The sequence below is a fragment of the Asparagus officinalis genome, chromosome 4, assembly GCF_001876935.1.
Source record: "Asparagus officinalis chromosome 4, Aspof.V1, whole genome shotgun sequence".
Lineage (NCBI taxonomy): Eukaryota > Viridiplantae > Streptophyta > Magnoliopsida > Asparagales > Asparagaceae > Asparagus > Asparagus officinalis.
In genome coordinates this window covers 24,690,913-24,815,920 of record NC_033797.1, presented here as the reverse complement: position 1 = coordinate 24,815,920, position 125,008 = coordinate 24,690,913, and the positions used below count along the sequence as shown (strand labels likewise).

Below are 125,008 nucleotides of genomic sequence, written 5' to 3'. Positions count from 1 at the left end.
GAGAGCAAATGATAGAGTGTACACCCCCATATAACATCATGTACATCTCTTACTCCATAACAGACGTACATGATACAAGCTTCGAGATAGTTCTTGATCCCAATACATTTGGAATCCAACGTTCAGGATGAAAAGTTTTAGAAACATACAAATATATTCCCCTCGTAGAGATCTTATCACCTTGTATTGCAGCTAGCGAATCGTTCTAAGACATACGAAGAACCATGATCGAAATACTTCACTCTAAACAGATCTCAGAACAACTCAGTTGCATGTATGAGGTTCTGATTGAATGTACTCCTAGTTCCGCAATGGATCAAAATTTGGTCCTGTGACATACTTTCAATTACTTTGCTCAAGCAAAGGCAAGTTCGATAAACAAGGCAACATTTTTGCACACGCAAGAAAACAATCCTGGACCTGTAGAAATTGGCAGTTGATGGCTCAGAACAGGCAATTGACAGGTTGGCAGTCGACCATGACGGTCGACCGCGTTCGTGCACAGAAGGCACTGTGCGTCTGGATTAGTGGCGGTCGACCACGGCAGTCGACCGCAGAAGTTTCTGTTTTTGTGGCGGTCGACTGCCACGGTCGACCGTGATTTTCTCTGGATTATGGTGTTGTTCTGGGATTGAGGGCAGTCGACCGCGGCGGTCGACCGCGATGGATCACGGTCGACCGCCACGGTCGACCGCCGAAGTGGTTGGGCTGAATTCTGGGTTTCAGACCCGTTTCGTTTGAGAGTTGTATAAATACCCTTTGCTCGTTTTTAGGGTTTGAGGGAGAAGATTTTGAGCAGCTGAAAGAGGAGGTTTGTGGCTTCTATTATTGGAGCTATTTGGAGAGATTAAGATGACTTATTTGTGGGTTTTGGTAAGATTTGTAACCCTAATTTGTACTCCTCTTGATTTTCATTAGTAAAATTCCCCCCTCCTTGCCCCATGGACGTAGGCACATTGCCGAACCACGTAAATCTTGTGTTCTTGCTGTGGTTGGTGTTGTTTGTTATTATTGTGATCTATTATTGGTTCTTGTGTGTGCTATTGACTTGTCGATTCGGTTTCCGCGGCGCACAACAAGTGGTATCAGAGCTCTGGGTTGGATTTGGGAGTTTTGTTCGAAGGATTCACTGTTGGATTCTAGTTTGGAGAGTAGATCTATAATATGGGTGATACAAGCAGGGCTAGTTCAAGTGCTACTAGTACATCGGGGTCGGCTTTGACAAAGGCGATCCAAAATTTAAGCATCAACAACACTAAAATTAATGTTCCAAAGTTCGACGGCAAGATCAACTTCGGTTTGTGGAGGTGTCAAGTTATGGAAGCCTTAGATGCACAAAATTTAGAGGAGACTATTGAGCTACAAGAGAAACCCGACGATATGGATGACAGGGTTTGGAAGAAAATGCACAGTATGGCTTGTGGGGTTATGCGGTCATACTTGACGCCGGATCTCATTTATGATGTGATGAACGAGACGTCGGCGAAGAGATTGTGGGAAACACTCAATGAAAAATATTTGACGAAGAGCATTGAGAATCGGCTTCACTTGAAAAAGATGTTCTACCAATTCAAGATGAAGAGGGGAGTTTCCATTCGGGAGCATGTTAACAACTTCACAAAGCTAATTTCGGATATGGCCAATGTAGATATCATGGTGGAGGATGAAGACAATGCGATGTTACTATTGTGTTCATTGTCGGATGATGAGTTTAGTACGTTTGTTCTCACCATGATAAATGGCCGAACTACAGTTAGCTACAACGAGGTTACCTCGGCGTTGGTAAATTATGAGCTGAAGAAGAATGATGGTAAGCCCTCCGAGAAGGCATCGGGTGATGCATTAGCAGCTCATGGCCGTAGTCCAAACCGTCAAAGGTTCAACCGCTCAAAATCAAAGAATAGGGGTGGCCATAAGAGTGTTGGTAGAAATTAATGTGCCTTTTGCAAAAAAGAGGGACATTGGAAAAATGAATGCCCAAAGTTGAAGGATAGACCCGGGAAGCAAAGGGGGAAAGCTGTACAAGCTTCAGAGGTGAATGTTGCTAAAGTTATTAGCGACACTTCAGATTCGGATTCTTCCGATTATTCTTATCTCGCACTGTCGTCAGTTTGTTATGCCGACTCTATAGAGTGGATGCTTGATTCGGGAGCTACATTTCACATTTACCCTAAGAGGGATTGGTTTACCAACTTTGAGGAGTTGGAGAGAGGAGACGTGGTGCTCATGGGGAACGATCACGTTTGTCCTATTAGTGGGATTGGCTCAGTCCGGATCAGAATGCATGACGGGGTGACTAGGGAGTTGAAAGAAGTGAGGTTCGTGCCACGGTTGACGAAGAACATCATTTCTCTTAGGACTTTGGAGGTAGCTGGTTACAGAGTGATCTTAGAGGATACTACTGTGAAGGTCATGAAGGGATCCATGGTGGTGATGCAACCTATACTACTTGAATAGCAAGACAGTTACAGGGGGTCTGGCTACTTCTATTACCACAGAGGAGGACACTACCACACTATGGCACATGAGGCTTGGACACACAGGTGATAAGTCCCTACAGTCATTGGCAAAACAGGGGCTATTAAAAGGTGCAAAGACCTACAAGATGGAGCTGTGTGAGCATTGTATACTTGGGAAGAAGACTAAAGTGAAGTTTGGCACCGCAATTCACAACACCCAAGGTATATTGGATTACATTCACACAGATGTTTGGGGTCCTTCCAAGCACACATCGCTTGGTGGGGCAAATTATTTTGTCACTTTCATTGATGATTATTCCAGTAGGAATTAGGTATATACCATAAAGCATAAACATGAGGTCATGGATATATTTGTGGAGTGGAAGAAGAAAGTGGAGCTGCAGACAGGTAGAAAGGTGAAGACTCTTCGTTCAGACAATGGTGGAGAGTATAAGAGTGATCCATTTCTGCAGTTTTGTTGGGATCACGGTATTAGAAGACACTTCACAGTTAGAGAGACACCGCAACAGAATGGAGTGGCTGAGAGGCTGAACCGTACCTTACTAGAGAAGGTACGATGTATGATGATGCAGAGTGGATTGGTTAGATCCTTTTGGGCCGAGGCGTTAGTTTATGCGAGCCATCTCGTTAACAGGTTGCCGTGCACTGCGATCGAGGCGTTAGTTTATGCGAGCCATCTCGTTAACAGGTTGCCGTGCACTGCGATAGAGGGGAAGACTCCAATGGAGTGTTGGTTTGGTTCTGTGACTAGTGATTATGATACTCTTCGGATATTTGGGTGTCCAGCTTATTTCCATGTTAGTGATGGGAAGTTAAATCCGAGAGCGAGGAAGACTGTCTTTGTGGGATTTAGAGAAGGTGTCAAAGGCTTCAAATTATGGGATCCATAAGATAAGAATATGGTCATTAGTAGAGATATCACATTTGATGAGGCGTACATAATGAAGTCTCGAGTTCCTCAACAGGTGGAGGAAGATCAGACAAGAGGGATATCACAGCAGGTGGAGGATGATGTGACTCCACCCACTCCAGTCAGCACTGTGTCCATTAAGACTCCTACAGAGGTGGCACTGGAAGGAGTTGAGATGACAGTCGGGTATTTGGAGGATACAGTGGATGGTGAGACTCAGGAGCAGGGACATGCTCAAGAGTCCATTGCAGCAGATAGACCGAGGAGAGAGATTCGTCGGCCAGCTAGATATGATGATGTCATGGTGGCATATGCTTTATCTGTGGAGGTCGTTGATGATTTGATTCCTGCCACATTCAGGGAGGCAAAGTCTAGCCCTAATTCCATTAGGTGGAGGAATGCTATGGAGGAGGAGATGCAATCTCTTCAGAAGAACGACACTTGAGAACTTACAAAGTTACCTAAGGGTAAGAAAGCTATTGGTTACAAGTGGGTGTATGCTAAGAAGGAGGGATCTTCTATTGGGGACATTCGGTTCAAAGCCAGATTGGTAGCCAAGGGATATGTACAGCTTGAGGGCATCAATTATAACGAGGTATTTGTTGGCCTTCTTGTTTTGATGATGTTTAACAAACAATTTATTACTAATGTTGTTTGTCTAGTGCGGAGCCGGCATCAGATTCTTCATCTTCTGAAGGGCGTCTTGTCCGAATCCTACCATAGGTTACTCGCTCTATGGTTCCGGACTGCAGACGGGTTCTAGGTCGGGAGACTCTTAGAATCGACTCGAAATCTTCTCGTGCCGATGTTCCTTTGCTCGTCATGTTGGTGGTGACCCTCGGAAATTCTCCGTCTTCAATCACCCTTCTTCTTCGTTGGAAGCGCCTAGGCCTTGGTTTTGGCGTTTCCGCATTAAGTCTTTCAAAAACTGAAACTCTTTCGGGGACCGCCTTAATGCAATTGCATTCCGACAATACCGCCCGAATGAGTTTGGAACAGGGACATTGAATTTCCCGTTCTCGGGGACTCCTCTTCCTGGTTCTATTCGTACCCCCAGCACGATAGTATAACTCGTCATTTTGACAGTCAGAGTAACCTATCGTGTGCGGGCACGCCTTCTCAGGTATAACACTATCACTATCAGATGATAATGTTTCCATCTGAGGGTGACTTGCCTTCTTTGGGCTTTCAAAGGTTACCTGCCTCAAAACATGCCTTTTTGGGCGTGAATTTTTGGCGTGCTCTTGGACTTCAATGCGCAAATTGGTGCGCGCAGCTGCCTTGAGCTCTTTGTCATGCTGGAGGTGATGGCGACCCCCAGTATGTTGAGTCGTTCTGGGCTTCTTCATCGGGCCCAAACGCTTGTGAATTGGAGCTTTGCCTCTCACGTCAGGAACTGGACCGAGGCGTTCCAAAATTGATTTCTTCTTGCGGGATGACTCTGCATGATCTCCCGGAGAAGTTATTGGGATTAACGGCGACTTTGGTTGACTCGCCGGAGTTTGACCTTCCTTCGGTCGACCGAGAGCTCAAATCGGTCGACCGACAGAATTTCCGGTCGACCGACGATGGCTTTTACTGTTTCCAACGGCTAGTTTTTGTACCGTTGGCTGGGTCTTTTGGTCTTTTGTTTTGGGTGTTTTTTGCTGAAGATTTCTAGTGGGTATATATACCCCATTGCTGATGTCTTTTCAAATTAGATTAATAGAGTTTTTAATCAAGTTTAATAAAGTTTTTAACAAGGGTTTTAGTTTGGTTTAAGTGTGTTTAAAAAGCTTTTAAGCAAATTGAGAGTTTGTTTTTGTGATTCAATTCTACAAGAGCTTGAGGAGATCATCTATTGGTGTTTGGGCATCCAACTCTTCTCCCTCCACTCTTGATATATTGAGAAGTTTTCTAAACTCTATTTCTAGCTTTTTTATATATTTGATTATCATTGTTATTAAGCTAGAACTACATTGAGTTTAGTTTTGATTTATATCTCTTTGTTCACACACAACCTTTTGAGCTTATTGTATTTACATTCATAGTATAATTTGGGGTTGTGGGTTTGTGACTAAGAGTTGTGCTTAATTGAGTTCTCACCTTGTTTTGAGAACAATCATTTGTCATATTTGTGCTTATTGTGAGAATCACTTTGTAATACACTTGTACACCGAGTGAGGAGTGTGTGGTGAGAGTCGGGGATCGTCCCAAGAGGAGTGGCGTCGGTTGACGTGCCTAGAGAGAGGTTGTAACCGAGCACTTGAGGGAGACACGGCTAGGTCCAACACTTAGTGGGTGTAGAGTGTGATTGCAAGAGTGTGAGTTGTAGAGTTTTCGGTTAGCTAGAAAACCGAGTGTGTAGAAGAAGTTCCGGCTTCCAAACCGGATTGTGTTAGTGGATTTCTCCCCGGGAGTGGGGAGCGGAGACGTAGGACGGAAGGTCCGAACTCCGTGATCATATTGCTTGTTTGAGTGTGCTTTGGCGTTCATTCATATTTATGTTCATATCTTATATCGCCATTGTCATTAGATCACTATCTATATCATCCACTATCTAGTTCATATTGTTTACCCTTGTGTTAGTTTATATATCCTTGCATATATATTTCATCATATAGGATATATCTTATTGTTTACATTGCTTATCCTAGCTTACAAATATTGTTGTATTTCATACTTGCTAGGATAACGTATTAATTAATTTTAATTGGCATTTAAATCGGATTAGATTAGCAACGAGGTATTTTCACCCGTTGTGAAGCATTCGTCTATTCGGATTCTATTGGCATTGGTAGCACAGCTGGATTTGGATTTGGTCCAAATGAACGTGAAGGCGGTATTTCTACATGGAGACTTAGATGAGGAGATCTACATGACACAACTTATGGGGTTTAAAGCTACAGGAAGGGAAAAATTAGTGTGCAAATTGAAGAAATCTCTTTATGGACTGAAGCAAGCACCGCGACAGTGGTACAAGAGATTTGATAGCTTTATGATTGGCCAAGGGTACACGAGGAGCCCTTATGACCCGTGTGTGTATATGCGCAAACTACAGGATAATGAGCACATTCATTTGTTATTATATGTTGATGATATGCTCATTGCTTCCAGAAACACTTCAGCTATTGGGAAATTGAAAAGGAGCTGTCATCTGAATTTGAGATGAAGGATCTGGGAGAGGCTAAGAAGATACTGGGTATGGAGATTGAGCGAGACAGGGTGAAGGGGAGATTGAATCTTACATAGATGAGTTACTTGCAGAAGATGCTGAAGAAAGTCAGGTTTGAGGGCAATACCAAGGTGGTGAGTACTCCATTAGCTCCCCACTTTAACCTTTCAGCTTTGATGTCACCAGTTTTAGTGGAGGATCGGGACTTCATGTCCAAAGTTCCATATGCCAGTGCAGTGGGTAGCTTGATGTATGCTATGGTGTGTACGAGGCCAGATTTATCACAGGCCGTGAGCATGGTATCTAGGTACATGCACAAACCTAGGAAGGGGCATTGGGAGGCCGTGAAGTGGATTCTACGGTATATTAAGGGTACCGTGGATGTTGGGTTGATATTTATGAAGAATGATGAGACAGGGCATGATTGTATTGGCTACGTGGATTCAGACTATGCCGGAGATCTTGACAAACGTCGGTCCACTATAGTTTATGTTTTTACATTGGCTGGTGCACCAGTGTGTTGGAGATGCACTCTTTAGTCTACAGTAGCGCTTTCTACTACGGAGGCGAAATATATGGCGGTGACTGAAGCAGTGAAGGAGGCTTTGTGGCTACATGGTTTGTTGGATGATTTGGGGATTGCACAGGAGACCATTCAGGTATATTGTGATAGCATGTCAGCTATCTATTTGACAAAGAACCAAGTCTACCATGCACGCACGAAGTACATTGATGTCAGATTTTATTTTGTAAGTGACGTATTGGATGATAGTGATGTCACGTTGGAGAAGGTCCACACTAAGGACAACCCTGCTGATATGTTGACCAAAGTTATACCAGATGTGAAGTTTGGTCATTGTTTGAACTTATTAAACATTCTTCATTGTTGAGACCGTTGGCGGTCATTTGGATGAACTACGTTCGGCTTGATTCTTTAGGCAAGAGGATACGTAGGCAGTCTTGCAGATGCAGCCGGTTGTGTGAATTGAATTTGATCGGGGGTGAGATAGTTTCAGCTCTCTCTCGGAGTGTTTGTGGTGTCGGCTCAGTTTTGGCAAAATCTTCGCCGAGGTGAAGATTTGTAAAAATTGGCAATTGATGGTTCAGAACAGGCAGTTGACAGGTTGGCGGTCGACCGTGGCGGTCGATCGCGTTCGTGCACAGAAGGCACTGTGCGTCTGGATTAGTGGCGGTCGACCGTGGTGGTCGACCACAGAAGTTTCTGTTTTTTGACGGTCGACTGTCACGGTCGACCGTGGTTTTCTCTGGATTATGGTGTTGTTCTGGGATTGAGGGCGGTCGACCGCCATCGCGGTCGACCGTCACGGTCGATCGCCGAAGCGGTTGGGCTGAATTCTGGGTTTCAGACCCGTTTCGTTTGAGAGTTGTATAAATATCATTTGCTCGTTTTTAGGGTTTGAGGGAGAAGATTTTGAGCAGCTGAAAGAGGAGGTTTGGGGCTTCTATTGTTAGAGCCATTTGGAGAGATTAAGAGGACTTATTTGTGGGTTTTGGTAAGATTTGTAACCCTAATTTGTACTCCCCTTGATTTCCATTAGTAAAACTCCCCCCTCGTTGCCCCGTGGACGTAGGCACATTGCTGAACCACGTAAATTTTGTGTTCTTGCTGTGGTTGGTGTTGCTTGTTATTATTGTGATCTATTATTGGTTCTTGTGTGTGCTATTGACTTGTCGATTCGGCTTCCACGGCGCACAACAGGACCAACTTAGCAATCATTCGCAGTTGAGAAATCACAAGAAGTTTTAGGATATTTTCTTGTAAATACCAGATATAACCAACTATATAAAAGATTGAAAAGAAGTTTTAGGAATGGGAACTACAAAGCAGCAGTACGTTAAAACAGCAGTAGCTTGTATAATTCTTCCCCTGTGTTTGTAAGCCTATTTCTAGTTTTGGCGCTACCTGAAGTATTTAAAAAAAAAATACAGAAACTCCCCAGTTCAAATTTGTTGCTCCGAGCACAGAAAACACTTAATGGAGGGTCACAAAGCACGGCATCAAATGCGTTCTTTCTTGCGCTTCTTTGCGCTGTTATGATGCAGAAAACACAAACACATGAGGCCACAAGGTCAGGTGCTTTCTGCCTCCACCGATAACAAAGCTGTGCGTACTTTTTTTAGCCAGCCGTCCAAACGATCTTTCAGCGATTTTACCTGGGCTAAACCCTAGGCTGCACCCACGAGACATGGACGTACTGTTCCTTCAGCCTGGTCTATGATATTCCTTCAATTAGGTGGACCAGTGTACGTAGTTACTCATTTCAGCTACGCCACGGCATTTGGAATATTACGTAATAAATTCGAGATAGTATTCCAAATAATGACAAGCTAAGAAATAATACAAAAAATCATGACATAATTGTGGGATATGATGAAATCACGTTCGACAAATCAATTACGACTGCATATAAAAGAGATATGGTGTCAAATTCCTTAGCTCAGGTTATCATGGATCTTGGCATAAGACCTAGAGTACCATTCCTCAAGTGGAACCTGTCTTACTGGTCTCTAAATTAAGCCTGTATAATGAGGGACAAACTCCCAAAATTGTCGTAACAAAGAAAGGATACTGTCAGTGAGTCAGTAACAAAACGTTTTAGCTTCTGATCCTCACGTTGGTTTTTAGATCACCACTCCACCTAAACATATGCCAACAGTAGAATTGATTCATAAAAAAATAGCATGATTATGAGTAGCACTTACAGAGAGACTTTTCATGAGAAGATACTCCACGTCTTCCACTGAAAGATTAGTTTGTTCAGCAATGACACTCAACGGGATGGTCCTGTCTTCAGAGGGGCGACTGCAAGAAACAGGAATTTCCAACTTAAAGTCAAATGATAATATAAATAGAAAGTAGAAGTTATAGGAGCAAGCGACACCAGAATTTGAGAACCTGTAATCAATTAGGCTTCTAATCCAATTGAGAAAATCTTACCTGCAAGCGACACCAGAATTTGAGAACCTGTAATCAATTAGGCTTCTAATCCAATTGAGAAAATCTTACCTAAAGATGATCTCCCTTAAACAGAGAATGTTAATTTTTTTTTTCCAGCAGCTTCTTTTCATTCTCCACCAGTACTGCCGGCTGAGCACTCAAAGCAGCATTATGAACTCGACACAGCTCTTGATAGCCAAGTAAATTGCCAGTATTAAATGCCTGAAGTATGTAGTAAAGCCACTCGACTTTGGTTCCAAGAAGACTATTGATCTGCAAGTTGAAATCTTAAAATATATAACACTGGAAAGATGCCTCTATATAAAGCAAATCATCAATGGAAAACGAAACAAATAAAAGCATGTTTTCTCACGAGATTGCATAAAGATGGAAATAAATTACAAAGAGGAACATGCAAAGGAATCGAGAAAATATATGGATCTGTACTATCTACACTAATATAGATCTAGAAAGGACCAACTAGGGGCAGCGATAAAATGGAGGAGTGGTGGGCAAAACATCATTTCCAATTGTTTGTGAAAGGGTAAACTTGGAATTTCACACGGGATAATTTTTCTCTTTCTAGAACATTCTATGTAATTTAATAAAAAAATGATTTCTTTCTCCTTTCTGTCCTAGTTCTTTCTAGAACTATGCTACTCAAAAGCCATGAAATGAAAATGGAGCCTACATAATTGTATAACGTTTTAATATTTTATGCTATTTTATATGTATGTATGTATGTGCTGTTGAGTTAAACTTGTTGCACGTATGTGTGAGTTTGTTAGTTTGTTAGAAGAGGACCTAGTCTAGTGGGGTGTTAGCTTCAACAGGTGTGAGTTTGTTAGTTTGTTAGAAGAGGACCTAGTCTAGTGGGTTGTTAGCTTCAACAGAGTTGAACGTGGGGGGTTGTTAGTTTCTCTCTTGTATAAATTGCTGAGCTCTATTGTGATCAAAGGCATCCAGCTAATCTCTCCTTCTTTAATAAAAAAAAAAGAGTGTTCTCCCACTTCCTCTGCTCTATTCTATTCTGTTTTGTTTTTTCCATCTGCAGTGAAGAGTCCTCTGTTTTATCTTTCAACTAGCAGTGAAAAGCTTTGAGTTCCTGCAATCTGCAGTGAAGAGCTTTGAGTCCCTGCAACCCAATTTTCTACATTTGGTATCAGAGCGCTGCGGTGTGTGAATGCCTAAGATCATGGCAAGATCGGAGTCTCCGTCATCGTCGAGTCGTGTCACTGGCGGAGAAGCGACATCAAATGAGGGAAGAGAGGAGAGTATTACACTCAAATACCCGCTGCTAACAAGCAGCAACTACCCGGCGTGGTCCATAAAAATGAAGGTCTACATGCAGGCTCAGGGCGTGTGGGACGCCGTCGAGGCCGAGGGTAGAGTTGACAACCGACGCGATAAGATGGCACTCGCGACCATCTACCAGGGGGTAAACAAGGAGATCCTCCTTCTCCTCGCCGAGAAGACGACGGCCAAAGATGCGTGGGCTGCGTTGAAGTCCATGTACGTGGGGGCCAATCGTGTGACGAGGGCGAAACTGCAGATCCTCAAGACAGAGTTCGAGGCTCTCCGTATGCGAGAAGGGGAGTCCGTCGATGAGTTCGCTATGCGGCTGACCACGGTGGTCAGCAAGATGCGCGCCATGGGGGAGAAGATGGATGACATTGTTGTGGTGGAGAAGGTGTTGCGAGCGGTGACACCAAAGTTTCTACAAATTGCTTCCACATTAGAGCAGTTCTGTGCCTTGAGTGAGATGATGGCCGAGGAGGTGTTTGGCCGGCTCAAGGCACATGAAGAGCACTTGCGAGGTTTTGGCAACACGGAAGGTGAGCACACGGAGGTGAGGGCTTCGGTAGTGGCTGGAAAGAGCGAGATGGAGGAGGTAGTCGTGGGCGCGGCGGTGGTCGTGGCCACGGCCGTGGCCGGGGACTTGGGCGCAGCGATGAGGAGCGCTCCAACGACTCTGGCAAGAAATATCACAAGTTCGACAAGGCGAAAGTCCACTGCTACAACTGTCAGAATCATGGTCACTATGCTTCTGAATGTCGGAAGCCGAAGAAGGAGGAGAGAGCCCACTTTGCTGAAAAGCAACACGACGATGAACCTGCATTACTTCTGACCGAGGAGTGCGAGTCCCTGTACACGACTCAAGGAGAGGGAGAAAAGATGATGTTTCACGAAGAAAATATGAAGCCAAAGCTGAGCAGCGAAGAAGTGATCTACGAGACCGACATTTGGTACCTGGATACTGGTGCTAGCAATCATATGACTGGTTGTAGGAAGAAATTCTCAGACCTCGATGAGAAGGTGTGCGGCAGAGTCAAATTCGGCGATGGCTCGGTCGTGGAGATACAAGGGAGAGGAACTGTCATGCTTCAATGCCAGAATGGTGAGCATAGAATTCTAACAAATGTGTATTATATACCAAAACTATGCAGCAATATCATGAGCCTTGGGCAGCTGGACGAAAATGGGTGCAAAATAGTAATAGAGGGAGGCCATCTGCGCATCTATGACAGGAGCAGCAAGCTCTTGGCCAACGTGAGGAAGTCTAAGAATAGGTTGTACGTAGTCAACCTCAAGGTGGCTTATCCAGTGTGCTTGATGGGAAGCCTAGGAGATGATGCGTGGCGCTGGCATGCTCGGTATGGGCACTTGAACTTTCCAGCCCTGAGGAAGTTGGCCCTGAAGGAGATGGTGATCGGCATGCCTACCGTAGAGCACGTGACACATCCAGCCCTGAGGAAGTTGGCCCTGAAGGAGATGGTGATCGGCATGCCTACCGTAGAGCACGTGACACAGATCTGTGATGGCTGCACCATTGGCAAACATCACAGAGCTCCCTTCCCTCACAGCACAAGTTTTCGAGCCGACAAGCCGCTTGGACTCGTACATGGTGACCTCTGTGGCCCGATCACACCGGCTACACCGACAGGTAACAAATATTTTATGCTACTAGTGGATGATCATAGTAGATACATGTGGGTAGTAATGCTATAAAGCAAGTGCGAGGCATTTGATGCTTTCAAGAAGTTCAAAGCAAGTGTTGAGGCAGAAGCTGAGAACAAACTGAAGGCATTTCGAACTGATCGGGGAGGTGAATTTACCTCAAATGAATTCACATCTTACTATGAGGAGCTGGGAATCAAGGGATATCTGACTGCGCCGTACTCTCCTCAACAAAACGGCGTGGTCGAAAGGAGAAACCAAACGGTGTTGGGCATGGCAAGAAGTCTATTGAAGAGCAAGCATGTACCGGCGGTCTACTGGGGGGAAGCTGTGAGGACTGCTGTATATTTGCTTAATCGAGCGCCGACTCAAAGTCTGGAGGGAATGACACCATATCAAGCATGGACGGGAAGAAAGCCGAATGTCCAACATTTGCGAGTGTTTGGTTGCGTGGCACATGTCAAAACAGTGAGCCCACACTTGACGAAGTTGTCCTATAGAAGTGTACCGATAGTCTTCTTCGGCTACGAACCTGGATCAAAGGCGTACCGGGTGTATGATCCGGACCAGAAGAAGCTGCACGTGAGCAGGGACATAATTTTTGATGAAGATAGAGAATGGAACTGGGAGTCTTCTACCACACAAAGTCACAAGATATACAACTCAAATGAGGTGTTTACAGTGCATTATAAGCCAGTGCAAGCAGAAGCTGAGCAAGAGCCGAGAACCCCAGCCTCCTCGGATAGCTCGGGCATTGGTGGAACTCCAAGAAGCGACAACGAGACAGCTGCGCCACCATGTACACCAAGAGCTGTTGCACACAAAGGTACACCTGATTCCTTAACAAGTTCTGAAAAACCTTTGAGATACCGTAGCTTGTAGGAAATATATGATGAGACCCGTGAGGTGGAAGGAGAGGCAGCACTGTGTTTCCTCTTCGTCGAGGAGCCAGCAACTTTTGAAGAAGCTGAGGATAGTGACTGCTGAAAGAAAGCTATGGAAGAGGAGATTGCAGCCATACAAAGGAATCACACCTGGGAACTCGCTGATCTTCCAAAAGGTCACCGGACAATCGATCTAAAATGGGTGTATAAAGTCAAGAAGAATCCGGAAGGTGATGTGGTCAAGTACAAAGCTCGACTCGTGGCAAAGGGGTATGTGCAAAAGCAGGGTGTGGACTTCAACGAAGTATTCGCTCCAGTCGCAAGGCTCGAGACCGTGAGGATGTTGATCACTTTAGTAGCATAAGAAGACTGGGAGGTACATCACATGGACATCAAGTCCGCCTTCCTAAACGGTGAGCTAGAGGAGGAGATCTACGTGGCACAACCAAAGGGGTTTGTAGAAGAAGGCCAAGAAGAAAAAGTACTAAAGTTGAAGAAAGCATTGTACGGGCTGCGACAGGCTCCTCGCGCTTGGAATTCAAAGCTCGACAAATGCCTTCAATCACTCGGTTTTGAAAGGTGCCCTCTCGAGCATGCAGTGTACAAGAAGCGGCAAGGTAATGCAGTTCAAATTGTGGGGGTTTACGTAGATGATCTCATCATCACCGGATCAGATGTCAAGGACATTGTGTTTTTCAAGGAGCAAATGAAGAGATTGTTTGAGATGAGTGATCTCGGGCTCTTGAGTTACTATCTTAGAATTGAGGTGAGGCAGGATCCGAATGCAATAATGATAAGTCAGTCGGGATATGCTATGAAGATTCTAGAAAAGCTGAAGTTGGCAAATTGCAATCATTGTCAAGTCCCCATGGAGCCGAGAACGAAGCTGAGCAAGACGGATGCGAGCCCTCCAGTTGACACTTTCATGTACAGAAGTGTCGTCGGGAGTCTACGGTATTTGGTAAACACCAGGCCAGATCTTGCATACTCTGTTGGGGTGGTGAGTAGATACATGGAAGCGCCAACTACAACTCACATGGTAGCAGTGAAACAGATACTGTGGTATGTGCGAGGTACCATCAATCATGGCTGCGTCTTTGAAAGAAGGAAGGAGTCAGAAACTGGGCTGATAGGGTACAGTGATAGTGATCTCGCCGGAGATGTCGACGACCGCAAGAGCACCACAGGAGTCATATACTTTCTTGGTGCAAGCCCAATCACTTGGGTGTCACAAAAACAAAGAGTGGTGGCGCTATCCTCTTGTGAGGCGGAATATGTAGCTGCCACAGCGGCTGCTTGCCAAGGAGTTTGGTTGGGTCGCATGCTTGGAGAATTGATTGGGGAGAAGAACATGACGGCAGTTCTCAAAATCGATAACAAGTCAGCTATTGCTCTCACGAAGAACCCGGTGTATCATGATAGGAGCAAACATATAGACACAAAGTATCATTTCATACGTGATTGTGTCCAAAAAAAGGAGATCGAAGTGGAGTATGTGAAAACGGGAGAACAGCTTGCCGACATGCTAACAAAACCTCTTGGGCGTCAGAGACTCGTCGAGCTGCGTACCAAGATCGGGGTAAGAAATGTGAAGAAGACACAACAAGTTTAAGGGGGAGAATGTTGAGTTAAACTTGTTGCACGTGTGTGTGAGTTTGTTAGTTTGTTAGAAGAGGACCTAGTCTAGTGGGGTGTTAGCTTCAACAGGTGTGAGTTTGTTAGTTTGTTAGAAGAGGACCTAGTCTAGTGGGTTGTTAGCTTCAACAGAGTTGAACGTGGGGGGTTGTTAGTTTCTCTCTTGTATAAATTGCTGAGCTCTATTGTGATCAAAGGCATCCAGCTAATCTCTCCTTCTTTAATAAAAAAAAAAGAGTGTTCTCCCACTTCCTCTGCTCTATTCTATTCTGTTTTGTTTTTTCCATCTGCAGTGAAGAGTCCTCTGTTTTATCTTTCAACTAGCAGTGAAAAGCTTTGAGTTCCTGCAATCTGCAGTGAAGAGCTTTGAGTCCCTGCAACCCAATTTTCTACATGTGCGTATGTACACAGAGAGGGAGAGTGTGTGTGTGTATCTGTGTATGAGAAAAATGAGTGCACATGGTACCAAGCATAAAATTGATGTTTAGTAGTGACATGGCCAATTCTCCTCCACACATTTAAAATTTTCCACTTTACTATACACACACACACTATAATTTATTTACACGAATATACAAAGAAAATAATGAGGATGAGATTATTTGTGGAGGATATCAAGTTCAAATAATGAAGATAAAAAGCTCTTAGAAAATCAATTGACCCTCACTATTTCCTCCTACTATTAAGTATACATTCTAAGTAAAATGAAAATAATATGCTTTCGTATCACGTGCATTTGCAAGTGTCAGATTCCTAGTAGTCATAATAGTACTTTTGCAGATGCAAATTGTGAGTTTACTCAGTTAATTTCATATTTCAAGAATGAAGACACCATTCATCTTAAATTTCCTCAGTCTCACTCAGCTCCTTCCGCAAAGAATAATATTCTATGTAACTACTAGAGACCAAGAGATGACCAGAGGTAAGGCATCATCAACATTCTTTTGCACACAGTGGACTCAGAAAGATAATACATGAACTACGAGCAACACTAGATCATGAGAAAAATCACCTCGCTGTTAGAATAACTTTACCCTACGAGAATAAAGTAAGGGTGTGTGTCAGACCTGCATGTCATAGAGATTGAGCGGTCCAAATGATATAACTAGCAATGTAACATAGAATAAAGCTTGTAATTCATAGGGATGCATCATGAAGCCCTCTGAATAATTATTCATTGAAGGCATTATGATGGTTCAAGGTGCAGTCTGAACAAAAATCAAGTTGTGGTATCTGAGTCTGACACAGACACATTAAGTGGAGTTTCTCCAGTAAGGTTTGAGGCCTTCAGGCAGAAGATTCACTGCTGCCAAAAAACAAAAAGGCACAAATATACCAACAACATGAGAAGATAGGGGCCTGTTTGTTTTGGTGAACTCACTGAAAAGCTGTCGGTGAGGAAGTTTTGGTGAAAATTCTGTCAGATGTAAAATCTTTGCTAGAGGTTGTGTGTTGGTTCGTACACTTTGGAGAGTTGGGTGCCAGAAATCCTACGAAGGGTTAGGATCTTAATAGGATTTTGCAGTAGTGGGGGTTGGGATATCAAATTAAAATTTTAGAATAAATGAGGTCAATAGCATGAGTTTTAGAAGTGTAATGATCATAAGTTTAGAAAGGAAAAAGACATAGGTTATGGAAGAATAAGAGTTACTCACTCATTTATGATGTTTTATCTTTATGACATTAAAATAGGAGTTTAATTTGTGACTATTGATATGCCTATACGTTTTGTTTTTGAAGCCTATATAAAGGGCTATTGTAATCCTTGTTTTCATCAAGAAAAAATTGAAGAAATAAAAGTAAGTTCTTTATCTTCATTTGGAAGAATTCTAAGTTCGTAAACTTAAGAGTCAACAGTGGTATTAGAGCCACTTGATCCAATTTTCCCATTCTCTCTTCTTCTCATGGCTACCACAAATAATCTTGTCAATCCTCAAGTGTCCAAATTATCGAAAGATAACTATAAGAGTTGGTCAATCCAAATAAGAGCCTAATTATTTGGTTCTCAAGAGTTGTGAGAGCTGATCATTGATGGGTTTACGGAACCTATACCAGAAGTAGAAGCCACCTACACCGCCGAAGAGAAGAAGACTCTCAGAGAGCAAAGAAAGAAGGATAGCAAGGCTTGTTTTCTACTCTATCAAGGGTTGGAGTCTACCTTTGAGAGAGTTGTCGAAGCAACAACGAGCACGGAAGCATGGGAAATCCTTGCTACCATCTACAAAGGTGTCGAGCGGGTGAAGCGATTTCACCTCCAAACTTTGAGGGGTGATCTTGAAGCCGCTCAAATGAAAGATGAAGAAAAAATCTCCGATTATTATTCATGATTACTTCTAATTGTGAATAAAATAAGGAGAAATGGAGAGAAGATGGAGGACATATAGTGATGGAGAAGTTTCTCCGATCCCTCACACCAAAATTCGAGCACGTGGTGGCGGCAATTGAGGAATCAAAAAATTTGGAGGAGATCTCAATAGAGGAGCTCTTGGGATCTCTCCAAGTTCATGAACAACGAATGCAAAAGAAAGCTAGTTCCATAGTTTTGGAACAAGTACTAGAGTCAACATTGACTCTAAGTAATCAAGGCTCACAAGGTAGAGGTCATGGTCGTGGTCGTGGTAGAGGCAGGGGACGTGGTCCCCAACAGCAAACCACTCAAAATCAAGTGGAGACCCAAAGCTTTAGAGGACGAGGACGAAGCAATCGTGGAAGATCCACGCCTGGGCGTGGAAACAACAAGTATGTTCAGTGCTATAACTGTCACAAGTTTGGGCACTATGCTTCAGATTGTTGGCACAAAACTAAAGACCAAACCAATCTTACCGAAGCAACAAATGATGTGGGTAACAACTCTACACTTCTTCTTGCTAATGATGATTCAAGTGTTGAGAATGATGCTTGGTACCTTGAGTCGGGTGCTAGCAACCATATGTGCGGGAAGAAAGAACTTTTCATAGAACTCGCAAAAGGAGTTCATGAAAGTGTGAGTCTTGGAGATTCTTCAAAACTCACGGTTGAAGGCAAAGGGAAGATTAAAATCTACCAAAAGGATGGTAAGCCCTAGTATATTTCCGATGTTTACTATATTCCTAACATGAAAAGTAATATTCTTAGCATCGGTCAATTACTCGGAAAGGGATACAAAGTATATATGGAGAACAATCATCTTTGGTTGAAAAATGCAAATGGAGGCCTCATAGCATGTGTTAAGATGACAAGGAACCGCATGTTTCCCTTGCATCTAAACACGAAAGTCGACAAGTATTTTCAAGGACTCATGGAGAATGAGTCATGGAGGTGGCATCTTCGCTTCGGCCATCTAAACTTCAGCGGCCTGAAGTTACTGTCTACAGCTGGCATGGTACGAGGTCTACCAACAATCGATCCACCGAATCATATTTGTGAAAGTTGTGTAATTGGCAAGCAACCACGACTTACTTTTCCCAGTGGAGAATCATAGAGAGCAAAGGCACCATTGTAACTTATTCACACCGATATCTGCGGACCGATCGATCCCGTCTCTTTTGGAGGTAATAGATATTTTATAACCTTCATTGATGACTTCAGTAGAAAGTTGTGGGTGTACACTCTTAAAGAAAAATCTACTGCCTTTACTACATTCAAGTATTTTTAAAGTTTTAGTTAAAGCAGAGAGCAGCCACAAGCTAAAAATTCTTCGATCTGACCGAGGTGGTGAGTACACCTCAAATCTGTTTTAGGAATATTGCAGGGAGCAAGGTATAAAGAGACAGTTTACTACTGTCTACACACCACAACAAAATAACATTGCAGAAAGAAAGAACCGGACCATCCTCGACATGACAAGAACCATGCTCAAAGAAAAGGGATTGCCAAAGCAGTTCTAGGTAGAAGTCGTGGCGTGCTCAGCTTATTTGCTCAACCGATGCCCCACAAAGATAGTGAAGAACAAGACACCTCAAGAGGCATGGAGCGGTTACACGCCTAGTGTGGCACACCTACGAATTTTTGGGTGTGTTGCATATGCTCAAGTACCTGAAGTCAAAAGGAAAAAGCTTGACAATCGTGGTGAAAAATGTATTTTCCATCAGATATAGCGAGGAGTCGAAGGCATACAAGCTCTAGAATCCACTAACCAAGAAACTAGTTGTTAGTAGAGACGTTGTCTTCAATGAAGAAGAAGCATGGAACTGGAGCAATGAAAAAACTACCAAAGATCAACCCGCGGTGAATGAACCTGACGAGTCTCTACATGAAGAACCATCACCAGCTATGCCACCATCTCCTCCACATTCTACACCCTCTTATGCAAGAGGTTCTCCATCTTCTGGGGAAGGTAGTAGCAGCGAATCTACCCTGTAATGAGGTCCTATCAAAATGAGAAGCCTCAGGGAGATCTATGAGCATATAGAAGAAGACGTAGAGTCAAATCTCTTCTGCTTATATGTTGATCATGAATATCACACCTTCCAAGAAGTCGTAAAAGAAGATTGTTGGCGAACAGCAATGGAGGAGGAGATCCACGCTATTCAAAAGAATGACACTTGGGAGTTGACAACACTTCCACAAAATCACAAGGTAATAGGGGTCAAGTTGATGTACAAGAGCAAACACACAGCAAATGGTAAAGTTGATAGGTACAAGGCGAGGCTTGTAGCGAAAGGTTACAAACAAAAGTACGGCATCGACTATGAAAAAGTCTTTGCTCTGGTTGCTCGAATGGATACGGTGAGACTATTAATTTCACTTGCAGCTCATCACAGATGGAATATATATCATTTGGATGTTAAGTCAGCATTCCTTAATGGCGTTCTTGAGGAAGAGGTGTACGTGTAACAACCAGAAGGCTTTTTTGTGAAAGGGCAAGAAGACAAAGTGTACCATTTGAAGAAAGCCTTGTATGGCTTAAAGCAGGCACCACGGGCGTAGAACGCCAGAATTGATGGCTATCTTCATCAAAACGGCTTCATTAAATATCCCTATGAACATGCCATCTACATGAAGAGGAACCATAAAGGCGAATTTCTAATAATTTATCTTTATATTGATGATTTATTATACACAGGAAACAGTACCGAGATGCTTACTGAATTCAAGGTGGGAATGTTCAATGAATTTGAGATGACGAACAATGGATTGATGCCCTATTTTCTTAGCATTAAAGTGAAGCAGCAGCAAGAGGGGATTTTTATATCCCAGAAGAATTACATGAAGGAGATCTTAGAGAAATTCAAGATGAATGAATGCAACCCCGTGAACACCCCAGTAGCCATCGGAATGAAGCTCTCAAGAGGAGATGGACGTTTCGTGGATTCAACTTTTTTCAAAAGTCTAGTTGGTAGCCTGAGATAGTTGACGATCACAAGGCCCGATATTACTTATAGAGTCGGACTTGTGAGTCGCTACATGGAGACACCGAAGGAGTCTCACTAGCTAGCTACAAAGATGATACTAAGGTATATCAAAGGCACACTCAACCTGGGTCTTTTTTATGCATATGATGAAAATGCACAACTAGTTGGTTCCTCAGATAGTGACTAGGAAGGTGACCAAGATGAGAGAAAAAGCACCACAGGCTATGTCTTCTATCTTGGGTCAACTGCATTTTCATGGATCTCAAAGAAGCAAGGAGTTGTGGTCTTATCTTCATGTGAAGCAGAGTATGTGGCGGCAGCATCTACAGTATGTGAAGCAATTTGGTTGCGAAACATATTAAAGGAATCATATCATCTACAAGAAGACTCGACCGTAATTTTTGTGGATAACAAATCAGCCATCCAGCTTGCAAATAACCCAGTACATCATAGGAGGAGCAAACACATAGATACACAGTTTTATTTTCTCAGAGACCATGTAAAGCAAAAAACCATTGAACTGAAGCATTGTCACACAACTGAACAAGTAGCAAACATATTCACCAAGCCATTATCAGGTGAAACTTTCATGAGGCTAAGAGACATGCTTGGCATAAAGTCAGGTGAAACTTTCATGAGGCTAAGAGACATGCTTGGCATAAAGACATTTTGATTTGAAGGGGCGTGTTAGAATATCAAATTAAAATGTTAGAATAAATATGCTTGGCATAAAGACATTTTGATTTGAAGGGGCGTGTTAGAATATCAAATTAAAATGTTAGAATAAATGAGGTTAATAGCATGAGTTTTAGAAGTACAAGGGTCATAAGTTTAAAAGGGGAAGAGACATAGTTTATGGAAGAATAAGAGTAACTCACTCCTTTATGATATTTTATCTTTATGACATTAAAATAGGAGTTTAATTTGTGACTATTGGTATGCCTATACATTTTATTTTTGAAGCCTATATAAAGGGCTATTGTAATCCTTGTTTTCATCAAGAAAAAATTAAAGAGATAAAAGTAAGTTATTTGTCTTCATTTGGGAGAGTTCTAAGTTCGTAAACTTAAGAGTCAACAGGTCCCTTTTATTTTTAAAAATTATGAACAAAATTGCAAAAAAAATTAAAAATTGGAAAAATAAGTAGAAATAATATCCAAATTTGGTAAATTAGCCTATGCAGATAGTGAAAGGGATAGAACCAAACAGAAAGGTATGTTGGAGAATGAGCGTCTTCAGACGCGGCAACTGAGCAAGGCATTAAGGGATACGGCCTCTTAAGGCTGCAGTTTGCAAGGTCGAGCAGCAAGAGGAAAGGGAGGTTGCCAAGGTGTGAAGAGATGCTACCCTGAAGGCGAAAATCTCGGATCCGGAGTTTGATGGAAATGGATCGTTAACGACGTTTGCTGCTAGAGACTACAACCTAACTGCAGAACGAGGTGTTAGTAGTCAAGTTTGTTAGATATTTTGTTAAGAAAAAACAATTTTGCCTTCATGAGTAGTAATAAATTTTTGTAATTAAAACATGTAATTAGCAATTAAAAATATGTGTAACGGCTATATAGTTATGGGAAACGTTACAAAATTTATGACGAACGTTACCGTATTAATTGTGGGTTTTGTAACGTCTCTTTCGAACACCATATATATATAGTCGTATGTTGAGCTCGGTTTTGATAAGGAAAACAACAAGTCTCTTCTCTCCTCTTCATATTATTTCTTTATAGTATTTGTTTTATTTTTGGGCAACTTTCTTCATCTGAGCAGAAGCTCTGTACTCTCGCCCGAGTACAGAGGCCGGCCGATTCCAGAGGTTTTTACCGCTAGGGGAGAAGGGATCATCTGCGCCAGGACGATAGGCGGGTCCTCAATCTTCTAGGGTAATGATTACATGACTGCTCTCAATCAGTTCAGATTTAATTATTTATTTTTGTTCGGATTTAATTTACATGCTAATTTAAGTTTATTTGATTTTTTTTCCAACAATCTAGAAGATTGAGAAGTTTATAGCTTTTGCTTTTAATCCGAAAAAATTTATATTAAAAGTACTGTTCATTGTTTTTACTGTTCATCTGAAAAAAAATATATTTCTTTCTGTTTAAAAAAGAGAGAAAATTAATAATAGTTAATTTGTTGTAATTTTCTTTATTTGCTCTTGTTTATTTGTTAACTAATAATTTAATTTAGTTGTTATTAAAATAAAAAAAAGGAAAATTTTGTTACTATTCACCAAGGGTTATCGTTCGCTCGGGGGAATTTTTCTGTTTATTAAGCAATTTTATTATTGTTCATCTAATCTAATTATTTTTCCCTTCTAAAGTATTGTATTTACATCAGCCACAATAATAAATTGTGCTTAATATGACTATGTAATTGCTAACATAAATGCTCAAATGTATTATTTATTGTTAATTCCTTTTTTGCTTTATCAATCGCAAGGATGTAAACCGTTACCAAATGTTTATTATGTGAATCCATTGTTAATTAATTTCCTGCCAAGTTACATGAGCAATATTGCTAATATGATTTTGAAAAACTTCAATTCATTAATTGATATATACCAAACTCATTGTGAACCAACTTAAAGAAGTCAATCCTGGAGTTGGACTCAAGATTGATACTAATAGCACATCCATATCAAATGGTAAGTAGTATATTCTTAAACCCTTTTATTTGATAATCATTATATTTCCATATGAAACATGTTATATTCAAGCATGAATAAGAGGACCGGAATTATGAGAATAATTCATATGCATAAATTTAAATTTAGAAAGTCTCTTTTTTAGGCAACCAATTTAAATTTGGAAGGTCTCTTTTATAGGCAACCAATTTAAATTTGGAAGGTCTCCCTTGTAAGCAACAAATTTACAACTTCTTATAATACGAGAATTTAAAATTTATGCATATGAAATATGAAATACACTTTAAGATATGAAATCATATTATAAGGTTCTCTTGAATGCTTTGCATGTAACTATTAGTAATTTCATTCATGTATGTGCATATGCATGCATGTAAAGATATAACTACAGTATTTTAGTTTCATATTAGTTTGAAATATTCAGATATTAAGGTCGAATTCTAATCTACACAAACTCTATGCAATTACATATTCAGACATAGACTATGATTTTTATGATCATAGACTATGACCTTTTATAGTAACATGTTTTGATGTCCTATCATTTTAATATTAACTAGAAAGAATAATTTCTATAGCTCTTCATTTAACTACATGTAATGCTTTCCCTTGAGATTTCAGGAAATGATTAGAGTTGATATAAATATGCTCTGTCAACTAATATACCTAGTTACAGGAAATATGATGAATCAATGTCCTAGAAAATCAAATCAAGAGGTATATCTTATATCTTCAATCTATATGATGAATAAAAGTTCAAAATCACTGAAGTTATATTGAAATTAATCCTTCAAATAATTAAAATTGCTATTAGGTCTCTTTATCCTTATAAGTTGTTTCAAATCAATCCCTCCTCTTGCTTCATGTACTCTTTCCTGGAAAGATTGATTTGAAAAATGACTTTAACAAGAAGGGGACCTAATGTCAAATAAAGGACTAATTATAAAATAACTTGATAAATATATACAACGCCTACTAGGCAAAGTTGTGATTCTAGACTTTGTAAAGTCTAAAAAAGAATCTTGCTGACCCTTTGACTAAGGGATTATCCAGGAGTGTGGTTCTGGATTCATCGAGGGAGATGGGGTTAAGCCCATAAATGAGGTCACTGACAGCGGTAACCCAACCCTTATTTGGAGACGTAGTCCCAATGTTGGTTCAATGTGATAGAAACAAGTTGGACTAGTGACACTCATGTGGAGCATCGATCCAGATATATTCATATATCACTATGTAGCTTGTGCTACTATCCATTCACTATGATGACGATGCTATTATGATATAGCTGGCTAGGCTGAGTTTTACTCTTAATAAGTCCAATGTATGTATTATGAGGGGTATTAAAATAAACAGTTGTAGTACCCTTTGAGGACTTACCTATGTGAGAGAAACTGTGATGGTCGCGGTTGGAGGGGCTAGGCTAACCCCTAGAAACTCTCATGAGTCGGTTATTGTGAACACGGCCTTTAACGCTCAACCTGCTTTGCTTAATAGATGAAAACGTATTGTGTGTGTTTTTATCAATACCTGATTCAAGGAACCTAATTCAAGGCATAGTCCATTATGTCCCTCAGGTGGCGATAAACTCACTAAGGAAAGGTTCAAAGCCGGAAGTTACCTCTCCCGAATTCACGATATGAAAGGATGCCCAACCTATATTTGTTTTATGATTTCTTCATTTATTCATTGGTTTTGAGTTTTCAGTCAATATTACCTTTTGGGGGGGACTGTTAGATATTTTGTTAAGAAAAGACAATTTTGCCTTCATGAATAATAATAAATTTTTGTAATTAAAACATGTTTTAATTAGCAATTAAAAATATGTGTAACGGCTATATAATTATGGGGAACTTTACAAAATTTATGACGAACGTTACCGTATTAATTGCGGGTTTTGTAACGTCTCTTTCCAACACCATATATATAGTCGTATGTTGAGCTCGGTTTTGATAAGGAAAACAACAAGTCTCTTCTCTCCTCTTCATATTATTTCTTCATAGTATTGGTTTTATTTTTGGACAACTTTTTTCATCTGAGCAGAAGCTCTGTACTCTCGCCCGAGTATAGAGACCGGCTGATTCCAGAGGGTTTTACCGCTAGGGAAGAGGGGATCATCTGTGCCATGGCGATAGGCGGGTCCTTAATCTTCTAGGGAAGTGATTACACTACTCTCAATCAGGTCAGATTTAATTATTTATTTTTATTCGGATTTAATTTACATGCTAATTTAAGTTTATGTGATTTTTTTTCCAACAAAATTGGCGGCCAAAACGCCATATGGATCACCAAGTTGAGCTCTGAATGATAACAGGGATTTGACATCAGCGAAGTTGGTGTAGGTCCTTCCTGATGTTGCCAAGTCAGATAAAGATCGAGAAGATCAAAAACAATAGGACTTTTATGTACAGAATGAAAGGATCGCAATTCCATGGAGAAAATTATTCTCACCGCTCACCGGAGAAATATAGAGTCAGAAGAGCTAATTAGATCTATCTCTGTTAAGGGGCTGTTTGGTTGGTTTCCCTAAATATAGGAAATATATTTCCAAGCCTAAACATTGATTTCTCTATGTTTTTATAGGTTTCTTAAAGTTTGTTTGGTTCAACACAAAATAGGCTTGGAAATATATTTCCACACACATTTATTGTTTGTTTCACATCTTAAAAAAAGGAAACTAAGAATAGGAAATGTCACTTCTTATTTTCTCTAGTTTGGTTGGAAGAAGTGCACAATGAGAGAAACAAGATGTGATCACCATGGTGAGGTTACCACAAAAAAAAACATGCACATAATAAAAGTTCATATTCATTTCAATAATCAAATTCTAACACCACTTTAGAGAGAATGTGGTGCGCATCAGCCCGGTCCTAAACTGTATGATCGCATCAGGAGGATGGGATATTTCTGGCCAACGATGGTTCGTGACGCAATCGAATACGCACGAGAATGCCACGCTTGCCAGATACATGCGAATTATATGCATCAACCGCCAGAGCAGTTGCACACATCAATCACGTCATGGCCGTTCGAAGTATGGGGCATGGACATTGTTGGTCCTATTTTTCCTCCTTCAGTCAAAGGTGATCGATTCATTCTGGCGATCACGGATTACTTCTCAAAGTGGGCTGAAGCAATTCCGCTTAAAGAAGTAAAGACGAACAACGTCATCAATTTCATCAAGCATCATGTCATTTACCGACACGGCGTGCCAAGAAGGATCATTCATGACAACGGTCCGCAATTTATAAGCAACGCCTTCATCAGATTTTGTAACAAGTTCAAAATTGAAGACGTTTCATCAACACCTTATTACCCCGCCGCGAATGGATTAGCGGAGGCGTTTAACAAAACGATCATCAAGATCTTGTCAAATCTCGTGAAGACCAATAAACGGGACTGGGATGATAAACTCGGTGAAGCACTCTGGGCTTATCGCACCACCATACGCACGCCTACGGGAGCTAGCAGAAGCATCAATCTGATACAAAGTAATTAAGACTAGTCCTCTGTACAAATACATAAGTAGCTCCAGAGTTATATGGCAATTAACACATATTGGCAAGATCTTGGGGGAAATTAGAGGGGAGCGTCAAGTACATAAATAGAAGGGAAAAATCATCATAGACATATTGGAGCTCAGAACTTGAATAAATTCATAAGTTACAGCCATCCAATACATAAGTGCCCATGTAGTGCTTGATGTGTAAGAGCTTGATCAATATCATTATAGATAGCCATGCCAATACATCAAAGTTGATATAGGTTGCTAAATCATAAATATTGATCAAAAGCATGATGCACATCTACTATATACATGAGCCTCAATGCAGGTTGCATATCACATTAATCATTTTTCATTATCATCATTGCATGATGTCTCAGAACTATAGCACAATTTCCATCAAAGTTTTCTTTAAATTTGTGTACGAACCAAACTGCAGATTAGAAAAAAAAATAAACTTACATTTCTTACTGTCAACATGCCAGAGCTGGAAACCTATTTCAACTCCTTATTTTTGCCAACCAAAAGAAAATAAGTTCTATTTTGTGACTATTTGATAAAATCGACGTTAGTTTTCTTCAGGAATATCAGAGTAGACAGGTGAATGAGAAACAAAGTTTCTTACCAAATTTCATTTTTTTTTAGTTTTGGGAAAGTTAGGAACAAAGTTAGGGCCTTCAGGTATCAAATTGCCAAATTAACTTCAGTTTGAAAAGTGTAGGGTGTCAAATTGTCAAAAGGGGTATCGAATTGTCAAATTAACTTCAGTGCTACATATATATATATACATATGTAAATATATACATAAATATATAGATATATACATATGTATATGTACATATACAGATGTACATATGTACATATGTATATGTACATATGTACATCTGTATATGTACATATGCATATGTACATATCTATATATTTATGTATATATTTACATATGTATATATATATATGTAGCACTGAAGTTAATTTGACAATTCGATACCCCTTTTGACAATTTGACACCCTACACTTTTCAAACTGAAGTTAATTTGGCAATTTGATACCTGAAGGCCCTAACTTTGTTCCTAACTTTCCCAAAACTAAAAAAAAATGAAATTTGGTAAGAAACTTTGTTTCTCATTCACCTGTCTACTCTGATATTCCTGAAGAAAACTAACGTCGATTTTATCAAATAGTCACAAAATAGAACTTATTTTCTTTTGGTTGGCAAAAATAAGGAGTTGAAATAGGTTTCCAGCTCTGGCATGTTGACAGTAAGAAATGTAAGTTTATTTTTTTTTCTAATCTGCAGTTTGGTTCGTACACAAATTTAAAGAAAACTTTGATGGAAATTGTGCTATAGTTCTGAGACATCATGCAATGATGATAATGAAAAATGATTAATGTGATATGCAACCTGCATTGAGGCTCATGTATATAGTAGATGTGCATCATGCTTTTGATCAATATTTATGATTTAGCAACCTATATCAACTTTGATGTATTGGCATGGCTATCTATAATGATATTGATCAAGCTCTTACACATCAAGCACTACATGGGCACTTATGTATTGGATGGCTGTAACTTATGAATTTATTCAAGTTCTGAGCTCCAATATGTCTATGATGATTTTTCCCTTCTATTTATGTACTTGACGCTCCCCTCTAATTTCCCCCAAGATCTTGCCAATATGTGTTAATTGCCATATAACTCTGGAGCTACTTATGTATTTGTACAGAGGACTAGTCTTAATTACTTTGTATCAGATTGATGCTTCTGCTCTCAGGTGCGTTTTCTACTAAACCCTTGTATAGTTCTCAACCTGGAAGCTCATATCATTTACCTCATATTTTCTGCTGTATTTTGGCATGGGCTTGTTTGCAAATGGGTATGTTTCTGATTAAGCATACATGTGACTGTAATATGTTATTCTAATAATGATATTGTATGGTATGTAGTGTATATGCAATGTAATATACAGGGGTTGCTTGGAGGAAATGCAAAATACTCGAGGCATAGGAGATGTGCTAACATTTCTTGTTCGATGCAAATATCAGATTCAAGTGAAAAAAATAGAAATGCTCGAGGACGTGTTTTTTTATTATCAGATTGATGCTTCTGCTCTTAAGTGCTTATTCATAATTAGTTTGATATATCATATTCTAATATTACTCTGTTATTTCTGTCTAGCTTGGAGGAAATGTAAAATGCATGAGGTATAGGAGATGTGCTAACAGAAATGCTCAAGGCGCGCAAATATATTTGTTCTTCAATACAATTGATAATGGTTATGGTTTCACAAAAAATATTTTCCATAATAATTTTTTGGCCAGAGAGAGGCGGTGGAAGGATTGAAGAAGAGAGACGGAAAAAGAAAATGAAGAAGGAAGAGGAAAGGAGAAAGAGATAAGAAGGCGGTGATAATAACGAAGTGGTTTTTTTCCCGCTGTTTTTCTGTGTTCCCGCGGTCTAGCTGGCAGTTTTTTAACTCATCTCCGTCCCATTTCCGAGAAAAAACTTCGGAAATGGGGATCTCTGTTTTTCTGAGCTGGCGGACGATTTCCATCAAAGTTTTCTTTAAATTTGAGTGCGAACCAAACTGCAGATTAGAAAAAAAAAATGAACTTACATTTCTTACTGTCAACATGTCAGAGCTGGAAACCTATTTCAACTCCTTATTTTTGCCAACCAAACAGCCCCTAAATGGAGCCCGGAGCTTCATAGTTAACTTATAATGATGTGCAAGCAGTTGAGAGATGAGAACATGACGTTGAAGTTAATTATAAACAAGTAAATCCGCCTATATGTATGTACCTCAATGACAGGGCTTTTCTTTAGTTATCTCGAATTAAATATTGGATAGTCAAATTATGCATACTTAAATATATATATATACCATGGGTCTTGAAAATTACGTGAACAAAAGAAATTGTTGCATATAACAACATAGTCATTACTTTAGCCAAGTAAAAGATTATCATCAATACACTCCCTCATTATGTGGGAATTGAATTTTTTACATTCAGTCTCCTCCTTGTGGAATGTCTCATGTGAAACAACAGTCGAAGACATAAAATTGCAAGGGGAAAGCAAATAAATTTATTACAGACATGTTATGTAGACAAAGCACAACTTCTGTGCAACTTACAGCAGTTGCCAAGTATAAGCTCAGAAATGACAGATTCTCTTTTTGCAACATGACTAAGAAACAAAGGGTTTAATTGGATGATTGGTTACTGTACTTCTCTCATAACTGAACCTTCATATCTATGTTTTAATTGTTGCATGGTTAGTCACTTAGTCATATAATTAAATACTAATTGGATTGTCAATCACTTCTAATGTTGCCGCCATTTAACATAACGGATTTCAATTAGCGTGTCATAAAGAAGGCTCAATTATTTGACATAATGGATGTATTTCGATTTATGTGTAATATCTTGATCAGTTATGAAAATGAAATTTGTGACATACTGGGCAACTTGTTCTCGGTAATTATATTGTGTTTGGCATTTTGCTCTTTAGAATATTAACTCATGACCTAGGTGTTGGGAATTTAACGCCGAAATCCCTAATGCAACAGAAACGCAAAATAGAAAAAGTACACAAGATTTAACGAGGTTCGGCAATTGCCTACGTCCTCGGGAGCCACACAGTCAATTTCTTATTAATCAAACAAGAAATTACAAATCAAAAGCAAATCCCAAAACTGAGATTTCTCAAATGAACACTGTAGCTACAGTGTTAATAATTAAAGGGAATAAACCCTTTCAATTCTCACTTGAGAATACCCCTAATTAATTTCTCTCTCTCTTCTTAAATCTTTTCTTAATCTCCCCTCAAGACAGTTGAGAGCTGGAGATGGGAAACAAAAAATCGCTGCTGCGATTTCAAAAGGCCGGAGAAGAAGGAAGAGCGCTGCTGCGTTATTTTTGTCCGCCGCTAGAGAGAGATCGGGGGAAAAAAGCACCTAGGGCATCGGGGGAAAGGGGGCTTTTATAGGCGAACACGATGGGCTGGCGACAGCCTGTCGCCAGCCACGCGAGCGGCCCGCTTGGACGCCAAGCTCGGAGCGCCCAAACGCTGAGGTCGGCATCGCCCAAACGCGATGGTCGGTGTCGTCCAAACGCGAGCGTCGGAGCGCCAGACGCTAGGGTCGAACCGCCAAAACGCCGAGGTCAGGGGGCGTTCGCTCGCGGGGCTTGAGCTCACCTACGACTATCCTCGAGCTCGTCGGAGCTCCTCGCCGGACGGAGGTTGGTATCCACCCCCAAACTAACAATCTCCCACTTGGAGACCAAACCGACGCCGACGGGCTATCTCATCACGCTCCTCTCCTGTGTGGCTCCGCCCTCATCATCTATGCATGAAGGTCAACTGAAGTTGCGCACAACTCCAGTTTCTGAACTGTCACCGTCTTTGTTAACATGTCTGCTGGATTCTTACTTCCTGGAATCTTTTCCAGTTTCAACACGTCATCTTCCAACAGGGATCTGATGAAGTGGTACCGAAGCGCAATATGCTTCGTTCTAGAATGAAATGCTGAATTCTTCGCCAAGTGTATCGCACTCTGGCTATCACTGTGCAAAACATTCTTCTCCTGTTTGAATCTCAGCTCTGTCAACAAACCCTGAAGCCATATCATCTCTTTACTGGCTTCAGTCACTGCAACATACTCAGCTTCTGTAGTGGACAGAGTGACAATCTTCTGTATTTGTGACATCCAACTAACAGCTGTAGTTCCAACGGTGAATGCATAGCCGGTGGTGCTTCTTCGGTGATCGACTTCACCACCGAAGTCTGCATCTACGTACCCTTACACTTCCACTTCTCCCTTACCAAAGTGCAAACACTTCTGTGTGGTGCCTCGTAGATATCTCAGAATCCACTTGACCGCTTCCCAATGAGCTTTTCCTAGATTCGACATAAAACGGCTGACCACTCCCACTGCATGGCCAATGTCTGGTCTCGTACAGACCATTGCGTAGATGTACTCCGTCTGAGATAACTGCAAGAGACCTCTCTTCTTATCTCTCGTGATTTGCATTCCAAGGATCTTCTTCGCTGGACCCAAGTCCTTCATGTCAAACTCCTTTGACAGCTGCTGCTTCAAACTCTTGATATCCTCTATATCTGCTCCTGCAACCAACATATCATCAACATACAGCAGTAGGATGATATAGCTGGACTGATATCTTTTGAAGTAGCAACAGTGGTCGGCGTTGCACTTCTGGAAACCTTCCTTGTGCATGAAGCCGTCAAACTTCTTGTACCACTGTCTTGGGGCTTGTTTCAGGCCATACAAGCTCTTCTTGATGAGTCTGCACACCAGGTTCTTCTTCTTTTCTTCTGAGAAACCTTCTGGCTGGTGCATGTATATCTCCTCTTCTAGATCTCCGTGAAGAAACGTCGTCTTCACGTCTAACTGCTCGAAATGAAGATCTTCAATCGCTACAATACTCATCACGATCCTGATAGTATTTAGCTTTACCACGGGAGCAAAAATATCGGTGTAGTCAATTCCTTCCTTCTGCTGGAAACCTTTGACAACTAGCCGGGCCTTATATCTTCTAGAACCATCTTGCTCCTCTTTCACCCGGTACACCCATTTGTTATGGAGTGCCTTCTTACCCGTGGGCAACTCAGCTAGTTCCCACGTATGGTTTGATATGAGAGACTTCATCTCATCTTTCATTGCAAGCTCCCACTTGCTCGCATCTCCACACTGACAAGCTTCATCAAAGCTTTCAGGCTCCCCATCATCTGTCAGCAACAGATAGTTCATATATCTCCTGTTGGGTACAGGAGGACGAGAAGATCTTCTTAATATCAGAGCTGGTGCGTCGGGATCATCCGCACCATCTTGTCCAACAGGCTCCTCTTGCTGAGGACCCTCTGTATTGGGTTCTTCCGAGAGGTTACTCGGGACATCATCTGCATCTACAAATATTGACTCAATCTCTGAGTCATCTGTCTTGTGCATGTCCTTGTACATCACCTTCTCGTTGAATATCACATCTCTGCTCCTGATCACCTTCTTGTTTTCGTTGTCCCAAATGCGGTAGCCGAACTCATCTTCACCATAGCCGATGAAAGTGCATTTCTTTGACTTGGGATCAAGCTTATTCCTGCCTTGATCACTAATATGCACGTAAGCTACACAACCGAAAACTTTAAGATGTGAGAGTTTTACCTCCTTTCTGCACCATACCTCTTCTGGTATTCTGTGCTCCAATGGAACCGATGGACCTCGGTTGATCAAGTAAGTCGCTGTGTTGACCGCTTCTACCCAGAACTGCTTCGGTAGGTTTGACTGTACCCGAATGCTTCTGGCTCTCTCCGTCAACGTTCGGTTCATCCGCTCAGCTATATCATTTTGCTGAGGCGTCCCGGGCACGGTTCTCTCCATTCTGATCCCGTGCTCATAACAGAACTTCTTGAATCTGGTGTCTTCATATTCACCGCCATTATCGGTCCTGAGCTTCTTTATTCTCAGACCGGTCTTATTCTCGATCATAGCTTTCCATCTCCTGAAAGCTTCAAATACTTCTGACTTATGCTTCAGAAAATAGACCCACACTTTCCGAGAGTGATCATAGATAAAAGTCACGAAGTAGTGTTTTCCACCAATGGACGCGGTGGTTGTTGGTCCCCACACATCTGAGTGAACGAGCTCTAGTTTCTCTTTCCTGGGGGTTCTGCCTCTTGTCTGAAAGCTGACTCTCTTCTGCTTTTTGAGTATGCATTCTTCACACATATCCATCTCCACTGACTACAGTCCTGGGAGTTTTCCCTTTGTGTGCATGATTTTCATCCCCTTCTCACTCATATGACCGAGTCTCTGGTGCCACAGCTTTGAAGTTTCATTGCCTGCTGCAACTGAGATCAAACAACGTGCACATGCTGTCATATATACGATACCAGTCTTCCTGCCTCGGGCAATCGTCATTGCGCCCTTTGAGATCTTCCAATCATCTCCATGGAAGGTCGTGGTATATCCTTCGCCAGCCAACTAGCCTACGGATATTAAATTATTTCTCAGGTCGGGAATATGCCTGACATCCTTCAGCTCCCATACTGACCCGTTCAACTTAATTTTCACCACGCCTTTGCCCACAATAGCACATGGTTGATCATCACCAAGATATACGTATCCAAGATTTCCGGGGGTATACTTCTCGAAGAATTCTTTCTGAGAGGTAGCATGGAACGATGCTCCTGAATCTAACACTCAAGATTCCTCCTTGCTCTCCAAAGAGCATATCAAAGCGTCGTCTCCTCCTGAGGTGGAGGTGACATTCACCTCTACCTTCGCCTCCTTCTCCTTCTGTGCACTCTTGCACTGATTCTTGTAATGCCTGGTCTTTCCATAATTCCAACACTCGATAGCCTTCGAGCTGTTGCTTGGATTCCTTGACTTGGACCTCTTGTCCTTTGATCTACCTCTGAAGTTTGATTTGCCCCGTCCGTTTCCTCTGATTGAATTTCTACCTCTTGACTCTGTATGCAATACTGAAGAGGTTGTAGCTTCACCCGTCTCTCTCCATCGGATCTCCTCACTGAGAACCAAATCACGAACGTCGTCGAACTTTAACTTTTTGTTTCCCGACGAGCTACTCACTGTTCCAACTCTCTGGTAGGGAAGACAAAAGGATCAACGCTCGAACTTCCTCATCAAACTCAATATCAACTGAACTCAATTGGGTCGTGACTGTATTGAGTTCATTGAGATGATGTGCTACCGATGCACCTTCCGCCATTCGCAGATTAAACAACCGCCTCATCAAATGGACTTTATTTGAGGCTGATGGCTTCTCATACATATTTGAGAGTGCTGCCATAAGACCCGCCGTGGTCTTCTCCTTTGCAATGTTAAAAGCAACATTGCGGGTTAACGTCAAACGAATAACCCCGAGGGCTTTTCTGTCCAGAAGATTCCAATCTTCTTCCTTCATACCCTCCGGCTTCTTCCCCGAGAGAGGTTGATACAGATTTTTCTGATACAGATAATCCTCTATCTGCATTTTTTAGAATCTGAAATCTGTTCCATCAAATTTCTCAAGTCTCATTTTTCCCTCATCTCCGGCCATGGCTCCCACTTGAATCTGACTTCCTCTAGATCGTTTCACGCTCTGATACCAGTTGTTGGGAATTTAACGCCGAAATCCCTAATGCAACAGAAACGCAGAATAGAAAAAGTACACAAGATTTAACGAGGTTCGGCAATTGCCTACGTCCTCGGGAGCCACACAGTCAATTTCTTATTAATCAAACAAGAAATTACAAATCAAGAGCAAATCCCAAAACTAAGATTTCTCAAATGAATATTGTAGCTACAGTGTTAATAATTAAAGGGAATAAACTCTTTCAATTCTCACTTGAGAATACCCCTAATTAATTTCTCTCTCTCTTCTTAAATCTTTTCTTAATCTCCCCTCAAGACAGTTGAGAGCTGGAGATGGGAAACAAAAAATCGCTGCTGCGATTTTAAAAGGCTGGAGAAGAAGGAAGAACGCTGCTGCGTTATTTTTGTCTGCCGCCAGAGAGAGATCGGGGGAAAAAAGCACCTAGGGCATCGGGGGAAAGGGGGCTTTTATAGGCGAACACGATGGGCTGGCGACAGCTTTTCTCCAGCCACGCGAGTGGCCCGCTTGGACGCCAATCTCGGAGCGCCCAAACGCTGAGGTCGGCATCGCCCAAACGCGATGGTCGGTGTCGTCCAAACGCGAGCGTCGGAGCGCCAGACGCTAGGGTCGAACCGCCAAAACGCCGAGGTCAGGGGGGCGTTCGCTCGTGGGGCTTGAGCTCACCTGCGACTATCCTCGAGCTCGTCGGAGCTCCTCGCCGGACGGAGGTTGGTATCCACCCCCAAACTAACACTAGGTTACCCAGAGACTTCATCTTAGCTCACGTATCTATGCCTGCGTCAATGTCGGACACTCCTTGGACACTCTTGAGTATATACATACATTTATGCAGACATGTGCACAATTGTGCAATATATGTTTTAGTTTAAAGCACAGGTACTCTTCTTGGATGTATATTTTACGCTTCACATCAAATTTCTTCAACTTGTTGGATTTGGATCGGGTTCATTCAGCAGATATCATGTTCGTAAGTACAATTTTAAACAATCATTTGGATATCTGATCCAAAAGTGAGCAGTTTTCCAATTATATAATCTATTCAATAGAAAAAACATAAAAAAATAGTTATTGGGACTTTAGTTCTCATAATATTAAAAAAATAATATTGATCTCATATATATTATTAACTTCAATAAGTATATATATATAGTCGTGTCCTATATCCTACATTTTATAAATTATACGTGTCCCGTATCCGCACCCGTGTCCGTGTCCGCACCCGTACCCGTGCGACATAGCTCATTACATATTGAGGAAACTGTAGTGCTATAAAAATAATTGAGGATATACAATTCGAATTGATGCAAGGTCTTAGAAGTGACTAAAAATCCAACTAATATTTAAATTCCATGATTGGTCATCTTTAAATTCCATGATTGGTCATCCAAGCAATTCAAACATAGATATGAACGTTCTATTATGAGATGAATACAATGGCCAATGATCCGATTAACCCCAAAACAAAGGCATGGTTTCAGTTTTTATTAAGACAAATGTTGTTTGTACGTGTAAATGGAACAAGGCTGGTTTCGGAAATCAACAATTTTACCAAGAAAATGTACACATTGTACAAATGATCTGGTAATGCAAAAGTTATTTACCAAGAAAAAGCTCTGTTACCCGTTTCATCAGACAGCTCGTGGACGAAGACATACATCTTTCCTCAGCAGAAGATCCTAACTAAGCAACATCGAGTGAGAGCTTTTACTGGGATTTAAGCTGGGGGTTTCCAGGAGATCGTTGAAGAGGAGGAGAATATGTTAGGCGTATTGAAACTTTTTACACGAAAACCCTGACAAATTCAGAAATTGATCTGCCACTTGCTTTGTACAAGTTAGTCGCTTTCAGGCCGTGAGATAAGCATCCAAGCAAAAAGAAAAGGAATAACTTCTTCAAAGTCCTTCAATTGGCTGCCTTAGGCCAGTAGTTTTATTTCATAGCAGAAGCCTCATCGTTCATCAGATTTTTAAGTCAAACTATGGACACAGAACCCCGTTCATTATTGTGTCAGGAAATAAACAATTGAGCTATATATGAACTATGGTATCCCTTCGCTTCAGCTCGCTAACAGGCAAGTTCTTTTTCGCACTAAAAAAATGTTCAAATTTCTCTTTGGCGAGAATAAAAACCTCCGACTCATTTCCCAAAATTCAGCTCCATTAAGGCCTGCTCTTTGTCAAGGGGATCGCATGTGAAATTAACTTTTAAAGTGCTACAAATGTGATTTTATCCAATTACGAAGTCAGACCCAAAAAAATATGATTCAGGCTCCTTGGTGTTGGGTATCTACTCAAACTCCAAGTTAGGATAGAGATTTAATTCTTTGTATAACTTCATGAGAATTAGATAAGGTTAGGGATCTATCATGATTAGGAGTTTGGGTTTCATCATGATTGGGAGTTTGAATCTTATTCTAATTAGGAAGTTAGGCTAGAGATTGGGTTTTTGTTTCTCTATATATATCATTTTATTGTTAGAGGAAAAAGAAGGAGAAGAAGAAGTGTAGAGAGAAAGAGTGAGAGAGGGTTTGACAGTCTTTGTCCGTGCAAAAGATTGTAATTTGAAGGTGATAGTGGATTGATTTTGATCCTGTGGTTTTTCCCTGTTGAGGGTTGTCCACGTTAAATCTTATGTGATTTTATTTGCTACGTTTAGTATTTTTTTTTAGGTTTTTTCGAGATCTAAAAATCCCTACAAGTGGTATCAGAGCGGGGTTCGACAGTTCGTGGAGTTCGAGATTTGCAACGACATTGGCGGCAACAGACTGTAGCAACAACACTGTTCACCATGGTACTGTAGCGACGGAACTGTTCACGGGGCGTGCTGTTCACAGTACTGTAGCTTCGGTACTGTAGCAACAACAGATCCGACGGTTGAGGTTGATTTGTCTTTTGATCGAGGATTTAGATGCAGATTTCGATGATCCAGGAGTCGTTCCTAGGGTTTTTCGATGTGCCGTGTTCGTTTTTAATGTTGGTTTTATCAAATTCAATCTCTACAGGGACTGATTTGAATTTTGATCGTGGTTAGAGGATGATGACTTCTTTGGGTCCGAAGTTTGATATTCTGCTATTCAATGGCAAGATAAATTTTGCAGTATGACAGTGTACAGTTCAAGATATTCTTGTGCAGCAGGATGTTGATCAAGCTTTGGAGGAGAAAAAACCTGAAGGATTGAAGGATGTTGAATAGAGTTCCATACAAAAGAGGACGGTTAGCACAATCGTTTGGCACCCGTCCCTGAGATCAAGTACAATATTATGCAAGAGACCACACCAAGGGGACTGTGGGAAAGGCTCAAGGGGATTTATGCGTCAAAGTCGATGACCAACCGATTGTGTTTGAGGATGGAGTTTTATTTGTTAAAGATGGAAGAATGTACTGCAATTCAAGACCACATCAATGCCTTTAATCAGCTAGTTTGCCAACTTATGAATATTGATGAGTAGATTAAAGAAGAAGAGCAGACGCTACTCCTATTGTCTTCCTTGCCGAAGTCGTACAAGCTGTTAGTTCATACGATAATTGTAGGGAAGCAGACTATGAAGTTTGACGATGTGACAGCACTCCTACGTGAGAATAAAAGAATGATAGGAAAGGAGAGCGCATCTAATAGTGGTGAGAGTATACTAGCTTTTGAAGGTTCTAATTGAGGGAGGAGTACGGAGAGATGTGATAATTATCGAGGAATGTTAAAATCTCGGGACCGAGACGATAGCGAAAAAGAGTGCTATTATTACGGAGAGAATGGTCACATTCAGTTTAGATATTCCCAGATGTGTGATGATTTGAAGAGTATTAGACAGATGAAGCTTCAAGAAAATGGGAAGAAGACGGACTCCTCAGTGGTTGTGTGTGATAAAGATATGGTTTTATTGATGCAGAGTACAAGTACTAATGCGAATAACACTTGGGTGTTAGATTCTGTGGCCTCTATGCATGTTTGTAGCAACAAAAACTATTTTAACACATTGAAGACAGATGAAGAATTTGACGAGGTGATTGTTGGAAACAACAAGAAGATGAAGGTTGAAGGTGTTGGAAGTGTTCGCCTCAAGCTTCACACTGGGAAGGTCAAAATTCTTCATCATGTGAGATATGTGCCGACATGTGGTGCTAATTTAAATTCATTGGGTGAGATGGCATAACGTAGGTACAAGTATGCGTGTGAAGAAGAGTGGTGCAATGTGTATAGAGATGGCGATTTGATTTTTCGAGGGAGGAAGAATAGCAATCATATTTGCTATTTAGATGGACGATCCGTTAATGGTGCAGATTACTCTTCTCAGACTCTTGTCCACAAGGGAGAGGTGAAAAACAAGAAAAAGAGAGTGAGTTTTTCTGAAGTCCTTGAGACACTTGGAGATTTTTCGTCGAGAGATGATATGTTGGGTATCTACTCAAACTCCAAGTTAGGATAGAGTTTTTAATTCTTTGTATAACTTTATGAGCAAGTTAGGATAGAGTTTTTAATTCTTTGTATAACTTTATGAGAATTAGATAAGGTTAGGGATCTATCATGATTAGGAGTTTGGGTTCCATCATGATTGGGAGTTTGAATCTTATTCTAATTAGGAAGTTATGCTAGAGATAGGGTTTTTGTTTCTCTATATATATCCTTCTATTGTTAGAGGAAAAGAAGGAGAAGAAGAAGAAGTGTAGAGAGAAAGAATGAGAGAGGGTTTGGCAGTCTTTGTCCGTGTAAAAGATTATAATTTGAAGGTGATAGTGGATTGATTTTGATCCCGTGGTTTTTCCCTGTTGAGGGTTTTCCACGTTAAATCTTGTGTGATTTTATTTGTTGCGTTTGGTGGTTTTTTGGAGGTTTTGCGAGGTCTAAAAATCCCTACACTTGGAACACCAATTTAGACAATTGAGATGCCAATTTAGCAACAAAGTATAATTTTAGTATAATTCTTTCAGGTGTGAGGCTCTGAGTTAGATGACGACCAGAAACACACCAAAGTTTGTACTAGAATAATAAAAATAATTTTACAGCAAATGTTTAAGCATGTAAACTATTTGAATAATAACATCATTGCAGAAACGTCTCTATAGCACAATGCAAGAACCTCTTCGCAATGTGCAAGAGATCGCAAGGTCTTTAGGAAGAACTACAGTATGCTAAGCACTAGTCGTGTCGTATAGTCTTCATATATTTTCCAATACACAGTGCTTCAGTCTATAGATTATGTATTGTTCTGGTAAACACATTGTATTCTGATTTCTTTTATGACCCTTTGCAGTTTGAAGTTATGAGATCGAAGAGATCAAGCTCAACAGATGGGAGAAATGGACAAATTTTCAAAATAATCACCATTTTTTAACTACTTGTATATTATTTAGCAAAATTCAACCTAGTTTCAGCCACGTCAACATCGTGGGCTGAAATTGAGTTGAATTTGCGAAATAAGTTGCACTAATTTTACGGGATTAGGAATCCCATATAGTTTGGTATAGAATTAATCTTCACGGTGTTTTCAATCCCATAGAGGTTAGAACTATACTAAGCTTGAAGACACCAACCAGATGACAATGCACTGGTAGACTTCATAAATTTTGTTTGGTGAAAGAGAGAGTCTGGATCAGTTTGTAGCGGCCTCTTTGATGATGTATGAATATTTTTCAAGAGTCGGCATAGGCAAAAAAATATCTGAGGATTATTTTTGCCACGTTATGATAGAGCTAACATTTTATATAAAGTTATTACGTTTTGAATTTTGATTAAACATTGTTTCTTTTAGTTTGTTAATATATTAATAGCTTTCAATGTCTGGACCTATGTTGAATGTGTGATTTATTTTTAGTGTTCAAACAAGTGCAAGATAGAATACCATGAGTTGAAAGATACTCAAAAATGTTTTTGCAATATTTGATATATGACAAATTATTCGCATAATTGAAGAAATGTGAAGTTGTTGGAGAGTATTTCTTGCTTTTGTACCCAATACATTATTTTAGTATAAGAATTTTGATGCTAGCCCACTTAGGTTTATGGTGTAGATGTTGAAAATGTATTAAGTTCTACCATATTATTTCCCCCTCAGTCATCATGTAGCACAGTGAAAACTTATGAAGTTATAACTTTGATAATAGCTCTCAATTGTTTTTAACATACATTGAATAGGCGATTTATCCTGAATGAGAAGTGAAAAAAGGCTTCTTGTGAAAGGACTGATTTGTTTATGCACTTATTTCATGGTCAGTGGATTTTATTAGTATACAATAATTTTCATATGCTACCTTTGAATCATATTCTTTACAAAATGGGGATATATATATGGATCTTGGAAAATTAAGTCATATGAGTCGCAAAGTAGACGGTATTTACACTGATTATTAGTATCTTATGAATTATATTTATCATGAAAGAGACGTTGTATGAGAAGAAAATGGTCCAAACCAATGAAGGTTTATGACTTCAGTTTTGATTATCACCTTAGTCAGAGGAATGTAAAGGTAGATTTCTTGAGTGCAAAGTCAAATACTAGTATTTATATTTCAATCACCAAATAAAAGATATATTGGAGGACTTAAATAGGCTAGATTTGATATTTAGATTTATGACTTTGCAATGATGTTTACTTATTTTATAATTCAAATTATCTTGATCGAAAGGATTGTGACAGTACATTGTTGTGATATTTTGACAGTGGAAAACTAACCGAATGTAAGAAAAGGTTTGTGCTAATGACTTAACAGTGGAGATTTGGTAAAAGTCTATGCATATGTGGTTGATTGATTTTACTATTGGTTGACCTTTGGCATTTTTGTATAACGTATTTAGTTTTACGAACTTTGTTTAATTTTTTTAAAGCATATGCATCTCAGGTAAATATACTGGTATATATCGGATATAAGCAAGCTATTAAAACAGGGCTCAATGTGCCTCTATGAGGTTTTATTGTAGCGTTAAGAGCCCAAATTTGGGTCTCACCATCCCAGAACCACGGGCTTAATAATTGTGGGGTTTAGCAAGGCAACCGGAGTATAAAGTGTTGACCGCATTGAGACGTGACCTGTTTATTTCCATTTCATGATTTTTTAAGTTTTCTTAAATATTTACATCAAGTACTAGAGTTCATTAATGAATCTCTATCATTCTTATATTTTGCTTATCATTTGTCGAAATATGTGAATTTTTGCAAAAGCAGTATTCGATGTACGAATTTATCCACTTATTGAGTTGTGAACTCATTGTGTTATATTCATTCTTTAGCTAATGACGTCTAGCTCAAATTTATACTTTATCTGAACCTCGATTGTATGCTATAACGCTAGTATACTTTAGTCATATGTGATCTTTTAATCAGCTAAACCTGACTCCCGTACTTCATACTTGTAGACATATCAATCTGATAATGGCAATGTTTGAAAAAGCTTTCTGTGAACACAAGAGAAGAGATATTTATTTGTTAAGAGATATTTGAAGCTTACACCTCATCGCTTAAAGCATATCTAAAGTATGTTGTTCGTGCTTCTTAAAGCGCTTCTCTTTTGAAGCTCGCGCTATAGACAAGACAAGAGAATATAAAGCGATTTTTAACCAACATTCAAATGCCATGTATATGCAATATAACCATGTGAGTTTAAATATATAATATGTATAGTTACGCATGACATTTGAGGAAAAAATATATCAATTCACAACTGTAAGAGAAACACCTTCTAGCTATATATATTTAGTCCATTATGTACTAACGGATATGATAAATAAGAGTATATATATATACACATACACATACATATATTGGGCAGAGAAACAAAATTTGTACAAAAGTAAGTACATATTTTTCAGAAGACAGACTTGAGACTTGACAATTTATATTGCCTTTCCTTTTTATCTTGTGTTTTTTCTGAGAAGAGAATTTTTCACAAGTATAATTTTTGCTAAAAGTAAAATAATTCTGCTTGTAGATCGGGTCTCATAAGATTAGCAAAAGGCTGCAATTATATTTGCAGAATGTCAGTTTCTATTTTAAACTTTGGATAAACATATGATTGTAAGATAAGCACAACTATTTGATTGTTAGGCATTTTAGATAACATCAGAAGCTTTGACTAATGTCGTATATTGTAAGGATTGTTATGGACAGCCAAAAGGAAATATTACAGTGTTGTTATGAGGTGATCTCTTGAAATACTGCAGTTAATTGTTTGCTATTAATTTGGAGTTGGATAGTCTAGCTGTGTGCTTGTGTATACATACTGAATCATGTCTGCTTTCTGTCATCTTGGATAATAGACCTTTTGAAACAAACAGTAATTTAACCCATTGTTTTCTAAGACATGCAACTAGCTTGTCCTTAAGTAGCAAAAGTGGTGAGGAGTTCTATGCCTTGAATCGAGTGTACTCCAGAAGCAACACTTGCTCATATTGAAATGGTAGCTTATGTGGTGAAGAAACCACTAAATGATCGACTCAAAAGACAGTAATTAGGAAAACTTGTATTTATGCAACTATATGGAATTTTGTTATACAATTTATTTCACAATTTAGTCATAGGATCGAATTTTCTTAATTAAACTAGCTTCTTATAAATGATATAACTCGAAGTATATGGTCTATAAGCAGTCAATCGAGGCTTCTCAACCAGACTTGACAGGTTTTTCCTGTCTATTTCCAAATGTCTAGGGACATTCTTCGTGTGTGCAAGTATGTCTTGATTGATTAAACTTCTTGAACTATTTATTGATGTCTAAGTCAATTTTGTAATTTCTCTGAACCCTGCTTGTGTGCTATAATGCTTGTATTCTTTTGTCATGTGTTTTCTTCTAATCAATTGAAAATGACTCCCATGCTTCATACTTGAAAGACATACCAATCTGATAATTCATGATTGTGAGCAGGATTCTGTATTTTGCGAGCTTGCGTTTTACCAGGTGGTATACTTCCCATTCCTTGGAGCAAATTATGGGTCTGACAACCCTTTCTGAGTTTAGGAAGCCTGACGAGAACCATGAGTTACCTAATCACGTCGACTGGCGCGAAAAAGGTGCAGTTACCCAGGTAAAAGATCAAGGCTCAGCTGGTGAGTATAAGTATAATTTTTTCAAGTTTTTAGTCAATAAGTTAAAATTCCATTGATCAAATCATAGTATTTATGAACTTAAAAGTCACCTTACTTTTGGTCACTTTAACTTTTACTAGTCACTTCAAAATTTCTTTTTGGTCATTTTAATTTGAAGTAGTTGTGAACTTAAAAGTCACTTTAATTTGAAGTCGCTTTGAAGCTAAAAACTTTTTTTTGGGATGTCTAACTCAGATTTCTGTTGGGCGCTCGCCACCCGTGCGTAGGCATGTCCATTTGGGCCAACAGGGCCCGAGCCGGTGTCCGGACCGGACCCAAACCGGCGCCATAGCTTGGCCCATAACCCGGGCCAAGCTTCGGCCTCCGGGCGCCGGGCCGCGCGCTCGCAGTACTCGCACCGGACCCGGCCCAGCTCAACCAGTAAAAGGGCCGGGCTGGGGTGGCCAGGTCCAAGCCTGGCTCGGATCCGGGCCCGGACTCGGTGAAGAGGTCAAACGGCCATTTTTGGCTTTTGACCAAAATAACCCCAAAAGCGGTCAAAAAATGGCCAAATTTTAAGGGTATTTTGGTCATTTAGCTAGGAGGCTGCCTCTATAAATAGAGAGAGTTTTCAATTTTTTTTCTTATCCAAAACTCATCTACTTCACTCTAATATTTTCTTATTCTCGCTTTTATACTCCTATTCTTCAATCAAATGGCTTCCTCCTCCAGTTATGAAGGGCAAATCCTAACTCCCGATGTTAAAATGAATCCTAATACTCCTACTACAAGAGCTACAATTACTCCTAGTGATGTTGACCACGAATCTGGTGGCAATGATTCTGCACCTAGAGCTCCTAAAAGGCTGAAATCTGATGTGTGGAACTTCTTCTAGAAGATAGAAATGACCAGGGATCAACACGGTAAGTTTCTCACCCATAATACTAAGTGTGCGTTGTACGGTCGTATTTTCCAAGCTCATCATAAAAGCGAACCAACCACCTCAAACGTCATTTAAACAAGCACAACAGAGCTCAGGCAACGCCTCAAAGTGATATCTGACAATCTTTACTCTCCCAATCATCATCCTCCGGTAGTCTCGGTAGTTGGAACTATAACGCAATTAAAGACAAGAAATGTGTCATCATGTTTATTGTTCTTAAAAACATTCCTTTTAAATTAGTAGAAGATGATGAATTTAAAGATATGATTACAGATGGTTTTTATCCCGCATTTAAAAAAATTCTCGTCAATCTTATCAACGTGATATTTAAAAAATATTATCACGAGAAACAAGCAAAAATAATTTCTTATTTTTAAAATTTAAATTGTAATTTTTTTAACTTCTGATATTTGAATATATAGAGCACAAACTGGTTATTTATGTATCACAGCACACTGGATTGATAATAATTAGTAAATATTTAAAAGAATTATTTCTTTTATTGCATTTGAAGATTCATATAGTGGTATTAATATTGTAAATTTAATAATAGAAGAACTTATAAAAATTAGAAATTTTAGAAAAAATATTTTCTCTTTCACTAGATAATGCAAGTAATAATATTACAGTTGTTGACCATATCAAATCATCTTTGCTATTGTCATGTCATGATGATATTTTTTTATATTAGATGTATGTATCATATTTTAAATTTAATTATTCAAAGTCTATTTGGTGAAATTAAATCCATGAGAGAAAATGTTAGGACAATAGCTTATGCTCATAATGCTTCTGAATAAAGACTTAAAAGATGGAAATAATTGTGTAAAAGTAAAAAATTTGAACCCAGATTAATTCCAAAAGATGTTGACCATAGGTAGAATTCTACCTATACAATGTTAAATGTAGCAATAGAGTATAAAGAAATTATAAATGATTTCATTGCTTTTTATACTTCTAGTTCTAGCTCTGGTAGTATATATGGAATAACTGAGGATAAATAGTTAGTTATATATAGTGTAAAAGAGATGCTACAAGTTTTTTATGATGCTACTATGTTATTATCTGGTTGTTATTATCCAACTATTATTCAAGTTGTTTCACAAGTTTTAAATATTCAAAAAAAATTAATAATTATTGTATGGATAATTATTTTAGAAATATAACTTTTCAAATGGAAATTAAATTTATAAAGAATTTTAGGTCTATTCCTATTATTTTTTGTTTTGGGGTTCTTATTGATCCATGTTTGAAGGATGTTGATCTTCGAAATTTGTTAAATTCTTTGTATGATAATATGGTAATAGACACTGATGATGGTCAAACTATTACCGCTCTAACTCATCATAATACTATTAGAACTTATTTTCAAAGATTATATGATGAGTATGCAGGTAGATATAGTATGTAAGTACTCATCAGCCTACAGCTTCTGCTTCTACGAGTTCAAGTCGAGACAAAGATAAGAGTTTTGATAAGGAATTATTTGTTGGACCCTAATGCCACTAGGAAAGAATCCTAGAGGAGGTGAATAGGGTTTATGCTAATCTAATTCGATTTAATATCAAATTAAAACTTATTGATAATTTATTCTTGTAAGTATGATATACAACTAATTATGAGCAAGAATATATAAACAAATGGCGATATAAACATAAACTAAAAAGCAAATAAGATAGTGGCAAATAACAAACACAAACACAAGGAAATGATCACGGAGGTCAGTCCTTCCGACCTACGTCTTCGTTCCCTACTCCCTGGGAGAATCCACTATCACAATTGGGTTTTCAGCGTTCACCCAAAAACGTTTACACCTCACAATATCGGTTTTTAACGTTCACCAATCAACGTTCACAATCACTCACAATGTAACTACACAACTACCACCTCAAGTGTTGGCCTCTCACGTGTCTCCCTCAAGTGCTCAGAATTACTACCTCTCATTAGTATTTACTACCGACATCACTCCTCTTAGGACCGACCACGTCTCTCACCTCTACACTCCTCTTGATTTACTTGTGCAATACAATGTGACCTCACAAATGAAAGCTCACTAATACAAATAATTTGTTCTCTACAATGGATGAGAACTCTATGTAAGCTCACTCTCAAAGATACACTCCCCACAACCTAAATATACACAATGTGATAATACTAGAAGCTCAATGGTTGTGTGTGTAAACAACGAGAAATAATCAAAACTAAACTCAATATGAAAATCTAGCTTATAGAAATAATAATCAACAATAAATATAAATGAAGCTAGAAATTGAGTTTAGAAAAACTTCTCTAATGAACAAGAGAGAGAGATTTGAAGATTGAAAGCCCAAACAAAAATGATCTCCTCTTGTGAAACCTTCTTCACATAAACCCTCTTGAAAACAAACTTAAAATCAAACACTTGTAAACTTGTTTTGAAACTCTCTTAAACATTCATATGAAACAATGAAAATTGGGGGCTTTTTATAGCCTCTTAAACCAGCCAAAACCCACCCAAAAACTCACAAAAACAAAAAGTAGCCGTTATTGGCTAAAAAGGTCATCAGTTAACTGATGATAACATCAGTCGACTGATGAAGTCGAGCGTTGACAGTTTTGGCAGATTCTGGAATTTTTGCATATATTTCTTTGTAAAATCAATTAAAAATAGTAAATCAACTCTATAAATCATGAAATTTTGAGAGAGGTTTCTATACATGTATATGAATATTTTAGAGAAAGAATTTTTGAAATATAACTATCCATTTGTGATAAATAAATATTTAAACACAGATATTTCAGATTCTAAAAACTGCTGAAACACCCGATTTTGTAAAATCAATTCAGCATGGTAAATCAATTCCAAAAATTATAAAATTTTGGAAAACATTTGTAAACATGTCATAGAACATGTTAGAAAAATAATTTATCAAATTTCATTTTCTATTTGTGAGATATCATTTATTTTTTAAACCATTCAAAACATAAAAACTTAACAACACATGTTTTTGACAAAACGACTTCAAACAAGTTTTAAACTTCTTTTAAATGGATTAATGTACTTTATAAAAGATATACAATAGTGTAAATAAGTATTTAATCCATAAACACATAATTTTTCAAATAAACATCTTTAATCCATCAATGAAATCATGTTTATTTGCATGTATAGATATGAAACAAATATGTGTATATATATAACTATATCCATTTGTTATATATATATATATATATATATATATATATATATATATATATATGGCTAAACATATTGCTAAACAAAATTGATAAATATGAAACATGGATATATGTAAACAAGTATATATGTTTCATATTTATAAAAACGTGAAAACTATAAAACTAAAAACGATGTGTGTGTAATATGATTGAGCTTAAAGTACCAACACACAAAGCATAAACCTAAAACATTATACCCAAGCTATGAGATCTTCAATATGCTTTACTTGGTTACGGATGAAGCTTGATCTTGAATATGAATTGATGTGTAATGGTTTCATACCGATATTTCGCCAACCTCCAGGTCATGTGATCGTTTAGCTCAATTCCATCCAACCTCCTACTCATTGTTTCGCTACAATAAATAAAAAAACACAAACACTAGACAAACAATATTAGTTATGAATTATTTGTTAAAATATCATAAAATCAAAAAGGCCAACATTATTGATAACGCAGCTAACTGGTGGATCTGGATCATCAATGGAAGTTTCTGAAATTGAACAATATTTAACTGTATCTTTAGTTAAAAGTCAAAATAATAGTTTTAATATTTTGCAATGGCGGAGAGTATATAATAGTTTTGATATTTTGCAATGGTGGACAGTATATGGAACAATTTCATATCCTATACTTTCCATCATGTCTCGTGACTTACTAACGGTGCAAGTTTTCACGGTAGCTTCGAAATTCGTCTTCAGCACATCAGGACGTTTGATCGATGACCACAGAACATCGTTAGATCCATCTACCGCACAAGCGGTGATGTGCCTATAAGATTGGTGGATGTACGAGAAGAGAACTCAATGGATTGATCGGATGGCTAGTATTAAAGATGAACTTAAATAGTTGGAAATAGGAGATAAAGATAAAGAGTAAAAATTATTCATTAGTTTGTAATTTTTATTTCTTAGCTGAAAATTTATGATAAATTATTTTAGAAAGAGTTACAACTAATAGTGATATAGATGAGTATGTGCTAACATAGTTGGGATGTATACATCTATTGTGATGCGATAAATTCCAAAATAAATTTATAATTGTTAGTGCTTAACTGATTATTAATAAAGAATTTATTTTTATCATTTTAATTTCTATGTTTTTTGTATTTGTAAATTATATAATTACAAATGGTTAATAATATGATTGATTTTTTATCAAAATTTTGCTTAATTTATTTTGTTATTTACTCTTAAAAAAATTTTAACAAAAAAAAATAAAAAATAAAAAAAAGAAATGACTAGCCCAGCCCGGTGTCTGGCCCGCTCGGGCCCGGACCACGGGTTTTGCCCGGCCCAGGCCCAGTTTGTCGAGCCGGCCCGTTGGGATAGGCCTACCCGTGCGGCCATTCAGTCTTTAAACAAGATTGTTAATGGAGAACTCATATCCCTCTCGGAACGACTATGACTTTGTGAATGTGTTGTTTGATGAGAACAAAGGTGGTTCCGTGCGTGTGGCTTTCTTGTATGCAATCATGTTTGGGATTGGACTGGAAAAAGATTATCCATACGAGGGTAAAAGAAACGGAAATTTCTTCAAGTGTGGATCAGAAGATGGGATTTTACCGAAGATTTTCTTCAATTGTGCGTGTATACAGTATGGAAAAAGAAGGGTTTTAATTGGTTCAATGGCAAGAGGAATTGAAAACAATGAATAAGAGCTGATGAAATTGGCATGCATGCTGATGATAAATTCAATAAATACGTAGGGGTTAGTAGACCTAACACCAGTTTTGCTTATTATTATTATTATCATTATATTGTTTTTTTTTTTTTTTATCAATGAGTAAATTTTTTCCATTCACCAAATGAGCATTTATGTACATCAATCACTCAGGCATACCTGAGTATGCACTATGTAGAAAGGTATAGAACTAGAAAACAACTAAAACAGAATTGAATTTACAAAATAGCAATCCACATCATGAATTTATCAGGGATTGGATTACCATAGATAGATCACTGAAGGAATAGAAAACTTGGTCTTCAAACCTGCTCTATTATCAAATCTATGATTTTTCTCTGCCCAGATGCCGATAAGTAGTAACCACAAATGCAAATCTATAAACCATATTCCCGTAGTCTCTTCTCGGCAAGCTTTTGATTCAAACACTGATCTGAAACACAACACCCCATGAGCAGCTACTCATATCGAACCCCATCCATCTCATTACATCATTAATTCCAAACTTCTGATGAAAATACGCAATAAAAAAGTAGATGACTATGTGTTTCCCATGAGCCATCAACCAGAAGAACAAATGAAGTTTTAGGCTCCAAACTTTCTTGTACCACTCTAACCTCCTGCATATGAGGCATCAGTTCATGGTAGGCTTTTAGAAATCTTAACTTCGTCACCACCCATACTCCATTCTTGCTTTTTAGCTATCGGATTACCCTTCGAACCAAAAGCAGCAATTGCATCATCTCTGGCATTTAACACCTGCTCCCCTGGGACGCGTTTGTTTCCTATGGACTCTCCATATATCTTCTCTTCGTAAATAATTCCCATGCGCCCATTTAATCCGTAATATTTCCTTCCTAGTATGAATAGCCGAAATGGTCTTCAAAGCTATACAACAAAGCTCCACTGAACTGCTGAGTAGACCCCTGGCCCTTCACGCTTTTTTGCTTTGGCAAATGCAAACCCAAGCTACGAGAGCCGGTTTCGTAGAATCATGAGCCATTTTTATAGCTTAGTTTAATTGAAGCAGATTTTTAAGGAAACCAATAACTTATTCTATAGGGGAATAGTTGCTCTGCAAATTAGTCTTTTTTTGAGATGCAATTAATATACGTTTGGATAGAGTTCTTGATCCCCATCCATTTGGAACAACACTTTACGTCCCCCTTTTTAACTCCGTAGAAAATGATGCGGAGGAGACCAAATGATAGAGAATGAATAAGATCAAGATGTACACCCCCATATAACATCATTTACATCTCTTCTCTATTCAGTAAATATTAGAAAAAAAATCAAGCAATATATTGCATTTGAACGCTCCATGTTTACTAAAGGAAAGAGTTGCACTTGCACGCCACAGATGCATACGACATACAAGTTTTGATATAGTTATTGATCCCAATCCATTTGGAATATGACATTTAGGCTGCTAAATTTTGGAAACATACAATAATGTTTCCCCAATAGAGATCTCATTACCTTGAATGCAAGCGCATCATTCTTAGCCATACAAAAGAACAATGAAATCCTAAATTGGTCCCTGCCTCTTCTGAAAGAACAACTCACTCACATGTATGATGCTCTGATAACATATACTTCTAATCCCGCAACGAATCATAACTTTGGCCTGTGACTTTCAATTACTTCACTCAAGCAAAGGTATGTTTGATAAACAAGGCAACATTTTTACACATGCAAGAAAACAATCCTGGCCAAGCTCAGCAATCATTCGCAGTCGAGAAATCACAAGAAGTTCAAGAATATATTTTTTGTTAACGCAAGAAATAACCAACTATAAAAGATCGGAATTTAAGTTTTATGATGGAAACTACAAAGCAGCAATAAGTTAAAACAGCAGTAGCTTGTAAAATTCTTCCTCCGTGTTTGTAAGCCTATTTCTAGTTTTCGCACTTCCTGAAGAATTTAAAAAAAAATACAGAAACTCCCCAGTTCAAATTCGTTGCTCCGAGCATAGAAAACACTTAATGGAATGTCACAAAGCGCGGCATCAAATGCGTTCTTTCTTGCACTTTTTTGTGCTGTAATGAACTGTTACAGAGAGATGGCAAGGAATAGATGATACAGAAAACACAAGCTCATGAGGCCACAAGGTCAGGTGTTTCTGCCTCAACCGATAACAAAGCTGTGTGTACTTTGTCTAGCCAGCCGTCCAAACGATCTTTCAGCGATTTTACCTGGGCTATCCCCAAAACCCTAGGCTGCACCCACGAGACATGGACCGTTCCCTCAACCTGATCTATGATTCCTTCAATTAGGTGTACCTGTATACATAATACTCATTTCACCTATGCCACAACATAGAATATGTAACAAATTCAAGATAGTATTCCAAATAATGACAAACTAAGAAATAATACGAAAGAAATAATAATAAGGTTCATCTTAGATAAAAAAAACCATGACATAATTGTGGAATATGATGAAGTCATGTATAACAAATCACTCAGGACTGCATACAAAAAAGATAGTCATATTCCTTAGCTCAGGTTATCATGGATCACAGAATGGCTAAGCATAAGACCTAGAATACCATTCTTCAAGTGGGAACCTGTCTTACCGGTCTCACAAATTAAGCCTACGTAATGAGGGACAAACTCCCAAAATTATCAAAACAAAGAAAGGATACTATCAGTGAGTCAGTAACAAAACATTTCAGCTAACCCCAGTAGCTATTTGCTTCTCATTCTCACCTTACTTTTTAGATCACCACTCCACCTAAACATATGCCAACAGTAGAATTGATTCATAAAAAAATAGCATGATTATGAGTAACCCTTACAGAGAGACTTTTCATGAGAAGATACTCCACGTCTTCCACTGAAAGATTAGTTTGTTCAGCAATGACACTCAACGGGATGGTCCTGTCTTCAGAGGGGCGACTGCAAGAAACAGGAATTTCCAACTTAAAGTCAAATGATAATATAAATAGAAAGTAGAAGTTATAGGAGCAAGCGACACCAGAATTTGAGAACCTGTAATCAATTAGGCTTCTAATCCAATTGAGAAAATCTTACCTGAATATGATCTCCATTAAACAGAGAATGTTAATTTTTTCCAGCAGCTTCTTTTCATTTTCCACCAGTGCCGGCTGAGCACTCAAAGCAGCATTATGAACTCGACACAGTTCTTGATAGCGAAGTAAATTGCCAGTATTAAATGCCTGAAGTATGTAGTAAAGCCACTCGACTTTGGTTCCAAGAAGACTATTGATCTGCAAGTTGAAATCTTAAAATATATAACACTGGAAAGATACCTCTATATAAGCAAATCATAATGGAAAACGAAACAAATAAAAGCATGTTTTCTCATGAGATTGCATAAAGATGGAAATAAATTACAAGGAGGAAATACTATCTACACTAGTATAGAAAGAACAAGCAAGGGGTAGAAATAAAATGGATAAGGGTTGGAGCCTACATAATTGTTTGAAAAAGGGTAAAATTGTAATTTTACAAAGGATAATTTTTTCTCTTTTCAATTTTCTTTCTTTCTAGAACATTCTATGTAATTTAATAAAGAATAATTTGTTTCACTTTTCTATCTCATTTCTTTCTAGAACATTATATGTCACTCAAATGCCATGAAATAAAAATGGAGCCTACATAATTGAATATTGTTTAAATATTTTATTTTACAAAATATAGAAAGTGTGTGCGTGTGTGACAAAAATGAGTACATTTGGTACCAAGCATAAAGTTGGTGCTTAATAATGACGTGGTCAGTTCTCCTCCACACACTTAAACTATTCCACTTTAAAATGGTCTCCACTTGTTTACTCACACATTGATGAGTGGATGAATGATCGGATGAGAAGTTGCTACCACACTACCAAGCACCATACCACGCATACTCGTATCCCTTCAATTTGGTGCTTGGTACCAAGCATACCCGTTTTAGTACCAAGCATAAGTTTTGTGCTTAGTAGTGAGGTGGCATATTCCCTTCCACTTATTCAAATAGGGGCCCACATTCACATGAGTTTGGGAGTGATTGTGAATGAGAATGAGTAGATGGGAATATGACATCTCACTATCAAGTATAAAATTTGTGTTTGATACCAAACATACCCATCTCTCTCTCTCTCTCTCTCTTTCTCTCTCTCTCTCTCTCTCTCTCTCTATATATATATATATATATATATATATATATATAAAGAGAGAGAGAGAGAAATTCAATATTGATATGACATTCTTTTGTGTGTAGCTCAAAGAAAATTTTCTTCATTCATGAAAATGAATTTTCTTCGTTCATGAAAGTAAATTCAATGATGGTGGACAAACCATCATTTCCAATTATTTTAGAAAGGGTAAGATTGTAATTTTACAATGCAACATTTTTTTTCTCGTTTCTATTTTGTTTCTTCCTACAACATTCCACCTAATTTTACAAGGAATGATTCATTTATCTTTTTTATTTCTTTTCTTTCTAGAACAACATTCTATGTTATTCAAATAGCATGAAAGAAGATGAAGCATACATAAGTGAATATCTTTTTAATATTTTATGTTATAAAAGAAACAAAGAGAATAAATATCTATCAATAAAAAGACAAGGTTCTAAGCATATATCTATACTACAAATTATTTACACTAATATACAAAGAAAATAATGTGGGTGAGATAATTGGTAGAGGATTTCAAGTTCAAAACTTCGAATAATGAAAGATAACAGCTCTCAAAGAATCAATTGACCCCCACTATTTCTTCCTACTATTGAATATACATTCTAAACAAAATAAAAATAAAATGTTTACATATCATGTGCATTTGCACACGTCAGATTTCTAGTAGTCATGATAGTACTCTTGCAGATGCAAATTATGAGTTTCCCCAGTTAATTTCATATTTCAAAACCCTAGCCGCCAAAACCCTAGCCGCTTTCTTCAAAACTCCAACCGCCAAAACCTTGCAACCGCCTTATCGTCCCCATCTTTCTCGTCATCGCCATCGTCATCGCCCTCATCTTCCTCGACAACTCCTCGTTCACGTCCATCTGATCCACATCCTCGTCTTCGAGCTTCTCACCCGACGCAACAACTTCCACCCTACACCGCTCGTCGTTGATGACCGCCGCCATCATGAGGCCTTCGCTCGTCAACAACTTCCACCCTACACCGCTCGTCGTTGATGACCGCCGCCATCATGAGGCCTTCGCTCGCTCGTCGGCGCCATGCCCGCCGCTCTCTTTTTGTTTTCGAATCTGAATCAGATCTGCGAGTTGTCCTATAAATAAAAAAAACACCTCCGGGTTCCATCTTAACCTTCGGGTTCTTGATCTTTAACCTTCGGGTTTCATGTTAACCTTCGGGTTCTGGCACTTTAACCTTCGGGTTTAAAATTAAACCTTCATGTTCATGTTCTTGGACTTGTTCAGCCTACTGGCTAATTCAAGACTTATTTTCTTAAACTTGGACATACTTTAATTGTTTCCATTTTGGAGTACAACTTGTGGAGGGTATTGTCTTGAACTCTACTCGTTTGTTTCATGATAGCCGGATCTGAGAAACTCAAGAATTCTGAGTTAACAGTCCAGACAAAAGTTTCGGAGATATTTTCTGGTAGAATCACTGACCGAAAACTTGATGGAATTAACTATTTCCAGTGATAACGTGTTATTGAAATCTACGTGGCAGGCCGAGGTAAAACTGACCATTTGTTGACAGACTCTCCTACTCTGACACCAGAATCTTGGACATTGGACGATAGTGTCCTCTTACATTAACTTCTTAATACTATGGAACCTAAAATTTAGGATTTAGTTCTTCATTGTATGACAGTGAAGAAACTTTGATGTTTTTTACAAGATCTCTATAGGGGTAACAGCAATATTAATCGGGCACATGAAGTAATTCCAAAAGCTGTTTCGTAAGAAACAGGATGGTAAATTCATGGATGATCACTATGATGAGAGTTCAATCGTCTGGCTGAGGAACTTCGTCAAATTTTTCTATTACTGGGGATGTAAAACAAATACAGAACCAATGGAACAAACTTATAGTACTCACCTACTTGGGCACCCTAAATTCCATTCTCCTCTGCTCAACCACAAATCTTGGGGAGCTCCGTCATTAGTTCTCTGGCTGAGACTTATTACTTTCTGAAGAACCCTGTCCCTATACAGCCACTCACATCCATTACGGATCGCTCTATACTTACCACTCAGAGTTGACAGTCTAATGAACGAGGAAGTCATATTGGTGGTCCTGGAAGAGGTAAACTTTGAAGGGAGATGAGGTTAGCACACTGGTCGTTCTAAAGGCCGAGGTGACCAACGAGGTGGCCGTGGAGGTTCATCTCAAGGCAGACATGCTCATGACGATGACTCAGTGAAGACTTGTAATTACTACCACCAGCTAGGACATCTCAAATATAATTGTCCTGAATTAGAAAAAAAGAAGGCCAATAGTGCTTACATGACTGCTTAGGACAACCTCACTTCATCTGATAATAAAATTCAACCACGGTTACTCTTCCATGATGCGGAACTACAACGTCAATTTCACCAATTTAATTATTTTAGCAACACCAAAGTTCACAAACATCGTCTTTTTTTTTATCCGCTACTCTCAAAAGTACAGGTACCCCTTTATCTTTACTTACATCGTCTTTATCTCATACTTGGATTATAGATACAAGTGCACTGATCATATGACTGGGAACCAATGTATCATGTCATCTTTCTCTCCTATATCTAATTCAGTTATATTAGCTGATGGTTCACGTCTATGTTACACGGGTACTTCTATAATGAAGCCGTACCCGTACCGGACACGTACCCGATACTTTCCCGTACCCAAACTTCATGGACACTTCTTGAATATATGCATGCATTTATTACAACATGTACTCAATTATATGATATATGTGTTAATTTAAAACACTTGTCAAAGACTTCCTGGACGTAGAGCTTACACTTCACATCCGTCTTTTGAAACTAATGAAATACAGGTCGGGTTCGTTTCAGTCCATACCTAAGTTTAAAACTATATAGTTAATGGGTCGTTTACATGTCTAGTAAAAAAAAAAGTAGTTTACAATTCACGATAATCAATATGATAAAAGAAACTCAAAAATATGATCGGAATTTTAATTCTAATAACACATGAAGGGGAAAAATTTATCTTCTGTACAGTATTAATTCAATATATGTAGTCGTGTCCCCGTACCCTACATTTTACAGTTTTGCTGTGTCCCGCACCCGCACCCGCACCCGTACCAGTACCAGTACTCGTGCCCGTTTCCATGCAACTTAGGTTCACGTACACCTGTTCAGTGTGTCGGCAACACCAATCCTACCACGAGTCTTCCTCTTTTCTATGTATTCTATCTTCCTAGTTTTTCCTATAACCTTTTATCTGTTAGTAAGATTACTAAATTACTAAACTATATTGTGCTATTCTTTCCCACACATTGTGTCTTTCGGGACCTGATCACGAGGAAAACGATTGGGATAGATCATGAGCAGAACGGCCATTATAAACTGGACTTGGGCGCCAAACATGTAGCTTGTATCTAAAACCCATCAGCTCTACAATTTCACTGTCAGCTAGAGCATCTCTCTCTGTTCTCAAGCTTCTAATCCTCAATTCAAACATTTCCTCATTAGAGTGTGAGTCGTGTCAACTTGGCAAACAACATCGTGTCTTATCCTAATCGAGTCAATAAGAAGGCTGCTAAACCATTTGATCTTGTTCATTCTAATATCTGGGGTCATGCCCAATAACTTCTAAATTGGGATTCGATATTTTATCAGTTTTGTGAATGATCACTCTCGTGTTACTTGGATTTATCTTCTCAAGTCTAGATCTGAAGTCTTTTTTACTTTTAAACTCTTATTCTGAAATAGTCAATCAATTCAAGACTTCGATAAAAAAATTTCGATCTGATAATGCAAAGGAATATTTGGATGGCGACTTCACTAGTTTTCTTGAATAATATGGAATCTTTCGTCAGTCTTCTTGTGTTTACACTCCTCAGCAAAATAGAGTTGCTAAACGAAAGAATAGACATCTCCTTGATATTGCTCGGACCTTGTTATTCCATCGCGGCATTCCCAAAGAATTTTGAGGGGAAACTATCTTAACAGCATGTTACTTGATTAATCGAATGTCTTTTTCTGTTCTGCAAGATAAAATTCCTTTCAAAGTTCTATATCCCAACGATGATCTCTTTCCACTTCCTCCAAAGATTTTTAGCGATGATCTCTTTCCGCTTCCTCTAAAGATTTTTAGCTCTCTATGCTTTGTTCATAATCACAGTCCAAATAAACAAAAGTTAAAACTCTCGGTCTATTAAAGATTTTTTTTTTGGTACTCCCGAAAACATAAAGGTTACAAGTATTTTTGTCCGTCACTCAATCGTCTTGTGTTATTTGCTGATGTAACATTCTTCGAAAATAAACCTGATCATTCTAGTTCTCCATCCCCATTATCATCGTTATGACTATTTAATCCTGGAAGAGTCATTAGTTAACGGTGGTGATTCGTCCGTTGACAATACTATTTGCGCTACTGGCAAAAAACTCAACTAGGTTTAACGACCCAATTCAAGTTTATCATCGTCGCTCTGCTCCTGCTTCTGTAACAACTTCGACCTCAACACCACATCCTCCGTCCGAAGAACCTGAATCAGTAAATGCAAATTAGCCCCTTCTGCGAAAGATCTTCCTATTACACTTTGAAAAGTGACACGAACTTGTACTCAACATCCTATTTCTAATTTTGTCTCCTATGATCGCATATCCTCTATCTTTCGATCTTTTGTTACTTCCCTCGACTCATATTTGGTTCCCAAGAAATTTGTCAGAAGCCCTGTCTATTCCAGGTTGAAACCAAACGATGCAGGACGAAATAAGGGCCTTGCAGCAGAATAAGACTTAGAATTTGGTCCTACTTTCACCAGAAAAGTGGTCTGTAGGCTATAACTGGGTGTACACTGTCAAGTTAAATCCTGATGAAACTTTGACACACCTGAAAGGCCGACTGGTTGCTAAAGACTATTCACAGATGTATGGCTTAGATTACGTTTATACTTTCTTTCCGATGGCAAAAATAACATCTGCTCGGATTTTTATTTTGTTAGCAGTGACAAACCACTGGCCACTTCATCAGTTGAACATTAAGAATGTACTCCTTAATGGTATTCTAGATGAGGAGGTTTACATGGAGCAACCATCAAGTTTTGTTGCCCAAGGGGAGAATGCGAAGGTGTGTAGGCTGAAGAAACCATAGAGGGGGAGAATGTGAAGGTGTATAGGCTGAAGAAATCACTCTATGGTTTGAAGCAGTCTTCGAGAGCCTAGTTTAGACGTTTTGCATAGATTATTCAGGAATTTGAGCTTTGTCGTGCACAAAAAGATCACTGTCTTTTGGCGATTTCAAAATGGGAAACGAATTCTGCTAGTTGTCTATATGGATGACATTGTAATTACAGGGAATGATGCTTCTAATATTAACAGCATGAAGAAGTATTTATAGACACATTTCCAAACCAAAGATTTTGGTTTCCTAAAATACTTTCTAGGCATTGAAGCTGCAAAGTCAACGAATGGTATTCTTGTATCACAAAGGAAGTATGCCCTGGACATGCTCTCAGAAGCCGGGATGTTAGGATGCAGAAGCAGTGATTCTCCAATGGATGTGAACTCAAAACTACTACCAGATCAGGGAAAGCTTCTTGAGGATGTTGGGCAGTATAGAAGATTGGTGGAGAAACTGAATTATCTGACGGTGACCAAACCTGACATCACATTCACAGTCAGTGTTGTGAGTCAATTCTTGTCTGCACCAAAAACTACTCACTTGGATGCAGTTATGAGAATTTTGAGGTAGTTGAAAAAGACTCTAGGACGAGTATTCTCTACTCATATCAAGAACGCACCAGAGTTGCAAGCTTCTCTGATGCAGATTGGGCTGAATATCCTTTTGATAGGAGATCGACTACTGGATATTGTGTCTTTCTCGGAGGAAATCTGGTGTCGTGGAAGAGTAAGAAGCAAAGTGTTGTGTCTTGATCCAGTGCAAAATCAGAATACAGAGCTATGACAAATATGACACTAGAGATAGTTTGGATTAGAGACCTATTGACAGAGATTGGTCTCCCTCAAGAACGTCCCATGAGTCTATATGATGACAATAAAGCAGCAATTCACATTGTTGAGAATCTCGTGTTTCATGAGAGAACCAAGCACATTGAAATCGACTGTCATGTAATCCGTAAGAAGCTCGAGGACAAAATCATCACGATAAAACATGTATCGACAGTACATCAGTTGGCATACATTATTACAAAACCGCTTGGTCGAACACGGGTTGACTTTATTTGTGACAAGTCGAGCATGCATGATATATATGCTCTAGCTTGAGGGGGCACGTTAGGAGAGAGTATGAGTATTAGTTTAGCATTAGTTTAGTCTCACATTGCCTGTGACTATGTTACCGAGGTACGGGTACGGGTATCGGTACGGGTACAGGACACGACAAATTTGTAAAAAGTAGGGTACGGGGACACGGCTGTATATATATAAAATAATTCACTTTAGATCAGTGTTGAATTAAATACCTATTACATTTGCAAATATACCCTAAAATATGACAATCTATTTTTATTTTATTTAACAATTCTAAGAAATAGAAAGCTATTTTTATTTTATTTAAAAATTTAGAACTAATATTATTACTTATATAAACCCAAACCCCTCCCCACATAAAACCCAAACCCAAACCCCTCCCCCTATATAAAACCCAAACCCAAACCCCACTCCATATAAAAAACAGGTGAAGAAAAAAACCCAAACCCGAATCCAAACCCAAACCCCTCCCCCATATAAAACCGTAACTTCCCCTAGGGTTTTCATCTTCGTCGCCTCTTCCCATTTCTCCTCGCGAACCCAAAGCCAGTCCTCCATCGATGGCCCCTCACAAGACCCTCGAAGCTCGTCCAAGCCTCAATCCTCTGTCGGAGCTCGTCCAAGCTTCAGTCCTCCGTCGATCTCGTCGTCGAGGAGAAAAGGAAAAAAACAAAAACAAAACCCTAAAATCCATAAAATCAAACCTTGTAGGCGCTGATCTCGTCGTCGAGGAGAGGATTCGTTGTCGAGGCGCTGAAATTGCTTCGTCAAGGCTTTGATTTCGTCGTTGGCTTTGATTTCGTCGTTGGCTTTCGTCGAGGCGTTGAAATCGGGCGCTGAAATTGCTTCGTTCGGCTTTGATTTCGTCGTCAAGGTAGAATCGCTTCAGAATCGCTGAAATCGGGCGCTGAAATCGCTTCGTTCGGCTTCGTTCGGCTTTGATTTCAAGTGGGCTTGAGTTATTAGGCTCAAATAGCGCCCGATTCGGCCTTTCTTTCAAATTTTTAGGTGCGGTTTTTTTTTCTTCGCTCGCGAGTGAAATTTTGCCGTATCCATGCCGTTTGGGTGCGGATCCGCACCCAACACGTACCCGACACGGGTACGGGACCTAGATTGAAGTGTCGGGGTAACATAGCCTGTGAGACTAATTTGTAACTAATCCATCTCTATAAATAATAAAGTATAAAGTGAGGGAAATCTATCCCAAGAAACTCTTCTCTCTCCAAATCTTAACATGATGTTTTGGTGAAAATTCTGTAAGAGTTGGGTACCAGAAATCCTAGCAAAAGGCTAGGATCTCAAAAGAATTTGCAGAAGTAGGTCCCTTTTATATTTAAAATTTATGAATAAAATTGTTAAAAAAATTAAAAATTGGAAAAATAAACAACAACAATAACTTTATGTTTATTTCTGAATAATAATTGAGAAAATTATCAAATACTAACATATACTTATTTAAATACAATATCAAATCATTAGCGGAACCCTTACACTAGTTCCAGATTTTATCACTTTCTTTTACAACCAAACAATAATGTTTGGATTCTCTTTTCAAAAGCAACTTTCAACTCTATTATCCAATAAAACACAAATTAAAAATTTTGAATAGTTGAGGAATACATGGATTTCTTAAATTGTCACAAGTCCTATGACCAAACAGCCCCTAGAGGTCACCTTGCATGTTCTCGAAAGATTTCTGACAGTGTAGAGTGCAAATACAGTAAAATAAACCAATAAAAAACATAAGGAAAAAAAAGAGTAGAGCTAAAGGTCAACATGAATTGGCATTTAGCTTTATGCAGGTTCATCCAGGGAGCCGCGAAAGTACTAAATATTGCAGTGGTAGGCTATAGGATGGATCTTCACATATTCACTGCATAATACCTCAATTGTCAATGAACCTTTGAGCATATTTAACAAATTAAGGTATTACTTTCCACCTATCTTTTCCAAGGTTCTCTTTCAACATTAATACTTAGTAATTAATATTAAAAGTCAAAAAGTCAATTCAACCCTAAAATCTCACATCTAGATGGTCAATTCCTCCACTATAACATTTTGTGACTTCAATGTTGTCTAGAGATCCTAAGAAAAAAGTCAATCCATTTAAACAATGTACATGTGTCTAAGATTCATGATGCATTAGTAACTAGCACTGATACACTGACAATTTAGCTGAGCATATGATATGGAATTTGCCCTATCATAACCAACGAGAAACTCTTTTAGAATGGGAACAAATTGTTACGCTTTGCAGATGAACAATACTCTTGCCTAGAAAGGGGGCAGATTTGTGATTTGCAATTAAAAAAGAGGATCCAAACAAAAACAATTCAAAAAATTTAACCAAGGGAAGATAATAGAATTGAGATATAAAATATAAGTGTGGATTCGATGATCTAAACACATGACAGAAATAGTATGGCTATGAAACTGAGCCCAGAGTATTATGGCAATATTCAATCCTAACTTGAAGGTGTTATTGTAGCCTAGAAAATAAGGATACATTTCATCTAAACAGCATACAAGACTAGAGCCTGTTTAGTAACCCAGGAAACTGGGCCAGAAGCCAAGTTGTATTTAAAGTTTGGAAAAACTGTACCAACTCCAGCCCAGTTTATCTTAGTTCATTTTTGGCCCTAAACCCAGGCCTGAATTGGTCCAGCTCCTGCAGACTTGGTCTGGTTAAAGAAAAACCCAGGCCTAGCCTGTTTTTGTTGAATTGCCAAACAGAGCCCAAGACCCAAGGTGTGTCTGTATATGATGTAGCACTGCTATGCTGGTGACCAAACCTAAAATATCGTGTGGAATTTTCCTTATTATAATCAAGGACTCAAGACAGAAATCCTTTAGAATGAAAAGAATCATTATATACCTTTGGACTGAACTTTGGTTTTTGGTCTACTTTTTTACAATCCTTTCAACATAAAATCTTTCCTGTTTTGAACATGTCCATACATCTACAAGACAACACTTAGCGTCCATGCCCAATTTCATACAAGTCTGCTGAGGTATCTGCTTGCTTGTGCCAATCCCTCCAGCCCAAATCTCTACTTTTCCACTGATATCGTTCAAAATTATCTCCTTCTAGCAGATGCCTTCTAAATCAATTAACTTTAATCCAAGGAACTGGACTTTATGCAACGACATAATCACTTGGTAGACAACAAATACTAGGTGTAGATCCTATATTGCAGAAAATAATTTACATCCTTATAAGTTGCAGGGTGGATGGAAAGAAAAGGTCAACAAAACCCCTTCAATATACACTATCCATTATGTAAAGCTCGGTTTATTGATGCATTAATACATAGGTGGATGAAATTCTCTCAAAACCAACTAAAATTAACAATCCCATATTAATGCATATTGCAATAAAGATTCGTTCTTGCAATAGACCTAAAACATATTTCATGCAATAGACCCAAAACATATAAGTAGGAACATAAACAAAGTATAGAAAGGCTTAGTATGCAAAGGGCCCTGACTAGTTGTGGTAACCCTATAGCTGTGTTTGTTGATGAACTTAAGAGAGATGGTGATTTAACACTTTATGACTTCGGTCATGATTGATCAGAAAAAGAGTATGAATTGTCTACAGTTGCCTACATCATTATGAAAATCCCACCTTATTGATGGACAGGAGACATTATGGGGCAGAGGGAGGCTAATTCCTAAAGTCATAGATATGTGTAGAGGAAGGGAAAAGATTGAATGAGAAAGCAATTAGCATTAAAATGATGGCTGTAAATATCATGCAACTCTGATGCAATCTAGCAAATGATGGCTAGTTCTATTTTCTTTCAACACCAAAAGATGATGGCATTTCTATATTATATTTCTTAAATCAATTGGTTACCGCCTAAAATAAATGGGCAAGCACCTCCACTTAGTGAATAATTATAAAAACATCTTCCTAATGTTGAATACAAGGCAGAAGCTGATATGAGAAGTTTTTTACCAATAGTAAATGAAAAGTTATACAGAGCAATTTGTAGAAGAGGTTTTTATTTAGTCAAATAGAACTTCACTTACAATAGGATGCGCTAGTAATTCTCCAAAATTGTAGATGTTGTCACCCAGCAAAGCAGAGAGAGAAAGGTCAAATGCCAAGTCCTGAAAGCAAGAAAACAGCAAGCAGACATTAGCTAAAAATGATATATGTCGTCACCTCTTGAGCCACTCATTCATCAATTCCAACAATCTTAGTAAGTTAAAAAGCATTTCCAAGTAAAATGACAGGTTATAGTGGTTATTAACTCAATTGGACTGAAAATTTTGTAGACTTGAATTGAAAGTTTATGATAAACCAGATAAAGAAAACAGAAAGTTCCTTGGATGAAAACTTTGATCGCCAACTAATTCCAAAAGTATTATTCATTCGTAATTCTGGAATGGGAAAGGAAGAAAAATCTCTTGCTAATTTTACATCTTTTAGGTAATTCACGAAAACAAAACTAATAAAATAAACAATCCATCCAAAGGGAGAAAAGAACGAAGTTCTATTACTAATACCACAAGAGAACTTAATAATTTTTAATTAAGTAATAATCCATGAACTATAAGAAATTACAATTCAGCTTCTTATTTCGAATCTCATCTTCATTCCAAATGAGTGTAAAGAATTCTTCGATCAGAGATTAGAAAAGAGGACATCAAACATTATCTTACACATAAACTTAATAGTTTTTTTCGAGCTTTATCCCCAACCTACATGAAGACGGACCAACATCTCTCCTCAAGGACAAAGTTCAGATACATTGTTCGTCTCTCTTTAGATCAGTTTCTATGAAATCTCCTAAGCAAATGGCTTTCAAACAAAGGACATTGCAAACTTGTAAGCTTGGCCTCAAAGATAGTTTTGACCAATGCCCAGGGAACCCCAAGCTGTCCTCCAACTTACTAAGTTTTATGCCACTTTCAGAATACCTATCCACTTACCATGTCAGCCTATATTATTCCTCAGGGATGACCAGAAACAGCAAATATAAACTGACACTTGTTTTCTCTCAGCCAGCACTTATTCCAGTGTACATTTTCCAGCTGCTTGATGGCTACTCATTTTTATGACCTTGTAGTCAGAATACCTTCCTAGTTAGCATGTCAGCCTAAAATATTCCTTACGTATGACCAGAAATAGCAAATATCAACTCACACCTGTTTTCTCTCAGCCAACTCTCCTACGGAGAAGGTCCAGCTGCTTGATGGCTACTCATTTTTTGACCCTAAGTCATAACCAATAAACAAGGTCTCCATAGCCACATAACCCAATGGCTGACTTCCTTAGATCGCACAGGAATGTCAATTTATGTATCAATTGGCCAGAAGCGCCAAATGGTTGGCATTGAGGAAGAGGATGAGAACCAGCTAAGCTTGGCAACACAATCAACTTCTTTCTAACATGTGGAGTGATTAGGGATACGATGGCGACAGCTATATGAACTATGACATATAATAAATAAGAAAAACATGACTCCCGAAATTTTAGTGTCCATGGTTTGTTGTGCACACCAGACAAGGCCAATATATGATCCATGGCATTCTCTTGATTTACGGGCCAAAGAGTATGTTGAAAAAAAATGCGTATCTTGAAGACTTTCAACTTGTTCTTCGGTTTTCTACCTTCCGTTCTATATTGTTTAACCACTCATTTTACAACCATTGGACGAACAGGTTAGCAATCTTTGAACACTTTTTTTTATTAATAAAAAGACATTTCATAGTGTTCTTGATTGCCAGAGATGGACAACCATGTCATTTAATTGGTGGGAAGAAAAAAACTTTAATTTGTCATAAAAGGACTGGAAAATGTTACCATACAAGTGTGGGTGGATACAGAGGAATGAGTGTGCATATGTATATATAATATGTACACATACATGCATATGCACATGCATTCATATGCATATTGGCATATGTACATGTATGTATATATGACATGTATATGTGTATATGCAGTCATGCCCATATGTATGTGTGTATGTCTTTGCATAAATTGAGAACACAAATACCCACCACTGAACTAAAGTAATTTGGCGCCACAGGAACCTCCATGTACATGACAAAACTATTAAGGATAATGGGAGCCCTATACTCTTTCACAAAATTATATGCGTACAGACATGCAAGGCACATGTACTTGTATGTATATAGGACATGTATCTATATGTGCATATGCAATCACATGAATACGTATGTGTGTACATATTTGCATAAATTGAGCACACAAATAATCACTTGTGAAAGCCAAAAATAAGGTAATTTGGGCCACAATGACCTCCATGTACATGACAAGGGACCTATAATCTCACCAAACAATAAGGATAATGGGAGACAACAAATCTAAGACTAATTCAATATAATTTAACCTTCACAAAGCTAACCAGGAAGATTAAACTCGGATAACAGTTCACCCTTACCAAAACCAAAACAATAGCATACCAAGAGTAAATGATATAACTAGCACTAACCAACTAAGGGTCAGTAAAACAACTACCAAGCTAATTGCTAATTAATACTACCACCAATTATTTGAATGATCATGCAGACAGAGTATCATCCCTTAAGCAATTCATACACACGAAACATCAACTTATCATTATATGACAAAACCATTACCCACTTGACTTTCTGCATTTGTCTGCCGAAAAAAGCAACTTTAATCACTCTACTGGGTCCCAAGGACCCCTTGTTTCCTCATGAAGCATCAAAATCTTACTGTGAAAACTAAATTTATATACCAAACCTGTTCCCAGCAGTCCTATTGAATCAAATATGTAACAACTATATTTCAAGATAAACATGCAAGCACTAACCAACTAAGGGTCAGTGGAACATCTACCAAGCTAATTGCTAATTAATAGTACCACCAGTTATTTGAATGATCATGCAGACATAATGTCATCCCTTCAGCAATTCATACACATAAAACATCAAAAATTTGCTATTACTATTCTTTGTTACACCATAAATTAATAGGACAACTTATCATTATATGACAAAACCACTACCCACTTGACTTTCTGCATTTGTCTGCTGAAACTTTAATCACTCTACTGGTTCCAAGGACCCCCTGTTTCCTCATGAAGCATCAAAATTTTACTGTGAAAACTAAATTTAAATACCACACCTGCTCTGAACAGTCCTATTGAATCAAATATTTACAACTATATTTCAAGATAAACATGACACAATCAAAGCCAAGACTATGTAAATTTCAATTAACAAAATCCACATTTCGGACATCTACTCTGTATGAAATATGAGATGTTATCTGCAAGAAGAAGCTCTTTGATATCAACATAAAGATCTTAAGGACCCAAGGACCCATTTAGTAAACATACATAAGCTGAGCACAAACTCAAGAACAAAGGAGAAGTTTGTTGAAGCAAAGTTCAAAACTGAAATTAAAAAAATCAAATGAAATATACACTCCAAGGATTCAAACACAGAGACAGAAAATTGAAAAGAAACTGAAAAAGTAATTCCAATTCAGTTATTTATTTATTTATTATTCTAATATATTTATTGATTTATTTATTTGGGTGTGCGTGTGTGTGTACATGTGTGTTTGTGAGAATTAACCGTCATACCAGTTTGAATGATTCAGAAAGAGACTCCACTGTAGTGTATGCTAAATAAAGAAGAGCACTTTTGTAAAATTCTGCGAATTCTTGACGAGATTTGTGATATTGAGAAGACACCCAGTAATAACTTGCATGAACAGATGGATCAACATCAGTCATACTGTCCAGGGTTGTCTTTCCATCATCTAATAACTTCTTGCACTCCTTTTGATTTCCTTTCTCAAGATTGAATGCAGCTATTTGCATCTTCACATATAGAATCGGTTCCTCAATCCGCAACTCCCTTGTAGCATGGAGCTTCTCAATGACCCCTTCAAGATAGCTAATGGCAGCATCTTTTTCCGAGTATTGCCGTGAAACTATCACAGCAAAGTGTGCAAGTTTGAGGAGATTGATCTTGGTCTCAAAGTCGGTGATGAAATTGTGATATAGTTGTATGAGAGCATCACCAGCCTGAAATGAAAAGGTAAGCAGCTGTGAGTAGCCAAGACTAGTAACATCACGACTGCAAAAGTTATCACAGAAAGAAATTCTGAGTCATTGTAACCATGAATAAAAAAAAATTAACCATATAAAAAACAAAGAAACTCAAAAAAAACATCAGGAATGAAACAATCAATTGATAACTAGATACATCAGAATGTGCCTCCAACACACGTGATTCTCTATAAATAATTTAGAAAAGGTATTTCATTGGATGATCCCTAGCATCAATTTTCAAATTATAAAGATCTCATAATCCCAAGGTTTTAAATATCGATTATTGCAAATATATCGGATGGTCAAAATTCGTATCAAATTGCAATTATCGGGGATAAGTAGTAAACATCAGATTGTCATATCGGATGGTGAGCACATATTATAATGTCCTAAAATGTAATCTAAGCGCACTTAATGAAATATAAACATACGAAAATACCTTCGAGAGAGGACTCAGGATTATCGAACGATTGAATTTGGGAAGAGAGTCAAGAAGGCGAAGAGAAATTAGGGCTGGCTTCTCTAAGTGCGATAGGAAGTAGTGAGTGGGATTGGTGATTTTGATTTTATTTCACTATATCAGATCTGGTCTAAAAAAATAAACCCAAAAACCAATGTTTTCAAAGGCGTGCGCGCTTCACTACGCCTCATGCGCCATTCGATGCGGGACGGTGGCAAAGCGCGCCATGTCTGGCGCAACGGCGCCTTTTGCGCCTCACAAGCATCCTTGCTTTGAGCAGGGTGCTAGTACATAGCCTCGTATATTTTTGTTTGTTAACATTTCAATCGAGTCTTTATACTCGATAACCATTTCCCAAAAAATAAAATAATTCCAATAGGCCTTTTTAGTAGCAGGACCCTAATTAATCCTCATTTACTATTTAGTTTTGTTTCAATATTAGTCTTGATTTGACATTTGATTTGAAAAGTTATGAACTTTACCGCTATGTAGTAGACCTTTTTAGTAGCCTTCAATTAAGGATCCTAACTAATCCTCATTTACTATTTGGTTTTGCTTGAATATTAGTCTCGATTTGACATTTGATTTGAAAATTTATGAACTTCATCACTCTATTGGATGTATTATTATTAGAAATTAAGACCTTACATTTTGATTTGGTAGTAAGATATTATTTATCCTGACATATTTTTTATGTGAATTCCTAAACATGTTCTTTTATGCTTGTTTATCCATCTTGAAAAATCATGTGCAGTGTGCGCCTTGCATCACTCGGGCGCACGCATTGTGTTACGCCTTGCGCATGTGCGCGTAAAGATACTTTGCGCCACGTGCATTGACAACACTATCAAAAACCAACCAATAGTTGGGATTTTTTTTTTGACAAAATCGGCCAATTTAGACCCCTATGAAAGCGGTCGATTAATCGGATTTTCACCGATATATCACAGGATCAATGATTTAATTTTCCTAAAATTGTATCGTAGTGGTCCAAACCCTATCTATCGGTGATATGGCGATAAAATAGCCGAATTTAAATACCGCATGCTCCAATAACAATATCTAGAATATGAGCATTTTATAATCATGATGAAGCCTAACAAAGCATACCTCATTCTAGGCTAACAAAGATCAGTGTTTTCAATGCGCGAGGCGCAATGCAGAGCGCAAAGCATCTTTACACGCACATGCGCAAGGCGCAACGCGATGCGCGCGCCCGAGTGATGCGAGGCGCACACCACACACATAATATTTTAATATATGTAATCAAGCACGAAAGAACATGTTTTTAGAATTTACATAAAAAATATCAAGATAAATAATATCTTACTACAAAATCATAATATATTGCCTTAATTTCTAATGCTAACACCCAACATAGTACTACAAAATCATAATATATTGCCTTAATTTCTAATGCTAACACCCAACATAGTAGCAAATTTCATAAATTTTCAAATCAAATGCCTTAATTTCTAATGCTAACACCCAACATAGTAGCAAATTTCATAAATTTTCAAATCAAATGTTAAATGACTTAAATCAAGACTAATATCCAAACAAAGGATTAATAATGGTCCTCAATTGAAGGTTATTAAAAAAGCCCAATGGATTTATTTTGCTTTTTGGGATATGGAATAATTGAAGGTTATTAAAAAAGCCCAATGGATTTATTTTGCTTTTTGGGATATGGAATATCAAGTATAAAGACTCGATTGAAATGTTAACATGGGATATGGAATATCAAGTATAAAGACTCGATTGAAATGTTAACAAACAAAACTATATGAGGAAATGTATTGCATGCATCCTACGCAAAGTACGGAGGTACGCGAGGCGCAAAAGGCGCTGCTGCATCAGATGTGGGGCGTTTCGTCATCACCCCGCATCGTAAGGCGCATGAGGTGCAATGAGGCGCGCGCCTTTGAAAACACTGACAAAGATGCATAGAAAATCTAAGAGAATAAGACTAGGTTTGAGGAGAATGACGAGTGAGATGTAGGGATTATTTCAACACAAGGGATAATTACTATGCTGATGCAAGAATTGCTCTACACCTAACATTGAAGGTAAGAATAGCATAACACTCCCAAACTTATATAGATTTGAAGTGAAAATGAATGATCGAAACACATGTCAAACACAACTAGAATAATCAAACTAACAAAAAAAGAAGGAGAATAAAATCAGAAACTGCCATAACAAACCAAAATATCTAGAACTCGATTTCTTTTTGACATAGTACCTTCAACCACCTCCATGAAACAGTTTTTATCAAGAATAACAGAGACCCGTGATTCGAAGAATAGAGTCAAAGTCGCAAAATATCCAAACAGCAAACTAGCTTATATCAGGTTCTTTCTTACCTATAAGTTTATCAGCAAAAAGGATGATGTCTTGGAAGATAGTTCGATTGACACAGATGGGTGAAGGTGATAATCTTTTGCAGTTGATGTTACCATTATCACTGCCTAAAAGCTATGACATCCAAAAGAACAGAGCTACATCTTTTTTTAATTACTTGAAGGAAGTGTAGTTAGCATACCAAAAAATGGAAGTGTAGTTAGCATACCAAAAAATGGTTTTCTGTAACACGAGATAGACAATGCTGACACGGTTTAAGGATCAACTTCTAATTAGGATATGGCTGATATGGTCACCCGTACATTCAATAAGACCAGTTGGCAGGAGGGAATCCTACTGTTATTTTTCATGAAACTAAACCTATGTAACTAGGGAGCAACTAACCAAAATTCTCACATTGTAAAATTCAAGATTCTGCAACTAGGTAGAAAACTCAAAATTTCCTTATAGTAGAATAAAGGGCAATATGAAGATACAATTACCATCAAACTTAAATATCAAAGTTACCAAAGAAAGCCGAGTAAAATTCTAAAAGTGTGTTATCTTCTATAAAGATTTTGACACATGGAGAAGAAGAAAATATGTGCTACGTCTGAATGCAGCTAAAACTGAGAATGATTATTTCTTCCCAAGTCAAAGAATTCACAATAGTCAAAACTTCAAATGGACAGAATTGAAAGTTCTTCCAAATCCAAAGATTTCTCAGCTACGCTACGCAATATGAGATGCCAGGCTTCCAACTGTGTTATTATGTGTATGATGCCTCAAAAACCGATTATCTCCTCTTTTTAAATGTGATTTTCTCCATTGAATCGACTAGTCACGCATCAAAAAAGAAAAACTGCATAAGAGTCAACACCAATTCTCTTCCATCATCAAATCAAACCCTGCTTAGGTATTGATATACCAGACTAAGATTAAAAAAGACCTCAATAAACGCAAAACTTTCACGGTTTCCCGTAACAGAAAGAAGTCACCAACCACAAAATTCGAAATTTTTACACACTAGAAATAGAACATCAAAAGATCCAAACTTTAAGGTCCAATTGCTCAATCACAACCATATAAAACCCTAATTTCCCCCGAAGTCTCACTAGATGCAAAGAATTCCGTACGTAAACCCTAGGAGAAGTTGAGAAGAAAACCTGAACAACGGCGAGGGCGACGAATTGCTCAAGCTTCAGAGTGAGCTGATGCCACAGCTTCTTCTCGTAGAGATCTGCGAGCGCATTGTACCACTCGGCGAGCTCCGGATGCGCGTTCCGCTGCGATTCCAAGTACTGGAGAGCGCCGGCCATTGATGGATCGAATCAAGGGAAGGAGATCGAGGGATCGAGAGATTCAGAAAACCCTAGGATTAGGTTTTTGTCTCTCCTTATTGTTTTCGCTTTTCTCGCAAATATATTATTATATTTTAATTTTAGAAAAATTTACCGCTCTGAACCCTTTTTTATTTCGGCGGAGGAAAAAGAAGTGTGTGGGGAGTTCCGAAGTGTTAAAGCGACGGCCTTTTTATTGCTTTCCAGTAGGGCCCAGTGGTGGGGCCGGTATTGGATGGATCTGAGAGAGCCTGTTGAGTGGATGGGTGTAATAGAACACCAGACAGGTATTTTACCTAATGAGAAGAGAGCGCGTGTGTCTAACTTATTGTTGGGTTTAGACGGAAGAACTGTCTCTTTTGCTGATCAAGTTTGCCTTCGCAGAGCAAAGTGAGGGATGTGCTATTCTTGGAGCTTAAGTTATACTTCCATTTAAGTTTCCGCTGAAATGTGTAGGTAATCAGAGAGAACTAACCGAGATTATCTGAACGGGTGAGAGATTTTAATATGATTTTATTACTCTTCAGTTCTATTAGGGGCTGTTTGTTTGTATGTTTTTACCATGTAAAAGGATGTAAAGTGTAAAAAAGTGAGTCCCAATGTCAGCTTTCATCACTTTCAATTGTTTGTTTGTAGTTGTGAAAATAGTGTAAAGTGATTTCAGCTTTCATCACTTTCAATTGTTTGTTTGTAGTTGTGAAAATAGTGTAAAGTGATTTCATATGCTGATGTAGCTTGTAAAGTGATTTCATTAGTTGTGAAAATAGTGTAAAGTGATTTCATATGCTGATGTAGCTTGTAAAGTGATTTCATGAAAAAAAAGACATGATTTTAGGAGGAAACTAACATTGAAGTTAGGAAAAAATAATAAAAAATAATTCCAACTAATATGATCATTTGAGTAGGGACCACTTTTTACACTTTCCAAACAAACAATTAAAGTTTCATTTTGCAAACAAAACAAATGTTTTATGATTCCAATGGAATCAAAAACAAACAATGAAAAGTATAAAAGTAAAATTGATGAGGTGGACAACTTTTATGATTCCAATGGAATCAAAAACAAACAATGAAAAGTATAAAAGTAAAATTGATGAGGTGGACAACAACTTTCCAAGTTGTGTCATAAATACACAACTTTACCAACAACAACCAAACAGCCCCTTACGCGTTAGCTTAGGGGCTGTTTGGTTGCACATTTTTTGAAAAAAAAATTCTCAAAACATTTGACAATAGTAAATTTGTAATTAAAAGTTTTCCAGAGATTTCTGTAAATTATGTTTGGTTCAACAAAAAATTTACAGAAATATTTTCTATAAAATATCAAAAACCTACCAAATTTTACAAAAAGCAATTTCCTCTCAAAATGAGAGGAAATCACCAGAAATCTGACACATACCATATTTAATTAAAAACCTACCAAATCTTGTTATTTTCTATAAAGTTATGAGTTATTTTCTTGTTTTGAACCACACAAGCAAAGTACAAAAAACAAGAAAATTGGTACTTTTTGATTTCTCAAAACTTTTTCTATAATTTTTTTAAGAAATACAAAGAAATCATATTTTAGGTGGAAAACATTTCCTATAATTTCTAGAAATTGAACCAAACACCCTTTTATCGAAAAAAATTAGAGGTAAAAAGTATAATTAATAATCTTATTTTTCTGAGATTGAATGATAATAAAGCATGATGAATCATACAAAAACATGAGAGAACATACCTCGGGTGTGTTTTGGCGACTCATTAAAAATGAGTCAAGATTAGTATTAAATATAGTTCTAAATAAAACCGGCTTACTTGTTGACTAGCTCCCTCAGTTCACAACTAAATCAATTTAAACCCCAATAATTAACTACAAAGGATTATTTCTGGCATATATTTAGCAATAAAAAAAACTCTTTTCAAATAGGCAGATCTAAACCTAAACCATTTTTTAGAGAGATGTCACACACACCCTTATGGCCTTATCTTGCGTACATGTTTGGTCCACTACTACTATTGTGCTTTTATTCGTGTATATATTGGTTGACTACAAAAAAAATTGTTGGGTTAATTTCATAAAAATGCCCCTAAACTTTTCTCATTGGATCTACATTTATAATTGACAAATAGTTAAAATGGACAAATAGCTAAAATGTCCTCAAGAGGAAAAACTCCAAATTGCGTCATATGTCATTTCCCTAAAACTAAGCATTTTTTTCCTCTTGAAGAAAATATTATCTATTTTCAAATAATATTTATGAGATCCTATGATAAAAATTCAAAGTTTAAGGAAGTTCAGTATTACACTCCAAAAGTTTACGAAATGGTATGTGTGATGAGAAAATTAGGGAGTTAGGTACAGAATTGCCAAAGTTCATATTTATTTTACGAAATTATCTATTTTTTTAAATTGTTTATACTTATATGTACCATTTCTAACAAAAAACTTGACTTATGTGCCGGAAAATAGTTGAAAAGAAAATGAAGAAGAGATGTAGATGATAATTAAATTGTACAATAAACTTATATTATCTTAGTGTTGTGGGAATCAAAGGTGTGGAAGTTTTTGGCGACCCATTAACCTATTTTTGTTTTGGATTAGCTCTTAGTTGGGAAAATTCTGGCCAGTTCACAGAAAAATTAGTTTTGACTCAGTTTCATTTCGAGTTATCAAACACACCCATAAAAATTTATATCAATCTAAGAAAAATACCATACAATTTTTTGAGTTTTGAGTAATAAAATAGTTAGGATCTAAAGGCCAATTTACTAGCTAACTTAGGACGTGGATAATAGAAAAAATTTCTCATTCAAGTACATAAGTAAGATGCATGTGAAAACATTGATCCATCTACAATACCCCCTTCTTTCAATCTCAAAAGGAGATATTATTTTTCCTTATTTCTTTGGCACAAAGAACTATTTAGGCAATTTACTTGAACTATATCCTTTGGATGATAACAATATTAGAAAATATCAAAGCATTTATTCTTTTAGGAAAGAATGAACGTTTGTGGAGACGGAGAGAAGTCTATTGTTTTGAGCTTAATGGGAAACAATTTTTAATTTAATTTATCTTTTGGAGCATAAAAAAAGAATTACTTGAAAAAGGCTCATAGGAAATTGGAACATTTTCAAAAGAAGTTGATTAATTATTAAAGAGTGATAATTTTTTGAAAGTAGGATATTTTAGTGAGGAATCAAGATCAATTTTTAAAGTGGGAGGTAATTTGTGATAATCAATAAGTATATATTATTCATTTGATAATTTAACTACTATTTGACATTTTTAAATTAACTACTATTTAAAATATAATTATTTTATATACTGGTAGTTACTGCTAAATAACATTTTGTTAGAATACAATATATTGTTAATAATTATTATAATAATAATTCATAGTTTTGTTATATTTATGAATTATTATATTACAAGTCTAAAAATTTAAACTGGTTTCCATGTTTTTCTATTTCATTCTACTTACCATCCCCCACCCACACCTCACCCCCAAAAAAATTTCTTCCTCTCATATTTAAAAATTTATTATTATTTAATAAATCATGGATGAAGATTTTTTACTTTAAAATAATTATATAAATATAATATGTAGTGAAAAAGAAAATAGCATATGAATATAGGAATAAGAGGAGATGCGATCTAAATTGATAGTGTGGTCTGATTATGACAATGACCATTTGAAGGAACAGATGATGGATAAAAGAAAAGGAATATGTAAAAAAAAAATAGGAGAGTTCTAGTTGTTCACCAAGCTGTTCTAACCTAAACTTGAGATAATTTGAGAGATTAGAACTCCCATTTTTGTATATAGAAATAAAAAAAGCGGGATAATTTGTTACTATTATCCTAGTTCTAAACTTCAAATATAGTTCTAGTTCTAATTGACTCAATATCGTGTTTGGCAAGTTTGAAAATAATCTACACTAGTTCTAAATTAGCTCCATTTAGCCTATGTTATGCTAAACGAGACTTTATTGAACTAGTTCTAATTTGAACCTGGTTTGGTTAATTTATAGAATAGAGTTTATTTGAACTAGTTCTCTTATAAACTAAGAGAGTTGGTTTATTTCTAAACTTGTTATCTTTAAAAAGTGGACCTCAAAAGAACTACTTTTTCTAGGGATAATTGTGCCATTGCCCCAAATGAGAGAACTTGATGTGCTCTGGCCCATTGTAGTTCATCTTTATGTATAAACCCCAAATACAATGCAATAATATGTTTCAGCCCTTATTCACTGCCAACTAAGCACGAAAAGAGAAAAAACATAAAACCCAAAAATACTCTTATTTCCTCCTCTCTCATCTCCCATAATCTTAATATTCATGACTGCTGCTCCCTCCTCTCCTCTCCTCCTCTCTCCAACACTAACATTCCTCCTCTCTCCCTCTTCCTCTTTTTTTCCTTCGACACCGACATCCTTCCCTCTCGCCTCCCTCTTTACCACCACTAACCTCGAATGGCTCTTTGACTACTTTAACTCCCTCTCCCGCCTCCCTCTCCACTACCACCGGCCTTGGATGCACGCTCTGACCATGTTGTCTCCTTCTTCCGCCTCCCCCTCCTCCGCCACCAATCTCGAGCACACCATCCATCCTTATGGTCTCCCTCTCCCACCTCCTTCTCTGCCACTATTGACCTCGAGCACATCCTCAACAAGTTTTCCTCTAATATCCATGACAAGATCTGTTGGATAGGGAATTCCTAATCTATTTTGGTAACATGAGGTTATTAGGATTCCTAGTCTACTTTGGTAACATGAGATTATTAGGATTCCTAATCTATTTTAGTAATAGGTTATTAAGATTCCTAATTTGATTTGGTTTTGGTTTAGAATTCCTAGTATATTTATGATTTTAGGATTTCTATATATATGGAATAATTGGAAGAGAGAATTTGGTGGAGAAGAAAAATTGGGGATATTTGGAGCACAGAAAAGAGGTATTTTCTGAGCTATTTGTTTAGGGTTTTGTTTGGAGAGATTAAGAGCTTGTTGGTGAGATTAGTTTGTTCATTCGAGTGATTTGTAATCTCAGTTTGTACTCTTTCTCTATTAATGAAAACCTCATCCCCTTCTTGCCCCGTGGACGTAGGCAATTGTCGAACCACGTAAAACTATTGTGTTTGGATTTGTGTCGTTGGTTCATCTCAGGTGGAGATGTTTGGATTAGTTCAGTTTGGAGCCATTGGAGGTGCTATCAGCCGCAGACTTGATCGTGATATTGGAGAAGGGTTGCGAACTCTTCTAGTGGATTAAGGCCTTTGGAGGCCATTTGGGTGAACTACGTGAATGCTTGATTCCTTGGGCAAGAGGATACGTAGGCAGTCAGTTTTGATGCAGCCGATTTGGTGAGTAGATATCGACATTTGGGTGAGTGTTCGCACTCCCGTTTGGGTCTCGACTTATATGGATGGAGTCCGTTGTCATGAGTCCGTTGTTGTGGCGTACTGGACGCAACAAGTGAGACATTTGGTTTGGTCGGTGTCGGCTCAGTTTTGGGAAAACTTCGTCGAGGTGGAGAATTGTTGGATAGGGAATTCCTAATCTATTTTGGTAACATGAGATTATTAGGATTCCTAATCTATTTTGGTAATAGGTTATTAGGATTCCTAATTTGATTTGGTTTTGGTTTAGAATTCCTAGTATGTTTATGATTTTAGGATTTCTATATATATAGAACAATTGGAAGAGAGAATTTGGTGGAGAAGAAAAATTAGGGATATTTGGAGCACAGGAAAGAGATATTTTCTGAGCTATTTGTTTAGGGTTTTGTTTGGAGAGATTAAGAGCTTGTTGGTGAGATTAGTTTGTTCCTTCGAGTGATTTGTAATCTTTCCTTCTCCATGATCGTTGCTAACAAGAGGGTATTCTTTCCTCAACTCAATAATTTGCTACGAGATATGTTCTCTAGAGATTGTTCCCAACTCATCTCTAAAGTTTTCACTCCAAAGTCCAGGATGTATGTAATAGAATTGGATACTTTTGGACTAGTAATTTTGATAGGGGAGTAGGCCATAAGGGACCCTAGATCATGTATGGATATTGGGTTCAGTATTGTCTTTGATGCCCAGCAGATGTTTGATGTATTGCTTATATGTTTTACTCTTTTTGGTAATTTATGTTTGATATACTAGTTCCATAACCGGTTTTAAATAATGAATATTGTTACTTTAATTATATGTTCAAAAGGAGATTTTTGGCTTCCTTTGAGTAATTGAAGAATACCTTGAGTGATAAAACCACGCCACGAGGTAGTTTTGGTTTCAAAATGCGCAAATTTGTGTTAAGTCCTTAACTATAAATTTATGCCATTTCCTATAAAGATTAAGTCATTTCGCATTAATTCTAAATCATTTAATATTAAGTTTAAGTCATTTTCTATGAAGTTTAAGTAGTTGTGTATTAAGTCTAAGTCATTTCGTGTTAAGTCTAAGTCCTTTCCTATGAATTGAAGTCATTTTCTGTAAAGTTTAAGTCATTTTATGTTAAATCGAAGTTATTTTCTGTGAAGTTTAAGCAATTGTATGTTAAGTCTAAGTCATTTTGTGTTAAGTCTAAGTCATTCGCTGTGAACTTTAACTCATTACCTATGAAGTTTATGACATTTTGTGTTAAGTTTAGATCATTTATTGTTATGGATATGTTGTTGCCTGTTAAGTTATGTTATATGTTACAACATTGTGATTTTCTAAGAAGTTGACAAAGAAACCCTAGAAAAAAGTGAAAAGAGAAAATAAATGAAATAGCACGTATTGTTATTAACTACAAAAGGAATTGAACAAAGAAGCAGTAAGAAAAAGCGGCAAGGTTTGCATGATATTGTTTTAATATATGGCCTATCACTATTACAATCTAAGAGACTATATCCCGCTTGGGTATTTCATCAAACATTTTATAAGGGAGGAAGATTTACGAAGAGAGTTTAGTTGGGAGAAGGAAGATAGAGGGAAAATCTCACTTAGATCTGATCTCAGAGAGAGAGAGAGAGAGAGATCTACTAAGGAGGTATAATTTAGGGATTTCGGGGAAATATAATATAAACAATGTGTATTGCTAAGTTGGAAGGGCTAAATCACTCTTTTTTTTGGGTTTTTTTTTTTTTTTTGGGGGGGGGGGGGGTCACACATAGGGAAAATGTTGAAGGGGCTGCTCACATGAGTTTCTTGAAGTAGGGGCCCGTTCACAATTTTTTTCCTTTTTTCTATATTTTTCATTTGCTAAATAAGGGCTAAGCACATAAACTCATTTTGTCTCCACTAGAACTTGTTTAGCCAATTTGCCGAATGGACCCTCACATTGTATAATTTTATCCTAGTTTTAGCTCTAATTGACTAGCCCTATAAACTTTTATCATGCAAATTATCCTAGTTTTAGTTTTGAGTTCTACCTGGTTTTTTCTAAAATGAGAAAAGATAAAAATAGATATTGAATGAAAATTGTATTACTATAGATTAATTTATCTTATGTTTTTTCAAAAAAAATTCTCCTATTGTTGCGTGCGATAATGATCGTTAGAGTGGTAAATTAGACTTTTTCCCATTTTAAATGCCCAATGATACATAAATTGTTTTCTTCATACAAGATACAAAATCTTTACTAGGATTTCTTCTGATTTTGGTAAAATGTGTGATGATATTTCTTTCTCTAGGTTATTGTACTTAATAACAAATCATGTATTAAAATCTTACTTAGTCCTTTGAACCTTTCTCGTTCCTTCATGTAAGTTTTACACTGCTATTTATGCATATATGCACACGATAAATGGAGTAATACAGTCTTAACAATCAAAAAAATTCCTTTCATTCTTCTACAATTTTTATTTATTATGAAATTATTTTACACGCTTTCTTTTTTTCCCCCTCATCTCTGCTTGGGTTCATGTGATTTTTATATAGTTCAATGGTGATCAAATTTTTTATGGTTTAGACAAAATTTTATAATCAATAATTACTAAAGTACAGATCTATTAACTGGCATGTGCCAGCCGACTTTACTTAAATATCAAATTTTCAAGTTGAAAATGCAATAACAGTTTTTCCCCCTTCATATTAATCTAGAAACCAAAATAAATAAAGTAGAAAAAACCCATTAAAAAAGATAAAGCTCATAGAAGACCAAAAAACAAACGAAAATAATTCCGTCCTATTTATAAGTGGGTCCCATCTTAATCCGGCAGCTGTTGGCGTCCAGTCTTACGCCCCAAGCCAATCGAACCGACATCAACGACTGTGATCTGAAATCCGACGGTTATAAAAACCCTAACGACCTCAAGCAGAGAAAACTTCCAATCTCCTTAAACCCTACAAAAGCCTCCGCCCAAAAATCCTCTCCCTCTCAATGCTCTCCCAATTCTTCCAAATCAAGAAACCCCATCGAATCTAGGGTTTATATATTCTCCTCTAAAACCCTAGACCCCTTCTCAACTCTCCGATTTGTTAGCGGAAACCATGGCTAGGGTTCGAGCGCCGGCGCATAGCCGACCGCCGTGGCCGGCGGCCATGGCGGGGGATTACGCTTACGCCGACAGCCCCTTTCGCTTCCCGCATTCTCGTCTTCTCGTCTCCTTCGCCTGCTGCTGTGCCGCCTCCTTCTCAGGCTCCTCACAGCGCCGCCTGCTGATAGTAAACCTTCGCCGGCGCGGAGGAACTAGGGTTAGGAATGATAACCCTAGGACCACTGCGGCGGGGTTGCATCCGGAGCCGCTGATTAAGGGAGCGGAGGCGTTGAGGGAGATCAATAGCTCGCCGCAGGCCAAGAAGGTTCGTTTTGGTTGATTAAAGTTCGGATTTTTGGTTATTTTGTTTGGATTGGAATGGTTAACTTGAAGTTTTGAATGCGGTTGTAGGTTTTTGAGTGGATGAAGGAGCAGGAAAAGACGAGGCAGGCAGAAACCGCTGCGAAGAAAGCGGAGTACCGGGCGATTCAAGCTCAGCATGAGACAGTAAGTTTGTTGTTCTGGTGGCGTTTTTCTTGATAATATTAGTAATTTATGCTCAAAATTGTATCTTTTGATGCCATTTTTCGCTAGAGCCTAATTAGAGACATAAAATTCAATTTTTGACATTTTACTAGGAGTGTTTTATCGTGCCTTTAGGTTTTTATTTCTTTTTTGACTTGTGCCTCGTTCCACTTATTTTCCTGTATTCCTATGGGCATTAGAGACATAGAATTCGTTTTGAATAACCGACTTTTTGGGATAGTTTTATTATCATGCCTTTAGGTCTTAACTTTCCTTTTGTTTTACTAGACTTAATTGCACTTATCTGGTATTCTTATGGCGTTTGTTTAGAAGTAACACACTCCTTTTTTAATGAATAGTAGAAATGCTCTCTTGTTAATGTCAAGAAGAAATCTTAGAACTCTGGTGCAGGCCCCTTACTTAGACTCAAGTACTGTCAACGGATTGAAATAACTAACAAATAACTTTCCTTAAATAGGTTTAAGACTTTAAGTTGAAATGCTATATTTCAAAGAGGAGGACATTTGTGTGTTTGGCATCAAACCTTATGCTCCTGTCCGTTATTAAAAATAAAATTTTCTAAATGGGCATTTTGGTGAGTAAAGCTCAAGACCCGACTTTTATTACCCACTTTCAGCAGCTAATACTCAACCCATCGAGTTTTAGTGCTTGCTAGTCCACTACTTGTTTCCACAAGTTTGTATGCTTGATGGTGGGACAACTGGGTGTTAAAACGGGGATTCACAGTGGGTCACTGAAACTAATTCTTGTTTAGTTTGAAAAGAAGACATGGTCTCAGGTCTTCCCTATGCAACATAAATTTAAATCTAAATCTTTGTCAATATTGATAGTTTAACTGCTTGTACTGCAGGAATCCTATGCAGGATCTGTTATTTAGGGTTGGAAATGATTTTGTCTCGTCCTGCAGGATAGACAACGCGTTATCTATGAGGAGCAGAAAAAATTGGTTCAGCAACAAGCACAAACTAAGGCCCAAATGGCTCGATATGAGGATGAAATGCAGAGGAAGAGAATGCAGGCATTTTCTCTTTTTTTGTCTGGCCTATAACAATTTACGCGTCTTATTTACAGGTTTCTGAAAAGTATCTTCTTTTGTGACAGGCAGAGCATGAATATCAAAGGGCCAGAAATCAGGAACTTGTGAAAATGCAAGAAGAATCTTCCATTAGACAGGAACAAATTAGACGTAAAACTGAAGAACAGATTCAGGCACAGAAACGTCAAACTGAGAGGGAAAAGGCAGAGATAGAACGTGAAACAATCCGTGTAAAGTCTATGGCCAAAGCAGAAGCAAGAGCACATGAAGCAAAACTTTCTGAAGATGTCAATAGGCGGATGCTGGTAGAACGAGCTAATGCTGAAAGGGAAAAATGGATCTCAGCCATAAACACAACGTTTGAGCATATTGGAGGTACTAACTAAATGAAACTATTGATTCATTGAACCTATCCGTATTTTGCAAAATTTACTCTTAAACCCTTAGCCGTTCATTAGGATTGTACTATCTCATTCTTCCGGTTTTAAGGAGGTGGGATATGGATTGAATTGTGGTTTCCTCATGTCTTTTCAGCATAGGAAATAATTTGGAATTTCATAAGTATTGTTAGCAGTGTGACTTTGCAAGTAGTTTCTGGCTTAACATAGTTTGTATCAACTGCATGTAGTTATATTTATACAAGAATAATTCACCTACTTATTACGAAAATGCTTCTCCTTTTCCACAGAGCTGGTCAATGTTCCAAACATACTAATTTTTTTAAACGGTTGGTCAATGTTAAACCCATTGTTTCTCACATGACTAGTTTATTGTCAATACCTTGACCCCTATCTAGCATAGTCAACTTCATATTTCTTTAAAAGCCTGATTGACATTTGATATCAATCACATCATATGTATGCTTTGACAGAACTGAATGATGCGGTTAGATTTTGTTACATGATTGAACTCGAGTCTGTCGCGTTCAGTTTCTAAATTTTATTTAGTTGCATCTGACGTGTTGACTAATTTGGTTGGTAATGCTCGACACAATATGTATAACATGACATATACTAATAATTGTAGTAGAGGCTTCATCATAGTCCGCAGCCATACATCCAGGCCACCACCTTATAACTCTTTCTGGTATTCTTATTTGAGTAAGATAAGTCCTTCAAGATATCCCAAGGAGTGCCAATAGTGTTGTCATTCTGATTTCTGTTTGCAGCAATTGTTTTCACCTTATTCTTCGTCTAGCATTATAAATGGCCTGCCTTTGGCTTCATTTGGTTCAATCATATTTATTGGGAGTTCTGAAGACCTTCACAAAATCTTCATTTTGCATAATATGGGAATTGACAGTATATTATATGATATTTGTTCATGCTTCATATTTGCAACTTCTGCATGGTAGTCATTTTCTTATATCACAGGCACATTTACAACCTCAGTCGCAAACTGAGCCAGTTCTATAGAACTGTTGGCTCAAGTCATCAAAACATCTGGTAAATGGCTAAACCGCTGCTTGGCCCCTGGACCCACCTATCAAATTTTAAGCAGCACAAACTTTATGTTTTCTTAATGCTTTCTGGTTCCATACATGCTGTTCCGTAGATGTCAGAAATAACATACCTTTATTGATTAACTGTAAACCCTCAAATTGACAAGTAACAATAATCCTTTTATTACTTATTATCTCTACAGGTGGTCTGCGAGCTGTGCTGACTGATCAGAATAAGTTGGTAGTAGCTGTTGGTGGTGTTACTGCAGTAGCTGCTGGGATTTACACAACAAGGTATCCAATACCCACACTTCTCAGATTTCCTTAACATGGTATATTTTGTGTTTCCATTTTCCAAACTAAAATGATAGGATATGTAGGTTGCTTTCCTTCTCTGGTTTTCTTAGTATTTATGTTTGACATCTGTATTGAATTATGCTTCCTGTGTAGTTATATTTTTTAGTCTAAAATACCAGATTGCCCCAAAAAGTTTCACCTCTTTACTGCATTGGCCTAAAAAGTGACGTCGGCGATACTTTGACCTAAAAAGTGATAAATTGGCGACACATAGGCCTTTCCGAATGCCAGAGGTAATTTTTAAGTGAAAAAAATCAAGAAACTTTTTCATATATACCCCTCAACTATCCCATAATTTTAGTTATACCCTCAAGTTCTAAAATTTATAAGAAACTCCTTTCTCTCCCTTCCTTCATCCTACCTACCATCTCCTCTATTCTTTTCTTCTCCTGATCTTCAACCTTCCACTCTCTCCCACTCTCTCTCCCTCTCCTTTCCCTTATCCGCACTCTTAAGGATGTTGCGTTTTTGATGATTGGAGGGTGAAGAGAGAGTGGACGGAGCAAGGAGGGAGAGGGAGCGGGAGAGAGGAAGAGGAGAAGGAGACGGTAGAACGTTTGATGTTAGGAATTGGGAGTGGGTGGAGCACGGAGGAAGAGGGAGTGGGAGAGAAGAAGAGGAGAAGAAGGGAGAGGGAGTGGAGGAGAGAAGGGGTGGTTGGGAATTGGAAAGATAAGAGAACGGAGGAGATGATGGAAAGGGGAAGGTGATAGTGAGGATATGGAAAGGAGGTAGAAGGAGAGGGAGGGAGGAGGGATGGTATTTTAGCCATAAATGTAGAAATAAAATCATAGAAGACACAATGTTACTTGCTGCCTGGCATTATTACTGTTGTTACTTAGCATTACAAAACAAAAGTTTTATTTTTTATTTTTTTGCTATTGTAGAAGAAAATATAGGTTGCTTTTCATGTACTACATGACAAATCTTTACAGAGTGCATTTATGGTGGGTACTTGTTAATCTGAGCTGGATCCTACTTCGGAATCACAGTTAGGAATTTAAGGCAGCAAAGAAATCTTTTGATGTTGGAACCCCAGTTGGGAATTCAAGGCAACAAAGAAATCTTTTAACTTGATGATTAAGTGAATTTTGGATTTGAGCTTTTGACTATCCGAGCCAATATATTTGCATAGCTATGCCAATTTCCATTAAGAATCAAATAAGAACGGGCAAGCATTCCTTTCTCACGTCCTTTAGCAATTTGCACAGGATCAGATAATCTTATTATAGATTACGTGTGGAAGAAGTAGATAATTTAATTAGAACTAAGTGCACTACACTGAAGCCTTGATCCTTAAGGGTTCATATGCAGATCCAAGGAGGAGCTAGATGTATTTGTATGATTCATACCCTACATAATATGCTATCATGTGTGAAATCCAAACATGGAATTTCGGGTCAATGCGGATCAGGTTATCAGGCAATCATGTTTGCATTGCCAATTCTGGTTGCTTCATGAAAGTAAAAAATGGCTACACATTTACTTGATATGTGTTGATATGGAGCAACTATATCAACTTGTGTATTTGATAATTGATATTATATGGTTAATATTTATTTAATGTTTTGCAATAATATTTGTGATTCATTTTTTTGGTTCATGTTTTGGTCTGAATTATGGGAAGACAACTATGTTTTTATTAGCATCCAAACTTTGCTTCTTCATAAATGGTTTGTCATAATTGCCAGATTATTATATTTCTAAGGGCATAATGATCATACCATTACTTTTCAGGAATAGTTGAGATGTGTTACAAAAGATCGAAGACAACTACGCTTTTATTAGCATCCAAACTTTTCTTCTTCATAAAATGCTTTGTCATAATTGCCAGATAATTATATTTCTAAGGGCATAATGATCATATCATTACTTTTCAGGAATAGTTGAGATGTGTTACAAAAGATTGAAGACAACTATGTTTTTATTAGCATCCAAACTTTGCTTCTTCATAAAATGCTTTGTCATAATTGCCAGATTATTATATTTCTAAGGGCATAATGATCATATCATTACTTTTCAGGAATAGTTGAGATGTGTTACAAAAGATCTTTTATCTGAAAGGGGCTCTTCTGTCGTTTTGAAGAATATAGGAACTATGCTGGCTTTATCAGTTTGGTAAAAAAAAGAAGTTTCAGCTGAAATAGCGACTCTTGACATTTCGGCGACTCTGTGTTTACACTAAAAATCAGGGGCTGTTCTGTTAATGTTTTGTAGATTGACTACTCATCATCATTATCTATCATCATTATCTATGATTCCTTTTTCTTCATCGTTTTTTGTTTATCTTCGTTTGCCTTTAAACCATTCTTCACTTACAGACTGCCAATAGGTTTTTATAGCATGTACATGATGATATTTTTCATTTAAAATAAGGCTTTATACCTGTGCATTTCTTGTAAATTTTTGGAAATTTGGATAGAATTTTCTGATTGTTACAATTGTGGAATTTTCTTCGTACAGAGAGGGTGCTCGGGTTGTTTGGGGGTACATTGACCGGATATTAGGCCAGCCATCCCTGATCAGAGAGTCGTCCATTGGAAAATACCCTTGGTCGGGTCTTTTCTCACGTCGTGCAATATCAATGTTATCAAAAAATAAAACAATTAGTGAAAAGGGCAATGCAAGAGAGAATAGAAATGGTTTTGGTGATGTGGTCCTTAACCCTTCACTTCAGAAGAGAATCAAACAGCTTGCCAGTGCGACTGCTAATACTAAAGCCCATCAGGCACCATTTCGTAACATGCTCTTCTATGGCCCTCCTGGGACCGGCAAAACTATGGCTGCTAGAGAACTTGCTAATAAATCTGTATGTATGATTATGAAGCACATAAAAACTGAAAGTAGCTGGAGTATTTTATTTCAGTTGGAAAAACTGATTGTGTTTGTTGTGTGATCCAACAGGGCCTAGATTATGCACTGATGACAGGTGGAGATGTCGCGCCACTGGGATCACAGGCAGTTACAAAAATACATCAACTGTTTGACTGGGCTAAAAAATCAAATCGAGGTTTGCTGCTCTTTATTGATGAAGCAGATGCATTTTTGTGCGAGTAAGCAATTTCTTCTCACTTCCAGGGTTTAATTTTCTTTTTAAGAATATTCAGTATTTAAGAAATCCATTCTTGATGGATTATTCTATAACTCTCTGTTGCCTTTCGTCCTTCACGATGTTACTCGAGTTAAATGAAGCCCCTCCCCATTTTAGGGTTTGTTTGCCATCATTGCATTCACATAAAAAATTATTTATGGTTGTCTGACAGTATCGACTCTCATTTTCCTCACATTTCCCTTGCAGGCGTAACAAGACATACATGAGTGAAGCCCAACGAAGTGCTCTCAATGCTCTCCTTTTCCGAACTGGTGACCAATCCAAGGATATAGTTCTTGCCCTCGCTACCAATCGGCCTGGTGACCTAGACTCAGCTGTTGCAGATCGTATTGACGAGGCACTTGAATTTCCACTATCTTGACAAATACATTGCAAAGGCTGGAGAAAATAAATCTGGTGGTTGGTTAAGAAACTTGTTCAGACGTCAGCAACAAAGAATAGAGATAAAAAACATTTCTGATGATTTAATCAGAGAGGCTGCAGCTAAGACCAATGGGTTTTCTGGCAGAGAGATAGCCAAGCTAATGGCCAGCGTTCAAGCTGCTGTCTACGGTAGCAAAGAGTGTGAACTTAACCCAGATTTGTTTCGTGAGGTGGTGGATTATAAAGTTGCAGAGCATCAGCAGAGGAGAAAGCTTGCTGCTGCAGAGGGAAGTGCTTGATTATTAGTTTACAGTCTCAGACATCAAGTTAATAATCGTTACAGAGAAGCAGGCAAGTACCTGTCGTCATTTAAGTTATCATCCGCCATTGATTAATGTTTTCTTTGGGCCGCTTTGCGGGATTTTGGTGAAAAAGGTATTATCAGTGTACCATTTGGTTCAGTAATCTACGCTCTTCTCCGTGGGCTAATTTAATCAGGCCACAGTAACCAATGCGCTAATCTCGCACTTTTGTATTGTTTATTACCAAAATGACGATGATGGGTTTTGTTGATCGCACATTTGAATTTTTGAATTTGAACTGGACGGAGAATACAGTGATTGAGTTTAATGGCTACCTGGAAAGTTTTGCTCGTGTTATTTCCCATGCTGTATGTGTAACTCATCAGGATGTGAGATATGCGTATACCTCTGATTCTTGCATGCAATCGAAGCCCTCTTATGCTTAATTAATAGATTTTATACACGGAAGAGCCCAACATATGCGGCTGCTAATACTTTTATCATTGGGGTATGTTCTGACGAGATTTGGATTATCAAGTAATTTTTTTTAATCCAGCTGTTTAATGTTCTCGCTCGCGAGTCAATGATAGAAAGAACCAAGGCATCTCACTAGGTCAAACCAACTGAGAGAGGCATTTTGCATGATTAATATCGTTGCCTAGCGCTTAAATTAGTATAGTACATTTTTAGCTCTTTCCTATCTTATGTTCAACTTACATCTTAATTTTTGAACCCGTTTCCATCTCATCTGTAGAGGGAGTTACGTACTTATGTTAGACTTGCATACGTTAATATTATTTTTTATTAAATAATATTTAAAGGAAAGAAAAGAAAGAAAAGTAAACAAATAAACAATTTTTTTTTTTTTGCCCATAGTACACTTTTAGCTCTTTCATATCTCACGTTCGACTTACATCTTACTTTTTCATATCTGTCTCCATCTCGTCTGTAGAGTGGGTTACATCACACTTTTATATGTTAATAATATTTTTATTAAATAATATTTAAAGGTCTTCCTTGCACGTGAAAAATATTGGTCAAAACGGGGGAAATTTTTTCCTTTTTCTTTCAAAACTTATTTAAAATTTTATAATTTTTAAACAATATATTGGTCGTCCCTTCTGTAACCTGAGTCAGAAAGACGCATCTCTCCTACAAGTTCCAACTGAAGATTTTTGTTTAATCTGATGATTGGTCTTATTACCGATAAGTAATCAGTATATCCACCTCAGACTAGAAAAGTCAAACTTTGCTGTCGCCATGCTCCAACTTGGCATATTAATATCCTCCGACTCATACTCTTATAACGACACAGACTCTTTTAACATCTTCCAACTTCATCGTAGTCTCTGAAAGAGCAAAGAGAACCTCATGGCTCTCTCTCCCTTCCTCTTCATGATCACAGCATTCCTCCCCTTGTTGCTATTAGCATCATCAACAAAGCTCGGCAACTTCACTGACCTCAACTATCTATTAGATTTCAAATCTCAAATGACCGATCCTTTGCGCATTCTGGATTCAAACTGGACAACCGACACCTCATACTGCACTTGGATCGGTGTCAGCTGCAGCCGACGACATCCCCAGAGAGTTTCATCACTCAATCTCTACAACTTCTCATTACAGGGAACCATCCATCCTTCTATCGGCAATCTCTCATTCTTATCTTTCCTTGACCTCAGCGCCAACTCTCTCTTTGGTATAATTCCTGAATCTTTAGCCCAACTTACTCGACTTAAGTTTCTTGCCTTAGAGCAAAATTCGCTAATGGGGTCTATTCCTATCGGCATTTTCAACGTGTCTTCGTTAGTTACAGTCTCCTTCCTATCTAATAGTCTGTCAGGTTCTCTCCCTTATAATCAGAGCTTTATGCTCCCCAGGCTAAAGTTTTTCTCTGTATCAGCAAATTTGTTGACAGGTAAGACACCTGTCAGCTTTGCTCGCTGTCAGAACCTGCAGACACTGTCACTGTCTAATAATTCTTTTACTGGAATTATACCAACTGAGCTTGGCCAATTATCAAAGTTGACAGGGTTATCTCTCTCTGGAAACCAACTTATTGGAAAAATTCCAATCTCTCTTGGCAATCTGACTGAGCTTTTAACGTTAGACCTGAATTTTAACAAGCTTGAAGGAAACATTCCTGGAGAACTGGCGGGCTTATTGAACCTGCAATTTCTAAACCTGGCAAGAAACAAGCTGACAGGTTCGATACCGCTAGCTCTCTTGAATGTTTCATCTCTTAGTATCCTCTCTCTTTCTGCCAATAATCTCACTGGATCCGTGCCTGCTTCTATTGGGTATTCTCTGCCGCTACTTAAAACTTTGTTTTTGGGCCAGAATCAATTATCTGGAGGGCTTCCATTCATAAATTCTCTTTCCAATTGCAAGAGTTTAGTGTCTGTTTCATTAGTGAACAATGAGCTGGATGGTGTTCTTCCAGATTCAGTAGGAAATCTCTCAGCGACTCTTCAGAATTTTAACTTGGCAGACAACCATATAAGAGGAAATATTCCTGCAGCATTTGGGAATCTGAGCAGTCTCCTCCTTCTTTCTCTAGCAAGAAATGAGCTGAATGGAGAAATACCCATTGGTCTTATGAGATCAAAGACACTTCAGGTATTGCACTTGGTCGATAACAAAATAAACGGATCAATTCCATCTGAGCTCGGTTTATTAACAAGCTTGAATACCCTAAATCTTCAACAAAATGCACTCTCTGGACCAATACCGAGCACATTGGCAAATATGAGGGGCTTACAGTCTTTGTTATTATCTGGAAATATGTTATCATCAAGAATTCCCAAGAGCTTGGGAAACCTGAGAGGCCTTATTGCTTTGGATCTTTCAAGAAATTTGCTAGATGGCTTGATTCCTGCAGAATTTGGGAATTTGGGGGCTTTAAACGCAATGGATTTGTCGAAGAATCAGCTCACAGGTACAATTCCAAGTAACTTAGGGGGCATGGAGATGGTTAGCTCTCTAGATCTTTCTAGTAACTCATTAGATGGTCAGATTCCTCAATCTTTGGGTAAACTGCTCAATATTGAGTATATGAATCTTTCGTATAATTTCCTATCCGGTGTCATACCCAAAACCTTTGGAACTCCTCGTTATCTAAGTGTTTTAGACCTCTCTTTCAACAAATTGGAAGGTCAAATTCCACAAGGTAGAGTGTTCTCAAACTCAAGCACTGCAATTTTAAGAGGAAACGAGGCACTTTGTGGAAAATCTGAATTGAATTTTCCACCTTGTGCAAAAGCTGGTACTACTGGTACAGGGAAAAAACATTTCTTGAAATATATCATTCCAGCAGTTGCTGCTGCTTTGATTCTACTTGCTTTCTTCTTTCTCATACTTAGAAGGTATCTAATGGGTCAAGCCAAGATTCCTCCTCAAGGGAACACATTGTTTGCAAATAACTATAGAATGATTTCATATCACGAGCTGGTTCGTGCCACAAATAATTTCAGCAATGCCAACTTATTAGGAACCGGGAGCTTTGGTTCGGTTTTCAAAGCAAGCTTAGATGATGGTTTGGTAACTGCGGTAAAAGTATTGAGTTTAGATGTTGAAGGGGCATCAAAGAGCTTCGACGTAGAATGTAGCGCTTTGAGCATGCTTCGTCATAGAAATCTTGTGAAAATTATAAGCACATGTTCTAACTTGGATTTCAAGGCTTTGATCCTCCAATTTATGTCAAATGGAAGTCTTGAGCAATGGTTGCACTCTCATTATCACAAATTGAGCGTACTCCAAAGGGTGAACATAATGGTGGATGTTTCGATGGCATTGGAGTATCTTCATCATCATCATCATTATGTTGTTGTTCATTCTGATATAAAGCCAAGCAATGTGTTGTTGGATGAGAACATGACTGCATATGTGAGTGATTTTGGGATTGCTAAGCTACTAATCTCTGGTGGCAAGTCTATAGTATCAGCCAGCACATCGGGGACCATTGGCTATATTGCTCCAGGTAAGGAAATAGTTTAGGCTTACTTGCGGTTTAATACCCTAAGTTTCACTAGTTTTAAACTTCTTTACCTGTAAGTTTATATTTGTCCAGATAAAACCCGAAATTTTCACACCTTCCATTATGTCACTGTTAAATTTGCCTAAAAATCAATTTCTTACTAGTTCTCCTTTCACTTGGGGATTTTTCTTTCAAATTTTTGCTGTGAAATACTGTTAAATTGTTCTTGTTTTGCTACAGTTCAATGCTAAATTTCAGTGTTGTTTATAAGTGGAGAAATGAATAATTGCTTTCAGTTTAGACTTAAAAGGTCCAACCAAATATTTTCGCCTGATGCCTGTTGAAGTATAATAACCAATAAGTTAAGTTTACATTGATTAGAACCTGATTATGAGCGTTCCTTGGCTACTATTCTCTTCTACAGAATATGGAAGCTCAGGAAATGTAACAAGAAGGAGCGACATCTATAGTTTCGGTATTCTTCTGCTCGAAACATTCACCGGAAAAAAACCAACTGATGTAATGTTCAGTGGAGAATCAAGCCTAAGGCAGTGGGTAATTAGTGCATATCCTGCAAAAATACTGGAGATTGTTGATTTCAATCTCTTGAGAGATGATTCTGTCGATATGCAACTATCTGAATACTTGAGTATTGTTCGTCAATGCTTGACTTCAATTATAGAGCTGGGATTGTCGTGTTCAAGAGATTTGCCTAATGAAAGGCTTTTGATGACAGATGTTGTTCCAAGATTGCAGAAGATAAAAGAGGAATACTTGTCAAAGTTACGGAGTAGAGTGAACTAGGATGACATTATTGGAGATGTTACTAAAATTTGTTTATTTGGTTCCTAAGTTTATCAATCATTGCCATAAAGAATTTTTCAATAAATTGGCGTGAACTCTTCTGCCTTCACATGCAAAAATCTAGCTTTTCTGTTTGTAAATAATGCTCAAGATTTCAACGATACGAAATGAACGCCAAATATTCATTGCATTTAACGGCCAATGATTAATCTACAGAGCTTTCTATGAGTCTCAACTGCTGAAAGCTGTGGTCTAAAGTCTAAAGCTACTGCTCTTCGGATCAAACCTTGACTAGATATCCATTACTGAAACCATTTATTCTTTGTGGGCTGTATCGCTTGAATTTGTTCTTCATACAATGTTCATAAATATTTGAACTTGGTGGAGTATAACTAGATTCATTGACTTGTTCTTGAGGAAAAATTAATTATTGTCAAAAGTAGACACCATTCTTGAAGTCCTAAAGTCAAAATGGGTCTGACCTCAGATCTGTCCACACTCTATAGTCTAATGTTATAAGTGAGCTTTGATCCTAGACCTGTGATGTTATATATTTATCATTATTTAGAAAGTCTGCTTTAAATTTATAAATTAGTGGCTGGTGGGATTTGAACATAGGTTGTTCCAATGCTATTTTAATCACTCTAGCCGTTACACCAAAAATCTAAAGTTATGGTGATGGTTGAGGGTTATATTTTTGTATTCTAACATGTGACACGTTGAAAGATATTTAACCAGACACTACTGGAATTTGACAAGGACAGGGTTTAAAATTTGTCATCCCTAGGCACTCAAAAAGGGCTACTATTGTGCTACTATAAATGGTTGATGGTCCCATATCCTTAGCTAGAGATTGCCGGCTCTAGCAAGGCCTAAGATTCACAAACTGTGGAAATGTACAGATATTTTATAAGAGACATATATTTCGAATAATCCTTAAGGAAACATGTACATATAAAATTAGTCATTACCCATGACCAACTACGAGATACTCTGAAAATTTTGACAATGCCTGACTAAGTCCTTTATCTGAATCTCTTCGAACATTTCTTTTGCTCTCAATAATCAGAAGGCATCAGGAACAGATTGGTATGTTGGATATTTTGTTTTTTGTGTAACAGCCGCCCATGAGTTTCTTTAACAGCCACCATCTTTGAAAAAGAAGCAGCCAAATTTGAAATTCGAATAAAGTGGTGGCCCCACCGAAGAAAAATTAGTACGTGGGCCTCACATGCATAGTAAAATATATTATTTTATTAGTGCATATTATTTTTCCAAACGCTATAAATAGACCTTAAATCCTTAAGGAAAATTCATTCCAAAAACAACAATCAATATTTACAGATATATTTGTTGTAGAATAGCTAGTGCTCGTAGGAACAATGCCTAGACCTAGAAGGTCTTATAGATCGAGGAGATCTTTGCCTGATAGATCAAGGAGATTTTTGCCTGATAGATCGAGAAGATCTTGACAGTACTGGGTTGGTGCACACCAGAGTACTGGACTGCTGTTCCTGGAAGCAATTTGGCCTTGGGATTCTTGCGTGCACCGGAGTAGGCCAAATAATATTTTAAGCACAGTGTTTTACAAACGCACAACAGCTGAGTTGAATAATTTTAAATTATTACACTTTAGTTTTCTGTTCAGTTTTTGCTGTTATATATCTGTATTATTCCAGATTTAACCACATGCGCCAACATGATATTGCCCTGTAAGTATCCAAAGAAGCATGCAGTCGTAATCAAAACTTATCAGAAGACATGCACAAATACAAATAGTTGTCATTGAACATTAATCTCACATGTTAAAATCAATGCACCCTTAGAAACACAAGCCGTAGATACCAGATCTTTGAGAATACTCACAATTAACTCAACTGGTTAATCCAAATGATCACATACCTAGATTTTTCTAATAATTTGTTCCAAGGTCAGATAGCTGAGTTACTCGGTGGATTTATCGTCTCGGCTAATTTGTTATATCCTTACTCTGGACCTCTCCTTCAGCGAGTTGGTATATCGGTCTTAATCTTTTTGGCTATGCATCTGTTACATATCCTTAGTGGAGGAATATGATTATTTTCTTTATTAAGTGGGGAAAAACTGATCTTCTTGAGATAGATTAGTCTTCATAAAAGTCTTGAGTGAGGACTTGGAAATTTCAAAAGGACTGCAAATATATTCTGTTCCTATGACATTTCTGCACACAACAGGAACAATATATGATATCCCTCTGGTGCACGCCATCTTCAATTTTCAAAATGTCTTTATCTTAATTTCCACCACAATAACGTGCAGGTCACCTCTTAGCAAATATAACAAGGCCCTTTAAACTTTTTCTCTCAGTTTTCCATGGAGCTGGAGCTACTCATGGTCATCAAACTCTTCATCCTCTTGCTACTCTCCTCTCCTTATCCTTTAGTCACATCATTGCAACACAACAACTTCACTGACCTCCAGTCTCTACTAGCCTTCAAGAACCATGTTGTTGATCCACAACACATTTTATCCGTCAGCTGGACAACCAACACTTCCTCTTGCAATTGGATTGGCGTATCCTGCAGCCGCAGACACCAGCGAGTTACAGCCATCGAGCTCACAAGTTTCTCACTCTCTGGCACCATTCCTCCTCAAATCTCCAACCTCACTTTCCTCTCTCGCTTAGACCTCAGCAATAACAGCTTCTCTGGTACAATCCCAGAATCCCTTTGTTTTTTGTCTCGGCTCTCTCTCTTCGTTCTCAATCGTAATCACCTCTCTGGTTCAATTCCTCCCAACTTTTTCAACATGTCGTCATTGAAATTTATCTACTTTGGCCGAAACAACCTGTTGGGTCCTTTACTGGTAAAAAATGATACATTTGATGTCCCCCCTCAAATCCAGGAGCTCTCCATGTCAGTTAATCAGTTTGCAGGAGAAATGCCTTTGGATATTTCTCGGTTAATCAGGTAAAAAATGATACATTTGGGCATTTCTCGGTTCAGGAATCTACAGATATTGGATTTGGCTTACAATGAGTTTAGTGGGAATATACCAGGATGGCTTGGAGACTTGCCAGAACTCATAGTTTTGTATCTCGAAGCGAATCAGTTTAATGGAAAGATACCAATCTCTCTAGGAAATCTCACTCAGCTATTAGACCTCGCAATCTGTTGGGGATTCGAAACAATCAATCGAACCCTTGCCCTTCCGGACCTTGTGTTGAAAGTAGGAAAGTAGGAATAAAACCACAAATAAAGATCTAACTTGCAGAAAACAGTAAGGGAGATGAACACACAGATTTAACGAGGTTCGGCAACGTGCCTACGTCCTCGGGAGCCACACCACACAATCTCTTTATTAATTGAAGAAGAAAATACAAGCTCTCAAACAAGGGGTTAATCTCTCTGAGATTCTCTCTCTCTTTGCAGTCAAAAAGCTCTCTTTTGATGTAGTACAAACTCTAAAATCGTTTGGGGTATATATAGAATCCTGGTTGAAACAAAATCCCAAGCGGAACAGGAAACTGCCAAAACTACGTCCGGTCGACCGAACAGACACCTTAGACTAACAATCTCCCACTTGGAGACCAAAGTGCCTGCAATGAGTTTCCCCGAACTCTCCCCTTCTTCGCATGTATCTTTTCCCCCGAAAAAAATTCTTCCTTCAATCAACAATATCCCGACGATCTCGCCGATCCTCGTAGTGTGGCTCCGCCTTTGTCTTCTACTCGTGAAGGCCAACTGAAGTTGCGCACAACTCCAGTTTCTCAATGGTGACTGCCTTCGTCAACATGTCCGTCAGATTTTGACTCCCCAATTTATCAAATGCAACTTTTCGTTTCAATCAGCGAGCGTATAAAATGGTATTTGACATCGATGTGCTTCGTTCTGGCATGATATACTAGATTCTTGGCAAGATGTATAGCGCTCTGGCTATCACAATAAAGAACTCCTCTTCCTTGCTTTAGATCCAACTCTTCCAAGCACCCGTTCAACCAGATCATCTCCTTACTTGCTTTAGTCACCGCGACATACTCAGCCTCGGTTGTAGATAAAGTCACAATCTTCTGCAGACGTGAGACCCAGCTCACTGCTGTCGACGCTAAGGTATAAACATACCCCGTGGTGCTTCGTCTCGTATCATGATCACCGGCGAAGTCCGCATCCACGTGTCCCTGCAGCACCAACTCCTTCCTCCTGAAAACATAGTGGTTTTTTTGTTGTCCCTCTCAAGTACCGCATTATCCACTTCACGGCCTCCCAATGCTGCTTCTTTGGATTGCTTGCAAATCTGCTCACAACTCTCACTGCATGGGCGATGTCCGGTCTCGTGCAAACCATCGCGTACATGAGACTCCCAATGGCCGAAGAATATGGCACCCTGCTCATATGCTCTCTATCTGCATCTGTCTTAGGCGATTGCTCCTCAGATAGCTTGAACTGACTTCCAAGGGGTGTGCTAACAACTTTAGCATTCTGCATGTTGAACCTCTGAAGTACCTTCTCAATGTATTCAGCTTGGCTCAAACTCAATGTCCCTTCAGCTTCATCCCTACTGATTCGCATCCCTAGAATCTGCTTCGCTGCACCCAGATCCTTCATTGCAAATTCCTTTGCTAGCTGCCTCTTCAAACTGTTTATCTCTTCTAAACACGGTCCTGCTACCAACATGTCATCAACATATAATAACAAAATAATGAAGCTGGACTCGAACCTTTTGAAATAACAGCAATGATCCGAATTGCATCTTCTGTAGCCATTGTTCTGCATGAAGTTATCAAACTTCTTATACCACTGTCTCGGAGCCTGTTTCAAACCATATAAGCTCTTCTTGAGCTTGCACACCATCTCTTCCTTTCCTTCTTCAATGAAGCCAACAGGCTGCTTCATGTAGATTTCTTCATCCAAGTCACCATGAAGAAAGGCAGTCTTCACATCTAACTGCTCAAGGAAGAGGTCTTCTGCAGCTACCAAACTCAACACCACTCTGATGGTTGTGAGTTTCACAACAGGGGAAAATATCTCCGTGTAGTCCACTCCTTCCCGTTGTTGAAACCCTTTCACTACTAATCTGGCCTTGAATCTCTTGCTTCCATCACTCTCCTGCTTGACCCGGTAGACCCATTTATTGTGCAAGGCTTTCTTCTGCGCAGGTAGCTGGGCTAACTCCCATGTCTCATTAGTGAGTAGAGAATCCATCTCCTCCTGCATCGCATGCTCCCACTGCTGAGATTCACTCACTTGCACTGCCTCTTCATAACACTCCGGTTCTCCGCTATCTGTTAAGAGTAGATAATCAAGTGACGAGAGGTATTTGGGATTTGGTTTGGGTACCCTAGATGACCTCCTAGGCTCCACGCCCTGGGTAGTAGCTTCTGCACCTGTAGTCTCCTCTGTTCTACGGTCAGAACTGACATCGTCGTCCCCATCTAGAAGTTCCTCCAAATCCATGTACTCGGATCCACCTATATCCGTAGTGCTGTTCCCACTGCTTTGGCTATCCTTGGCATTATCCCTGTCCTTGTACATCACCTCCTCATTGAATATCACATCCCGGCTCCTGATGATCTTCCTATTCTTCTCATCCCAAAGGCGATACCCGAACTCATTAATGCTGTATCCAATGAATGTGCACTTCTGTGACTTAGCTTCTAGCTTGTCCCTGACATGGTCACTGATATGAACATAAGCCACGCAACCAAATACCCGCAAGTGTGAGAGATTTATCTTCTTTCCACTCCAAACCTCCTCTGGAATCCCAAAATCTAATGGAACTGATGGCCCGTGATTAATAAGGTATGCTGCCGTATGCACCGCATCCGTCCAAAATGTCTTAGGCAGACCTGCATGTAATCGCATGCTCCGCGCACGCTCTGTCAAGGTCCTGTTCATCCTCTCTGCAATGCCGTTCTGCTGCGGCGTCCCTGGAGTAGTCCTCTCTAAGCGAATCCCATTCGTAGCACAGAACCTCTTGAACTCCTCCAGCTCGTATTCTCCACCATTATCTGATCTTAAGCACTTCACCTTCAGATCTGTCTCGTTCTCGACCATGGCCTTCCACTTCTTGAAGATCTCGAACACCTCTGACTTGTGCTTCATGAAGTAAACCCACACCTTCCTCGAGTGATCGTCGATAAAGGTGACGTAGTATCTCGAACCGCCAAAAGAAGACACACTGGCTGGGCCCCATACATCTGTATGAATCAACTCTAGCTTCTGAGCCTTAGGTGGCCTTCCACCCTTCTGGAAACTAACCCTCTTTTGCTTCCCAAAGATGCAGTCTTCACAAACCCCGACTTCCACGGTGTCGATCCCGGTTAGCTTTCCTTGTGAATGTAGAATTTTCATCCCCTTCTCGCTCATGTGCCCCAGCCTATTGTGCCACAGATCTATACTCCTTGCCAGCTGTAATTGTGAGGGTGTCACTCGCATGTGAAGTGAGGTAGAGAGTTCCTGTTTTATTGCCTCGGGCAACAACCATCGTACCGTTGGAGATTCTCCACGAATCCCCGGTGAATGTCGAAACGTAGCCTTCTGCTCCAAGCTGTCCCACCGAAACAAGATTCCTCTTCAGCTTCGGCACGTGTCTCACGTTCTTCAAGTTCCACTTAGAGCCCTTTATCTGTATCTGAACGTCGCCCTTTCCAACAATATTGCAAGGTTCATTATCCCCCAAGTATACTTTACCAAAGGCTCCTGAGTCGATGACCCAAGAATCAGAGTCTCTATCCATAGCAAGGATCAAGGTATCCTGCACGATATGAGCCTCCTGCTCACCCGTATCCTTCTTTGGTGCTTTACAGACCGAAGACATATGGCCCTCCTGGCCGTAGTTCCAACACTTCCCCGAAGACATATGGCCCTCCTGGCCGCAGTTTCAACACTTCCCTTTGATAGACCTAACCTTCGAGTTCGGCCTCTTCTTCACTGATTTCCACCGATTCCTGTTTTGGTTCCCTTTCTTCTGGCTTCTGCTTCTCTGCTCGAAACTTAGGGCTGAACCTGAACCTTCTGATTCGGATGATTTCCTTCTACCCTCCTCGGATAGAATCATGCTAACAACCTCATTCAGCTTCAACTTCTCTTTCCCCGCCGAATTGCTGATTGCCGTCACACAACCTGCCCAACTATCCGGCAACTGCGATAGTAGTAGAAGGGCCTGCACTTCGTCATCGAACGTGATGTCCACGGAGATAAGTTGATCAACAATCGTGTTGAACTCGCTGAGGTGCATCGTGAAGGACCGTCCTTCTGCCATCTTGAGGTTGAAAAGAGTTTTGACTAGATGCACCTTGTTTGCTGCCGACGGTTGCTCGTACATCTTCGCGAGCGCTTCCATAAGCCCCACCGTCGTCTTCTCCTTCAGAATATTGTGGGCTACTGATTTGGCGAGCGACAACCGGATTTGCCCTAGAGCCTTCCTATCCAGTACCTCCCAATCACCATCTGACTCCTCTTTCTTCTTTCCCTTTTCCTTGCCCATCAGCGGGCGATACAAGTCCTTCTGGTACAGATAGTCCTCCATCTGCGACTTCCAGTAGGCGAAATCCGATCCGTCGAACTTCTCAATCTTTGATTTGCTTTCCTCTGCCATGGCTTTCACACAAATTGCTGAACGAAGCTCTGATACCAGTTGTTGGGGATTCGAAACAATCAATCGAACCCTTGCCCTTCCGGACCTTGTGTTGAAAGTAGGAAAGTAGGAATAAAACCACAAATAAAGATCTAACTTGCAAAAAAACAGTAAAGGAGATGAACACAGAGATTTAACGAGGTTCGGCAACGTGCCTACGTCCTCGGGAGCCACACCACACAATCTTTCTATTAATTGAAGAAGAAAATACAAGCTCTCAAACAAGGGGTAAATCTCTCTGAGATTCTCTCTCTCTTAGCAGCCAAAAAGCTCTCTTTTTGATGTCCTACAAACCCTAGAAACGTTTGGGTATTTATAACAAACCCCAGCAGAACAGGACTGGTCGACCGAACGGACTCCAGAGAGTTTGGCGGTCGACCGGCGCGGTCGACCGATGCAAAACCCGAGAGCAGTTTCTCCTACAGGGTTTTGGCGGTCGACCGGGCCGGTCGACCGCGACCTGATCCAAGCCCTCCTTGCTCCTGTGCACGTTCGCGGTCGACCGACCCGGTCGACTGACCCGGTCGACCGCTGTTCTGTTTGCTCGTTTTCTCGTCCTTTTGATTCCAGCTTTCATCTCGAACTTTGGGTCTACACCTTAGACTAACACAATCGGGCAAAATAACCTGGAAGGGACAATTCCTGGTGAGCTGGGAAATTTACTAAACCTGCAAGAACTAAACTTGGCTAATAATGGTTTAACAGGTACAATACCTATGTCTATACTGAATGCCTCTAAGCTTAACGGTCTTTCGCTCTATGACAACAAACTGACAGGGCCATTGCCTGATGCACTTGGAAAGTTTATGCCACAACTTGCAGGATTGTATTTAGCACAGAGCCAACTAAGTGGGGGGCTTGAGTTCATCACATCTCTTACGAACTGAAAGAATCTGCGCTTTATAGATATTTCAGAAAATAATATCGGAGGTTTTCTTCCAGATTCTGTAGGGAATCTCTTGCATAATCTTCAATATCTTCACACTGAGCAGAATAGGATACAGGGTAAGATTCCTGCAGGATTAGGTAACTTGAGTGGCCTTATTTTTCTTACTCTTTATAAAAATCAGCTGACAGGATCAATACCGTCAGAGATCACAAACCTACAAAATCTTCAAGTGATGTATATGGATTTGAATAGGATTACTGGACCGATCCCTTTTGAGCTCGGTCAAATGATAAGCTTGAATGTACCGAGCCTTCCTGAGAATTTGCTCTCTGGAAGGATACCTGAGTCTCTTGGCAATCTCAGTAAGCTACAACACTTGTCACTGGCTGTTAACAAATTATCATCAAATGTTCCTCAAGCATTTTGGTGCTTAGAAGGATTGACTGAACTTAACCTGTCGCAAAATACTTTAGATGGTGGAATTACTCCTGAGGTGCAGAACTTGAATGCCTTAGACAAATTTGATGTATCGAAGATGTTGATAATAGTGTTGATAGTAGTGTTAGTAATGGGTTTTTAGTCCCATATTGGTTGTGAGAACACACCTCACCCTCCTCTACTTATATAAATATTTGTACACACTCAATATTCAACTCAAGGGGAAATTTAACAAAAACTCTCTCTCTTACTTTAACATGGTATCAGAACTAGGGTTATTATTTCACTTGCAATAAATTTTTTTAACCCTTCTGCAATTTTTTGCCAAATCTTGGACTTGCTGCTTTGCAGTCGTTTAACGTTTTTTTGCATTCCTCTGTCAGATTTTTGGACTTGCCGCTTTACGGACTCTTAACGCATTTCGCGTTCTCGTTTAACCTTCGGGTTCCATTTTAATCTTCGGGGTTATATTTTAAATATTCGGTTTCTATTTTAACTGCATTACCGTTTCAAGATAATCTCTTGATCTCAAATTTACAACATAGCGGTTTTTCAAGACCGTCTCTCGGTCTCAAATTAACAGCATCACCGTTTCAAGACGTCTCTCGACCTCAAACAAATGGCATTGCCGTTTCACAGTCAGTAACGGCATCGCCGTTTCAATCCATCTTGACGTCTCAACATCTCAACATCGGCATTAATCCGTTGTAGGTCTCTGACGTGAGCATCAGATATGGCCGATCTTCGGGCAACCTTGGTCGCCGGTTACTTATTTTTTTCTCAGATTTGACAGTCATCTATAACCTTCGGGTTCAAATTTAACCTTAGGGTTCTTACATTTTAACCTTCGGGTTTCTACATTAACCTTCAGGTTCTCCTTTAAACATTCGGGTTGCGTTCAAGGATTATTATCTTGAACTTTGAATTGCTACTATTATGGCCTCTTCACTGGCACCTGCTTCTCAAGCTCGGTCTAAACTCTTTTGCACCTATTGCAAGAAGGAGAGATACCGCTTTGAGATATATTTCCATCTTCATCCTGAGTTACGTTCCTCATGAGCTAACCGTAGTCAGCGATCCCCTCAGTCCCGATCCTCTAGTACACCAGGATTATCGGTCAATGTTATACCATCTACCACTGTTAACCCATACCATCAAAATTATTGGGCAGATATTAGGCTGTCAAATTACCGCTCTCAGCATACCACCACTCTCATATGCTGCAAACGTCTCTGTAGAACGCCCGTAAAATTTTTAAGTATATGAATATATATGAATTATTATAACTAAACTAAGTTCTTAGTTAATAAATAGCTTGAGGTCATTGATGTACATGATAACAATTTATTTGAGATGATATGAAGTAATGGGTTGTAGAGTTTGTGGCTGTATGGTTTTGGCAAATAAGGCAAAAGCATGCACAAAACTGAAAATGTCCAGATCAGTCGAACACAATCATTCGACTGACTGTATCCAGTCGAACACAATCAGTCGACTGATTCGCTGCATTTCTAGTTTTTACAGTGTTTCGCGGTCTGTTTTTGTTTTGATTCGGTGTATTGGGTCTGGTTTAAGGGTGCATAATAAGTCTCCTTCACCCGAAATCATCCACTCTCTCTCTTCACAGACCAAAGACAATGAGCCTCTCATTTCTCAACCTCTAGGAAATAGTTCTTGGTGATTTGGGAGCGAATTGGAGATTTTCGTCGGGATCATTCAGTTTGCGCAGCGAGAAGGAATCACTCCCCCAGATCAGGAACGCCTTCATCACCTTCAGAGGCGAGTGTAACATCTCGCGCAACCTTGTCCCATTCTTTTAAAACTTTTCAGAATGTTTTATTGAGATACTATTGAGACTATAAACGTATTTTGAGTAACAAAGATTGATTTTTATTGTGTAACATGAAGATGTGCATTTTCAGTATAATAAATAGACTACCAACAATGTTTGTAATATTAAAATCAGATCTGGAAATGTTTTAAGAGATTTAACATGGGTTTTGATTTTGAAGTGGTTTTTTAACATAAATACTTATGTATTAGAGTTTTATTCATGTATATGTATGTGAAAGTTATGATTTCAGTTAGTCGATACATGTTAATATCCGTCTGATTCATCTTAGAATTGAATGGGGATGAGTTTGGATCAAATTTTTGGCACATAAGAACCTGTACAGATTATCTGCAGTCTGTCGGTCGACTGATCAGTCGACCGACAGGCAAATTGTTCAACCATCAGTCGACTGATCAGTCGACTGACAGGCTGATTCTGCTTTCTCAGCTTCTCGGTCGACTGGTCAGTCGACTGGCGAGCTGAGGCTGTGCTGTCTGAGCTCCATCAGTCGACGTATGAGTCGACTGACGTCATCAGTCGACACATCAGTCGACTGATGAGCTGTTTTACAGATTCTTGATCTGTTTAAGTTGTCTTTCGGGGTCGCCTCGGTAACCTGACCCTAGTTTATCACGTTAATGATTTATCTGTGCATGTGGGTTGACTTTTGACATGAGTTTAGACATGTACATCGGGATGCGTGCGGGTTTAGATTTGGTGTATTTTTACATGTATGCAAGTGATAAATTACATTTCCTTCATTTATAGTCTACGTGTTGGACAATACATTATTCTGATCCATGTGTTGGATACTTACCATCTTGGTCCATGTGTTGGACATGCATTCTATTCAGTCCATGTGTTGGACCTACATCACTTTTAGTCCATGTGTTGGACATTTTTGCCAAACCTTGAGCATGGTACACATTTGAGTTTTGGAACACGACTTTTTGATACCGTTAAGACATGATAGCTACCTAGACTGGGAATGACACTTATGTAGAATACGACTTGATATTTTATGGCATGGGACACCACATGATACTCTACTTATGTTCTGAGATGGGTTGTCTTTCCTTTTATTTATTTTCTGTTCACGTATTAGACTCCGGGTTTGGTACTTAGGGATTTTCAATTTGGGATACAAGGTATATATATGAGGGTTTCCTTGTTTGGATTATTTCGCTCGACGTACCTATGCCCGTGTTGAAACTTCCTAAGTACTAAAGCCCATTGTTCATTTCTAGGATAATTGCCTATATATATATCTATATATATGTTTTGTGATAACTGTATTTTCTTATACAACGAGCCCTATTCCCTTGGGGTTGGTTGTGATGTTGCTCGCTAGCGCTTGACGCTCGTTGTCCCTCCCCCTTTCAGGTAACGAGCCAGGAGCCCGGAGAGTCGCAGGTTGATGGCGACACACCTTAGTGTTTAGCTGTCTAGTTCTGTTCATGTTGGAGCTCCATTGTAGTTTTTATTAGACATTTGGCAGTATTGTTCTAGAAGTTGTAAAGGCTATGTGCCTTATTTCCTTCTTGTCAGACATTTGTATATGAGACTTGTTGAGTATTCCAGATTTATCTACTCAGATTTTGGCTATGTATTTCTGTATTGTTGGATGATGAGATATTTATGTGACTGTTATCATTTCATCAGTATTCCTTGTATAACCTTTTACCTGTTTTGTACCTACACCAGTTATTGATTCTACTAGACAGATGTTAATTGTGATGGTGAAACATGTTATTGCACGGTATGGTGCATGGCAGGTTTGACATTCTTGGTTTCACCTTGGACTGTAGCCTTGTGTGAACCCAGGGGCGTCACACTCTCTGATATTCGCAGTCAAATTGAGGCTCTTCAAGCTATTGCAAATATTAGCCGTCAATTTGCAGCCCTTCAGTATACCACATCTCCATCTGCTGCACAACTCTCTGATATTCGCCATCAAATTTATGCTCTTTAGCATAGAGCCTCTTCATCTACTGTACAACTCTCTGATATGCGTATTGCTGGTTCTTCAGTCAACCCTTCGGTCTCTGGTATGAACGATCTCTGGATTTTTGACTCTGGTTATTTCTTTCATATGACTCATAATGACTCCCTCTTATCTTCTGTCTCCACTTCTTCTTCTTTTCCCCCTATCTACATAGGTACTGGTCAACCTTTATCTATCGCTCAGTATGGTTTTATCAAGCCACAAACTGGCCCATCTGGTCGTCTAACTCTTGGCTCCGTCTATATGGCTCCTAAGTTGTGTTTGAATTTAATTTCTGTTAGCTCCTTATATATGGATAGCTTATTTGTCTCATTTTCTTCTGATACTTGTATTGTGCAGGATCCATAGACGGGCAAGACTGTTAGGGCCGACTAGAGAAGACACAAATTTTATTTTCTAGAATATCTTCATCTTTTAGAGTCCATACGTCCACGTTCTCTTGTTGCTTCTGTAAGTCCAAAATCATCTCTCTTGCTTTCCGTAGATTTATGGCATAGACGACTTGGTCATGTATCTCATAAAAGGCTGAAAAGTCTTATCCAGTCCGGAGTACTTGGTCATGTATCCTCTCATTCTCATATTGAGTTATGTACTGGTTGTAAATTGGCTAAATTCGCTCTAAATTCACTGCTCTACTGTTTCCAATCAGCACATCTGTTTCTACTTTCTTATTTGATTTGGTCTATTCTGATATCTAAGGGCCAACTCCTCTGTCTTCTTCATCTAGCTACTTATATTATTATAGTTTTATTGATGATTTCTCTTGTTATACATGAGTCTACTTACTTAAAAATCGCTCTGACATACATGCTGCTTATCAAGCCTTCACTGCGATGATCTTCACTCAGTGGCAAGCTCGTATTAAATATTAAAGTTTTTCGTTCTGACTGTGCCAAAGAGTACCTATCCTATATCATGCGCTCTATCCTCTATCATGCGCTCTATCATGTCCTCTCATTGGACTATCTTTCAACAGTTATGTCCTTACACTCATGAGCAAAATAGTATTGCTGAACGTAAACATCATCATATTCTTGATACCGCTTGATCCATGCTCATTTCTTACTCTGTTCCTCGTCGTTTCTGGGCTGAGGCCATTCTCACTACTACTCATGTTATTAATATCACTCCATCTAGCTCTCTTTCTGATGCTACTCCTCATAGTCGTGTTTATACTCATCCTTCCCGTTATGATCTAGTCCGCGTTTTTGGTTGTCACTGCTTCGTTCTTCTGCCATCTCATAAACGTGATAAATTGCCTTCCAGAGCTATTCTCCGTGTCTATTTAGGAATTAGTTTGGAACATCGAGATTATCATTGTTATGATCCCGCATCTCGTCGAGTTCATATATCTCGACATGTTCAGTTCGAAGAGGATTCTCCATTTTATTCTACTTTCGATGATTTTAATTTTCTCCACACTACTGATCGTGCTTCTCCATCAGCTGCATCACCTACTTCCTTACGTCGGTTCTCCTTTCGAGATCTCCCTGAAATCTCTCCATCTCCTTTTGTTGACTCTCCCTTACTCGAGCCTTCTCTTTTACCATCTGATCCCTATCCCGTATATACGACACCCACTCCAGAAAATATTATTGACCTCCATGCACCTGCGCCAGCATCTCCCCCGCCTGAGCTTCCTCTTGCTCTTTGTCGAGGCAAACGCCCACATGTCATGCCTACACGATATGCTTCGATTACTTCATATTCATCTATCTTTTATAATTTTCTTACTGCCATTCATACTACAGTTGAGCCAAAGTCCTTTCAAAAGGCCGTTCAATTTTTAGAGTGGTGATAGGTTATGGCTGAGGAATTTTAAGCCTTTCAGCAAACACATACCTGAGATGTCATTCCCTATCCCTCTGACATCTTTTTAGTTGACAGTAAATGAGTTTATAAGGTCAAATATCGTCCTGATGACACCATTGAATGTCGGAAAGCTCGTTTAGTGGCTCGAGGTTTTACTCAGCAACAAAGTATTGATTATGAGGAGACATTTGCTCCTGTTGCTCAGATGCCCATAATTCGTACTCTTCTTGCGATCGCTGCTGCTCATCATTGGTCGTTATACCAGATAGATGTCAAAAATGCTTTTCTCCATTGCTCTTTATCTGAGATAGTATATATGCAACTGTCTTCAGGGTCCAATATTCCTCTGGAACATGTATGTCTCCTTCGCCGTGCTGTTTATGGTCTCAAGCAGGCACCCCGTGCTTGGTTTGACTGTTTTCGTGATGTCGTGCTCAAAGCAGTCTTTATGGAAAATCATCAAGATGCTTCTCTGTTTGTTCGCACTACATCGCGTGGCAGAGTTTTATTACTCATCTATGTAGATGATATGATCATTACAAGTGATGATGTGGCTAGTATACAATACGCAAAATCTCAGTTGTAACAACAGTTCCACATGAAGGATCTTGGATCTCTTCGGTATTGCAAAATCTCAGTTGTAACAACAGTTCCACATGAAGGATCTTGGATCTCTTCGGTATTTTCTTGGTCTAAAATTTTTTTAAGGCCCGCGGGGTGTACTACTGTCTCAGCAAAAGTATCTCTCAGATATTCTAGATCGAGTTGAGCTAACTGATGATGCAACTGTAGATACTCCACTCCAACAGAATGTTAAACTTCATTCTACTGATGGTGAGCCTCTATCTAATCCTACCCGATATCGATATCTTATTGGCCAGTTGGTCTATCTGTGCATCTCTCGACCAGATATCTCTCATGCTGTTGGTATTGTCAGTCAATTTATTAGTGCCCCACGTTCTGTATACTATGCTATCTTATTACAGATTTTTCGGTATCTCCGGGCTACTAGCACTCGCTCTCTTCTATTTCCTGCTACATTCAAGTTAGAGATTTGTGCATATTCTGATGCTGATTGGGCTGGTGATCCTACTACCAGAAAGTCTACCACATGTTATTATATATTTCTTGGTGATTCCCTAATTTCTTGGCGGAGTAAGAAATAAGATGTTGTTGCTCTTTCCAGCATCGAGACAGAGTATCGTGCAATATCCAAACATCTAAAGAGATTATTCATCTTCGTCGTCTTCTTAGTGATTTCAGTATTTTTGTTTCGACTCCTACTCCTCTATATTGTGATAATAAGAGTGCCATCCAGATTGCTAATAATTCAGTATTTCATGAGAGGACCAAACACATTGAGATCGACGCTCATTTTGTCCATCAACAAGTTATCAAGGATAAAATAATTCTACTTCCTCATGTGTCACCGCCGACGAGCTTGCAGATTTCTTCACAAAGGCCTTACATGTTCATCGGTTCCAGTTTCTTGTACGCAAACTCACTTTGTTTGATCTAACATGGGTTTGAGGGGGTCTGTTGATAATAGTGTTAGTAGTGGGTTTTTAGTCCCACATTGGTTATGAGAACACACATCACTCCTCTACTTATATAAATATATGTGCACACTCAATATTCAACTCAAGGGGAAATTTACCCAAGACTTTCTCTCTTACTTTAACAGAAGAATAGGCTTTCAGGTAACATCTCAAGCACATTAGGTGAGCTTCATATGCTTTCTCATATAGATTTCTCTAGTAATGATTTCCATGGTCAAATTCCTGAATCACTTGGGGGATTGATTAATATCAATTATATCAACATATCATGTAATTCTCTTTCGGGTGCCATACCGGAGTCTCTAGCCAATCTTCGTCATCTTAATATCCTCGACTTCTCTTTCAACAAACTATCAGGGAAAATCCCTGGTGGTAGGGTATTTTCAAATGTCAGTATTCCTACTTTGGAGGGTAGTTTAGCACTCTGTGGTGCGCCTAGACTTGGCTTTCCCAGTGCTCAACAAATACTAGTACTTCTTCAAATAAAAAACTACATTTGCTCAGAATTATCCTCCCAGTTATCAGCTTTGTTCTTCTTCTCACATGTTTGTACTTTCTTATGAGATTTTGGAAAAGAAGGCTAGTTCAACCCCCGACTAATGATGACATAAAATGGCCAAATCATCGATTGATTTCCTATCATGAGCTGGTTGCTGCAACTGATAACTTCAGTGACGCCAACTTACTGGGAACCAGCAGCTTTGGCTTAGTCTTCAAAGCACAACTCAATGATGGACTGCTCGTTGCAGTAAAGGTCTTGAATTTAGATGTTCATGGAGCTTCAAGAAGTTTCGATGCAGAGTGTCATACTTTGAGCGCTGTTCGGCATTGAAACATCTTGAGAATAATCAGCACATGTTCTAACTTGGATTTCAAGGCTTTAATCCTTCAGTTTATGTCGAATGGAAGTCTTGAGAAGTGGTTGTACTCTGAGGACTACTACTTGAACTTGCTCCAGAGGATAAATATAATGATGGATGTGCGCAAGCAATTGAGTATCTTCACCATCGTCATCCCCACGTTATAGTGCATTGTGACATAAAGCCGAGCAATGTGTTGCTGGACGAAAACATGATTGCCCATGTTAGTGACTTTGGTATATCCAAACTGATGATCGACGATAGTAGGTTTGCAGGATCAACAAGCACACGAGGCACCATTGGATATATGTCTCCACATAATACATTTAATTTGATTTATAGTAGTTCAGTATCAATCAATGTTGTCAGAAAAAATGTACATGATACTATATGTGGAGAGTTTATGTTAGGATATGTGAAGCCTAACTATCAGATATGCCCTATGCTTTAGAAGAGAGGAGGAACAAAGTTGGAACAGGAGGAACATGATCGACGACGACGAAGTTCAAGCAAAACAACGAAGAAGAGATTTTACAGCTTTGCGGTCGACCGACCATGGCGCGGCGGTCGACCGCCTATGTGCACAGCTGGGTGCACAGGCCAGGAGCTCATCGCGGTCGACCGCATGTGGCGCTGCGGTCGACCGCTCAAAGTCCAGAGAGCAGGCCAGAGTTCTGTCTTCGTCGCGGTCGACCGAGCATGTCGCTGCGGTCGACCGCCCAAAGTCCAGAGAGCTCGATCAGGAATAGGATTCGTCGCGGTCGACCGCACGTGGTGCTGCGGTCGACCGGAGTCGGGTTTTGGCCCAGTTTCGAATTTTAACCTGTTTTGTTCTGTTTCCTTCTTTATTGGTTAAACCCTTAAGTCTATAAAAGGGTTGGCTAGGGCATGATGTATTGAGACGAAAATTAGTGAATTTTTCTCCTGCGGCGGCCGTGGACGTAGTTTCTCACATTGAGAAGCGAACCACGTAAATCTTGTGTGTTTGAGATTGTTTGATTTTCTCTCTTCTCTCCTAAATCTCTATTTCCAAATCGCATCAGGGGGGTTGTGCATCCCCAACAAGTGGTATCAGAGCGACCAGGTTCGGCGCGAGCGATTTGAGGTCAGAGACAATGGGATCTGAGAAGGAAACATCCAAGATTGAGAAGTTTGATGGAACAAACTTCGGGTTCTGGAAGATGCAGATGGAGGACTACCTCTATCAGAAGGATTTATACCTACCATTGGGAGAGAAGCCGACGGATATGAAAGATGCGGATTGGAAGCTATTGGATCGAAAGGCCCTTGGAGCGATCAGGTTGACCTTGTCTAAATCAGTAGCGTTCAACATCAAGAATCAGAATACGACGGCGGATCTCATGGCGGCGTTGTCCAGTATGTATGAGCAGCCCTCTGCGGCGAATAAGGTACATCTCATTAAAAAGTTGTTTAATTTGAGGATGTCCGAGAGCCAGAAATTCAAGGAACACCTGAACGAGTTTAACGAGATCACGGATCAACTAAACTCGGTCAATATTCAGTTTGACGATGAAATCCAAGCCCTCTTGATACTTGGTCAATTGCCCGACAGTTGGAAGGGTACCGTTATCTCGATTAGCGGATCATGTGGCAAATCAAAACTAAAGTTTTCAGAGGTGGTGGACATGATTATGACTGAGGAGATTAGAAGGCAAGAGGAAGGAATTTCTAATTCAGGGTCGGCGTTGAAATTTGAGAGCAGAGCCAGAAACAGAAACAAAAATAGAGGGAATATCCGTGGAAGACCTAATTCGAGGAAAGACAGATCAAAGTCCAGAAACTGCAAGAGCAAGAAAGGGATCGATTGATGGAATTGTGGCAAGTTTGGCCACTATGAGAATCAGTGCCGAGAACCCAAGAAGGACAAGGAGAACAAGACTGAAGCGAACGTGGCCTCAGGAGAATCAGATGATGCCCTAATCTGTTCGTTGGAGAGCAAAACTGAATCGTGGGTGCTGGATTCAGGAGCTTCGTTTCATGCTACCTCAAATAGAGATTTATTTGAGAACTACGTTTCAGGAAACCTAGGAAAGGTCTATCTTGGTGATGATCAGCCTTGTGATATTGTTGGCAAAGGAGTCGTGCAAATCAAGCTCAATGGGTCTACATGGAAGCTGAGTGATGTGAGACATGTTCCTAGCTTGAGGAAAAATCTGATTTCCATAGGACAATTGGCGAAAGAGGGATACGTATCAACCTTTGCATGTGATACATGGAAGGTTACAAAGGGATCCATGGTTGTTGCCCGTGGTACGAAGACGGGATCTCTCTACATGATGATAGATGCACGAGGTTCCATTGCAGTGGCTGAAGGCAGTGAAGACCCAAATTTGTGGCACCAGAGGCTAGGTCACATGAGTAGCAAAGGCCTAAAGGTTATGCAATCGAACGGGAAGTTACCAGGTTTGAGATCGGCTGATATTGATTTATGTGAAAGCTGCATTCTTGGGAAACAAAAGAGAATAAGCTTCAAAAGGGTTGGCAGAACCCCTAAGGAAGAGAAGCTTGAGTTAGTTCACACAGATGTGTGGGGTCCAGCATCAGTTCCATCCACCGGCGGAAGGTTATATTTTGTGACCTTCATAGATGATCACTCGAGGAAGACTTGGGTCTATTTCATGAAACACAAATCAGAAGTGTTTGAAGTCTTCAAGCGATGGAAGGCTATGGTTGAGAACGAGACCGGTTTGAAGATCAAGAAGCTTCGTTCTGACAACGGCGGCGAGTATGAAGACTCAGAGTTCAAGAAGTTCTGTTATGACAGCGGCATTAGATTAGAGAGGACAGTGCCAGGTACACCCCAGCAGAATGGCGTAGCAGAACGCATGAACAGAACCTTGACTGAGAGAGCCAGAAGTATGCGGTTACAAGCAGGTTTTCCAAAGCAATTCTGGGCAGAAGCAGTCAACACAGCTGCCTACTTGATCAACCGGGGACCATCAGTGCCTTTGGAGCACAAAATACCTGAAGAAGTATGGAGTGGAAAGCAGGTAAATCTCTCTCACCTGAGAGTATTTGGATGTGTTTCATATGTACATCTGAGTGATCATGCTAGAAGCAAACTCGATCCTAAGTCCTTAAAATGTTTCTTTGTTGGCTATGGCGGCGATGAGTTTGGCTACAAGTTCTGGGATGAGCAGAACAAGAAAATCATCAGAAGCAGGGATGTGGTCTTTAACGAATCAGTCCTCTACAAAGACCGTGATGCAGTTCAGCCCACTAGCTCGATGCAGAGTGATCCTACATATTTCGAGTCAGATGATGCCTCAAGTGGAGCCAATCCCGAAGCTAGTTCTGATGAAGAAGAAGAGATGATGGATGAGACCACTTCAGAGGGGGCAGATAAAGATGGAGAGACTGTTTCGCCCGTTAGAGAGTTGAGGCGGCCAGCTAGAGTCCCCAAGCCTAATCCAAAGTATCCATCACTACAGCCCAGAGCTCATCTCAACTACCTATTGTTGAGTGACGGTGGAGAGCCAGAAAGCTATGATGAGGCCCTTCGAGTGGATGATGCGAGCAAGTGGGAGCTCGCCATGAAAGATGAAATAAAATCCTTGAACACCAACAAGACATGGGAACTTGCGAAGCTACCAACGGGGAAAAAGGCCTTGAGCAATAAATGGGTGTACAGAATCAAAGAGGAACATGATGATTCCAAGAGATACAAGGCCAGATTGGTGGTTAAAGGATTTCAGCAGAGAGAAGGAGTTGATTACACAGAGATCTTCTCTCCAGTAGTCAAACTGACTACCATCAGAACAGTCCTGAGTATTGTTGCAGCTGAAGATCTACATCTCGAGCAGCTAGATGTAAAGACAGCTTTCCTCCACGGTGATCTAGAGGAAGAGATATATATGCAGCAGCCAGAGGGGTTTACTCAGAAGGGAAAAGAGAGGATGGTATGCAGATTAAAGAAGAGCTTGTACGGCCTGAAACAAGCTCCAAGACAATGGTACAAAAAGTTTGATGGATTCATGCACAAGAACGGTTATTCCAGATGCAATGCTGATCATTGCTGTTTTGTCAAAGAGTTTGACAAGAGTTACATCATCGTTATTCCAGATGCAATGCTGATCATTGCTGTTTTGTCAAAGAGTTTGACAAGAGTTACATCATCCTACTCCTATATGTCGACGACATGCTAGTAGCCGGTTCAGATATGACAGAGATCAAGAAACTGAAGAAGCAGCTGTCGAGTGAGTTCGACATGAAGGATCTAGGCGCAGCGAAGCAGATTTTGGGAATGAAGATCAGTAGAGATAAACTCTTGGGCACACTGCGACTATCTCAGGCCGAGTATATTCGACGGGTGCTTGAGAGATTCGGGATGAGTGGTGCTAAGGCCGTTAGCACACCGTTAGCTAGTCATTTCAGAATGACTAAGGAGCAGTGCCCCGAGACTGATGAAGAGAAAGAATACATGGTTAATGTTCCTTATGCTTCAGCCATAGGAAGCCTTATGGACGCCATGGTATGCACGAGACCTGACATTGCCCATGCAGTGGGAGCAGTGAGTAGATTTATGTCAGATCCAGGAGAGCAGCACTGGGAAGCAGTGAAGTGGATTCTTAGATACCTGCGAGGTACGATAGATGACTGTTTATGCTTCAGAAGAGGCAAGTTAGTTCTGTAGGGTTTTGTTGATGCAGACTATGCTGGTGAGATAGACCAGAGAAGAAGCACTACAGGATACGTATTCACTTTGGGCTCTACAGCTATTAGTTGGATTTCTCAGTTGCAGAAGATCGTTGCTTTATCAACAACAGAGGCTGAATATGTTGCGGTGACAGAGGCAAGCAAGGAGATGATATGGTTGCAGGGTTTCTTGGAGGAGCTAGGACAGAAGAGTGAGAAGAATGTCTTACATTGTGATAGCCAGAGCGCAATTCATTTGGCAAAGAATCCCGCTTTTCATGCAAGGACCAAACACATACAGGTCCGCTACCACTTCATAAGATCAGCGTTGGACGAGGACATGTTGGAACTTGTGAAGATTCAAGGAAGCAAGAACCCAGCTGATATGCTTACCAAGGTTGTCACTACAGAGAAACTGAAGTTGTGTTCAACTTCAGTTGGCCTCAGCACTTGATGAAATGGAGGCCGTCGCCGCAGAGAGAGCTGAAAGAGATTGATAGTTAGTCTCCAAGTGGGAGATTGTTAGGATATGTAAAGCCTAACTATCAGGCATGCCCTACACTTCAGAATGAAGAGGAACAAAGTTGGAACAAGAGGAACAGGATCGACGATGGCAAAGTTCAAGCAAAACGACGCGGTCGACCGAGCATGTCGCTGCGGTCGACCGCCCAAAGTCCAGAGAGCTCGATCAGGAATAGGATTCATCGCGGTCGACCGCACGTGGTGCTGCGGTCGACCGGAGTCGGGTTTTGGCCCAGTTTCGAATTTTAACCTGTTTTGTTCTGTTTCCTTCTTTATTGGTTAAACCCTTAAGTCTATAAAAGGGTTGGCTAGGGCATGATGTATTGAGACGAAAATTAGTGAATTTTTCTCCTGCGGCGGTCGTGGACGTAGTTTCTCACATTGAGAAGCGAACCACGTAAATCTTGTGTGTTTGTCACTGTTTGATTTTCTTTCTCTCTCCTAAATCTCTATTTCCAAATCGCATCAGGGGGTGGTAAATCCCCAACAGTTTACCCCTACTTTCCCCTTAAGACATTTGTTGTTATCATAGTTGCACACACAGGATATTGGCAACAAATCCTGAAAGGATTGGTGAGAAATTAAGCGACGAAATTTTTTGGTGATCTTTCCAGATAACTTTTTGATTTAGTTTGTAGGTGAATACTATCTATGATTATTATCCAAATCCAATGTAAATTTTGATCCTCGTTAGTATCATTTCACAAGTGAAGAATTTACTTCCTTTATCATAATCATTCAATGACATCTAGATGATTGTGATTCAAGTATAATGTAATTAGCGTCATACTTGTATGACGGCATTTTTTTAACACTATCTCAAGATAAATCCTAGTAGTTCATTTGATTAGTAACATACGATGAAGGAAGTGATCTTGCCATTGCCTAACCAAAATGAAGGAGATCCAAATTTGATGTTAATGACATTAAAATGTTTTCAAACATCCTTCTTTGCTAACTTGAATGCTTAAATGCTTGATGACAGAGTATGGATCCACAGGAAAAGTTTCAAGGAGCGGAGATGTTTACAGCTTCCGAATTCTTCTACTAGAAACATTCACAAGAAAAAAGCTGACAAATTCCATGTTCGCTGGAGAATTAAGTTTGAGGAAGTGGGTCAGCGATCCATGCATTTCCAAGTGTGCAATTGGAAATTGTTGATTCCACCCTCACGAACGACGATTCTATCACAAACACTCAATCTGCAGTCTCTACTGCTATCAATCAATGCCTTGCATCTATCATACAATTGGTTTGCTGTGCTCCGTGGACTTACCAAAAGAAAGAATTTCAGTAAAATACGTTGTCTCGCGGTCACAGAAGATAATGGTGGAATTTTCACCTTTTTCTTATAATGCTGCACGTCCCTGAAAATTTTAGGAGATGAACGTTACGATTTTGATGACATGTTATATTTTTCAGCCTATGTGGAGGATGATGAAAGATAAGTATAATCTGCATATATTGTTTCTAATCCAGTTTGCAGTTTATTTGTGATCAAAATTTCTGAACTTTACTCGGGAGTGTATAAACCGATCTCCCAAAATTAACGCTAGAGCATATTCATCAGCATTCACTCCACGTACCCTCGAAGCAATTGCTGGTGTGTTTAGTTGATCATTAATTATCTTTCCTCAAAAATTTAGTTGATCATCATATCCATTGGTAATCTGGTCATCTCCTTGTAGTGATCTTATTGGTTTTCTTCATCTTATGTGATGAGCTTATGACATGCGTTTAGTATTTATTCGTTGCTCCGAGTTGTTCAACAGTTCATTGGCAATTGATATTGCTAGCTAAAGTGATTGATGAATTGGTGCAAGGTGAGACCCTTCCTTCTGTGAGTTATGCAGAATGATTTATTATCTTTTATTATTATTTTCTAGTCTCGACGACGAGGTATCCCCACACCTTTTCGGATGGGATTAATCCCCACTCGCGCTTTTGGCACTGATCCAGGGGTATTTTAATTACCTATTGGAGGATTCGAACACGGGACTAGCCCACTATAGATCGTCTCCCAACAAGGCGCAGTGGAGCCTTACACCGCTGCACCAAACACCAGGTTATTATCTTTTATTATTTAAAAACCATTCTTTCAGTTGCGCGAACTTCACTTTTAGAATTCCAAAAAATGCCTTCACGTTTGAAAACCTATAGAAGTGGCCTCATGCTAAGAAGACAATCCTCACACTTAAAAGAATCAACTGAAATGCTCCCTCTCACTTGGAAACTTAAACGAAAATACCATTGTCCTTGAAAAAAAATGAAGCTCTCACAAAAAAGTTCTCCTGGTGTATCGCGGGCGGAGGGGGTTGATCCAAAAAAGGCCCTACGACCCCTGTTTTCTTACAATCCTACTACAACAGAACTCAAATTCAGATAAGCCCATGTGGTTTATCTCCCAAATCTATTAAACCCTTAATCTATTATTTCAATCTATTAAGTCCCTATGTGTTTTGGTTTTGATTCTATTCAGCCCCATGATGGTTCTTCATAACTAAGGAAGGATATTTTTATATTGTTCAAATTATTCCTATTAACAAACAACCAATCAAAGAGATTCTAAGTAAAAGAAATAACCAAAAAAAAAAAAAAAATCCCAAATGAGGATTATCAGACTTGAGATTGCATGAGAGGAAATAAACACGATCATTTCCCCCATAATAATTTGCCACAATTCCGATCGAGTGATTACAAATATAATATAAATATCTCATGTAAGTTGCATGTGACTTATTTTACGATATTCCGAGTTTAGTCTGACCAGAATTTTAATTTTGATAGTGTTTTAGGTGTTAAACCACTATTGGGGCTAACCATAATCAAAACCAAAGTCACGGGGGCTTAATGGGTTAAAATAATAGATCAAGCTAGGGCTTAATAGATTTATAAGGTAAACCACAGGGGCTTATCTGAATTTGAACTAGGTACAACACTCTCTCACACACAACAGCATGCACACATCATGTGCGCCAGAATACTCATTCAAAAACCGTCTGTGTTTGTTAATGAAAATTCTCAAATCAAATGACCTACATTGACAATAACCCCGTAGTGCTACTCAAGCTGTATTGTTGACCCTTTCTTCAATCATCCAAACATTTTTTACCTTGAAAGTTCTCATTGGGTGAAGGTGAATGGTGACCTATCTAATAATCTGAGGTTGTTGGAGACGATTGTGAGGTGAAGTTCCTAGAAGAGCATAGATAATTTTACCAGGAAAAAAGAACAAATTAAATAGAAAGACTATTAACATAGACCCAAGAGAGCCTAGCTGACTGTTATAACCCCTAAAAATACTAAATATTAATCTCCACAGAGAAGTCGACACGTGTCTTACACTATATCTAACCAAACTAGTTCAAGACCAAGACAACCTCCGCCTCAACATAGCCGACTTGATTGGCCGACATCTCGCGTAATCGAGTCAAAAGGCGGTACTATTCGGCCAATCGATTCCACAAGCGACCCGATTCGGCCCACTGTTCGGCTGACATCTCGCATAACCGAGTCAAAATGCGGTACTACTCAGCCAACCCCTCAATTAATTCCACAAGCTGCTATCCGACTCGGTCCACTGCTCAGCCAACATCTCGCGTAACTGAGTCAAAAGGCGATGCTTCTCGGCCCTGGACTTGAGGAGCAAGACGTCAGTTACCTCGAACCCCTAGCTAGCCGACTACTCTCGCATTAACTGCCCTGACACATCATAATTGCTCTAGCCCCCATAGCCTTTATGACTCAACAGACCTAGTCAGCACCAAGCATCTGTTGTCATTCCCACAATAAATGATCAGGTGACCCACTTCCTTCAGTAACCAACACGTAGCACATGTCTGTCAACTCAGTTGCCTAGCTAGACTCGTCCTAAGTTACTTTCTTACCCCTCAGATCCACTATAAACGGAGCGGCACTACATGAGGTAAAACTTTCTAGTCTTTTTACATAATTACGAGCTAACTTTATACTTCCCCACTGAAGATCACCTACTGAGTTGATCGTCGGAGGAACAACTGGAGAACCCAACTCCGCTGTTTTACAAGTTCCTTCATGTGCAGGGAAGAACAACAATCCCCAGACCCTTCATCACGAGGAGTTAGAGTACCCTAATCACTCAACAAAATCTCAGATAATCCTCTGTTTGATAACTGACATCAACACTGACCAAGAGTAGTATGTTAGGTCTAAGGCTCAACTCTCTTGGGGAGCATCTATCAGTTGTGTGTGTGGAGTGGGTGGGTGGGTGGGGAGGGTGTTGATACATTAGCGATGGGATTTGTTGGTAAAACTTGAAAGTTCAAGGGTTTAATCGAAACAACCCAAAGTTGGGTTGGGGTGGTGGTGGGGGCAAGTGAAATAACGAAGTAGAGAGGGTTATATATGCAAAACCCCGAAAGTCAAGGGCGTTTACCTCTGATGTTACATGGTCCCCACTTCACACCCTTGGCCATGATCCATCATCATCATCATCATCTCTCAGTCGCAAGCTCTCCCTCTCTCGATCTCCGCTCAAGTCACCAATTCTCCACCGTCCATTTCCCCCTTCTCCCTTTCGCTCTCGTTTTCATAAATAAAAAAGAACCCCAATCTCCTCTCAATTCCTCTAAATTACCCTCCTTAATTTCGCTAATCCCTACCGCGTCCTCCCCTCTCACGTTCCTATGGTTTCTCTCGCAATGAATTGAGCTTCAAAGGTACGATCTTTAGTCTCATATTTCCTCTTTTTTCAGTTTATAAAATCGATAATGATGATTGCATGTTCCGTAAATAGCAGTAAAAAGAACATGGATGAAGTAATAATAGAACCACAAATTGGAAACGAAGAAGATGAGTCCATGATGCAACTGGACATTGAACCCTTCAATGGTGATTCTAACAATAGTAATGAAGTGAAGGGAGAGTTGGATTTAGTTGCATCTGAGGGGGAAACTAATTTGGAGCCCTACGAGGGCATGGAGTTCGAATCCGAAGAGGCTGCAAGGGCTTTTTACAGCTCGTACGCCCGGCATGTCGGTTTTAGGGTTAGAATCAGTAGGTATACTCGGTCTCGTCGTGACAATTCGATCATTTCGAGATTGATTGTCTGTTCGAAAGAAGGGTTTCGAGAGTCTCGTGGTAGTGAGGGTGTTTTTGGCGGGAGAAAACAGCACAGGCAGCGGGCAGTTACCCGGGTCGGTTGCAAGGCGATGATTATGGTGAAGAAAGTGGCTGACGGGAGATGGGTTGTGTCTAAATTTGTGAAGGAGCATAACCATGGGCCTGTTCCTCCGAGGAAATTAGAGGTTAGGGTAGTTCAAAAGGAAGAAGATTCAATGGAAGAGTTGAACGTTCTGTCTGATGGAGGTGCAGTTCATGAGCCAGTTGAGGGCATGGAGTTTGATTCGGAAGAAGATGCGAGGACTTTTTATTTAAATTATGCGAGACAGATGGGTTTTCGTGCGAGGATTAGCAAGTATTGCAGGTCGAGGAAGGACAATTCGATCATTTCTAGACAAATTGTTTGCTCAAAGGAAGGGTTTCGTGAGTTACGGATCAAGAAGGAGGAAACTAATGATGGAAGAGCGAAAAGGCCTAGAGTAGTTACCAGGATAGGCTGCAAAGCTATGATTATTGTTAAGAAGCTGAGTACTGGGAAATGGGTAGTTTCAAGATTTGAGAAGGAGCACAACCATGCTTTGGCAACTTCAAAGAAGGAGCCATGGCCTCTTCAGGCATCAAATGATTGCAATGAGAAGGGGAGGGTAACTTATGTGGTTGGAGAGCATATGCCTTCCAATGTAGGGATGGTCATGAGTGGTGATTGTTGCAATGGAAGTCGAAGTACTTCACAGGAATCTTTGACTGTTTTATATAACCAATTGTGTTATGACGCCATTAGATTTGCCCAGGAAGGGGCTGTATCAGAAGAAATATATAATGTTGCAACGTCAGCTCTTAAAGAGGCTGTAGACAAAGTTGCTGCGGCTAAAAGGACTGCAGCTGCAGTTGCAAATGGAGTTAAGGGGGGGCATGGAAGTTGCATGACAAAGTGCTCAAATGAACCTAGAAAGGCAGGGTCAGGAAATGAAGTCTTGCTTATGCAACAGCCTGTTAAGTTTGTCTTGATTCCTTCAACCTCTTTGGCAAATGATTCAAAGCCAGCTAATTCACCAATCATGGTTAACGTACCTAATAGTCAAGGGATCACCGTTTCTAATCCTACCTCTTTGAAGCAAACATTGGTTAATGCGAAGTCTGTCAAAGAGTTGGTTGGAAATAACAGTACAAATCATATGGATGCTATACAGAACTCTCAGGTACCGTTTCTTGCTGACATGACAGTAAAAACCATACTAGTACATCATTCCTAGGAAATCTGATTTTATTATAGATTTTTAACCATATAGTTTTCAGAGTATTATTTGATTTCATAGAAGGAAATGAAAAATAAAAGAATCTGGAGGAGAATATAGAAGTACTAGCAATTTTGTCGGTATATCTTTTACTGCTGGCCTAGAGGAGATAATCAAGAGATAATTTAAAATTCTAATCCGAAATTTATCCTACCGTTCTTTTCTCCCCCTCTCATTATTCCTTTCAGTCATAAAGTGTAGGAGCTTTTAACTTGCAAAGTTCTTTCACTTTGCCCCTTGTTCTGCACTCTGCCTAAAAGTCTACACGTGGTCCATATAACTATTTTCCCTAGAATTCTTCAAGTAGTAAATATCTTTATGCTGCGAATCATCAACACTATGCTACATGTAGCCTTAATGGTAATTTTTTTTCTTTCCATTTTAGTGATGTATTCTACTCCAATAGAATCATACATAGATGTCAAATTAAATGTTATCAACTTTCTGGTAATCATTTGACAAAATATTGTTCTCATAAATTTCGCATCTTCTGTAAGTTGCATAATGAAAATTTTATGAGAGCAAGTTCTGAAGAAGTGTCCAAAAGAGGAGTCTAGCTAATAAATAAGGGATCGAAAGCCAACAGCATAATAAGTTGATAACACAGGATAATAAACAAGTATAACCAAAAGAAGTTCAAGGGTAGTTTTGACTGGGGATGAGATGAGAGAATTGCTTGACTTGGTATGAACACGTGCAAAAAAGGTATATACTTTAGTTAGGACAATCAGGATGCAACTAGGAAAGCATCTTGTCTTATGAGTTCTGTGGAAAAAAGTGGCCAAAGCAGTATCAAAAGGATGTCCTTTTTGGCAATTTAACAAAGGTTCTGGCACTTAATAGAGTTGAATGGAGAAAAGGTATTCTTGCACCTGAACGCAATATCTTGGAATGCAGTCTTTACTTTTTTCGCTGTTGCTATTTGTTAATTATGCTCGAAAATAAGTTTAATAAACATTTATCAGCATATAAATTTGATGCTCATCTATAAATATATTTGGAATTAGTTAAAAAATCTACTAGTATAATTAATTACTTGTTAGCATATGTGTTCTTACTCTTGTGCTGCTTTTCTAGGAACTAATGGTTGTTCCCCTTGTTCAAGTTGTGCTAAAAACCATTCCAAATAACCCTCTTTCTATAATGTTTACCTTTGTGTGTTCCTCTAGTTGGATATATTGAGCGAAAAAGTGAAAAATAGCACCAGAAGACTCACCAGTAAGAAAATTGCACAAGTTATTCCTTCGTCTCAAAACCCATAGAGAAAAGAACACTTACGTAACTGTGAATCTTAGGACTTTCAAAGTTCTGTTGAATAATTAATGCAATTTTCACCTGTCAGGTCTAATTTTTATACCTTAGATATCTGTCTATATGTCACCAAGACTGGATGTCTTTCATTGTAATAGTTTTTTGTAACAGAAACCTTTGTCTAAAAGAGACTTTTTAATGCATTTAAATGAAAAAATTGCAAACTGGAGGAAGGAAAGTATGGTGAATATGCATCATTGCATTGTCAATCTGTTGGAGTTCAAGTTTATCACTCTACCCAAAAGTAAATTAGTAAAGAGTGAGAGCTAAATCCACTCTTTCGTTTGATCTTTTTTTATTATGGTAAAGAAATGTAACATTCTTAGGTAATTAGTGTATGTGTGTCTATTTCTTCTTATTGAGAGGAAATATCATGAAGGAAAACTGAAACGGGGTTCATGATATATTTGGTACGCTAGTATGCATGTCCACTCCATTGGAAATGAGTCCATTGCTACAGTTAAGGTTCTGTGATAAATTCCTCACAGAAATTCTGATTGATGATGTTTCCTTCTAGGTATTTGAAATTTGAATATGCACACCCATGTATCTATCAACCTATAATGAATCGGAAGTCTTGTTCAGTGTTATCAAATTCGTCGTCTTCTCTTATGCATGGTACTGTAACAATGTAGGATTCTTTGAAAGGTGCGTGAGATGAAGATGAAGGCTTAGTTGAAGTCATATGTGTAGCTAATTTCCTAAGGAGCATTCAACGAGAAATTCTGATAATTTTCTATATGTGTGTGTGTGTGTGTGTATATATACATATATATACATGTATACATATATACATACATATATACATACATACCTATATATACATACATATATATATACATGTATACATATATACATACATATATACATACATACCTATATATATATATATATACACGTGCGCATGTGCACACACAATGATATATGAAGACATAAAACTAAGGACTAACATAATAATAGTAGTTTGCATTTTTTAATATCTACAAAGGCCTTATTTGATATTTACTCAAAAATATGGAGGAAACTACTTAACTAAAATTAGCAAGTAACTAATCACAGCCCGAACTCAAGCTTTGAAGCAAAAGTCTGGGACATGAAAACCAATGAATACTCTAGGAAGAAAAGTAAATGAAGTACTAAAATAATGGACTATAACACCTCAATGGATCAATCAGTCTTTTACTTCTTGTCCTTTAACTCTTAGTTACCGAACTTTGTGGACTGAGTCTGAGTTTTGCAATTTGAACCGGAGTTCCATAATTTCCACTATAATGTAGGTAAGTTTTTCCTGTTCTCTGTCGAAATTTGAAACTAATGTATCATTTTTTTTAATTATTGAGACAAATTTTCTTAGCTTTCTTTGGACTAGAAATATATAATGAAACTATTTTCTCTATAGAAAAATGAACCCGACTTTTCAATGTACATATATTTTTTTTAAATCCTTATATTTTGAAGATGAACATAATAGTTAAGCAACAGCAGTTTATAAGTGTGTAAAAATCCTTGTATTTTTAAGAAATACTTATCTTGTTGTTATCATGGGGTCATGGAATAGACACAAGAATTCGTAAAGCACAACTTGTCTGTGAAGGCTGAGGTTTTCTACAAGGAAGAAAATGGTGATACAATGCGTCCAATATTGCAAATGCCATTTCATAGTGGTGGTAAAGCTCTTTCAGTGAGGAAGAAATAGAGGGTTCAAATTCCGCCTTACCCCAAGCTACAACCTTTTTGTCACAATAAATTCTTAAAGCGTCAGTAGCATGTGCATTGCATTATGTAGATTCTTTCTATTAATTTGATCAGCCATAAATTTTGCTATCTTTTCCAAAACTACTACTTTTACTTGCATTGACCATGCATTCATAAAATTCACTGGCACAGAATTATATAATTCATTGTTCATTACTTTTCATGTTACAATGGTAGTTTAATCTGTTCGACAAATGCTATGAGTGCTCTTGTACGGATATGGAAATCTTCTATGAAGCTGACATTGCGATATGAACCATTCTACAACTCTTGGAAAATATAAGAGAATCAAGTGTGAAGTGTTAACATATATTAGATATTCAAAATGTACATGCATATTACAGTTAATAGTTTTATTTATAAGTTAGCAACACCCCTGTTGGAGATTTATGTTAGATACACGAATGTCCCATAACTTTCTTTGTAAGGCGTTCCAATGAAGATACGTCCCAATATTAAAAACTCAAAATTCTTATGTCCTATCCATGTTTTCAGAATTTTATTTGATTTACAGGCATCCATATAGTTTGTCCAATAGCTTAGAAATACTTTAAACTATTTTTATATCTGTTATAACTTTTTGTTCCTAGAGACAATAATTAATTTTTATAGCCGTGCTATTATTTTAATATCAGCAATGTGTCTGTATGATGTTTCATTTGTCACATCACTTTATCCTTATTGTATCTTCATCCCGTGTCTATATCAATGCATCATAGTTAAAACATGAATCTGAAATATGGAATGGCTCGTGAACATACACTTAAATGAATTCATTCATTACCTTATCATGATAAAATGCTCAAAACCAGATGCATGAGGAGCATGTTATTGAAATTTCATTTAAAAACCTTCTAAGATTTAAATTGATAAGATGATATAACTACCAGGTACATGCCCACATAATTGATATATTTTTTTTATTAAATAAAGGGTTAATTTCAGAAAACCTCCCTGAAC

The 125,008-nt window shown here is 38.8% G+C and overlaps 5 protein-coding genes and 1 long non-coding RNA gene across 8 annotated transcripts in view; 4 read left to right on the top strand and 2 right to left on the bottom strand.

Annotated features, from left to right (window-relative positions):
• Nucleotides 8,416-9,931, bottom strand: LOC109839796. Its single transcript, XR_002246753.1, has 3 exons — nucleotides 9,877-9,931; nucleotides 9,573-9,776; nucleotides 8,416-9,368 (listed from the first exon to the last, which is right to left on the bottom strand). It is a non-coding gene; the product is annotated as an uncharacterized LOC109839796 (long non-coding RNA).
• LOC109836986 (26S proteasome non-ATPase regulatory subunit 13 homolog B) lies at nucleotides 51,233-72,183 on the bottom strand. Its single transcript, XM_020405063.1, has 6 exons — nucleotides 71,851-72,183; nucleotides 67,408-67,854; nucleotides 63,851-63,931; nucleotides 52,483-52,679; nucleotides 52,248-52,347; nucleotides 51,233-51,729 (listed from the first exon to the last, which is right to left on the bottom strand). The coding sequence occupies exons 1-6, from the start codon at nucleotides 72,001-72,003 to the stop codon at nucleotides 51,544-51,546; spliced, it is 1,164 nt and encodes a 387-aa protein (XP_020260652.1). The 5' UTR covers nucleotides 72,004-72,183; the 3' UTR covers nucleotides 51,233-51,543.
• LOC109836984 (ATPase family AAA domain-containing protein 3-like) lies at nucleotides 80,300-87,975 on the top strand. The gene is given in 9 exon segments (XM_020405062.1): nucleotides 80,300-80,786; nucleotides 80,873-80,968; nucleotides 81,915-82,025; nucleotides 82,109-82,418; nucleotides 83,688-83,778; nucleotides 86,305-86,650; nucleotides 86,746-86,894; nucleotides 87,140-87,304; nucleotides 87,306-87,975. Coding segments are annotated over 9 exon segments (1,890 nt in total). The 5' UTR covers nucleotides 80,300-80,474; the 3' UTR covers nucleotides 87,616-87,975.
• LOC109839795 (probable LRR receptor-like serine/threonine-protein kinase At3g47570) lies at nucleotides 88,974-92,455 on the top strand. The gene is made up of 2 exons (XM_020408292.1): nucleotides 88,974-91,597; nucleotides 92,019-92,455. The coding sequence occupies exons 1-2, from the start codon at nucleotides 88,990-88,992 to the stop codon at nucleotides 92,396-92,398; spliced, it is 2,988 nt and encodes a 995-aa protein (XP_020263881.1). The 5' UTR covers nucleotides 88,974-88,989; the 3' UTR covers nucleotides 92,399-92,455.
• LOC109838368 (LRR receptor-like serine/threonine-protein kinase EFR) lies at nucleotides 94,751-109,381 on the top strand. The gene is made up of 6 exons (XM_020406818.1): nucleotides 94,751-95,337; nucleotides 95,383-95,549; nucleotides 96,589-96,662; nucleotides 100,903-101,394; nucleotides 108,675-108,960; nucleotides 109,068-109,381. The coding sequence occupies exons 1-6, from the start codon at nucleotides 94,751-94,753 to the stop codon at nucleotides 109,379-109,381; spliced, it is 1,920 nt and encodes a 639-aa protein (XP_020262407.1).
• LOC109836983 overlaps nucleotides 119,058-125,008 on the top strand; it is an 8,677-nt gene continuing 2,726 nt past the window's right edge. For 2 of the 3 annotated variants that reach the window (XM_020405061.1, XM_020405059.1), the window contains exons 1-2: nucleotides 119,058-119,284; nucleotides 119,365-120,886. In XM_020405061.1, the coding sequence (XP_020260650.1) occupies nucleotides 119,375-120,886 (1,512 nt within the window). In that variant the 5' untranslated portion in view covers nucleotides 119,058-119,284; nucleotides 119,365-119,374. Of the gene's footprint in view, nucleotides 119,285-119,361; nucleotides 120,887-125,008 lie in introns of all 3 variants that reach the window. The other variant, XM_020405060.1, reaches the window with a different exon arrangement.

Coding starts and splice junctions, on each gene's coding strand:
- LOC109839795 (XM_020408292.1), top strand. CDS start 88,990: ATGGCTCTCTCTCCCTTCCTCTTCATGATCACAGCATTCCTCCCCTTG. Junction 91,598..92,018: donor CATTGGCTATATTGCTCCAG/GTAAGGAAATAG, acceptor TCTCTTCTACAG/AATATGGAAGCTCAGGAAAT.
- LOC109836986 (XM_020405063.1), bottom strand. CDS start 72,003: ATGGCCGGCGCTCTCCAGTACTTGGAATCGCAGCGGAACGCGCATCCG. Junction 67,855..71,850: donor TCGCCCTCGCCGTTGTTCAG/GTTTTCTTCTCA, acceptor TTTTCATTTCAG/GCTGGTGATGCTCTCATACA. Junction 52,680..63,850: donor AATTACTAGCGCATCCTATT/GTAAGTGAAGTT, acceptor TTCAACTTGCAG/ATCAATAGTCTTCTTGGAAC.
- LOC109838368 (XM_020406818.1), top strand. CDS start 94,751: ATGGAGCTGGAGCTACTCATGGTCATCAAACTCTTCATCCTCTTGCTA. Junction 95,338..95,382: donor ATGCCTTTGGATATTTCTCG/GTTAATCAGGTA, acceptor TTCTCGGTTCAG/GAATCTACAGATATTGGATT. Junction 96,663..100,902: donor ATGCTGCTTCTTTGGATTGC/TTGCAAATCTGC, acceptor ACGAACTGAAAG/AATCTGCGCTTTATAGATAT.